General features: G+C 38.3%; 4 protein-coding genes across 6 annotated transcripts; all 4 read right to left on the bottom strand.

Moving 5' to 3' along the window:
- Positions 1–7,583: 7,583 nt before the first annotated feature.
- Positions 7,584–49,148, bottom strand: LOC128734306 (proton-coupled amino acid transporter-like protein pathetic). Its single transcript, XM_053828427.1, has 8 exons — positions 48,675–49,148; positions 27,556–27,611; positions 27,401–27,471; positions 9,734–9,826; positions 9,516–9,666; positions 8,792–9,453; positions 8,587–8,730; positions 7,584–8,517 (listed from the first exon to the last, which is right to left on the bottom strand). Exons 2-8 carry the CDS (start codon positions 27,562–27,564, stop codon positions 8,250–8,252), a joined length of 1,398 nt encoding a protein of 465 aa, XP_053684402.1. The 5' UTR covers positions 27,565–27,611; positions 48,675–49,148; the 3' UTR covers positions 7,584–8,249.
- A 4,465-nt stretch (positions 49,149–53,613) lies between these two features.
- Positions 53,614–54,826, bottom strand: LOC128737436 (leucine-rich repeat-containing protein 59). The gene is made up of 4 exons (XM_053832071.1): positions 54,640–54,826; positions 54,518–54,577; positions 54,146–54,442; positions 53,614–54,077 (listed from the first exon to the last, which is right to left on the bottom strand). The coding sequence occupies exons 1-4, from the start codon at positions 54,760–54,762 to the stop codon at positions 53,667–53,669; spliced, it is 891 nt and encodes a 296-aa protein (XP_053688046.1). The 5' UTR covers positions 54,763–54,826; the 3' UTR covers positions 53,614–53,666.
- A 234-nt stretch (positions 54,827–55,060) lies between these two features.
- LOC128736853 (adenylyl cyclase X E) lies at positions 55,061–66,336 on the bottom strand. The gene is made up of 16 exons (XM_053831351.1): positions 66,268–66,336; positions 66,055–66,195; positions 65,821–65,983; positions 65,399–65,760; positions 65,227–65,342; positions 65,137–65,172; positions 64,649–65,080; positions 64,439–64,589; positions 64,300–64,374; positions 64,117–64,241; positions 63,790–64,044; positions 63,466–63,727; positions 56,423–56,524; positions 56,085–56,353; positions 55,935–56,029; positions 55,061–55,881 (listed from the first exon to the last, which is right to left on the bottom strand). The coding sequence occupies exons 1-16, from the start codon at positions 66,334–66,336 to the stop codon at positions 55,061–55,063; spliced, it is 3,474 nt and encodes a 1,157-aa protein (XP_053687326.1).
- Positions 66,337–80,710: 14,374 nt separating this feature from the next.
- LOC128738523 (laminin subunit gamma-1) lies at positions 80,711–104,339 on the bottom strand. Of its 3 annotated transcripts, none has more exons than XM_053833730.1 (12): positions 104,321–104,339; positions 103,372–103,645; positions 102,238–102,804; positions 96,194–96,503; positions 94,744–96,132; positions 94,479–94,676; positions 83,591–83,704; positions 82,229–83,531; positions 81,859–82,108; positions 81,714–81,800; positions 81,355–81,655; positions 80,711–81,291 (listed from the first exon to the last, which is right to left on the bottom strand). In XM_053833730.1, exons 2-12 carry the CDS (start codon positions 103,522–103,524, stop codon positions 81,080–81,082), a joined length of 4,884 nt encoding a protein of 1,627 aa, XP_053689705.1. In that variant the 5' UTR covers positions 103,525–103,645; positions 104,321–104,339; the 3' UTR covers positions 80,711–81,079. The 3 variants fall into 3 exon arrangements, with proteins under 3 accessions (XP_053689705.1, XP_053689707.1, XP_053689706.1); XM_053833732.1 differs by having other exon boundaries at positions 104,259–104,332; XM_053833731.1 differs by having other exon boundaries at positions 104,241–104,329.
- Positions 104,340–104,677: the final 338 nt, after the last annotated feature.

The following is a 104,677-nucleotide window of genomic DNA, read 5'->3' as shown; positions in this document are numbered from 1 at the left end:
TTTATCCACTTCCAACTTATCGCAGTCAATGGCCACTGTCCAAGGCTGGAAGGCAAACGGTATTTTCTCTGGAGCCTCTGCCCCTACCATTATGTTTGGTTTGTAACTCGATTCTTCTAGCCTTCGTTTTTAATCTGGCGAACATTGCCTCCGCTGTCCCAAGGTTTCTAGTTATGATGTCGATATTGAATAACTCAGAGGACAATTCATCCTCTCGCCGCAACCCTCTGCGCGATTCAAGGAGCTTGAGAGTATCCCCAAAACACGCAGGTAGCACATCACTCGCTACAGGGAAGCCGCGTCTGTTTGTCCAGATAACCGTTCTTTTGTTTTAATTTATGTTCGCAAACAACTATATCATATGTTGCCCGACATTTTTGGAGGATTTGTTGGAGAGTGCAAATTCGATCCGTAGTAGCACGGGCAGTACTAGTACTGCCGTACGAATTCTCTTGCTATTGAGAATAGTGTTATTGGGGATCCACTCCTCCGGTCGTTTTTCCTTCCAAATCCTTGAAATTATCCAGTAATGTACCGTTGCTACTGGTTTTTGCAGAGTTCTGCCGAGAGTAGGTCTATGTCGGTGGCTTTATTAATCTTCAGGTGACCGATTTTTCGTCGGATCTCTTTGAGTTATCGTTTGAAGGCATTCCTAGGTTACTTTCGTTCCGTCTTCTTTCACGATACTGGGCCAAATTTTCTGTCGTGGCGATGCTTACATAGTTTTCCCAAGTTTTCTTCCCTCCATTGCTGGAATTTCTCATCAAACCAATAATTTCGTGCATTTGAGGTATCTTTACCTAGCACCGCGTTTGCAGCTTCATTGACGGCCGAGTCTTCGAGGGCCATCCGTCTTCGATGGTCGAAGCATCCAGCTCCACAGAGTAAAGTTTCATCTATTAGACGCGCGTAATTCTCGGCAACTCGCGGGTCTTAAAGTAAAGCCATGGGTATAAACGTCTTTAATGACTTGACTCTTCTTTATCGACAGACTTCGCCGCCGGTTACTAGAGTACAGGAAATCTACGGGGCTAGTGTAAAGATCCTATTGACTCAATAGCGGCATCGCCCAGTTGAGATTCGAATCTACGATGACTGGCTTGTTAGACCAGCATCGTACCCCGGCGCTAACCGGGTCTTCCGTGTCGTTGTGTAGGTGGTCCGAACACCGGTCTATATATCACTTCCCTGCGGATATGCGCAGTAGTATCCCCAATGAGGACCTTAATGTCTCGTGGCGAACAGCTGTCGTACGTTGCCTCTAGCAGCGCCTAGAACGAACGCTTCTTTCTCGTCGTCAGGTTCACCCTCGTGAAGGGCAGCGACGTTGATGATGATTTAATAGAAGAAACGATTCTTTATCTTTAATAGACACATCCTCTTGTTGATCGCCTTCCAGCTTATGACGCGATTTTGCATTCTGCTCATCACTACAAAGCTCGTTCCCATCTCGTTGGTCGCTCCACCACTCTGGTAAAATTGAGCCTTGTTACCATGGATCTTCTACACCTTCTCGCCCTTTGCGATAGATCTGCGGTACAGTGAGTCTCGTGATGAATCTGCCAGGGCTGTAGTGCCAATATAACACATTTCTTAATTTAGCCTCCCGTTCCAGGTAAAACGCTGTTGTGAGTTGCTTTTAACCTGGAGTACAACCGCGTACTTGGTTGAGGCATCCTCCTAGAGCTGCTCCTGACATGGGAACAAACACTCAAGGCTCACAAGTCTATTCCTCGGTATACGTCGTTGGGTTCCACCTAGTGATGTCCGAAATTTTCAATTATTCGATTACCGATTAATCGGTGAGCGTTGTCTGCACTAATCGATTAATTCAACTATTCTTGCCAGTTCCAGTCTTGATTAATTCGATTAATCGAACGATTATGAACGATTAACGAAACGAGCATTATTCGGAGATTATTCGTGCTCATTGAACTATTCGATTAATTCAACTACTCGTGCTGGCAGTATTCGATTAAAAATTATTCGAATATTCCAAGTGTTATTCGATTAGTTGAATTAATCGAACGATTAATGGACATCACTAGTTCCACCGGAGACAGTAACTCGATCTCTGCGCTCGATACTATGATTCTACTGGGCGATTTCGATCAGCCAGGTCTAGTATGGAAAGCATGCAATTATCAATCTCGCTGCCTTGACCTTGTGTTTGTCAACGAAAATTTTTATACTTTTGTACCATTGCTGAAGCTCCTGAATCAATTATCGCTCGTGACGAGTACCATCCTGCTCTATGTATTGAATTGAAAATTTGCCTCCCGGTGGTTTCGATGATGCAACGAACTTATCTCAACTTAACTGTTGCAAAACGAATATCGACATGCTACGAAATCTTTTTTTTCAAATCGACTGGAGTCAGCTCAGCAATTTTGTTAATGTGGATGACGCAGTGACATATTACAATCAAACCATGAATGATTGTCTCAGATTAGCTGTTCCGCAATCCCAGCCTGCGAACAAGCCATTACGAGGGAAATCTGCGAGAATATTCCAAAAACCGATGTATGTTGCTGAAGCGTAAGTTTGTCGTTGCGAGTAAGAAATATCGTATCTACAATAAGTTTCTGTATAAGTGCGGCGATTGCAACAAAATATCCGAAGGAATCCTAAGCACTTCTAGACATTTGTTAAAACGAAGCGGAAAAAACTGGACTACCGTTCACTGTACATCTTAATTTCCTTAATTAATTACGATTACCTGGTATCTCCATTGACCGGTATGTTTAATTTGTCGCTGCAGCAGCAATACTTTTCGACTTCTTGGAAAAATTCCTGCATGTTTCCGATCTATAAAAGGGGAGACGAATGCAATGTCATAAATTACAGAGGAATAACCACTTTATGTGCTGAATCCAAAATATTCGAGATTGTTATGAAAGACACGTTATTTGCAGCCTGCCAGCATTATATAAGCACACTACAACATGGATTCTTTCCCGGGCGATCTGTAGAAACGAATTTGGTGAATTTTTCTGCGTAAATAGTATGAGCGCCATAGCGCAAGTGGATACAGTTTATACTGATTTGAAGCCGCTTTTGATGCCGTTAATCATACTATTCTTTTAAGCAAGTTGGAGAAAGTTGGGTGTACCACAAGATTGTGCAGATGGTTGGAAACTTACCTTACGGATAGGCAACTTTTCGTTCAACTTGGCAACTGCCGGTCTGCCGCGTTTACAAATGGTTCTGGTGTGTCATAGGGCAGCAATTTGGGACCATTACTATTCTGTATCTACATAAATGATGCACCGTTACTACTCAATGAAGGTGGAAGGCTTTTTTTCGCTGATGATCTGAAAATCTATCTTGAAGTCAGAAGAATCGAGGACTGCAGAATGTTGCAGAAGCTTCTGAACTTGTTTAGTGACTGGTGCGTAAGGATTCAATTGTTACTGAGCGTGGAGAAATGTTGCGTAATCAGTTTCCATTGCACTAGAAGTGCAGTAGTGTTCGATTACGAAATTTCTGGATCCAAATTGAATAGGGTAGAACAGGTGAAGGATCTTGGAGTATTACTTGACGAGAAACTCACCATGAAGTCCCACATTTCTGCCGTCGTTGACAAGTCCAATCGTAGTCTTGGGTTCATATTTAAGATTGCTGGTGAATTCAATGACCCGATCTGCTTCGAAGTAGAGGTGGTCGGGTAGAGGAAAATTTACCCGAAACCTGGTGGTGATGATTGCTCGAGTGGGCGCTTCGTTGAGCAGCCTTTATTGTAACTGATTAACCGTCCTCTCACTGATGATTCTACATAGCTTCATCAGCTCATCAGGCGTACCTCAAGGAAGCAATCTCGGACTACTGCTGCAAACCCAAAAAGACGGCGGAGAACTTACGGATACAGGCAGTTGTCGGTTCATGGGATCCAAATGTTGTTCGGTGGAAACTTGGCTGTAGTAGTCCGGTCGGTTTGAAAACTCTGAAGGCGACATCTCTCGGGGTACGGCGATAGAATTACGACGACTTTAGCGATGAAACCAAGCTGTCAAGAAGCTGTTGATACTGCCGTGTGCCGTGGTGCGATGCAAGTTGAAGGTGAGTTTGGTGTCAAGGAGTACCCCAGGGTCGTTATCTTGGTCGACTCCAGTTAGTACATGCTCATTTATTTGATAGTTGTAAGCGTTTGGACGGGCGATGCGGTGGAAAATCATTACTTGACATTTCGGGATGCTAATAACGAGTTTTTACTGCACCAATCGACAAACAGATCCAAAAGCCTCTGCAATCGGACACCGTCTTCTGTAGAACAAATCAGCTAGTATAATTTCAGGTCATCAGCTTGCATTCAACTCCCTGTAGTGAAGCCTAGAGGAACACCCAAGCAGTTGGTAAACTGCGAAGGGAAACAGAAATCAAGCTGCATACGTAGAATTCTGTCACACTAATTGGAACTGAGCGATTTCGTGAAATTTCGAGAAGCGCCGAGTCGCGAGATTTTCTGCAATAGTATTTTATGATCTATACGATCGAACAGTGCTTTCAAATCAGTATAGATCTCGTCAATTTGTGTCCGATGAAAATGGGAGAGTCTTGAACATTATGAAACAAACACAATAAGCGTTGTGGTGACCGTTTCGAGATTGGACAAATCTACAGATACAACAATTTCGTATTTCCTGATAGTAAACCGCAGGCCCTTCGTCGCCTTACCTTCATTGAAAAAAAGATGGATGCTGATTCAGATTTCGCGAAACAATACTGTCAAAAAATTGAAGATTATATTTCAAAAGGTTATGCAAGAAAGCTGTGTCCCGAAGAACTACTTCCCCTACGTATCAGACAACAGGATCAACATTCTCTGAGGTTTTTCTGGAGAGGAATGAACCGCACTGATTCACCAGATGTTTATGTAATAGCCGCATCATCCCCATCAATTGCACAGTTCGTGAAAAACCTCAACGCTAAAGAATTACAAGATCGTTTTCCTGGTGTGCAACGAGCAATAGAAAAGCAATATTATGTGGACAATTATTTAGATTCAACAAATACCGAAAATGAAGCAATTGAACTGATTCGACGATTTATAACCACATTCGAGCGCGACGGTTTCAAACTGGATTTTCCGAAGCTAGAAGAAAAATTCTGTTCCAGTGTCGACGTTCCAACTAAGCGCCAATTGCTACAATTTATGATGATCATTTTCGATCCAATTTGTGTACTCAGTCCTTTGACCGTTCATTTAAAAACATTGTTTCAAGATTTGCGGCGCTTACAAACTGGCTGGGATCAGAGACTTCCTGACGAGTTGATTTCAGGATGGACCGAATGGCTTGAACAATCTTTAGTGCTAAGTGAAATTCGCGCTCCTAGATTTTACTTCCCTGGACTTAAGACGTTTAGCAGTATGGAACTTCATGCTTTTTCTGATGTAAGTGACAAAGCATATGCTAGCGTGGTCTACATGGTGCATCGATCTCCGGAAAAGGTGCTTGTTTCTCAAGTTCTCGCTAAGTCCCGTGTTGCCCCTCTAAAGTCGCAAACCGTGCCGAGATTGGAATTACAAGAGTGTGTTGTCTTTAGTCAATTAACTCGCAGAATTCAAGATGAACACGGACACCCTACAGCAATGTGGAGATGGATACTATCGCAATTAAATGTAGCCGATCAGGCAACGAAAGTTTCCAAATTTGCAAAAATGACAGACTGGCTTAGAGGTCCTGACTTTCTATACACAAATCGAAGTGAATGGCCTGAGTATGATTTTGTTGTCCTGCCTTCTGAAGATTCCGTTTATTTTTATTTAGATTTAGAAGCCTACATGGTAGTTTGTCATCAAGTCTTGGAAGATTCTTGGGACATACCTGATATAACGAGATTTTTGGATTTCAATTGGCTCATTCGATCTACTGCATATTATTTAAAGATAAAGCAAATTTTTGGACTAAAAAAGTTTGCTATCAACGTTCAGGACAACCGGAAAAACTATGAGTACACTGTTGGCGATCTGAGTCCTAATGGAAAAATATGGACGCTTGCAATACATACTTGTTGATCTACCTACGTCAGACAGATTACAAAGGTCATACTACTAGAAGTCAATACCTTGGCCGCCCCGGAGGATGTTTCGAACAATCGAGCAGGCGAGAATCGAGGAAATTATAGCCAGCCATGAATTATTAGGTTTGCATAAAATTTTCATTCGCTTAACAACTATCGTTCAAGTTACAAGCAATAAACCTGTTATCCTAGAATTTAAAAATTGTTATTTTTAACAGTAGAGATATGGCATTTTGTTCGAGCAAGAATAAAATTGGTCATTACTATTTCAAATAGCTTGGATGGCGTAGAGTTTACGGCAAATCTTCCAAAAGGGCCGTGAATACAGAGTTCCTACGCACCATTTGTTCGTTGACTTCAAAGCCACATATGATACCATCGACCGGTAATGATATCTTCTTCAACGCTATCTTCAACAAATCTAGTCAATTCGTCGGCTTCGCCGCTGATACAAGTATTATCTGCAGAACATCTGACGCGGTTGCTGAATAGTACACCAGACTAAAGCGCGAAGCAGAAAAGATTGGGTTGAAGGTACATACGTCTAAAACAAAGTACTTGCGCTGGCCAGCGAAACCGAGGCCGACTGACATGATGACCGACGGTGATGAGTTTGAGGTAATTGACGAATTTGTATACCTTTGCTCACTGGTAATGACGGACAATGGCACCAGTCGTTAGATTCGGAGGCGTATTATCAGCGGAAGTCGTGCTTACCATGGGCTTCGCATGCAATTGCGGTCGAGCAGACAGCCCCCGTACAAAGCACACCCGGTACAAGACGCTCATTAGACTGATTGTTCTCTACGGGCATGTAACATGAACAACGCTCAAGGAGGACCTGCGAGTGCCAAAAACGATCTTCGGCGGCATACTGGAGAACGGAGTGTGGAGATGTAGGATGAACCATAAACTTGCACAGCTCTATGGCGAACCCAGTATCCAAAAGGTGGCTAAAGCTGGACGGATGCGATAGGCACAGCATGTCGCAAGAATACCGTACAACTACCATGCAAAGATAGTGTTCGATTCGAATCTGGTAGTGGTTAGACCAGTTAAAGCGAAATCTGGCGGAGAGTACGCGGTGTCCGAGGAATTAGAGAGTGGTAGCCTGCAAGTAAGTTAATTGTAGAAACTTTGTTCAACAGGCTTTGTATTAGGATGGCAAGCCACCTTAGAATGTAAAGCCAGCATGTAAAGCGCGGGATAGAACACAGGACAGAAGCTTCTCGCAGTCGAAATTGGAACATACGACGACTGTTTTGTTAGACCAGTGGTGTACCTCAAGCCCAACCGGCATAAGCAAATCTGCAGACAGACAGACCGACCATATCAAAGCAAATGTGATCTGAAAGGAAGATTTTACGCCATTGTAAAGGTTCCTCAACGGGCAGGATTTCCTCCCATTGCGATTAACACTGAGCGCAATTGGTTTCGATCCAGTTTCCTCGCCCTCCACATTATATGGTTCTTGAAACATCCAATGCCATAGTACAGCAAATTCTTTCCGGTCAATCACCCAGCCAGTGAATGTCAGGGGAAAAAAGGAAAGAAATTGTAACTTTATCTCTACTAATTTTATTCATTGCTGCCACGTAATTTTTATGCCTATATAGGATGGATGCGTTCAATTTCTTTTATAAAAAGAATTTTGCTTTGCTAAAATTTGATACTGCGTATAATGTTTCTGCTAATGACAACTTTAGGTTTTAATTGGTTTGCCTTTGTTTTTTTAAAAAAATATAACTAATGCTTAACCGGAGTCTACATATTATGTTCCATGGCCGCGCTGCGCTTGCAGTACGTATAAACATCCGCAATAGAGTTGGACAATTGCAGATATGAATACTTCCGTCTTTTCTGTTTCGGCGGATCCGCTGCTAAACTATATTGTAGTGAAATCCCTAGCGTATGCATTTAACGATCTAATTCAAGTCCTCGCGTTCTATTTTTATTCATTGCTGAATGAAAGTAGGCACTTGTCTTAAATTCTATCACTGCAGCTGTAAAGCACTTTTTGTGTTGAAGGATTTATACTTAACTTTATCCTACTGTTTTTCTTAGAGCACTTTTCTTTTAGGGACAAAAGTCGTTACTATAATTTAAAATTAATAGTACAAAAAGCATAAAAATGCAGTCACGGCAGGACGCATTTTGTGCCTCACACTTATCTTGTTTTTTATAAGTATTGCAGCTGCGAGATATCAACGTGTAAAATGCTACTCAGTCTACTTAACATAGAGATTGATAATGTCTTCGATGGCGCCCTTGGAGCCGAAAACCAACGCGATAAGTCCGAAGAAGAACACGAGAACATTTTTCCAGATGATCCAGTTGAACTTTCCGAAGCCTTGATCCCAGTACGTAACCATCTCAATCAAGATGGGAATGAGCAGTCCAAGGATTGAGAAAAAGAACGCTCCGATAAGTCCGATGAATGGTCCGATAGTGGGAACGGCAACGGCCAGTAGCACTGCGGCAGTAACGAGGATGGTTCTAAAAATAAACAAATGGATTGTATGGTTATGGATTGCTTGGTGGTTTCGGGTTTCAAAGCAAACAAACCTCATAGTGTAGTTCACCAGTGTTGGTCGCTTCTTGAACTTATCCTTAATGGCAATCCACGCGATGTCTAGACAGACGTAAAACTGCAGTCCGAATGTACAGTAAACAGCTAAGGCAATCAAAATCTTGACGGCTTGGGCAGGTCTGTAAAAAAAAACAATTATTAACTGGGTCGTATATCAAATCAGATAAGTTTCGAACTTACATTTCTTCAACTGGTAAATTAAGGGTTATGCTTCCCATCGCTTCATCACCATATCGCACGTATCCCAAGAATCCCAAAAGAATGTAAATCAGCGTAACTCCACCCATTCCTTGGTTCAGCACGCCGCAAAGTCCGATAAAGTTCTGGGGGGTTTTCATCTGATTTTCCAGTGGCATTACAACACCGATTGCCTCCATTGCGAAAATTACGATAGCAAAGAAGGACGGCCAGTTCATCACGGAAATAAACATGGGTCTTTCGGTCAGTGGCGGCATATCGGTAACCAAATAGTAGAAAGTAATTCCTAGCCCAACACACATGAAGACGTTGGCGACCATCGAAACCGGTGCAAGGTACTTCAAATTAGGGATCCACGAAAGTAAGATCAAAGGCACCAGGAGTAAGGCAATCATGACTCGCAGATTCATGGCAGATCCTGTGTAGTGGTCGATGACTTGCAGAAAGTTTGTAGCGATAATGACGGTGTACACGGCACATGTTCCGAAGTAAGTGACAAACAGTCCGTAGGTAATACACTTCGGTATGAATTTACTCCACCTGCGTCCCCATTGGGGTCCATTTGCCAGCGAAACTTCCGCGATTTCGGCGAAAGTCATCGCCGTGCACTTGTTCCGGTGGTACAAGGTGTGAGCACATTTGACCTGTCGGTAAGAAAAACCAATAAGAAATCAACTGTATTGTAATTTTTTGGTAAGGAACAAACCAGAACGTAGGCGCAGTGTGTGCAGATAAGTGCCGTCAGAACCGTTGCGATTATTCCACCTACAAGTCCAGCATAGCTGAAGGCTATTGGCATAGCCAAAATTCCCGTTCCGAGGGAAGCCTTCAAAAGATGGGTTAACGTTTCGCCATCGCTGTGAATATTGTGGAAATTGGTTAACAATTGGTCTAAGGATGGTAGTAAATCTAGGAAACACTTACGTAGTGGGATGTTCCAGGGATCTTTCCTTGAATGGATCAAAAGATTGCACTGCCGCCGATTCCACGTCCGTTTTGGCTGGAGTGATCTTGTATCTGAAAGTAATTGTGAAGTACAGGATATTGTTTTAATTCTGGACTGCACGAAATAATTAATAATTACAGCGATACATGCACTCAGTTGTAGCGATATTTATCAGAGACATAGAGGGATCGGTACTATTGGTATTCTACAATGAATACAGAAAAAATGTCCCAAGTTAAAAAAAATCATGTGTTTGAAAAACTGCACTATATAAATTATGCAATTCGACAAAACTGCAATATGACATCAAGGAAAAGTAGCACGTGACTTGTGTCAACATGCTCTCTTTCCTTCCGGCTGCCTAGGAAACTCTTGTAGGTATACTTATCACATAAACAGCCTATGATGCAAGACTCGCGCGCAACGTGCAGTACATTTCACAGTAGGTCATTTCTCTGTGAAACTACCCAAAAGAGCTTGGGGCTTGTTTAAATAGTGGAACCTTCCCTCTTTGTCCAATTGTGTTATAAATCTCACACACGACAAACCAAAAAAATGTTCAGAATAATGAATGATTAGTGTCTTATAGTGTGATAAATAAAAAGTTTCGTCGTTCTCTACTTTCAGATTCTAGGTACTAAGCCTGCTCATTGTGCGCCAATTTTACTTATTCAATTGGTCAATTTAATCCATAAATTTCATAAATTTGTGTATGGAAAATTTTTAGGGATTTCTTCGAAAAGAAATTTTACACACGCTGAAGAAGACTGCAAGTCGTATATGAAATACGCATAGTCGTGAAAATTAGACTTCAAACTTTTATGTGTAATGATTGTTTTTCGTCTTTCTTGCGAATTAGTTCAGGCGTTCCGCAAGGATTTGTTTTAGGCCCTTTGCTATTTTCATTGTATACAAATAAATTACCTTCAAAACTGAGGGCTTGTGTGGTGAGGGCTTGTCTTTTTGGCAACTATACCCAATAAAATTTTAACTATACTAACAAGAGGAAAGATGAATCTGCGAATCTCTTTAATGACTGCTAGTTGGTCTGAAGAAAATAGTTTGATTTTATATGCTCAGAAAACACAAGTTACTTTCATAATTCGTAGTAGAAATACGCGTAGTGGAAAATACGATCTGAGTAAAGCTGAAAAGTCAGATGTCAGTTCTCAACCCCAGTAACATTGGAGGTTTTATAACACTCTTATGGTCAAAATTGGTCATAAATACCAACATGAGAGTGTAATAAAACTCAAAATGTTACTTGAGAAACTAAATTTCGATTTATTCGTATTAATCTACCAGTTGAGCTCGAATCTTACGATCCGGGAAATGAAAATGTCTGTTCAGAATTCAGAAAACTGCGGATTCTTACATTCCATTGGCTAGTGTTTGCGAAGATGTTTAATCTTTGTATTAGTTCTTTGAGTTCTTATATTGCATATTATTGCTCTAAGATGTTGTACATAAAAGAGTCATAGCTGGAAACTGAAGCAAATAGTTTTTATGCTCGCATTGGATATTATTTAACTGAATAAAAACATTATCTCTACTGTGCTGATTCTATAGGTGGGCAAAATTGCTCTTTTGTGTCCATTGCACTATGGTCCAGACAACCAAATTAGGTGGAAAAAAATGTTTACTCAGTAGTCGTTGATTTTAGACTATTTACGTGTTAGCAACAAAATCTTGATTTAGGATGCCGCTTTTTTGGTATGAGCTATTTTAGGTGACCCTTAAATTAATCAAGATCCAGAAATTATCTTCAAAACGAAACAAGATAGAGCGATATTCACTTCAGCAATTTTATAGCTTGAAGTATTTTGAGTAATATTGCAGAAGACGAAATCCCTCTATCTCGAACCGTTCCCATATTAGGGCGATTAAAATCGGTTGATTGCTTTTGAAAGATCGTGATTTTTTGTGCATAATATCAAAAATTTGTAGAGTGGATTTTTGTCTATCTCAAATAAATAAAGTCTTTCTTGACATAAGTAAATCAGCACAGGGGGTTGACAAAAGCGGGGTGGTCGCTCAAAAGGGGAGGGGGAGGTAGAAATATGTAAAAGTGGCTGTAATTATCTTGCATTTAGACCGTTATAAGTTGTGTGAGTGGTCCAAATCTAAAAGAGAATGTATAAACTTAACCTCATGTTTGTTGACTTGAACTTTATAATGAGGTTAGACATTAAAAACGGTAGACTTTCCAATAAACAGAGGGAATGGTATGCATAGTAATGAAATCATATGTGTTTCATAGTATCATTGAGTGGAACTACCGAATGAGAAGTTTAAATAGTTTTCTACCCGCGACGGGGATTTCCGTGATTCACACCTCCCCTTTCATCAGAGGTCACCATCCTTTTGTCGTTCAGCCACTTGTACATCTGTTTTCGATAAGGTTGAAAATCTCAGGCGAGCAAGTGTGCAAAGCATAGCATCCAAAGCTTACTCCACTGACGCAAGCCTACGACAAACAACTGCTGGTACTGTGTGCATACATTCTTCTACCTACACACTCGCGAGTTTAGAGCCTCATAGCAACTTTCTACACATCCCGCCCGCGAATCCAAAGCTCACCAGCTATCCATAGGTCGTGAGCACGAGCGGCACTCTAGAATGTATGAATACGGATTTTACTTTACTTCTTTTACACCCTCGCTAACACACTTCTTTTACATTTTACACTCTCGCTAACGATAGGTATCAACTGCTGGGTTGCAATGACGAGCGTAAGCAACGACCGTAGCTGATAACTAAATAGCAAAGCATAGCAAAGCCTAGGTGCTACATTCCGTTATCGAAACTTGACCTTCTGTTTTTTTATACGACAGACTTCGCAGTCAGCTGTTAGAGTGCCGGACAATTGCAGGGCCAGTTGCTACGATCCTATTGACTCTAACAGCCTCTGCCAGTCAAGATTCGAGAATATCAGAAAAGAAATACGAAAGAAATGCTCAAAGAGAAACAAAGGCTTTCTTACATTGTTCTACTCCCGTAGTTGTGACCCTCCCATTTTTTCACACGCTCTTCATCTTATCTCCCAGCCACTTGTACAACTTCTAACAGTCCAAATACAAGATATTATTATTACTATTATTCTATATTGGAAAGGTTTTCTGCCTGTGGCTGGTTCGCCCCTTAATGCAAGATGATCGCAGCCACCTTTATATATTTGGACCTCCTCCTCCCCTTTTTAGCGACCACCGCCTTTTTGCCAACCCCCTGTGCTGATTCACTTGTATCAAGAAACATGTACGCCAAGTTTGCTGAAGAACAGTCAAGGCTTTCCGGAGCTATGGCGCAACTTGTTTACTTGTATATACTTAAATATGTTAAAACCACACATATTCAAAGTTGATTTATTTGAGATAGTCAAAAATCCACTCTTCAATTTTTGATATGCACAAAAAATCACGATCTTTCAAACACAATCGACCGATTTTAATTCTGCTTGCATCTTTCTAAGATACTAACATTTGAAAACGGCCTATTTTTATCACAAAATTTAAGATAACTGTAGAAGTAAAATAGATAGCCAGTTTCTTTTTCCACCAAAAGTCATCTAATGAAGTGTTTTGCGAGAAATGCAAAATAAAAAAGTTATGGAGAAAAATCGCAAAGTAGCAGGGTCGCCCTAACTTGACTGAGGAAAATCACCCTAATATGGAAACGGTTCAAGATAGAGGGATTTCGTCTTCTGCAATATTACTCAAAATACTTCAAGCTATAAAATTGCTGAAGTGAAAATCGCTCTATCTTGTTTCGTTTTGAAGATAATTTCTGGATTTTGGTTAATTTAAGGGTCACCCCAAAATAGCTCAGGCCAAAAAAAGCGGCATCCTAAATCAAGATTTTGTTGCTAACACGTAAATAGTCTAAAATCAACGGCTACTGAGTAAACAATTTATTCCACCTAATTTGACTTTCTGGACCCCAGTGCATTGTCTGTGGCGAACCGATTCATATGGTCGGTGTTATGGCAGACAGAACCGAGTGACAAAATTCTGACTTCGAATTCATCTTTTAACTCTGGCTGTTTGCAACATTTATGTAGTCTGATTAAAGTAAAATGTTGCTTATAAAATTCCCGATCGTTTGCTGTCATTAACTCATTTTGCAAAATTTTGCGACTTGGTCCGGTCTGATTTAACATCGACCATATGATATCGCGACAAGCAATCGAGTTGAGCAGGCCGTTTGAGCAGTCGAATCAAGCAATCGAGTCAAGCAGTTGGGTCGAGCAGTTGAGTCGAGCAACTGCATCAAGCAGTCGAGTCGAGCAGTCAAGTCGAGTAGTTGAATCGAGTAGTCAAGTCGAGCAGTTGAGTCGAACACTCGAATCGAACAGTTGAGTCGAGCACTCGAATCGAACAGTTTAGTCAAGTAGTCTAGACGAGCAGTCGGGTCAAGCGGTTCAGTCTAGCAGTTAGGTCGAACAGTTGAGTCGAGTAGGCACGTCGAGCAGTCCAGTCGAACAGTTTCATCGAGCAGTTGTGTCGAGAAGTACAGTCGAGCAGTTGAGTCGAGTAGTCCAGTCGAACAGTTGAATCGAGCAGTTGAGTCTAGTAGCTTGACTGGACAAGCAGTTGAGTCGGGTCTAGTCTAATCGAGCAGTCGGGTCAAGCGGTTCAGTTGAGCAGTTCAGACGAGCAGTCGAGTCGAGCAGTTGAATCGAGTAGTCAAGTCGAGCAGTCCAGTCGGACAGTTTAATCGAGCAGTTGAGCCGAGCGGTCCAGTCGAGCAGTTGAATCCAGCTGTCGAATCAAACAGATAAGTCAAGCAGTTGAGTCGAGCAGATGAATCAAGCTGTCCAGTCCAGTGCATTGTTACGAAAGCATGACGTCCTGCCAAAGGCCTGTTTTTAGTTACCGATAAGCCTCTTATGACGCCCTGTCAGAGACCTGGTTTTCGATACAGACAAGCCTCTTGTATTCTTCTCTTCTTTGTTCGCAATGATGTAATAAAAGAATGAGTGAACAATAATTTTAGTGTAGTGGCTCCTTACAGATACAGATTTTATTTTCGTGGACGTTACTTTTCTCAGTGCTGCTAGAGTCAGTAGGATCTTTGCACTAGCCCCGTAATTGTCTTGTACTTAGAGGCTATTGATTGTCTTGTATGTATCTCTTGAAAATTAACCTTTGAACTGATCGTAACCCAAGAAAAGGGAAGCGTAATGTAAATTCTCACTGCAAACTCTATTGATAGATTACTTACGAAAAGGTCATTCAAAAAATTACACATTTGTTGCACGTTAACTGCAAGGATTTCCCAAAGCTATCGCACAGATTTGGACCGAATAGTCCTAAAATCGCTAGTAACGGCACTTTACTGGATAATTTTAATGATTTGGGAAGAGGAGAAACTACTGGATGGGAGGTGTGATTTGTCCCATCTACAAAAGGGCGATCGCCTCGATTGCTGCACTTACGTCGTATAACCCCAATATCTTGAGGTTTCGTAGGGCAATATCAACCAAGCTTATCATAGGGGTTCGTGCTACTACGGATCATATTTTTTCTCTCCGAAATGTGTTCCAGAAATGTCGGGAGTACAACGTGCCCCCACGCATGATATTTTCCTGGATTTCAGGGCTGCATACGATACAGTCGAGTGTGAACAGCTACGACGGATAATGCACGAGAACGGTTTTCCGAACCAGCTGACGCGGCTGATTAAAGCCACCCCGTGCGTAGTTCGAGGGTACCCTCAAGCCCTTTTGAGTCGCTCAAAGGCTTGTGACAAGGCAATGGACTGTCCTGTATGTTATTCAACATCGCTATTGAATTTCTCTTCAAGAATCCCACCGGCACTTCACTCAAAAAATCAGCACGTCGTATCCACGTCAAAATCATGTAAATTTCTGTATAGCAACTTACATGAACATCATGTACTTAAATAGTTAATGGGAAAGTTTACCGGGTCGAACGTAAACTGGTTATCGTTGATATGATAGATAAATATAAAAGTTTGTTTCTCCAGACACTGACGAAAACTTATGTTGATTTCTTACTCCCGAACATTATTTTGATGGCTCTTTGTGAAGTTCAGCTGATCTAGCCCGATTGTGCTAAATATAAGCTTTATCCATGCTTTAAACGAAGTGCACTGAAAATATGCTTTATAATTAAGACTTGAAACACATTACTTCTAACTTTTCTCATGATTTATAATCACCTAATTTATTGGCTTGTTTGCAGTTAGAACGAAAAACACTTGGTACAATTATTTTTAGTTAACGGAATGAGTTCTCTATGACCAAAGACAAACAGACATAATGCTCGTTTTCGGGATACTCCTGTTGCTATTTGATATTAGGGAATGTCGATCATAGATGGTGCTAGTGTTCAGGCTAAATGTGAGGTACGATAATTTTTGTTGATTTTTCTTCCAAGAGTTATGTCTGTTTGTTTGTGCTATGACCTTTAAGCTAAATTTATTGAAAAAAAAAAATTATAAAAATTGCTTACACTTTCTACAACAAAGCACAAAAATCACCAGTTAATTTTCCTCACTTTCAATCATCTAAAACTATAGCAGTCTAAGTATCTTTCAGTCGTTGCTGTTTTATTCCGTCCCAAAATTTTAAATTTTTCATTGTCCTGTTCTGCAAAAAATGCAAAAACTCAGACACATATGTTCTGTTTTATCGACCCAATAATTTAGAAACCACTAATCAGGAAAATTTCCATCCCTCAAAGGATGCATGTCCGTTCTTCGAACAACGAAAAGAAGTGGTTTGCAGACAAAACTATCGGTTGAAAGCGTATCCAATCCACACATGTGTTGACCAATTGCAGGAGATGAAAAACATGCGGTTAATTAGGGAGTTAGATCGCCAAAGTAAAATGCAAAAAAACTCGAGCTTAACAAAGAGTTGGTACGAAAGAAGAACCATGCGGAAAAGGAAAATGTTCGAACGCAAGAGAAATTGCAACGTAAGGAAGTGCATCAGTAAAAGCACAAAAAATCAAAAAGTAAAAAACAGGCGCAGCACAGCGGGGATTTTTCCGAAAAAATAAGTCATTTATCTCAATGCCTCCAAGTACCACTGGACAGTAGTACCACTGGAACTGGTTTAATCTTTTGACAGAAAGATATTTTTATAAGGATTCCAATGGTGTGGTATTTGTTCACGGCGTACGTCTTATTTTAGCAGTTTTGACCAAATGAATAGTATTTCACCCTAGAGATGTAAAACTCAATATTATCCTCACTGGCATAAAATTCGTCGTTTTTCACCATAACATAGGAATTTTCATATGACTGGAAATTGGTTTTTAAATTAGTTGAATTCGTATGCTAGGTTTTCGGATTTTGAAAAACATCAAATGTACGTTTCACATTTTTCAAAATTTATAACTGAGCACTCAAATATAAATTTATTGATGATATTGCGATCTTCAAGTATCCAGCTACTATGATCCCGGAACATGAACTTTTTCGACAGGTTTTACAGTCCACAGTACCAGTTAGTGTACAGGACCAAATCCGGAAACGCTAAATGACACTTTTCTAGCCAGCAACAAACCGACCGTAAAATGGTCTCCAGGGAAATTTTATTCTATTCTAATTCATCTAGGTATCCAATTCTAGGTATAAAATTCGAATAAAATTGTCATCGAGTTTATTTTCTGATGAAAATTTTAGCTTCAGCCAATCATACCGCTATTAACCAGACGAAAACTTCGATTTCACTGTGCACATGATTCAAAACAAAAAATGGTTCAAATACCTCTTCACATCGTCCTCGGATTCGTTGTTGTTAAACTGAAAACCACTAGCCATTGTAATAGGTTGATGTTTTAACGATCCACCGATCGCGATCAACGACGCAACGTGATCGAGTGCTGATAACGAACTGAAATAGTTTTCATTGCATGCTGCTGCGCAAAGGGCATGCTGCAAAATTGAAATCGATTTCAGGTTTGTGCATTTTTGCATGTTCTCCCGCCGTCTGAAGAATACATACGATTCAGAGCCCTTGCAGCGCGCGGCATCAACCGTCAACTCAAAAAAAGAAGCAGCATGCCGAGTTTGCGTTTATGCTTCATTTATGTTTCATCCCCCCGGATGATGAAATCGTAGCTTTTCCACCATCACGTTCGAATATATGTCAACAGTGTGCATATATGAAGAAAAAGTGTGTTTAAGAGTGAACAAAAGGGATAATTGCCAATAATAGGTATGCTATGCCGTACTTACTGAAGAGTTTCGTAATCAATACGTGTTTCCGAAAAGAGAGATGCTGTGCTCGCTACAGTAGGTAGCTGGTAGGAAATTTGTAATTTATTCAATACTACGAACTTTTAGGCATTGCATCCGAACATCCTTCTTCTCTGCTTTCCTCGTTGCGTTTCTCATATCTGTTGCAACATATTTTTTCATGTCATTGCGATTTACTGCTGCTGCTGCGGGTTCGTTGTCGCCAGTATCTTGTTCCAACCAACCAACAAACCAAGCGAACATTTTTGGTAGTTTTCACGAAAGGAAAAAAAACAGTTTCGAACTTGCAGGGCAAGTAAGAAATTAAGCACACAGTGTATCGAAGAAATAAATTATCCTTATGTACCACCTACCACACTTTGTGCGTCGCCTGTTGTGCGCGCGCCAAGTTCTCGGAATCTTCGATACCCGGCCTACCGATGTAGGGTATTAAATCAAGTTTAACAATAGTTTGAATAATAATCCCAACTGAATCAGAAATGATTGCCAAAACGAAAACCTGTACCTACTGCTTGCCGAATGCCTTCGAATGTCTCACTGATTCGAAGTGTGATTCGGATATTAAGAAAAAATATAAGGTTAAATTATAATTAACCTCTTGGATAATTTTGTGAAAATTCTAAAATTTGTTTGAAACATGTTGATTTTTTTATACAAATCATCGACTGTGGTCATATCAGTTACCTTGCCGCAGTAACGAGCCCTGGTACGTGCTATGCGGATCCAGGAGGTCACTATGAATCCGGAACCGGTTTCCATCAAGGGACATTTCAATATCAGTAATAAACGTCATGTCGCATATCTAAAAACATCAGCACTCGACAAAATACGGTGCTAAAAATGATGTAGACCTTAGAGGGGTCAAGCAAAATACTTTCGACATATAACTTTCTGCAAGTCAATACGATGCGAAACGATTTATAAGCTTGCAGCGTGCTTCATATGGTGGAAGAGAAAAAATCCAACCTAATTTACGAAGAGCATATAAGAGAAATTGTTTCTGCACTGACTATACAATGCTGCAGTACTCCAGTATTGACCTCACATAGGAAATATATAGTGCTTTGATAGTATATGGATCCCTAAAATTATAGCTAAAGCGTTTAATAAAATCTAGCATGTGATTTGCGTTGCGTATTATTGCGTTATAATGATCAATGAAAGTTAGTTTGGAGTCCCTAAAGAAAGTTAGTTTGGACCAGGCTTCATTCTCGGTTTTTTGCTCAGTAGATGCTCATTTGACTGCAGCGCCTCAACGAAATAGAACTCGAAAAAGTAGTGTAAAGGGCAATTGTAGGGCTAATTATTATCTACATTATTGTTGAAGAAAGTATAGTTCTATTTTTTGTATTTACGGCGCTATGCGATTGCTGGTAGCCAAATGAGCGCTCTTTTTGCCACCAACGGTGTAGCAGCCCCTTAGCGCCGCAAATACAAGAGATAGAACTATACTTTCTTCAACAATAATGTAGATAATAATTAGCTCTACAATTGCCCTTTACACTACTTTTTCGAGTTCCGTTTCGTTGAGGCGCTGCAGTCAAATGAGCATTTACTGAGCAAAAAACCGAGAATGAAGCCTGGTTTGGACTTCCTAAATCCCTTACTTTTTCACATTTTGCACTGTTTGATTTTCTAATCTGATAATAAAGCCATTACAAATATTTAAAAAAGTTTTTGTCCCTCCGGTGTTGGGCCACTGAAGGGGGGTGCAAAAAAAACAAAGACAATTTTTCATTCGAGCAATAAAAAGATGGATTTTAGGCATTTTTACTTAAAGTTTAAACGTGAAAACCAAATCTATTCTTGCTTTTAATAAATACGAAAGAAAATTTTTTTTGGCCTAGTTTCGGAAATTCCACTGTTTGAACTTCCATTTTTATTTTGTGTTAGAAGCGTTAACTCAACTCGTACTCATTTTTCGAGTTTTTCAGGCTGACAATTGATTTTATAAAAAAAAATTAACTCATCCTACAAATTATTTTTTTGCCCCCCGATTTTTCAAGCCAATTTCCAAGGGGGGGGGGGGGGTGACGAAAACTTTGAAAATGATTTGCAATGGCCTAATCTAAAATCTAAAATAAATAATCTGAAGATTTATGGTGTGATTCTTTTTCTAAATGTCTTCTCCTTTTCCTATTTCCAAAAACAGCTTCAAGTGGTCGGCATATATTAGCACTTTAAGTTCCTTGAGAATGAAGCAAATGTCGTTTACATACAAAATTAACAGAAAAGGTCCCAAATGAGAGCCTTGTGGGACTCCAGAAGTGACTAGAGTTGGATTCGAGTTCTTTCCGTTAAATTTAATTATTTGTGGCGAATAATTATTTTACTAAATTCCATAGAAGGGTAGGTAGTATGTTTAAAATGGGAAATCTCAAACGAAAAGACTAATACTGAGATCGGAGGGAATTTTTGTCGAGTAGCAGCAAGAAACCGAAAATCAAAATAAAAAAGGAATTACTACCCAAAGAGTACTCTATCTGTGAGCAACACCAAAACTCAACCTAGTGTGAGGGGGCAAGTTATTCATCTGCCATTACCTAGTTCTACTTCGGCAGAAAGTGGTATAAATTTTCACTGGTTTAGAAATTCCGAAACTCCGATTTTTCAAAATTTTTTGGCTTCCATCCATTTTTTAAAATTCTTTAGCTTTTATTTACTATTTTCTATCCTATTTTCTTGGACATCGTTTTTTTTTCAAAAATTGAGCGCAGAACAACATTTTTTTGTGAAAATATAGGTAAATGTTCTAAACAATACTGGGACATTTCCACGAAATGTTTTCCACGTTCTACCTCATATAATTTTTTTTTGAAAAGGTTTTTCTCTTGTTCATAGATTTTTAATTCTTCATAACCTGAATGCCCAATCTTACTCGGTTAACCTGTGGCAAGCAGCCACTTGAACATTTGATTTTTCTCCGGAAATTCCCCCCTATTCGAACCGCCCCCTCTCCCCTACACGTTGTTGTCAATTCCACTGAATTGAATCCCTTATGTCCAGAAACGTGTATACCAAATTTGAACTGTCCAGGCGTTCCGGTGTTATGCTGATACATATAATTTATTTCGCAGTTGATTTTACCTAGCTGGCCGCCCAGTTAGCTTCGAGGTCTCTGTTGGGAGGTGCTGCTATAGAGTCAGTATGATCGTTGCACTAGGCCCGTAATTGTCCTGTACTTTAATAACCGGCTGCGAAGTCTGTCGATATAGAAGAGTGGCTATGCTTTTTTACTTTTTTGGAGTTGTTAGAGACTCCCCCTTTATTAACCTTCTGAGTCGAATCCCAATGTCAAGCGACATGTTTACCCAGTTTGATGGAAATGTATCTACGCGTCACAGAGTTATGGTGGAACATCACGTGATTGGTCGTTTTTTTTCAGTACGTGAATCATGAAGGCTCAGTTAGAGCCTATTGGGTTCGATTTGGGCATTAACCTTTTGTGAGGCAATGGCAACTATATTGCCACCAAGTTTTTCAAAATTTTCAGTGATTTAAGTGAATTGAATTTCACCCTGCGAATCATAGAGCCTGGAAGGGACGTTGGGTTCGAATCTGGTTAAATAGCTTCCATAATAAAAGCAAAGATTTGGGCTTAAACGTCTTTCTAATATTTAACCCTTCTTTATCGACAGACTTTCCAGCCGCGATTCGAACATACGACGACTGGCTTATTAGACCAGCTTCGTACCTTGAAGCCCATTATAGCTCGGTTCAATTGGGATCCTCCAGGTTGAGCAAAGAGGAACCCAGTAAGCGTTACTTCAATGACCCTTTCGTATCTATTTTTCCGCTCGTTCTCCTTTATGTCTCGCCCCACTCTATTTGGATACTACGAAATACCTTTGTTCTCATTACTTTCTTCTACCGTTCCATCAGTCTATTGGAAACACAACCATTATATACGTAAATCAAACTGAATATTCCCCTTTTATTTACAGGGTGCATCGTCGTGACGCAACTTCGATCCAAGTTAAGCTGAGATACCGGTAGCCGGAGGAAGCATAGCAAAGCAAAGAACGGTCAAGGTTAGTGGTCTTTAGAATTTCCTACGTCAAACAACTGACACGAAAAGTCATAATCCATTTAACAGTGATTGTTGAATCTGTTTTAATTTTTATGAAGTGATTGATCATAAACCTTTTTGATTGAGCATAACCTTACCCTTACTTTAATAAGTTTATTCAAAGCAATGGAGCATTATTTTAGGTCAAAAGGTCTTTTAGTCGAAATTGAAATTCAAGACATGTCAGAGAGTGTGGTTGTAGTCGCGAGTGCTCTGACACAAATCGCGTTTTTTCTAGTGAAGTTCAGTGCAGTGTAATCACGAATAAAGGACCATTGTTATCTAATAATAATTTCCGACGCAAACAGTGCAAAATTCTAGTGTTTTAGGTTGAGCAATATAATACAGCTCACCAAGAAGAATGCGCTAGTTTGAAGCTTGAAGCGATGTTTCACACGCTGTGTTTCATTCTTATTGAAAGGAAGAGGAAAAAAAAATAATTTCGTGAAATACCTGCTGAGTTGACACCAGCATTAGGATCTATTAGGAGCCTGAGATAAGTATTTGGTTCTTCATTTGTGTATTATGTCATGTTGTATTAAAGTGTGTTGATATAGTTCGTGGCATGATCGGAGAAGGAGAGTTTTTGCTTTTGTCTCCATACATTCAATTCTATGAGCGATGTCATGTTGTGTCGAGCGGGCGGCCTTCGAATTCGTTCTCGTTCTCGGATAGTTCTCATTGTCGATGCATTAAACTTACGATGATATCACTATCACAATCAAGCGCGCGTAATTTAGTGATGCTATTCTTTATACTGATAAATAAACAATGCTTCATAACTTTCGCTACCAATATTTTGGGTTTATGAAAGAAGAATTAGGTATTCCAATATATCTCGATGGCATTTTAAGATAACACATCGAGTGTCGACATGAAGTAACACATTTAGTGGGATAAATGAAGCAGTTTATGATACCTGTAGCATGTGCTCGATTGAAATATTCGAATATCCGGGTTAGTCGGTGTCAAGAGACTTCGCGGGCGTTTTAATGAAACCACACCGCGCGTAGCTTTCGACAAATTGCATTATCCATTACGATGGATCTTTATCTAGCTTCCCGCATTCGGACGTGGCCGGCGTCAGTATTGATCAGAATGCAGGGACCTATAATTGGTACAATGGTGGTTGTACAATGAGAAATAGTGTGCTGTTCCAAATATGTTTTTTCCAGCCATTTTGCAATTTTCATCGGTCCTGGTCAATAGCGGAGTAACAGCAAAATACTTATAGAGCAAGGAGGGGTAAAAGTGCGATTCAATGATTTATCGGTGCAGATTCCCAGTAAGTTGACTACATTGGCATGGATGGGTGACTACTTTGACAGCTTGAATCTAACGTAAACTTTGGTTGCTTACGAAGCATAGTTGCTGAGGTATGTGCAAATGTTATTTTAGGGCGGTTTGGATGTAATTTTTCGTTATACTGCAAATACGATATCAACAGGAGGGTATTACTTGTTGAAAATTTGTAGCAGCGTTTTACATCACTCACATATTGTTTTGAAAATACGGTGAAAAATTTTTACAAAATATGTTTCGCTTTTCTGTAATTTAATCTAACCCCGTCAAGCGCCTAGCGGGGTAAAAGTGCGATTCACGGACGGGGCAAAAGTTCGATTAATGGACGAGGCAAAAATGTATAGCTAATTATATCCAGCCTTAGGCACTATATTACAGATACCAAAAATGGAAGATCTGCAGAAAACTGTGTGCTCTACAGATGTTGGCCGAAGGAAAACAGTATTTTTCCGCTGATGGAACAAGAAACAAACGTTTGGACAAGTTTCGATCTAACGGAGGCTGCAATACACCAGCGCAAAATAGGAAAGGGGCAAATTGAGAATATTCCTTACCGAAACATAACGCAGATTGAAGATAGTATGGTTTTGTTAGCTACTGTTGTGCTAATTTCATGGATTCGAGCTTCGCACTTTTGCCCCGTGGTATTCGCACTTTTGCCCCGCTAGTGGGCAAAAGTGCCCGCCCACCCTACTCTAACTATCTGTGGAACAATAATAAAACTGATAATAGAGCAAATTTATTGTGGTTGCTTAAATTACCACGATAAAACTACTTAGATGTGCCACATCTTCTATATATATATAAGAGCCTTGTCTGTAGCTAAAACGAGGGGCGCGATATGTATTTTCGTGGTAATAATCGCCCACATTAAGCAAAGACTCAAACCAATCATACCAGATTGCATTCAAGACGAGCAAATTTTACGTAGTTGCACCTCATAGAGTTACCTAGTGTACCTCCAATTTGCTTTGAATGAGACGCGAGGCGACGCGCGCGGGTTACAGCTAGTCTCTTATAAATTTACTTTATAAGTAAGGCAATTGCGCACTAAAAGTTGATTTAATTGTGGTTGCTTATCCACCGGCAATAAATCTGCTAATTTTATAGCGCTAATAATTCTGCTGCTATGCAGAATACTAGAGTATAACGCCGAAAACTTTGGAATTTGGTTCCAAACAAATTTTTTCCTGAGAAGTAATTTTTAAGGCCGTTTCTTGATTTATCCTGCATTAACCATTCTGAGTCATCGCCAAATTTCACAAATTGCGAAATTGCTTGTAGTTGAACTAAAGCTTTGCGTAGGAGAGGAATTTAGGAGAAACTTAGATATGTAAATTTTACGAAGTCTAGTCAACATTGCAAGAGATTTTTCCACTATAAAGATAAGCATCAAATGTAAACGAAACTGTGTACATCCTGAAGGTCTCCGGGTTCCCGATGACCTTCGGTACACAGTTATGTTGTATTTGATGCCTATCTTTATAGCAAAAAATCTTTAACAACATTGTCTAGACTTCTTTAGATTTACATATATAATAAAAAAATTCAGCTTTTTATTGCGGCATTTCTCTGTAAAGACGGCCTGTTGTGACGGCAGTAGAAAGAATTTCTACTGAATTTCGTCGAGATAGTAAAAATAATTACAACATATGTGGAAACATTATGTTATCTGGTAGACACTCAGCTTCCTATAAAAACAGAGTCAGAGATTGCAAACTCTGCTATCTGCTTATGGCAATAAAAGTTGATCTGTGCGGTGTGTCCAATATTGTTAATAGGCAGGGTTAAAACCCGGCTTTTGTATAGAATGAGTCAAAGGAAATCTTTCCTAATAGTGATTCGAAGCCAATGTGGGTAATTAGGAGAAAGGCCTAACCGCATTAGCAACATTGTTGAGTTCTGTTGAGCTGTTTAATGAAATGTAGGATAGGTACTCGGTCCGTCTTTCCAATTTTGGAATTTTAGAAACTCGGTCCTTTAAGTTTTATGCTTCAAAATTCAAATTCAAAAAAGTGGATGATGAAATCTGGACGATTGTTCTGATTACTTCAATAAAGTCAGTTCAGAAAATCTTGGAAGAATATCGAAAACGGCGGAACTATTTGGTATCAAAAACCAGATTTCGCAAATTGTGAAATTGCTTCCAGTAAAACAAAACCTTTACCAAGGTGAATTATTTAAAACACTGAAACCGCAAACATAACTGTGTACTGAAGGTGACTTCGGTACACAGTTATGTTTACTGTTGATGCTTATCTTTACAGTGACCAAATCTCTAACAATATTTCATTCTGTCTAGCCTGGCCAAATTTACATACATAAATAAATTTGACTTTTTATTGCGACATTTCTCTGCAATGACGACCTCTTCTGACGTTGTTAGAAAGAATTTCTATTGTATTTCCAAGAGATAGTAAAATAATTTCAACATATGTTGAAACTTCATTTCAATGTGGGCATTAGCAAACCAACCAATTTTCTGGTGAGTATTTTTCATTTTTTTTTTGTCATTTTGGACAAACTCCGTACTAGCAAATGTAGTTCGAGAAAAGCTTTGAAAAATTCTGTTGGGTGAATTTAACAAATACACATTGATGGGTGATTCATGAATTCAAGAAGAACTTTTCATGATCTATTTGTTTTATTTTCGGAAAATTCAATCACATTTCGTAGAGTTGCAATTGCCTAAGCTCAGTCCCACCCACCCATCGTAATGCGTCATCTTCCATATGACGCTGCCGCCACATTGGATTTACTTTTATCGCACGGTACGTACCTAATTCAAATTTGCGTCTGTCATTGTTTACCGATAAGGTGTAGGCGCGATCGCCAATTGCCGATGTAAACAAGAACCAGTTCTAAGTGTGGGATGTGAGTGAGGGTGTACCGGTTGAAAGGTTTCAACGGGTAAAACGATAAAAATCATCGTTTGAGTTCTGTTTGCTTTTCTCTAATGATAAAATATTACTTTTTTCATTATTTAACTGCAATGTGGCCAGTAAAAAAGCAAGAGCGTGAATCTGTGTGTATTGACAACAAGAATTCCACTTTAATTTCACCTGGTAAAAGCAATAATCTCTTGTTTGATCTGAGCTTTCGTACCTTAGAGTGTATCAAGTGCCACTCGAACTCTTGTTGTCTTTTTAAGCTTGCTACATTCCTAAGTACCCATAGGTATTATGTGATAACATTAATTTGGCTTAGAATTGAACTGAATTTGTCTATACACAATTTTAGTCTGAATGGGACATCATTTGAAGAGTGCACAGTTTAATCCACATAGTTCAAACACTCCAGAGGATCCATTTTTATAACAGGAGCGACAGGTATTCTAACTAATGCTGCACTGCTGTATATTGCTTCTAAAATTAAAACAGTACGGGTCACCGTTACATTCCTTTTATTTTTATGTTCATGTCAATAAAGGAAAATTCACACGGTTTTATTAACTGCTATGTTTAAAAGATTTTGTTTTCGATTGAAAACTCTCGGCAGGTGAGAGGAGAGGCTATTCAAGGTAACAAATATTTTTTACATATTTTTACTTTCCGAACTTTCGAAAAGTCACGCGACAATTGTTCTATGATGACTTTCGACGACTCACTCAGTCACATAATTTTCCCTATACGAATACAGAATGTCAAATTTATAGACTATAACTGTAGCAGTTGGATGATTGGATATATAAACAAACAGCAAAATAACGATTATGATTTTGTTGTCCCATTTTGTAGAGCAAATATTTACATTATTTCTCCCAATTGGTATCAAATTCCTCACTACCTCTCACTTCTCACTTTTGTGGTATAACTAAACTGCGGCTACTCGCATAACAGTCCCATTTATAATAGGAAACTTCAAAGAAAATAGAACTGTCATGCTACTGGCAGTAAAGGACCAACGTTTTATGATTAAATTATTCACTGTTAGTCAACAGTAGCGACAAAAACCAAATTAAAATTTTATTTTTTCATTACAAAGTTACAACCTCCAACGACTGAGTTCATTTGTAGAGTGAAATAACATTTGGGTGGGTACTTACTTTGATGTTCCATTTTTTGCATCCTTCGGGAGGAACGTCTCCAGCTCCTGGGCGGGAGGTCCTGTGTATTCCTGTGAAATTAATTAGTGGTACAATGTTGTGAAACGAAATTTCGTCGTTGCATGTCAATGTCGTGTTGTATCGCTTTTACTTACATTAACCATAATTAGGCCAGTAGTGGTTTGATTGCTTGTTTATTACTCCAAAGAATCTGGAAAGAGAGGATTGAATAAAATTAAAATAGTTTTTATGGGGAATCAGTATTAATTTTGAGGAAAAAAAATTACAAATGTAATTCTAAATCATTCAGTTGGTTGGTTCAATAATCAATGTGAATTTTTGTTCTGACAAATATTTCTTATTCGGTTGATTGAATATTTTCAGAGAAATGAGAAGACTTGTTACTTGTATACTGCGTAATGTGTCCGCTTTCTACACTTTAACTATCTCCGGACGCCTGCAAATTTTTATTACCGTTATTATTTCCATGGTATAATTAACCTTTTCCTCCACTCAATGATACATTTAATTTTCAGTCACCGTAAACTAGTTATTATTTCCAGACGTCAGACTATGGCTGAAGTATGCCTAGTAAGCAAAAACATTACACCGTACAAGAATAAGTATTTTCATTTTGCCGAAAATAAATATTCAACCACGTCCAATAATAACTAGTTTACGGGGAATAAAAATTAAAAGAATTAGGGCATGGGATGGTATTATCGGTATGCTTCCAATTATTCGGTTTACTCTGGTTCAGACTCAGACATTTGTTGGACACACTTTCATGCGTCTCTCTATTTTTCTCTTCAGAATCAATGAAGGTGCCTTTTTATTGAAGCAAACAAAAGTGTCGGATTTTTATTTAGATGAAAACCATTGCAAAAATATGGGAATATTTAAAAATTTCCGAATACACTCAAAATAATCCTCACGTTCTCTACAGGAAATTCCGTGATTTTTAGTTGATTGTTACAGGGAAAAACAATCAACAATTTTCACGTAAACGCATTAGTAAGCGTGCGAACTACTGTATATACTGAAAATATTCACATAACTTTTCCTATAATTTCGACGTGACAATTATTTTGACAAAACGGGGGTTCCCAATAAGGAAGGTGGTCTAAATGAGTATAAACGGTTGGGTATCTCTTGCAGTCAGACCGATTGCAGTTGCACAAGTGGCTAAAACTCAATCATTACAAAGTTATTAAGCGTTTTTAGTTTCCGGTTCTATTTGCCTTAAATTAGCTCTAGTACAAAAAGTATGCCAGTATCTAAGTATGCGTTGCTTTTATTCGAAAGTTGAGAAAATTTTGTACTGAAAATTAGACCTTCGTCCGTCGTCGCACGCGGTGATCTAGTGTACAATGCGTGATGTATGAATATGTGCAGCTTTCAGATCTGAAATTAGAGAAAAGCAGAAAACTTTTTCCAAATTGAAGTTTGCTATTAATATTAATTCGCGACAGATACGTATTTCGCCCACGACTTGCAGGATTTTATCAGTTTTTGAAGTTCGAAAAACACTTAAAATAAAATTTTCTTTTTTTCTCTAATTTCAGGTTTCGTATTCTACTAAGCACAATCACTTTGACTCAATTCACATTCGTTCTCAGTCAAGCAGAATTTGAAAAAGTTATATATGGGACGATTGAAGAATACTACAACATTTCTAAATAAAGTTGGGCTGTTTCTTTCGTATTTACGGTTCTACAATGCCAGTAGCTTATTAACGGGCAGCAACTAAAATTTTGGAATTTTTTCGAGGCCCCTATACTCAACAACAAACGAGCTCAGAGAGAAATGAGAGTATGTATGTGTTAGCTCTCTCTCTCTCTCTCTCTCTCTCTCTCTCTCTCTCTCTCCTCTTTTCGTCAATATTGTTTGCAAGCAAGGTAGTGGAAGACCAACAAGTACTCTGGTTTGTCTATCAATTAAGATGCACCAGACGAATGTTTGAAGAAAATTTTGATCCCGTTTCTACAAAAACATCATGCAGATGGACAATACGTATTTTGGACGGATAGAGCATCATCGCATTACGCCAAAAAACACAATCGTTCCTGAACCTATTCAATCCCATTTTTGCCCAAAAACCACGACCCGAAAAATCTGTCTCAGTGCGCCAAATCTAAGATTTCTTCGAGATTTTGAGTTCCTTGGTGGTGGTTCCTGCAAAAATAACTGAAGAGCCACGAATTGCACAGTTGGTTGGTAGAATCAAGATATGGATTCGCAAAGTTGACATGACGGCCGTACAATGCTCCTATTTCGACGTCAAACAAAAGCTTCGCCGAACAGCCGATTACGGACCGCTTTCAAATGTACACTAATTTTTTTTTCAACAATGTATCTTCATGTATCTTTGTCTTTTTTTGACAGCTTTAGAAAAAAATTCCAAAATTTTAGTTGCCACCCGTAATATGGATCCCACACTATAGAGGTTGTGTCAAGGATTTAGTGCACTAGTGAAAAGTAAAGGAAGCGTAGACAGTACGGATCACGAAACTCCTTAGCTATGCGCATAATAAATCCCAAGCTGCGATTTGCTTTTGATATAATGTTGGAATAATGGTTATGGAAAGTAAACTTCGAATCCAGTTCCACTCCCAAATCTTTAACACAAGCAACACTCGCAAAAAGAGTCGCTTCGCTCCTATATGCATGTATGATTGGGTTTTTGCTTCTGGAAAACGTGGTAACTGAACATTTGGAAACGCTTATGGTAAGATTGTTCAGACTGCCCCAATCTGCGAATCGGTTAACCAAAATTTGTAGTTCTTTACAATCCTCAATTGATCTTACAGCGAGGAATATCTTCAAATCGTCCGCATATAATAACTTGCTTCCAGATGGTATCACAAAACAAACATCAGTAAAATATATGAGGAAAAGTAATGGGCCCAAATTACTTCCCTGTGGAACGCTGGACTGGTTGCAAAAATTACTCGACTCGGTAGTGCCCAACCGTACCGCGAGGCAACGATTCATGTTTGGAACCAGCGGACAAATTCGTTAGAAGCTCCAAGTCGGTTCAGCTTACGCAGAAGAATTTGGTGATCTATGCGATCAAAAGCGGCTTTGAGACCGGTATACACTGCATCAATTTGGGCACCATCTTCCACATGGAACATTGAAGCAAACCGGAGGTTTCTAATTATATTGGGTTTTCTTGTTATAGACCGTCTATCGATAGTTTCGTCAAGCTTCAAGAATAGCAATTTCCGTGCATCTGTGTCAGTGACAAAAATGTCGAATTTTTTATTTAGACGAAAACCATCGCAAAAATATGGGATTTTTTGTTAAATTGTCGCATATACTCAAAATAATCCACACGTTCTTTCCACGTGAAAAATCCGGTAAATTTAACCCAAGCCCAAGCAACCAAATGTTTGGATTTCACTTAAGGAACGAACCTGGGCTAGAAGTTTACATTTGGTTCACATTTAGTTCTGCAGAACTTTCTTGCTGAACAACCAGAAACTACGTTTGTAAACCGAACTTCATTCGCAATAAAGTACCGTTAATATTTGTAGCAACTTGAAAGTTCAACGTGCAGCTTGAAAGTTCAGCGCGCAACTTGCAAGTAATCAAGAGTTCGAATAATGGTGTCTAAGGAAGGATAATACATTTTATCTATAGCTTGCCAAGCAGCTTCACTTATAAGTAACTACCGAACTTTAAAGTTGCTATGAGTGCTATGAGCTGCATAGAACGCTAAACAGCTTCTAAAGAAACTGTGAAAAATAATAAAATTAAATATTTAGTTCAATTTTTTTACTTTTCTACCTTCTACCAACTTCTAACTTCTATAAATTCGTTTCATACGATTAAGACAGACCATATAAAAAACTTGAACTATCACATACCGCCGCTGGATTTGCACCCGAGCGTTCCGCGTTGCAAGCCTATCCTGATGCATTGCGCCATCTCAGACGCCACAAGTGAGGTGAATTCTGCCAATAAGTTGTTATTGAGTAAGTTCGTTTCGAGGCTGTTGTAAATGAGCAATTAGCACATCGAGTAAATTCGATGCAGATCGCATATTTCAGCCCCGTTGCTGGTATGCGTCTAGGTTACCGAAAGTAGTGCTCGAGTTCAAATTCCCGAGGGTGTGTGTGTGTCTGGTAAGTTGCAATAATAAATTCTGACGTCTTTCATTATTAACTAATTAATATTGGTTATCATTAATAACCTAAATATAAATGCTTGCTTAAGAAAATGTCATGAATAAAAATAAATACAGTGGAAATTCCTCCCCCTCTAATCTTTTTAATTTTTTAAAGATTATTAAAGTTTGTTTGAGCTGAACAGTGTTCTATATAGCAATTTAGGTGAACTTTTTGCGAACTTTCTAGTTCTGTTAGAATTTGCTTTGCATGCCTTTCGAAGTGTAATGTAATCATCAACTTGAAGGTACAGTTTGTTACTTAAAAATTGAGCTGAATAGAATTGTATTGATTATCGTTTTGTTGGCTGATTAAAACAAAACATCCCCTTTTATCGCAACTTTTGGTTACTTGTGAGTTCCGAGATTTTCATTTTGTATTTAGACCGATTGCAGTTGCGCAAGTGGCGGGGTGACAAAAAGGCAGGGAGTGGAGGTCTGTCGAGGAGGGATATATAAAAAAGGCTTTGTTTCTCTTTCGATATAGGGATTTTCAGAGAGCAAACAGATGCACATAACTGACTACGTGACAGAAGGGGGACGATGAACGTAAGTATGAATATATATTCCGCCATAACTCCAGAACGCCTGGACGGTTCTTCATCAAATTTGGCACAACTGCTCTTTGACAGAAGAATCAGCGCAGGGGGGATGATAAGAGAGCGAGTGTGGTCTGTTACAAGGGAGGGGGAGGGATGGGAAAGTTCAAATGGGTAAAGGGGTGCTTTTCTCTTGCTTTTGAACTGATGTACAAATGGCTGGATGACAAGACGGAGTTTCTGAAAGGGAGGGAAAGGGTGGCCATTGACAAAGTAGAGGTTCAAAAACGTAAAAAAGGCTTTCTTGCTTTTTAGGAACTGAAAGATATATTTGTGAGTGGTGGGGAAACAAAAACAGGGGAGCTGACAAAGGGAGTAGACACATTCAAATGAAGAAAAAGTGTTTTGTTTATTGCATTATGATAATTTTCGTTATAATAAAAGATGTAAAGTGGCAGAGACACAAATGGAATCGGAGTAAGTTCGAGAAATCAGCTAGTATAATATAAAATGTACCGAAGTGCATTTTACATCTCCACCCTACAGTTCATCAAGTTTTTGTTTACGAAACATGAACATTAAATATGCGATAACTTTGCAAGGAAAAGACCTAGAGACGCGGTTTTCTGTAGAAACATGTTTTTTGAGTGCTTCGCTATTTGCTTAAAAAAATATATTATGGTAAAATGCAGTTAACAAAAGTTGAGCATGAAAAACTAATTTTTAAGCAACTTTCAAAAACAATATTGTATGGAGATGGAGATAGAAGCTTCATTTCTTTAGCAAAGTTGCTTGTTTTGCTGTAGGAACCTTATTTCTGTCTCCTAACACAAAAAAGTTAGTTTATTTTGTTTTTATCATAGCAAGCCATGTATAACTTTTGACACTTTCCGATTATGGGGGACATTCATGCGAACAAATATTAAGAAGAAACTATAAGGCTGTAATCAATGCTAAGAAAAAAGACGCTAAGAAATAATGACTACTCTCCCCTATAATAAATTCAAGTTTGTCAGGTGGTTTTTGAGTCGTCGTAAATCTCGTATATGCATAGTATTTTTCGAATAAATTAACAAATATTAAAGTTGTAAAAAAGGTGTATTTTACAGGCCTTACAAGAAAATTGGTGGTTCGTACCCATCTTCATTTCCAGTTTTCATATCGATCGAAATAAATAGTAATGCTCGGATGACGTCATGTCTGATGAGTATGGCAGGGGGTGCAAAACTTCCCAACCACTTTGAAATGATATATTTGTTAACCGTTTTTCTCTTTCAAACGACGTATTGTGTTTTCAATGTTTGAGAGTTGAATAAAAAACTATTATCGATTAAGTCTATACGATATTGCAAGTTCTTCGCAGTAAATCTTTCAATTTTGCAAACTTTTACACAAAAAACTAGTTTCCTTAAAGGGCTATTGAGGCAAACATTCCTATGGAGCACTATCCGAGTATCAATTTGTGACAGTTTCATCACATACTTTTCTTACAACGTTTTTAGCATATGAAATTGATCATAAAACCGCAAAGAGAACGTACTAAAACCAAAACAGCAATTTTTCCAATGATTTTCACTATTTGACGAGTAGTCACAGAGTGGCATAAAAACATTTACCTAATGAAGAATCATCATATGAAGGGCAAACATTTAAAATCAAGCTGCGAGTGCACTCGCAATTATTTAGTAAAACCAATTACCCGAGTAACAATTTTATTGCACACCTATTTGGCTCTAGGGACCAAAATTGGTCATAAAAATCACTATAAAATTGCAATAAAATGTAGTATACAACAATCGTTATCATAATCAGCTGAATCTTTGCTTGTGTTCTTCTAATGTCATCTCCATTACAGAAGAACTGGAACTACTTTGTGTCTTCGTTTATTTCTTTCACTAAATAGAAGGGCTCAAGACTTTCGCAATACCGCTTGACTTGTTAAGCCCTAGATCGATACTCGCTAACTAAGCTAACACACTCAGCCAGCTACACAGACATAGTAGTAAACGTCCGCTCCCGTTTTATCGCCTGGTGTCTATTCTTGTGCGGACTGTTGAAATCAATTGGAAGCGAATTATGACATACCGTCGACTAGACACTAATTTATTTCGACGATCGCTACAAAGGAATCCGGCCGCGCGACTCAGCCAGCGGCTCATGACAAATTGTGACAATAGACTTTTGACCTAGTGGATTCGGAATTTGTCTCGCAATTCCGTTCGATCACGTGCCTGCTCATTGATTATTCATTTTCACAATTTAGAAGCGAGAGTTTGCCGCTGTGCCGCTGTGGTTCAGCTACAGCGAAATTCTTTGCAAACGAACGATATTTGTATACTTGAAGTGCCGCTTTGACCTTTCGGTTTCGCTACTATCAACAACGAGTGCGTCACATTGTAAAGTCTAGAAAAATTTTACTTTATTTTTGGAAAAACCAATACGACTGCAGCGATCTGTCTATCAAATCTATTTTAACTGGCCTCTGGACGTCACGAGGAGGCAAAGAAATGTCGTTTACACTTGCGTCGAACAATGCTCCGTTTAAAAAGTGGTAAGAATAAACAACGGTTTTAGTTTTAGTCCAACCCGTTTGTAGCGAACGAATTCAAAAGGACTGTTATCACCGTCGAACCGGAATCGGACACATCTAAGCTCTAAGCTGATAAGAACAAACCGAAGGCATCACCTTCGGGGTGCAACTTGTTGACTCTGTGACACGTGGATCGGTCCGTTCTGTTGACGGAAGCAAAACACGTACTTTGATCATCCCGTTCCATCGAGTCATTTGTTGAAAGTGATCGCCATTTTTAGTATTGATATTCCTCCTTAACAGCTCATTTGAATTTTCATTTTATTGTTCACGTGCATTGCAGTCGCTCTCCAGCACAGCTAGACACAATTTGTTTATTCAGTTTTTCCAAAGCTTACCGGTGCAATATTAAACCTCCCAGCAGCGAGCGTTCAATGTGAAGCAGGGCTAAAGTTTAGCACTCAGACGTAATATGATAGCGAAGAATGTACTTATCGTGCAACTCCTCGTGACGATTGCGCCAACTGAACCGCAAAACTCGTTTTGTCGCTTGTCGTCCGTTCTGGAAAACCGAGTGTGTGGTGCTATCTAAGTCTCTCTAGGCGATACGATAAGTTTGTTGTCGTTGTCGTACTGATTAAAAGTTAGTAGTACGCGTAACAACCGTTTTATCATCGTAATGATAATTGCGACGGAAATTGAGACACAATTTAGTTTTTTCCCGCTAATTGATTGGTTTTTATCACATTTTGGTGTCACAGTCTCTCAGATTCTTTAGCACACTTTGTCCGAAGTCTAGGTGTGAATCATGGTACCATTATAAGCATTTTTTTCTGGCAGGACAGCGTTGCATCACTGCTGTTTTCCGTTGCTAACTGATCATTATATTGCTGACAGATAGAATTTTATGCTTCCGTATGTGAAATGTTTCCTGCCTGTCAGCCAATGTAGTGCACACCCAGCAGCTGGAATGACGATTTAATAATTGCGCTAAATGTTTCCCCCTATTAACTGTTCACCCCACGCTGCTGGAATTCCCTCGAAAATTTGCAGTGATAAGAGCAATATCAATTCTTGTATTACAACAAACCTGCCACACAACAGATTGTTTAAAAATGTGTGGGTGACAAGCATCTTAAAGTAAACTTTTTTTTGCACGCAAAAGTATTCTCCTGTGGGATCCGTGACCTAAATTATGTTATTAATAATAGTATCAGAAACAAACACTTCATCGGAAGCTGTCACGTTTTTTCGCGCCTATCTTTGGCTTTCTTACGGATGCAAAAATCCGCTTCTATGTTGAGCATTGTTTTGCGGTTTCCTTCATCTGGAAACAGGATTGATCGATAATGTGCCAAAGCAGCTTTTTAAAAACTGGTTTAAACTATCTTATTTGTAAGCCACAGCCTGACTTTGATCGCCATGACCGCCAATTTGTTAATAGTGATAGCGGTCAAGGTCGGACCGCCAATTTGAGATAGATAAACCGGCCTTTTTCTTATGGTGTCGAGCAATGTCATAAAAATAGTGATTTCATTGCGTCTCTACTCGACTACACCCTCGAGTAGGTTAAAAAATCATGTTTCAAAATTAAAAATGTTCAATTTGCTATTTGCTCCAAAAATCATGGAAAGTGTTCAGCGACGAAACTCATTTCCGATTGATCAAATACGACAGCAAACGAAATTGTCGCATTTGGTGTGATGAGTTGTCACAGACAATAGAAGAACGGCCATTGCAGCCACAAAAATTACTGTTTGGTGCGATTTTTGGACCGGCAGCATCATTAGTCCGTATTTTTTCAATGGTTAAGATGGTCACTACGTTGCTATAAACGGAGCAATTGATGATTATGGACTCCTTTTTGATAGAAGTGCAAGCATTGAAACTGGCCGATGTTTGGTTTCAACAAGACGGCACTACTTGTCACACAGCGTGCGAACCAATGGCGCAAAGCTGGCCAAAAGTCAAAAATCCAATTTTAAGCTTTTGCCATCATTCAATTTTTACTATTTTCTGGAATAATTTGGGAGGTTAACCTGAAAATTTTAGCCAGTTTGAAGTTAAAATGAATTTTTGACAAATGTCTGAAGTTGAACATGTTGAAGAATGATATTTTGTTCTGCCATACAAAATGTATGGGAAAGTTAACACCAATATTCAGCGATTAAGAAACTATGTTGGGAAACAACAGAAAACGATCACATTAAATGCATCTTATACGAAATTTTCTCTACTTTTCGAAAAACTAGGTGGCTTTCTGCGCTTTGCTGCGCTAAGGAAGGAATATCGATTTTTTGAGAAGTGATTTCTTCTCGTTATATGAAGGAACGGTATTCTGTTCTATAGAAGGAATAAAATTACTATAAAAAGCATCTTTTCAACACAAAAATCAAAAAGGGTAATGTTAATGTAATTCTGTGTAATTGTGTCTTTTCGGAAAATTTTAGACCCCTACCTTTTTACTTAGCGCTTAGGGCGGCTCTTTCTGAGTTAGAGTGGTCCCAAAAACAATCATTTTTGCCAAATTTTCTTTCTTTAAAAATTCATAACTAGCCAGCCAGCACTAACTCATCTACCAACGTTAGACTCAGTAGTTGGAGAATTGGCGAAAAATGCTTATTTGAATCGATGCATCCCTCATGAACATACACTATTCGCCTGCTCCGCCGAACATGCATCTTTCGGCTTTAAATCCCATCACAAACATAACCTCATCGTGAACATCGGAATTAGTTCAAAAATTGAATATTAAAAATTGAGTGTGGTCGATTTAGCGGGTTTGTAATACTCGGGGTCGACGGAAAGTATTTAAAATTGTTTCATCATGAATTTTATTAGAATTAGTTTAAAGTAGTGTTAGTTACTTTAAAAGCAGCAGAAGGTGTTATTTCGCACATGATTGTGAGGAACGTGCTGCTCGAGCCAAAGATGCTGATACCTGATGTGGCTCATTAGTTATAGGCGAATTGAACCATTCGAATCTCTTTTTTTCTCTTGATAAAACCGTTTGCCGATGCTCGGCGTACATATTCATTTTGCGAAATTTCCAACCTCTGATCAACGTCTTATCAATATATTACAGTAGCAAACAAACATGTGATTTTCAGGACAAAGTTGTATAGCTATATGAATCTGGTCGCGCTTAATCGGATCTTTTCGTATAGAAATACCTATATAAGTGAATCGTTTAAAATTATTCCTCAATGCGAATATCGCCTCCAAAATGGTACGTAAAACCTAGTTTTGCGCATCGAATACGACTTTGTTTGATACATATCGGTACGTCATTTGTAACCTTAAAATACGTAGTAAATTGCCAACTGGCTGTTAAACTGCTGAACCAAACACAGACTAAAGGGTCCCACATGCATTGTTTTTTTTGTGAAAAATTATTGCAATGTTATTATGTTTTGACTAGCTTAAAAGTTTTTTTAAATTTTATGCTACAAAATTGAAATGAGTGGCTTATATTAATTTACTAAAGATTTTTCTGCAATAAAGTTTTTTTTAAGGTTTGTGAACCACCCTAATGCATCATGAAACAATTTTTTTATGCTTTCAAGGGTAAATACAAAATTTGCCATCCCAAAAAACAACAAACAACAATAACGCAAGTAAAAAACGAAGCTATTTTTTTAACTTTTGTGAACCACCCTAATGAGCGACGATTTTTTTTCGATTTTTGATTTCTAATTTGAATTTAATGACCCAAAATTAGTTAAAGATGTTATTTGCATCCGATTTGAAGTAACTTTTGACTTTTCGCCAAGCTTTGTATGGAGGAGCGCCACTGTGCAATGGACCAATCGTGTGGCAAGTTTTGGACTTTTCGTTTCGTTTGATGGTGTGGGATTATGTAAAGTCTCTCTTCTATACGGATGACGTAGAATAACGTTACGTTTTGTCCTTTAAATAATACTGTAGCAGAGGTCAATCCCACTATGGTGGTTAGCATTCACGCCGAGGACCCAGGTTCAAATCCAATCCCACAGATGTCACGAATGACCCAAGCTGTTAGAGTGACTATAATCAAATAAAAAAAAACTCTAGCATGTACCAATTTATTTTATCAAAATACTTTTCCGCTTTCCCGCTTCCGCTTTCCTAAATTTCGATGTTTTCAGTATACACTGTAGTCACTTTTAACGCGGTTTGTTTTATTTCATTTGTTCAAAAACTCAATTCAAATTTGCCGTTTCAGACAAAAAGTAGTATTTGCTGTAAGTCTATTAAAACTAGGTTTTCTAATCTTTCCAACGTTGCGACTCTATATTTTTGGATAAAAATAAAATAGAAAAAATCTGTGCTAAATTTAATAGACTGACAGCTAATAAAAACGAAAATATCGAAATTTTCAGTCAAAAAATCAGAAACAAAAAATTTTCTAAAAATGTATATTTCATGTTGTCAATTTAGAAAATGTTAAAAACCGCATTGTGACCAACATCATCAAAAAACATCGTAATAGAACTAGATCCAAGGCCTTGTGCAACTTTAGACAATACCCTTCATTATCGACTGACCTCGCTGCCGGCTATTAGAGTACAGGACAGTTACGGGGCTGATGCCAACAATCCTATTGACTCTATCTATCAGCACCGCCTAGCCGAGATTCGAACATACGAGGAATGGCTTGTTAGACCAGCATCGTACCTCGAAGCTAACTGGGCGGGTAGAACTAGATCGAAAGGGTTTAAAATTATTTTTCATAAAAAGTAATGCATTAAAACAAGACTTATCGAAAATGCACCAAAAATGGAAGCAGCCTCCCGGAAACTGGTTTGATTTGTAAGCCTGTGACCATGGTGGGCCCGCCACAATTTAGATTGACCGTCAATTTGTTAATTGTTGTAGCGGTCAAGGTAACGGTGCTAATTTGATAGACAAACTGGCGTGGTTGCCTAGTCATTTGACGTTTGTGACGCACGAATTTTTTCAACCAAATGGCGAAAGGTATTGTAAAAATAATAATTTTTTGGTACTTGGCTGCATAATTAGTGCATAGACTTTTAAAAATTAAAGCTCTGCTGAAGAAAATCGCAAAAGGCGTTAATTATATCTAGAAAAAAATTTCCACAAAATTTTCCACGATGTTAGAAAACTCCATATAAAAATCTAAAAGGTATGTTTTTCTCCAAGAACAAAATGTGATTGGTTTTCTATACATTTGGATCCATATACTATTTGGGGTAGTATACTTCATTAAACAACAGCAAAGATTGTTTCCCGCATTCGGCATTGTTCTGCTACAGTGAGCGTTTGACACTGAAATTTTCGTTTGAACGGTTACCTTTCTGGAAACAAGTCTGAATTTAACAAATTTTTAATTACGTGTCAGTCCAACAGATAAAACACGAAATTTTCAGGTATTTGAAAACGTGCTAGGTTTTGACAATTTTTTTGACTGGTTTATTCTCGGTTTTTTCGTTTAGCTGCAAACTATTGAAAACCGCGCTTGCGGTCCTATTTTATTGAACATTAACATTTTATCCAAAGAGTAATGATGGATGGTTTTTTAGGGGTCAGGTTTTCCAACTTATATGTTTATCCCTTTCCGACCGATACGTTTTGTTGAAATTTTGCGGAAAATTGTTAATGTGAAACAACTACTCCTAGAACTTATTTAACTATTGTAATGCGAAGTATGACTATTCAGCTAACATTGTCCACTTGACAAGAAATTTTGGTCAGCATAATTTCTTGTGGACTAGTAAATCCGACACAAAATCAGGTGCTTTAGGTGGGATTATGGGTAAGTGGTAAGATATCGGCCGAAATGCTTGAAAAGGGAACGCAAAATTGGACTTTTGGGCATGCACTGTGTAAACGGACTTTCGCAAGGCAATTAACCGAATCAGCATACCTTTATTACTTTACAAATTGCAAAAATATGGAATGGACCAAAAAGTTCAAAATGGCTTCAGTCATGACGAACAGTTGTTCGCTTTCAAAACGTACTTTTTGACCCTATTTAAATCATATCCAAGTTCCGTCAGGGTTCCTACTTAGGACCTTTTCTTTTTATGTTAGTTACGTGTGAACGATTTTGTCTGTCTGTCTGACCCTTATAGACCCATCGGCGCGAAAATTTGTATGCTGGGGTTTTTGATGCCGGAGAAGGCTCTCATGATGATTAGAGACCTCTCCCTCTTCACCCTCTAAGAGGTAGGGCTCCCATACAAATAAAACACAAATTTCTGCATAACTCGAGAACTAATCAAGCAAATAAAACCAAATGTGGCATGTGGGGGTTTTAGGAGGCAGGATTTTTTTCTATGGTAAATTAGAACCCCTCCCTCCTTTAAGAGAAGGGGTTCCCATACAAATGAAACACAAATTTCTGTATAACTCGAGAACTCATCAAGCAAATGGAACCAAATTTAGCATGTAAGGGTTTTTGGAGACAGGATTTTTTTCTATAATGTTTTGAGACACCTCCCAAGCAACAATGTGAGTTGGGTTTCCGCGAAATGGCGAAATGCATTTCGACGAACCTATAAAAATGAATTTCAGTCTGTTGTCTGTCTATATGATCCTTATAGACTCGGAAACTACTGAACCGATCGGTGCGAAAATTTGTATGCAGGGGCTTTCGAGTCGTGGAAAGTTAAGGCACACAGGACAACTGCGGTGGTAGTGTTACGAGCCTATTGACTCTAACAGTCTCTTCCTGGTCAAAGCGAGTAGTTCCATTTTATACATAGCCTACATTCTTCCTTCATATTGAATTCTGCATTTATCAAGAATGAAGCCTAGGGCACGTTTATAAGGGTGGTACTGGCTCGAGGAGCGTTATGAAGCCTCTTGTCCATGGGGAAATTATAATTTGTTACTGACTATAGAAACGAAATTGGTGATGCAAAGTAGCAAGGAAAAACACATACACACCCTCCCTTTGTGCTCAACTCCATTTTACTGAGGATGAAGCCTCTAGTTATAAAAATGGTACTGGCTCGAAGTGCGTTATGAAACCTCTTGTTCACTCGCAATTTTCGTACTTCCTGACAGTAGAGAGCGAGATTAGTCGAAAAGTAGTAAAAACATGGAGGAGAAATTGGTTAGAATACACCGACATATAAGCAAGGATAATTTGGAATCATTCAATCCATAACGATATAGCTAATAGACAATGCAAATAGCCATACTGCGAAATGCGAAATACAAAAAAATATACCTGGGCAGTATCACAGTAGATCGAAATACTGGTCGCAGTGATACTGTCCATCAAAAAATAGCGATTATCCGGTTATAATAGGTTCTCATTGACCTATTATGACTCGGGTATTCCCAAATGTGGACCAAATGAAGTGAAACTGTGTAATACATTATATTATGGCTTGAATGTGTCAGGAATTTTGACTCGATAATCCGACAGTAAAACTGACGTCAGTGTGAGTTTGAAATGTGGTTTTGTTTACATCCATACGTAAACAACTCCGGAAATGTTTGAAAATATTTGTCGTAAGTACGCAATAACTATGTTTTATACTCGGTAATACTCAATTTCGTCAACAAAATACTTTAAAATTCTTAGTTAGTGTCGAAATAAGCACAACTGCCCATAAATGAAAAATTGGCTAATATGCCATTTTTTCCAAAATTGAGATCATAATATCACATGATAGAATACACTCCAACCAATGTTCCCACGGAAGCCGATTGTAAAAAAATGTATTTTTGGAGGCACAGGACGTGAAACAATTTTGGCTAATATCCAAAATAAATGAGAAATTGGCTAATATCCATAATGGGTTCAAACCGCATGCCCAGCAACCGATGTGTTCTTATTTCGCATTTTTTCATCACACATTAAAACTGATCATGTGGTGTGGTGGTTTCAGACGTAAGGTTAGCAATCGCAAAGTTTTTGGATCGAATCTTGTTATTTTTTCACATTTTATCTTTTTTTTACAATCTAGACGGCAGGATTCGCGGCTTCCATTAATGAGGGCATGGAGTAGCTGCTTCTTCCTTCTGGCTTTAAGCGCTTGAAGCACACGCTTCGTTGGCAACTTCTCCGGGGTGCACGGATTACTTGTTTCGTCGTCCACTTCGTCTTCACTTGTGCTTCCGTACCGTTTTAGGCAGTTCAAAGCCATCATTTTGGAGGCTCACTAACACGGAATAATTCATAATGTATGGACGTTAGCCAAATTTGCTCCCGAATTGTAAACTCTACTTGTGTTTATAAATGAAAAACTGGCTACTGCGTTAAAAACGTCCGGCGGATGGAATTTGGCCACATCTATCGCTGTTTGAACTCAACGGTGTGGCTTCGGCGTGTATGAGGGGTAATATGCACATTAAACAGGCTGCCATTACCGCGTAAAACATCTTTTACAGACAAAAGTAACAAAATTGCATTTTTCTCAAGTTCATGTCGGTGGCATATTAGCCAATTTTTCATTTATGGGCAGACAAGCACATCAGTCTATTGAGAATAGCAATGAAAATATTATAGCCATGGCAAAAGTGAACGTAGTTAGAAGCAGCACCATGTACCATTTCCATTTAGTTAGAGAGAGTGCCATTCTGACTTTAACGGAGACGCCAAACGAAGGTAGTGTTCGATTGAAAGAAGTCAAGTACAATTCGTTTTAGTTCTGAATTTTCCGGATTAGCGAGATCCGGACTATCGAGTCGTCGGATTATTGGGTGTCGGATTAGCGGGGGGATACTGTATATACCATTTTACATTTCAGGTAATATTCCGTCACAAAATGTAAACTTTTTTATGCGTTTTGGAGACAAAGTTTTTTCGCCTTTTTTCAATTTTTTTCCGCCCTTTATCACAACTTTACACTGTTGAAAATACAGATGAAATGACAAAAACTGACAGATTATCTCACACACACATTAGATTGATGTCTTATCTTTCTTGTAGTGATATATTAACAACAATAATAACTATTGAAATTCAGCAGGAAACAGGTTTTGAAGACGGGGTATGATATATCATACGCTAGAACATAATTCACGGTTTCCCCAGCTTGGGTAAAGAGGAACGATTTACGAATTCAGTAAGCGTTGTGTCAACACTGGCGTGCCCAGGCTGGGAACGAAAAAAACGAGAATTTAAAAGTAGAAAACAAGGAGACAGGATGGAGGAAAAACGGAAGAAAAATAAGAATGGAAAGAGGAACTCTAAAAAAATAAGGGTAAACTGGACAGAAAAAGAGAAACAATCAGATAAAGAAAGAGAAGAAGTAAACGGAATAAAAAAGAGAAAAAGAAACGGAGAAAATATGGGACCAGCAGAATAGAGAAATAACAATCAATGAGGAAAAATTGGACAGAAAAAATGGGAAGAAAAAATGTAAATAGAAGAAAAGGGATAAAACAGAAAAGAAAAACAACGTGACAGAAACGAAAGAAAAGCAGGACATAATTAGAGGAAGAATGGAACAGACGAACGAAAAAAAAACGAAAAACTGGATAGAAAAAATGTTAAAAAACGACAACGAAAACCGGGACCGAAAACATGTCGAAAGAAAACAGAAAATGACAAAAAATGAAACAGGAATAGAGGAAAAATCCCAACCAACAATTTGAGTTTTATTTATGACCAAAATTGGTTTTGAAGACCACCGTAAGAGTATAATAAAACTCAAATAGTAACTTGGGATGGGTCTGAAAACGATGGAAACTGGAAGAAAAAAGACGAATAAAAGACTGTGGAAAAGGGCGAAAAATGGAACAGGAAAAGAAGAGAAAAGGGCCAAAGAAAGAGGAACAAGCTGGTAGAAAATTATTAGATGGTTTTGAATGCTCAACTGTAGTGACATATCATATCATGTACGGCTTTTACACACAATGATGTGTTCGAAAAACTATGTTGTAGCGTTATTTAAGAAATGTTGAAGATTTTCAAAATGTTATCTCTCTCTAAACAATTTTTTTTGCCCCCCAATCTTTAAAACCAATTTTGAAGGGCGGGGAGACAAAAACTTTGAAAATAATTTGCAATGGCCTAACGCGAGAGAAAAAAAAACAACAGAAAGCAGAAACGAGGAAAACGGGAAAAAGGGGTCAAACGGAATATAAAAGAAGAAATATGGGACTGGACAGAAAAAGAAGAAAACGGAAGAGAAAAAGACGAAAACCGAAAAGGAAAGGAAAAAAGAAACAGAAAAGCAGATAGAAAATACATAAAAGGCGGAAAACGAAGCATCGAAGAGGAAAATAGAACAAATGAAGACGAAAAACGAGAACAAATAAAGATAAAGAGTTGGAAAAATATAAAAACTGGAAACGAAAATAGAGCGAAAAGTAAGAAGAAAAGACTGAAAATGAGAGAGAAAATAAAAAAGCTGAGGAGAAACAGGACTGATATAAGAAAAACTGTAACAGAATCCTACGATTACTTCGTTTTTTCGAAAGCTCGGATGCCCCACCTATTGTTTTCGTCTGGGCACGCTAGTGTGCTTCAATGACCATTCCTTACCAATTTTCCTCTCTTCCCCCTTCACATCTTGTCCCACTCTGTTTGGATACTTTTGATTTCATTACTTTCTTCTACCGTTCTCTCCGTCTATTGGTAAGATTAAATTCGAAAGGGATTGGAAAGGAAAATTAATTAACGCCTGACCCCATTATAAAGGTTGAGACAACAGAACGTGGTCTGAAAAACTTGCTCGATTCCGTAATTTCGTCTCCATTAACTCACTTGGTAAAAACTTTCACCCCTTTTTTTGTTTTATCCCTTTCAAAGTAGCCTTATTATTATAGATAAGGACCTATAAACCAAGTAAGTTAAAAAATCATAGAATCACAGTTCTAATCTTCTCAAACTAAAAAAATATTTTTTTCAGGCCCCGATACATCGAACATCACTGATAAAGCTGGAGACCGCCTACAGACTGCTGGTAGTAAAATTCAAGGAAGATCTATTGTAATGCAACAATGCACAGCATGTGTACCCCCCGTCTAACATCAAAAATATGTGGCGCATTTTTTACGGTTCTCGCCGAAACGGTGTATAGAATAAAATTCGTTAGCGGAACTTTTCTTAGATTGGGAAAACATCATTGAGCCGTTACATAACAAACTTTTGGAAGCTTTATTTAACTCGATTGTGAGATAGATTTAGAAAAATTACCAACTTCAATGTCGGACTTTGGGTGATAAATAAACGAAAGTAAGATGGAGCCTGTTCAAATTTGCCGAGTTCAGCAGAATCGGTTTTTGGAGCTTTTCTTCGTAGCACTGTAGATCATGACAACTATGAAAGTAAATTATTGTATTATTTTTATTTATTTCTGATGATGACTGAACAGCAAAAACCAGTAAGCCGAAACGTAAAAGCGAAATTAGAAGTGTTTCATATTCACCAAAAATTATTAGCTGAATGTAAATTCTGTGGAATAAAAACAGAATATCAAGTTCTGAAACCGGAATGTAGCATTGATTTGCTTTTTGCTTGTAAAAAATAAACCATGGATGTGCAACTATAACTGTCAGTAGCTACTGATAGTTATCAATTGGTAAACAATAACAGTAAGGTGTTATTGATAGTATGTAAAACTATCTGCCACGACCGACAGTTATTAGCAAAACAATGATTTAATCACAATTCATGTCCCCAATGTAGCATATAGCTCTAAAAAGGCGTCGTCGCGGTTAGAAAGCACCATTTAGTGTTTTAACATGCAAATTGATTTTCTATTTCTCATCTGTTGCTTTTGTGAAGATAAAAACCGGAGCATTCAGACGATAACCACCTGATAAAGCATAAAGCGCATCATTCCTAGAGATTGGTTAAACCGTACCAGCACAGAAACAGCATAATAAGATGATGAACAGAACATTTCTTAGCATGTGAAAATAAATTGATTTTCAGTTAGACGTCGAAATAAAAATCAGTCTTTTGAAGAAGTCAGTCATATTTAAGGTTATTTAAGGTCCTTGCAGGTTTGCAAAAAAATTTCTGGGTGAAGAGTTATGAATTTTTAAATAGGTGATATCCGAGAAAATCGGAAAATTTAATCTTTAGGCATTATTTTAAAATTTAAACAATTATTTTAAATTCCCCTTTCCAACGCGAAATGTACTTAATAGTTTTTGTTTTAAAAATGTTTTCAACTATAATTTTTTTTGGCAAATTTTGTAAAGTTCTGAATTAAATTTTCAAATTAAGCTAACGTACTTCAAACAATTTTTTTAAATCGTGTTTATTCATAATTTTGTCTCTTGTGTCTCTTATTGTGTAATAGTAATACAGTTAAACATGTGATCCATTGAATCAATCAAAATTGCAAGGAGTAACTATATAAATTTAATAGGAAGGAAGCTTATCTAAGCCAACAGAATTTCACGTAATTTCATCGACACGAAACGAAGATTATCAGCAAAATCTTGTTCGGGTTCGTGATGATTGAAGCGTTTCAAGGGAAACATTTCTATGACAGTTTCATAATCAGAATCAGTTTTATTTGTGTCGCCTTGACTAATCTAATTCGAATAATTTTGTTCAAAAGTCTTTAGAAGATGTGTTGTGCAATGGTCAATTCTGGATGTAGAAGTTCTTCCGAGTCACTGACCTTGCTTCACAGCAAAGAAATGAATTTCAGGCGCGAAAAATTAAAACCACCTTGCTGCGAGGTTTGCATCGACTTTTTTCTTTTACCAATATGGTATAAATTCTAATCGGTGACCTTCTCGTCGCTGCTGTGAAAAGTATTACTAGTTATCAGCATGACGCAGCAAAGTTCACTTTTGTTATTAAAGTTTGTACCTATTGCCATTGTGTATGGAAATCGTGCTCTTGATAATCTGAGATTCGCTTAGATTCAAATTGTTACCAGCCTTTGAAATTTTAAATTTAAATGAAATGCTTACGGTTCAACTTTCACTATAAGAACATTATGAAACGTGGGTAGAACTAAATCTAAGTCCACTTTAGGTCTTTTGTTATGTTTAATCGAAAGCAAAATAAAAATATTTGAACTTTCCTTCAACTTCAATTAATGAAACACTGAACGATAAAACAAAAGTTTGGGTTTAAGAAAGTAGCAATTATAGAGTTCAGTTGCATCACTTTTTTGCTGAATACATTACAACATGTCTCCAATATCCTGCTAACTAACATTAGTCAACCGATTGATTTTTCTTTTTCAAACAATCACCGTGACGTAGCACATTTTTCGTTTATCATGATTAGAATGCAATCTATTTTTAGAAATTTGTCTTATGTAAACTAGACACAACACACCTGAGCCGCTGCAAACAGTGACGAAAGATTGAAATGCCAATCAAGAATCGAACTGAAGCATGCATGTTGCATGCAAATGCCTAACCGCGAAGCATAACATTACTCGACCGAAATAGTTTAACGAACTTGATTTACCACTTTTTAGCACTTTATTGCATCAAGTTTTAGGCACGTTTAAATTTTTCTAATTTTTTCGATTTAATTGCAGCAAATAAAAATAAAAATTCAAATAATAGTTTCAACATTAATTGATTTTTTTTTTCTTTCATGAGTACGAGCAGTTTTCAGAAACTGTAACTCTAGAGTTCAATTGCATCATTCCACTCGAGCAATTTAGAAAACCGCATGCGGGGATATCAAATTTCCGCTAACGTTAGTTTTCCAACTGGACTGGTTGCATCATTTGTCCTATTTTGCTAACCAAAAACCGTCTAACTGTGAATCGCGCTTAAGTTTTGGCTCTTTTTTCCCATTTACTGCCGTAATATCAAGCAACAAACCAAATTCGATTAGTTTGATTTTATGCTCTTCTGTTTTTCGCTAAAAAACTATCAATGTAATCACTTTCTTCGTACCGCTATGCATCGTGTACTTATACGTGGGAATTCTCTCATTTTTTATGTAGTAGTGCTGCCACCAGAGTTTCTGCTCTGTTCGTTCTACTCATGAAAACCTTTCATTTTCACCGAAAACACGTGGCTTCCTATTATGCCTATATTAAGCCAATGTGCATCGGCTCTTGTCGATGCTGTCAATGTTGGACACATTCTCGTAACCACTTTCTGTACCTAGAAGGAAGTATGCTTGTCTGATAAACTTACCCGTTTGAATGGTCCTTTTTTTGCTCGACACTCACTGAACTTTGGTAGGAAAACTGATGAAATTTTTTTTCTCAGAGACACCGATATGCGTTTTGTTTCTGTTAGGAGGAAAGCATAAACTTTGCAGGTAACATTTGTCAAGCAAAGACACCTATCGCTAAACTAATTAGTGACGGACTGGATTAACCGCTTGCATCACACTCGGGGTGCAATTTTTCTAGACCAGTGTTAAAGGAGGCTTGTAACCGATTGAAGTCCAGCGAACAACTGAACCTACAATTAGCACTTTCAAATGTGAAATCTATGAACTAGACATTCATCACTTTTTCGCCGACACTCGGGACCGGCTTAGTATGGGTGGATAGGAAACATTAATGGTGGCGCTCTCACAACTTTTCGAAATAGTTTTTTATGGTTTTCTGCGTATTTCTTCCCGCAACACTATGACCCATTTTTTTCTGTCGAAAATAGATAACGTATGAATGAAGGTTCGACTGTTGCTTTGCATTGCAAGAAGCGACTACTGGTGCGCAGGCCGTGTTGGCGTGAACCGAATACGGTATATCATTCATCTGTAATGTTTGTACTTTTCGCTCACCTGAAAGCCTCTGTATGAGTGCTGAGAACATGTTCTCTCAGTGCCGGGTAGCTGCCACGCTCTGTCGGGTCGGGTGGTTGGTGGTATTTGTTTTCTTTCCACCACATGCAAGCAACCCTAGGGGTGCCACAAAGGCATGATGCTTCGATACTTTGTTTGTACATACTTTTCCGATAAGATAAAATCTTTTACGGAAGTGTGTTTTTTCATTTGAGTTCTAACTTGAGAATGATTAGTTAAAACTAGAGACGACTAACGGGCTTGTTTTTTTAGATACGACTGTCAAGTTTAAGGGAAAAGTTAGAATACCACTTTTTTCTCATTGGCTGTATCAAAGTACCCTTCAAAGTAATCATGATCAGAACACCAAAAACTAAGAAAAAACGTTTCGGACGGGCAAAGCTGTTCTTCAAGCCAAATGCCCTTTTTTTAATTTTAGCGAAATCCGCTTCTCACTTCTCATTACTCCCCAGTTTTTACTCACTTCTCACTGCTGATTTTCCACCACTCATTTCTCATTTCTCCATACTCACTTCTCACTATTTTAGTTCTTATTGCCCACCAGTTACTACTCACTTCTCACTGCTCCCTTCTCATCCATTTCTCACTTCACATTACTCAACTTCTTATCATTCACTAATCATTACTCACTTCTCGTGTAATAAGAAGTGACTAACGAGAAGTGAGACGTAAGAAGTCATCAGTGGTTAGTCACTAAGTAAGAGGTAAGAAGATGAGTTATGTAAAGTGAAGTGAGAAGTAATAATAGTGAGCAATACGAATTAAGTAGCTTCATAAACCTCAACTTCTTTCAGTTACAAAACATACGAGTACGCTACAGACAAGTGAATAATATCCCAAAAAGCATAGCTTTTTTCTTTGAGATCTTATATGAAAGTTTCTTATAGAGTTCTTCTTTGAGAAATTAACAAACAGAATAATAAAGACGATTTTCTATTCATATAGGCATGATTCACGTTAGTGCTGCTATGCTGTCAATTCTAACTTGCATTTCTCACTCTTCGCCATTCTATGCGTTGATGGCATGATGTTCTTCACTATCAATCTTTGGCTGAGAAGGGTGAAGTATTTTCAATTCTATTTCTTCGCACATTTCAACAGCTCCTAATAAGATTCATGTGGTATGACAGAACTTCGCTATTGTCAAGCGAATAAGGTTGATCGTCATAACCTCTTAGCTGCAATCCTTGTCTAATTTTGGTAATGAAAAGGTGGCCAAAATACGCAGAATAGACGATGAAGAGCCGGGGTAAAGACAACCAAAGTTGCGATGGAAAGATGACAAAAAAGTGATGAAAGGATAGTGAAAATACAATGACAAGTTGACGAAAATACAGCGGAATACGTCGGAATCAACGTAAAAATATGATGAAAAGACGGCGCTAAAACATCAGCAAAATCACGGCAAAAAACGACTAAAAGCTATTTAAAAAGCGTCAAAAGGATAAGAGATACACAACAGCAAGCAGAGGAAAAAATGACAACAACGTAGTAAAAAGATAACACTTTCGTTGTACAGAACGACGAAATAATGGGAAAAAAGTGACGAAAAGACGAAACAACGACAAAAGCGATAAAAAGATGGTAAAAAACAAAGAAAAGACGACGAAAACACGCTAAAATTGTAACAAAAAAACGGCAAAAATTCGCCGAAAAAACGACAAAAAATGCCAATAGCAGGCGTCAAAAAACGACGAACGGTCGACAAAATTACGATGAAAATATGCCAAAAAGACGATGAAAAGATAACAAAACCTCGACGGTGAGATGATAAAAAGACGATAAATACGACGAAAAACAGAAAAAAACCTTTTGTCGTCATCGCAACAAACAACAAAACAAAATCAGTTGCAAAAAAAGAGGAGTAACAGACGACGAAAATACAACGAAAGCCGAACCAAAATACGACTAAAAATGACAATAAGACGATGAATACGAACGAAAGAAGTCGACAAAAAGGCAGTAAAATAAGACGAAATACGACAAAAATACGATGAGAAACCGCCGAGACAACGCCAAATGGATCAAAAACGTCAAAACAGACGATAAAATTTGATAACAAATCGCTAAAAGAGACAAAGAAACGGTGTAAAGTTGGCGAAAATATAATGAAAAAACGACCAAAAACACGCCAAAAATGACAAATACAACAGACAGACGACAAAAAGATGTCGAATACGAAAAAAGGTAATAAAAATGTAACAAAAAGGCTTCGAAAAGACAACAATAAGATGACGGGAGGATGCCAAAACAGCGACAAAAAGAAGATTACAAGATTAAAGAAAACAAAAAACACGACCAAAAGACGTTGAAGTGTGTCAAAAAGGACGAACAGGCGATGGAAGTAACATGAAAATACAATGAAGACGACGAAAGACGCCAAAAACAGCGACAAAAAGATGAAAAAAATGACAAAAAAAAGCCGTCGAAAAACCAATAAAAACAAACAAGGCAAAAAAAACGATAAAAAATTATTTAAAAAGCGTCAAAATATTGAAAAACGACAATCAATATGGAATGAAAGTACGACAGTAAAAAAATATTTTGGTTGCCCCAGAAGGCCACTGCGATAGTCTTAAAGATCGTCTTTTATGCAAGTTTTGGTTGTCTTGACAACAAATGAGGAAAGACGCTAAAAAGGTGTTGACAAGATAACAAAAGTGGCGAAACGACATAAAACCACGACGAAAAGACAAAAAAATAACGAAAAAACCACGAAAGACGATGAAAAGATGACAAAAAAACGAAGAAAATACGCCAAAAAAGTAACAGAAAGGACGACAAAAACGGCAAAAATTCGCGCGAAAAAATGCCAAACGCGGGGGTCAAAAAACGACGAACTGTCAACAAAAATACGATGATCGACAAAAAGACTATGGAAAGGTAACAAAAATTCGACGATGAGATGACAAAAGGCGACAAATACACAGCAAACAGGCAACAAAAAGACAATAAAAGAACGGTAAAAAGACCGAATCGTCTTACGATAAAATAAAACCGCCGAAAAAACACCAGAAAAGACGATAAAATATGACAGCAAATCGCTGAAAAGAGACAAAGGAACTGTGGCAAAGGTGGCCAAAATACAATGAAGAAGCAGAGAAAACAGAGACTACAAAAAGATGTCGAATACAAGATCAAAAGATCAAAAAGATAGCAATAAGGTGACGAAAAGATACCAAAACAGCGACAAAGAACATGACTAAAAACAAAAAAAAAACAAAAGACCCGACGAAAAGGCGTTTAAATGTGTCAAAAATGACGAACAGACGATGGAAATAACATGAAAATACAATGAAGGCGACGAAAAGACGCCATAACAGTGACAAAAAAGACGAAAAACCAATAAATCATCATGGCAGAAATACGATAGAAAATTATTCAAAACGCTTCAAAAAGACGACAAAATAATGAAAAAAAGACGATAAATATAGAATAGACAACGGAAAGACAGTAAAAAAAATAATTTTAGTAGCCCCAGAAGGGCTTTAGGTTTAAAGGCCACTGCGACAGTCTTAAAGATCGTCTTTTGTGGAAGTTTTGGTTATCTTGACAACAAACGAGGAAAGATGCCATAAAAAGGTGATTATAAGACAACTAAAGCGAAAAAAAACGATGAAAAGACGGCAAAATAAATGGAAAAAATCGACAAAATTACGATGCCAAAATGAAGGTGCCAAAACAATAACAAAAAAGACGACAAAAACGATTAAAAGCCGTTGAAACAAGTGACAAAAAATGCAAAAATGGGAGTCAACAAACGATGAACACGTCGAAAAAGTACAAGAGGTAACAAAAATAATGTCATAAGAACAACGAAAAGACGGGCCGAAGAGGCGGTGAAAAGATAGTGAAAATATGACGAAAAAATGCTGACAAGTAGGCGAAAAGCTGATGAAAATAAAAGACGAAAAACGAAAAAACTAAGACGAAAAGACGTCGAAAAAACGACAAAGAAGTGACAAAAAATATCAAGAAAGACCAAAATAGACACCAAATGAGGACGCCAAGAGACGTCATCAAGAGTAACCAAAAATGCAACAAAAGACACTAACAACAACAGATAACAACAAATCACTGGAAAGAGACAAACCACGAAATTAAAAAGAACGTACCACTGAACCACCACCAAATCGAAAAATCACGCGAAGGAAAATGAAAGATGAAAGGCGAATGATGAAAGACCAATAACGAAAGTCAAGAGTAAATGTACTTGACTAATTTAAGTCATATCTCAAATCTATCATGAAACGATTTAATTCCTAAAATTTCCTTATTTCGTTCAGATAACAATACCTGCTGTAAAAGTGAAAGTGTAAATTGTGTTATACGTTTATTGTTTTCAATGCAGCTTATTGTACAGTTGCTGTGAATCATTTCACAAACTCTTCCTTGATCTCTGCGTACGCGCCTTCCGTACTTTGGTAATATTCTAAAATTTGTTCATAGTTCAGAATACAAAGTAGACCCACAACAATCGCAATAACGGGCAGAACTATCCAGCAATTTTTATTGCTCTTCTGAATGCTTTCTGCCTTTTTCCGCTTGTTTTGCTTCTTACTTCCACCCTGGGCTGCTGCAGCGTTGACTCCGTTCTTATCAGTTTTTTCTTTGTCATTAGCGTTGCTCTTGGATTTGTTATTTTTGCTCTTCGATTTTTTGTTTGCATTCCCCTTCTCGCCACTTGGATTGGACTCCGAGACTGCATCCTGCTGCGAACGAGCCTCTTGTTCCTTTTGTTCGAGCTCTCGCTTCTCTCGGTCCTTCTTTCTTTCTTCGATAACCTATCAAGCGAAAAAGCAAACTTATCATGCACACCAATTTAACAGAAATCGAACGCTTTGAGACTAACCTGCTGTTCAATGTCGGCCATAAAAGCAACCGCCTTACGAGCGGCGTCGATGCAATCCTTCTGATCGGTGCATGTTCCAATAATCTTCTTAAATGCCGGATTCAGCGGGTTATTTTTCAAGTCCAGATACTTCAGCTTCTTCAAGCGACCGAAACTAAGCGGCAAACGTTCCAGTTGATTGTTGTATAAATCTAAGTGTCTGAGATTAACCAGATTGCCGAAGTCATCCGTTATTAGTCGGATTCGATTTTTACTTAAATCCAGTCTTGTCAACTGCACCAGCGAAGTGAAATCTTTCTGCAATTTATATTACAGTAAAATGGATTTTAATGGAATTCAAAGCTTCTAAATTAAGTTCGTTCCTTCACTTACATTAATAACTGTGATTATGTTGTTAGATAAATCCAATATCGTTGCGCGTTTCAATGTTTTCTGCAAAAAAAAAACAAAACTGCAATAAGTGAAACAATAACCTAATTTGTATTGGTACTTACAATATCGTCCACCGGGATTACCGAAATGTTCATCAAACTCAAATCCAGCACATTTTCGTTGAGCTTTTCTCGTACGTTAATTTTTTCCTCGTCATTTTTCTTGGACTTGCTTCTTTTGGACATGATTAAACTTTTATTTACGAATATTTTTCGATCGTCTGCAGCTGCTAAACCGGTAACATCTACGTGTATAGATCGACTGTCAGTGGCTGACAGCCTTTATCGCTAGAGTTCTCTTTTGATAGAGGAGCGAACAGAAACAAAAACATAAGATGGAAGGGTGAAGTTACATTGTGAGTAACAAACATTCTTGTAAATTTAAAATTATATTTAAACTTTGGGAATAAATTTTTGTTACAGTAAAACTCTATTAAAACATTCATAATAAAGTTAAAAAACCTAAATATTTTGCACAATCCTTTCATAACCTCGTCGAGAGATCTATCGAATAATTTTTAATAAACTCATAATTCTCATTAACGTTCACAAAGTACGTCGGTATTTTGCCCCTTCCTTTAACGAAAATTTTCCCCCGATATTCACACTGAAACCCGTAGCTCTCCAACACTTCGGCACTTTCCTTGGTCACCTGGATTTTGCCCGGTATTCCGGTGGAATCCATTCGCGAAGCCATGTTGACGGCATTCCCCCAGATATCGTACAGCGGTTTGCTCGAACCCACGACCCCGGCCATAACCTTCCCGTGGGAAATACCCACCCGAAGCCGCCCCGGATTGGACTGCTTAAAATTTTCATTACTAAAATCCCGCAACACCCGCATCAGCTCCAGGGCAAATTCAGCCATCACAATCGTTACGTTATTACTTTGCCTACTGTTGGAGTTCCGCTCCGACGGTTGGTTTGTGGTGATTTCCGACGCTCTAGCATTCAAACTTCTTCTACCGTTTGTCATCAACGAAGTCCGGGTGATTCCCGACACTGAACAGAATGGCCCCAATGAAGAGGACGAATCGCAACGTCCCGGATCCAGGCCGCAAGCTGCCATGTAAGTCCACCCGGCCACTTTAATCTTTTCCACCTTCAGGTAACCATCGAAGTATTGCAGCTTTTCATCGAAATCACAAATTATTTCGTTCAGCACCTTCAAAGCACTTTTCTCGTTTTCCGCCGAAATATCGCCATTAATTTCCATATTTGTAATTGTTGCAAACATGACCGCAACGTTTTTGTACTCTTCGTTGTAAAATTCATTTTTCAACTGTCGATTGATATAAATTTCGGCTGCAAAAAAAATCCTAAGTAACTTTAGGGTGATTAAGTACGACAAAGCTTACCAACATGAGTAGGTAAAATATTTTCCACAAGAATTTTATTGGTTTGCTTGGTAACTTCAGCTTCCTCCTTTTGTTTTAACAGTTGTCGTTTCCAACTAAAACATTGATTATTAAAATCAAAATTTTTCGAGGATCAACTTTAAAACTTACTTATAATCCACCCGTGCAATATACTCGGATTGACGATCGATCCAGTGAAATATGATAACGGTGAACACGATCAGCATCAGGTGCGCCACCTTGGGATTCATGCCCGGATTCATCGTGGCACTGTTGTCGTACGCCGAGTGCAACCGGTAGAAAACGGTCCACGAGTAGAAGAGCAAGATCGCAATCCCACAGCCGACCTTCAGAATGTAGTGGATTCGTAGGAACAGAAACGTCATTCCGATTGCCAGCGTGAGGCACTGGGTAACGGCCTAAAAATTTATTTGACGGATTTAGGAATTCGACATGCTTGTATGAAGTGGGGATAATGTTTGGTTTACCCAAGAATTTGTACATTTTTGTTTCTCTTCAACGATTTGATTGTAAAGAATAGCTCCACTCTGTTCCGCACTAGAGAACTCCGGTACAAGCTGGCATTCTATCTGCGAAAACAAATGAAAAATATTGCGTAAATCCATGACTGTACGTTTGGTGACAGCATGGTTCAATAAATTTGTAATGCGGCACTTCTGTTTGTCGCCATAAACGCTGGCCGATTTTTTGCAGGCATCGATGCCGGGTAGGAATAGCTTTACCAGCACGTTTTCACTAGTATGGTTTGCGAAACATAAATTTCTAAGGATGAAAATGGCATGTGAAATGCACGTGCTACAAGAGGATTAAATTTAGTTTAAGTCACAGCTTGAAACATTTTTTGCCCTACCACATGGGTACCACAATGTTTGCATCATAATACAAATCACGAGCAACATGTCAAGAGGTCTAATCTTATCATGCAGAGCAGATGGTTTTAAATGCATGAATGTCACTGTGTTAAGCGTAAGATAGGAGACACGAAGAGAATATCTCATTTGCACATAGGACTATTTGATATGTTGCTCGAGAAATAGAGTTTTTAAATTGACCTATGCGAAGAAGCCTACTCCGGGAACTGCTCGGCATCCGAGAATTGTCGCTGTTATTTACAGGAAGATTCTTTTTGTAAAGTGGACCAGTTTTTTTGGTGCGAAGAATGATAAACTGGATGAAACTGTGAAAATTTCGTTATGAGACCAAAAATATATTGAGCAGCTCAATGGCAGCTGGGACTCTAACCCACACTCTCTCGGTTTGTACCCGACTGTTTTTTGCAATTGAGCTACCACCGCGCCCTTTTATTACATAGTCTCCTATGTACTTTTTATCGCACACATTCGCTCCCTTGCCGACGGTAATTATTTTTGTATGATTGCCTTTTGCTTCTACCTGCGGCTTTAGTTTAATTGCACAAAACACTCGGGCACCAACCGAGTTTCATCCAGTTTATCATTTTTTGCACCAAAAAACTCCTCCACTTTACAAGGTTGACGTTAAACCGCGACAGAGACAAGTAAAACAGAGAAAAAATCAGAGGGGTTGTGTACAAGACACGACCGTATATATAGGCGACGCAGGACTACGTAAGTCTTTTGTAGTGATAGTAGCATGTGTTCATGCTTGTAATCATTCGATTCTTCATGTATACATGCTGTATGCAACATATATACATGCTACATGCCTTGTATATAACATTTACCAAGTAGTAACATTGCATACGTTCAATTCTCAAAAGATTGTGCAGTTGAAAACAATTTAACAGAATCAAGAACACAAACTATTACTTTCCTGCTACCTTACTGAAATTAAAGATTGTTTTTATTATCCATGGTTTCCCACGTTGAAAGGATTTTACCAATTCAATCCTATTTTATCAACAGCACATCTTTTCACTACACTTCTAATGAAACGGCAAGCTTGCGTATTTATGCAGAGTCATATTATAACCGATTACTACAGCTGTAGCACATTTTTCCAACACAGATATCAAATTCGCCGAGGTTTAATCGTCTCGCAGTAAAGAATTTGCGATCTGTTGGGACAACGAACTTGTGTCATTTTTTCTGGCAGACTTCCCTAACACAGACATCAGATTGGACTAGGTTTAATCGCGTTCGTAAGAAATCTGTTGGCACGAGGGGGCTTTGTCACTCTTTCTGGCGTACTTCCCAAGCAAGGACATCAAAATGGTCTAGGTTGAACCGCGGTGTTAAGAAATCTTGTTGAAATGGGGAAACTTTGTCACTTGTTTTGGCTTACTTCCCAAGCACAGATATCAAATTGGTATAGGTTTAGATCATCGTAAAGAATCTTCCAACCAATTACGAAGCAAGAATTCTGGTAAAACATAGGTTCATTCTTTTCAATTTTTCAATAGTTCAACATCAAGAATCCATATTTTTCTTCATTTGGGTCAATTCTTAGAAGATTTTCCGATTGATTGGTGTAAGAATATTGAAAATCGATCGGGAAACCGCTGAGCTATTAGCGCTCAAAACCTTTCATTTTTCGTGACGCTTGCATTTTTCGATTTTTTGGAATGACACCCTATCTCAAAACTTGCCGTAAGACGTAGTCCTACGTCAAAAGGAAATTTCTGATACTGCGTTCCATGAGAAAAATGTCGAAAGAGAACGCTATCTCCTATATTAGCGAATGAAAAATCGTTAAAAAAGAATGCGGGGCAAAATCACGGGAGCTATCAGAGCCGAACACTGTCATGAGGCTTTGAATGTCTTTAAGGTGAAATGAGTCATCAAAAATATCTTGGGTCGTTCAATGGCAGGTGGGTCTCCAACCCACACTCTCTCGGTTGGTACCCGAGTGTTTTAGGCAATTAAACTACCGCCGCACCCTTCTAACGGGTGGCAACTAAAATTTTGGAATTTTTTTCTCATGCAGTCAAAAAAAGACAAAGACACTTGAAGAAGATCTGATGTACTGAAATTAAAGATACATTGTCCATTGTTGAAAAAAAAGTGAACATTCAAAAACGGTCCGTAATCGGCTGTTCGGAGTGTTCTTGACTTTTCCAATCAAATATTTACATTTCGTGGCTCTCCAGTTATTTTTGTACACCCGGGAGCTCAAAATCTCCAAGAAATCGTAGGTTGGGCGACACTGAGGCAGATTTGTCGGGTAGAAGTATTTTGGTACAAATGGGATCGATTGGGTATTAAGCAACGATTGTGTTTTTTGGCGTAATGCAATGATGCTGTATCCGACCAAAAATACGTATTGTCCATCTGCATGATGTTTTTGTAGAAACGGATCAACATTTTCTTCAAACATTCATTCTGATACACATCTTGATTGATAGGCAAACCAGAAGGCTTGAACCATGCCTTAGAAATACCTCTCTCAAAACTGGCAATGTGCAGCATCACTTTCTGTTCAAACTTATGTTTAAACTTGTAGTAGAACTATCCATGGAATAATATCGATCAATCCATGTGCGTCTTCGAAAGGGGGAAGTAACTTTCGTCGTCCAAAACAAAGCGTTTTATTTCGACTCTTCAATGTTTTGCAGATGTATTACTGGGAACAGTTGAACTTTTTGCGGCATCCCGTTGCCTCACGGAATCCTTGTTATTGAAGGCACGAGAAAGAGACCGAAGTCCTTCTGCGTCCATAATTTTGGCTGGTCTTCCACTACCTTGCTTGTGAGTAGTTGATAGGGATCTTAGGATATGGTAAATAGTCGAAGCTGCAAAATTTTTGATTTTAATATGTTGTACCGTATACTTTTTGCCGAGATCCTTGTGCATTTCGCAGAGGGTGAGCATCATGAAGAAAGATGGTAATGAAAACGTGGACGAGGATAAAGATGATGAAGACGATGAGAACGAGAATGAAGATGAGAAAGAGGACGAGGACGAAGATGAAAATGAGGATAAGGATGAGGATGAAGAGTATGAGCACGAGGGAACGAAAGATGAGGATAATAACGATGGTGATAAGGAGTAGATGAGGATTATGAGGATGAAAATAGGAAAGGGTTAAGAATGATGAAGAAGATGTGGAAGAGGATTAGGTGAGGTTGAGTATGAGAAGAGGATGAGCAACCGGAAGAGGACGAAAATAAAGACGAGGATGAGTAATGGGAAGAGTGAGATAGTATGAGAATATCATATTACACCTTCCCCGTCTGAGAGAATGGTGTAACGGAGTGAAAACGTTCGGTGAATTATTGTCAACATTGAGTTTGAGCTTTGATTATTTTTGTGCATCTTGAAAAGAAAAATGTTTACGCATTTATTAATCTACTAGCTGTAACCCCCGCGCGTCGCCTCGCGTCTAATTGAGAGCAAATTGGAGGTACGCTATGTAACGCTAACGCTGTGTAACTGTATGAGGTGCAACTACATCACTTTTGCTCGTCTTGAATGTAATCTGGTATGATTGGTTTGAGTCTTTGCTTAATGTGGGTGCTTATTACCACGAAAATACATATCGCGTTCCTCGTTTTAGCGACAGACATAAGCCTCTTATATTTATGATTTTTATGCACCGTAACTTCTTTGTGGGTGAGGTTGTGTTTTAGTAAGCAATTTGTGTTTTGTATTTAAGGTTCTTCAAACGAACCTATATAGTGTGGACCTAATTTTATTCTGTTTTCGTTCGTTATGTAAACATGATCTCCTATGACTGAAGTTTTTGGAGCGTCTTAGTAGAATATGAAACCTATAATTAAAAAAGAAGAAAACTTATCCAATTTAATTCTACTATGTACAGGTATACCTCGATGGTACGTACACCTTTGCTTCGTTTAGCGTACGTATTACCGAAATGTACGTACTATCGAATCATAATTTTAGGCTTTGAAACATTGTTGTATTATGCTTAATATTGCATGAAATTTGCAAATTTGCATACACTATTGAATAAATATATATTTTAGTGGTATTGATTTAATATGGCAGTTATTTTTCAATTTTTTTAAATCAATGATTTCGCCCTTTGTGAAGCTTGGAATGAAACAAATAAAGTGTTGCTAGAAAATGTACGTACTATCGAGCCAAATGTATGTATTATCGAGGATACGTACTATCGAAGCAAAATGTACGTATTATGGAGGGTACGTACTATCGAGGGTACGTACTAACGAGGGTACGTACTATCGAGGTATACCTGTATTACATAGTACACTATGATACATAGTAGAATTAAATTGGATAGGTTTTCTTCTTTTTTAATTTTAGATGATCTGCTATGTTGATACTTATTGGATTTACCTCGCTATTTAACGCTATTTGTCTCTGTTGCTTTTTATCGATTAAATTTTGGTGTGCTATTCTGTTTGTATTTTGCAAGATAGTAGGATACTCATTGAGGCATCTATGATTACTCTTCAATGCACCTATCGACTCTGGATGGTATGGAGTAGAAAAGGTTTGTTTAATTTCTAAAAGTTTACATACTCGATCAAGAACTTCGTTTTTGTATTCAGTTCCTTGATCTGTACGTAGTTCGATAAAGTTTCCGTAGGTTAATATAAAATTATCAACAAGTGCTCTTGCGATAACTGCGGCTTCCTTTGTAGGTATTGGTACCAAAACTATATATTTGGTAAGGTTACATTGAATTGTAAGTATATATCTATTGTTGTTATTTGTTTTAGTAAATGGACCGACGGTGTCTGCAGAAGCACTTCAAATGGTTTGGAAGGTGTTGTCGTCACGACAGTTTCTTCTTTGGTATGCCTTTGTACTTTGTTTCCCTTGCACTTTTCGCAACTTCTTACGAAGTTGACTATATCTGCGTCCATATGCTTCCATTTGTAATTTTCTCTAATTTTTGAATATAACCTATGCTGACCAATATGTCCTTCCGTAGGGGTCATATGGTGTCAAAATTTCTTTAATTTCACCCTGCCTATGTATAAACCTTGGTGGTTTAAATATAATAATATGATAGCGCTATCTTATTTCTTTTGTAATTTTTTAGTAATTTCGCGATTTCTAGCTGGTCCAAAATCGAATCAACGCGTGGCAGTGGAAATTTGTCTGCCAGCACCTTTTTATTGAGTTGTCTAAAACTAGTCCAACAACTACTAGTCTCCATTTCTTTGTGTTTTCATCTGCTTTCTTTGGCACTAAAAGGATAGGAGAATTAAATGGCGAAACCGATGGTTCTGTATTGTCTGAGATTAGTTTCCGCATTTGTTTTCTAATTTCTTCCGGCTGGGAATGGATTTGTTTGTAATTCGGTATATAAACTGGTACATTGTTTTGAAGTACAATGTTTTGCGAATAAAAATTGTTTGTTGGTAGGTGTTCATTTGTGAGACAGAATATGTCTTGATAACTTTCAATTAGGCTTGATAGCTTTTCTTTAGCAAGGGTAGGTACTTTCTTTAAATTTGCTTGTGTGAGTAATTTGTGAAGTCTTATTTTATCGTAATTTATAGTTTGGTTAAGTGTAGGCTTATTATAGTTACAGTTTCTGTTTAAAATCCTTAATTACTACTTGATATTGCGTTGTATTTACAAATTTAATATATTTTGATGTAGGAGACACTATAGTGTTGCCACAGAATACACCAGGTTGTACTTCTTGTGATAACACTAGAGAATCTTCTGCTACATAAAAATTCGGTATACGTCTAATGACTTCGCATCTGGCGGGTATGGTGACGGCATTGTTCGTGTTGTCTTCTATTGGCAACGCTATTATTTGATTACCTATATTTAAATTTAAAGGGAAATATTCATAATCTATGGTGCACTTAAACTTGACTAGAAAATCTCGTCCAAGTGCATTATGTACAATTTGGAAATTATGTACAATAAACAAATTTTCTTGCGTGACGAGTGCTGTTTCGGTTTCGGCAGTCGTCTCTATGGTTTTACTTATTCCGTTCATTTTGTATTTCTTATTTACATTTATTTTTTGATTCGGTAATAACTTTTCACCTTTGATAATTGAAATGTCTGCTCCACTGTCAACAATGAAGGAACATTTACAATTAGTCATCAGGGTTTTTATTGTCACGCTTAAATTCATCGAGAGGATGTTTGCTAGCCCCTCGGTACTTGTCCAAAAAAATTTTGTTGTTGAGGCTTGCGTCCTGTCACGGTCGCCATGAGATAGTATGAGAATATCATATCACAAGAGATAAGGGAGAGAATGTTGATGTGGATAATAATGAGAAGAGGATGATGAGGATGATGAGGACGTGTAAGAGGATGAGAATGATGAGAAAACAGAAGAGGAAGAGCATGAAAATGAAAATGATAACAAGGACGTCGATTAGCTCGAGGATGGGATGAGGAGAGGATCAAAAAGAAGATGAGGATGAATGGAGGAGATTTTCTTCTCATAATGAATGAGACCAGTTACCAAATCTGAGGCAGTATACGAAGGAGTATACGTTCCAAATTTTTTTTCGAAAATATTCTGCATGTTTCGCTAGGAATCCGCCACCTTTCGACTAAGTGCATGGACAGGCACCGCACGACATTTAAATTTCACGACTTTTACACTAATTACGCCGAACACCACTTACCAGATAGATCAGCGAACAGGTGACCAGTATGATGATCGTGATCAGGTATATGATAGTCCGCAGCGGGAAGTTCTCCATTACACCGTTGGAAAACTCGTAAAGCCGCCGCAAAATGGCCGATTGTGGTTTGCGCACTCGCAGTAAATCTTCCGATGAATATGGCGTATAAACATCCCACAGTTTTTTAAACCACGTTATCGGAATGAAGCTCAGCAGTACGGCACCGGAAGTTAGCATAATTAACCAAAAGTAGAATCCGAATCTTGTAATAAAAGAAGTTGTAAGAATCAATTTTTAACTAGGGATTTTAATTAAATTACTTACGCATTATTCAGTACTTGAATAATGAAAATGCTTATGAAAACGATAAAGCTCATCAGAACGCTGTATTTCAGCATAAAATCTGGCTCTTTCATGTAGGACCACTCCCAACGTTTTTCCTGAAAACACATAAAAAATGGGGAAATATTGTCCAAACGATTGGAATCATCACCACTGCTGTATCGGCTGGAGTAATGAGTCGTTCCGACACTCGTTTGTTGCGGTGAGGATTGGGAGGTTGAAAAGATTTTGTTGAATCTGAAATAAAAAAGAAAAAAGAAGTGTTAGAATCCAGTAACAAATATTTTCTAAAAAACATAGCCAACTCACTGAAATTTACCGATCGGCATTCGATCCAGCTCCTGTGCCATTTCGACGTTGGTTTGCTTCATGATGTCCCGGAACTGTTCCATCGAATTTTGCATGAAATTGCGGCTGATGAGATTTCGTTCTTTCTGCAAGTGGAGAAAGGAGACTTAAAGTCGATGTTTAGGTTACGGTCGCTTTCGTTACCTTGTTTTGGACTGTTTTCCTCTTCACTCCCACCGACAGCCGGCTGCTGGTCGTTGAATCTTGCATCATGTAGTACTGGAGAAGAAAGGATATCATTTGAAATAGACTTTGTTTTCAATAGTTGAACATTTGTACTCACATTACTGTCATCGTAGAACTGTGGAACAATGAGAAAAGTTTGTATGTTGTGCTTGTTCAGTATCGGATCCGTTTTGGCTTTCTCCGTTCCTTCCTCGTAGATGTACTCTCCATCCAACAACTCCAAAGTTTGCATAGTAACGTGCACTTTTCTGTAAATGTTGTCCACTAATTGGGATAATCATGGTAGAATTTGAAAATGTCTACGAACCCAGATTCACCGGTGGATTCTAATTTGTTCGCGATAATCACATCCCGAGACCAGATGTCGTACTGCCATTTGCAGGCACCAATCACTCCCGAGATTATGCTTCCCGAATGGATTCCGATCCTCATGTCAATGTTCAAATCTCGTGACATACGAACGTCGCGAATATCTTTGATCATACGAAGACCCAAGTCCACGCAACTTTTCGCGTGATATTTGTTTTTAACCGGTACTCCGGAAACACAGTAGTAACAATCTCCCAAGAACTTGATTCTCAGGACATTGTATTCCTTGGCTGCTTCATCAAATTTTACGAACAATTCATGCAGAACATCTACGAGCGTTCGCACCGGTAGTTGAGTTGTGATGTGGGTGTAATTAACTACATCAGCATAAAGGATAGTTACGTTGGTATGTTTCTGTACATATAATTTGCTGAAAATAAAATTTCTAAACAGTTGGTCTCTACAAAAAGCTAAATTTTAACTTACTTTATGGATCTCCACTGTGTTCCAGTTCTGAAAAAACTGAAAAGAAATAGTATGAAAATATGGCTATCACAGTTTTATAATAATATTTACTTTTGCGTATTGATCGTATTCTTCCGATCACGATGCATTTTCTCTATCATAACTCGAATATCCTTTTCCATGAGTTCCGCCGTATGCTCCGGCAGTATACTAAGTAAAAGTTCTTTCTGGTTGAAAGTAAATATCAGTTCAGCTCGCAAAAATTATAGTTTTGAACACTGACCTCTTGGTTCCGGGCAAATTTCAACAGAAGATTTCCTTCGACGAGCTCCCGTCGATCGAGGAAGGTTCGCCGGATCGCGGCTTCGTTGATCAGTCGAAAGTACAGACCGAACAGATTCAAACAAACGAAATAGACCAGTTCGGTCACAACTTTTACAGCCATGTCCGTTTCCAAACGGTAGGAAACTAGGATCATGATAATCAGATAGCAAAAGCTAGTTGCAGTGCCTAAAATAATGCCGTGCAAATTTTCACTCAGTGGAAGAAACATGTAGATTGCAAATATTATGTGGCTTGCGTAGGATGGCCTTAGTGGGGGATGAATGAAACTCACAACAGCATGGTAGAGTGGAATCATTAAATCTGTAATTTATAAAAGTAGCGCCATTAGCAATAGATTTCAGTCTTGTCAAAGCGTTGTACCTGTTATGATAAGTGTGAAAACGGCGGCACAAGACGTCACGTACGGAACCCACGGATAAGCCTTGATCAAATCTTCCTTGAAGGCAGCGAACAAAGAAATCCAAACAATCAAACTTCCGAATGTGTAGCAAATCAGATCAGGATGTATGGCAGCACGAGGATGCTGTAAATGCGCAACGATGCATTAGTCGAAATAAAACTCAGCGCAACTGATTGGGTGATGATCCATCATACTTGGTCTCCGGTGACTATTATCACCACATGCGCGACACTGACGAATGTATGCAGAACAACGAATATCGAGAGGTAGCTTCGCTGTACTCGAGCCATGTACTTGTCGTAGAACGCTTCTAGTCCAAGATTGACGCATTCTCTCTGTTGTTTAAAAAGTTTTCAAGCATTTGAAATAGTTTCACTTTGTGTACCTAGAAGAACACAAGAACTTACTCTCAAAAACCCCAGCTCCCATTTTTTCAACGCATAGTAGTCCGCTTCCGCTTCTTGGTTTTGATCCATATTTTTAGGGCCAGCTTAAGTTAGTTTTGTATCTAAGAAAATCCCAACTTTAGACACAATGATAAAGCGGAAAATGTATTTTAAAGTTTTTTTGCTTTACAATAAACTGTAAAATTTCCGATAGGTAACGTCACTGGCAGATGTATCTTCTAAATAACTGTGCGGACTGTGTGCAGTATTGGACGATTGAATACCACCGTAGCCAGTCGACAACTAATCAATAGGTGAACGATATGATAAGCTTTCACGGTGTCATACAATAGGCACTCGAAGATACTCCCGTTCCGATAAGACCATGTAGTGCGTGTAATGTTTACAAAAAAAAACTTTCAAACACTAAACAACTGTTTAAAATTATTTTCTAAACGCGATAGCTGACCAACCAACGTTGTATACAATCAAAGGATCAAATGATAGGTCTTGGGGTACTGCTCATTTATTGATTTGGTGCTTTGATTCTAAACTACGAAAGATACAAGATGTTCGTTGGAGCGGTATGCGGCGCATAATCAAACACATAAATAAATTTTGGGTAGATCTGCTGATTTAATGTTTTAAATGCCAACTATTGCTTTCTTACGGATGTATTCTCGTCCCAAAAGCAAAGAAAAATCAATTAAGTTGGAAATACTGTGCTAATCCTGCCCGATGTTTGGATTCCCCTAATCCGATGTTGAAGAACAGTGCACTTTCGAAAATACTCCGAGATGTGTGAATTTTTTTATTTACTCGTATATGCTCTATATGCGGTTGTGGCGTAAACTATTTTTAAAATGGAGATAATGTCTGATGCGAAGAATTATTAATTGGATGAACTCGGATCCATGCCCTTTCGGTTGGTACCCGAATGTTTTACTTACTAAACTACTGCTGCCCGCTATATTAGGTAGTCTGAAACCTAGTTTTGTTTTAATCTCCCAATGGAGGAGGAAACCTACTTAATTCTCGACTATAAAACTAATCCGAAACCACAGTTTTATACCTCACCAAAGGGGAAGGATGTTCCTGGATCAGTGAAGGCTTATTATATCCATATGTGCCTGTTGGCTGTCTACAGCCATATGCAAATGTAGGAAACTGTCTAGTCTATTCACTGCAACAGACACAATGATTGGAAAAATCTACCTGAGAGAGTGTCTGCAAAAGGGTTGCTACCCTTTATCAAACAGCTCAACAATCGTGCAATCTTTTGGTCTGATCTTGCTTTCTGTCATTATTCCAAGGATGCGCTAGAATGGTATGAAACCAACCACGTTACATGTATGACGCAAGAATATAAGAACCCATCAAACTGTCCAGAGGTTCGTAATATCGAAACTTGGACTTTGACGAAGGCGAAGCTGAGGACAAGCAGACAGTGTTACAAATTAAAACAGATTGGTCCAAAGTGGTAAAAATTGGACTAGCAGAAACTCAACTACAAGAAACATTCATTAAACTAGACGTACGTTAGCATTAACTAAATGAAACAATCACTTATTTGTAGCACTTATTTGTATTTAAAAAGTAGAGAATGAGAATAAAAAAGAGAGAATGAATGGAAAAAAGAAAGAAACTGTGAATATGAGAAAGAAACTGATAGTAAGAGAGAAAAAATTAGAGAGGGAATAAGTGTAATATAGAGAGAGAATCAGTGTTAAAAATAAAGACGATGTGTGTAAGATATAGAGAGAATGAGAGTAAAAGGCGAGGATGAGAGTAAAATGAGAGAATATCCTGTGTAACAATTCTAATGCCGCTTGGCTTTAAATTATAATTAACTAGGGTATGTTGCTACATCGTCGTAATTGCCTATTCCCGTCCTATCCAACACAAATTATTAAAAATATCAGCATTTTTATGACACACAATGCAAAACTAGTTATTCCCTAATATATTAGTTAGTTGACGCGATCAATCAAAGTGAGCTGAGATCTATTTAAATGCTTTTTATCATTAAAGCAGTCCTACCAGCCAAATTTCCTACGTTTTTTCGTGCGACGAAGAAGACAATGTCGACTAATCGTTTTAATTTCCGTCATTCATAAATGAAAATAACTCACGCAAGGCATTGTCGTTATTCTACAGCCAGGAAAACATGCCTGACCTGCAGAAATTTTGTAGAATAACATTTGTCATGCCGTCCTACACAAATACATACGCGTTAGCTTCGTAAACATTGTTGTGATTTTTAGTTCGGACGATGAAAAATTTTGATGGACGGATTTTAAAACGGCACGACGAATTTTAGAAATAAAGTCAGTTGCGTAATTTCAATAATATGCTTTAATAACACTAGTTAACAGCATTTATGAACTCACTAAGCTGAAGGTGATTTTTCATGTTAAATTGGTCGCTGAATCCGAAAATGTGGTCAGAAAATTTTAAAGTGGGATAGTTTTTGAGATATAGGGTAAATGATTTTGAAATGGACCTAGTCGAATTCTGATCTTGAATGGACCTATTTTTAAATAAAAATTTTAGGATATAATTATCAAGTTTTTGTACTGTATTTAGCTTTTATGTTTATCTTTAATCATTTCTGACCGTAAATATACTAAAATTAAATTAAAATTATAGCCAAAACCACTTTATTGCCGCGTATTTAAAAGTAGCTATTTTTCAGCGTTTTGGCAGTCACCATAGAGTATTTTCAAACTGTTACTACCCGGAACCCTTCTGGTTTGAAATAAAACAATACTCTTAAAATGATGCTAAAATATGCGTAATTTCAATTTAGGTATTTAAAAGTTCAGTAAAACCAGTAAAATCTTCAAATTCCTTAAAAATGTTAACCCCCTTTTTTGATCTTGAATGGACCTAGTTTTGATTTTTGAATGGACCTAGTTTTGCGCTCCGAGACATCACTGGCGGTAGCTATCATTGCCTACCACTAACGAACACGCCGTTGTATATTCATTGAAGCTGCTTGTTGTGACTATAGTATCTCCGTTTATAATTAATCTATAAGGACGGGATATTGAAAGTAGGCTTGATTTATAGCCTAAATAAAAACTTAATTATATTGATAAAACTAACTATCACTCATCCTTTTTCGTAGTTGCTTCATAGTGTTTGTACATTGTAGCCTCTAGTTTTGAAACTAAAAAGTCTTCCTAATTAGTTAGTTAACATATGTCATTTTATGCTTAAAACAATATAAACTTAATTTATTAAGAATTTAATTAATTCTTAATAAGATGGATCAAAAGATAAGAGGGATACTAACTGCCTTCTGTTAAGGGGGCATAGTACCTTTTCAATTTTTTAAAACCTAAATTTTTTTATTGATTATTTCGAAAGATTAATATTTTGACCATATGTGCTTGAAGTCGTTTGCATGAATTCCAAATATTGACAAAGTTACAGCTATTTGTACCGCGCAGGTCTGGAGCGATTAAACAACGAGTAAAAACTTCAACGTCGTTTTTCTCGAAACCAGGTTTTGAAAGTCGGTACCATAAGCATCTCAAGAACGGCTCAAGCAATTCTTATGATTCTTTTTTTGTTTGAAAGCCAACAAAATTATCTAGTGTTTGACCCATCCTTTTCTTGATAGTGTAATTTTTGAATTTTTTAGAAATGTTTAAAGTCAATTTTTTCGCTTAAAAACCATACTTTTATGTTTCAATGTCCGCCATTTTGTTATGTGTTCGAATTCTAAAAAAGGATGGATCAAACACGAGATAATTTAATGTTCTTTCATGTCGTTGTGGAATTTTACAATTCGGATAAGCCCCCCAGCGCCAATCCATGGTACCGCAATTCATGGTTTTTTTGAACGACTATCTTCAAGGAGCCGTAGAGGCAAGGGGAAGAGGTTCCCTTATGAAAACAAAATTGCAAATATTAGTATAAAATGGAATTCGGAAACTCCGAATTCGAATTTCCATTTCTGTTTCGTGCTAGAAGTGTTAAGTACACTCATTTTTCGAGTTTTTCAGGCTGTAGAGCCCACGGACAATTGATTTTATACTCATATCCTACAAATTTTTTTTTTAGCCGCCCGATTTTTCAAGCCAATTTCCAAAGGGGGGGGGGGGGGGGGGGGTTGACAAAAACTTAAAAAATATTTTGCAAAGGCCTTATATTCCGCCGATAAGTAAGCAGGTTGACTTCACATCACCTTTTGGTCGATTGACAGATAGATTAAAAATCAGTTTAGTAAAATATTCAAAATCATGCAACCGGACTAACGTTGTACTACGTCATCCGTGGTCGTATCTTATACACAACCCCTCTGATTTTTTTCTTGGGGGATGTAAAGTTTTCTTTAAGCACCTCTCCCCTCTGACTTGTGACAAAATTAATACCTCCTTGTCCACCGAAATTGAGTGACTCTGAGATCTAAAATATTCATTTTTGAAACTTCCTATTTTCTATCTGGTACAGTTCTTCATCGACTATCATTTAAAATTAAAACCTAGTATCTAAGCTTACCTTTAAACCTAGTAGAATTACCAAGTCTAATTTTTTCAAGCACCATGTACAGTATGATTTCGAATTTGACAACAAATGCGTGTCGCCTTTGTTGCCAAAATTGAAACCTTGGCAAAATCTAGATCATTTTTCAACTGAAAAAATTGCATATAAATGTGTCAAAAATTGAATAATTACCACTAATCAACGAATTTTTCACGATTGCAACGGTTTTATATTCAAAATGATCGACAGGGGCTGTCGCAAACCTTTAGATGCTTTGCAGTAAGACGTAGTCCTACGTCAGTAAAAGTCTGACCTTTCGAAATATGTAATCACTAAATAAAAACTCGAACCCCACTGTACTTGATAAACTACGTTTAATACAAGTTATATTACATATTTTTAATGAATGGTTTAAATTTTTGAAACTAATAGGCGACATAATTTTTTTATGACGTGAAAATCGTTTCAACCATATCTGAACAACAGGTATTAATAAATTCCCAATATACAAATGTCACACACAGGTACATACACAACGCATATCAAGTCACTGAAACATTGTTCAATTGTTGGGCTGACATAAAAACAAGACCCTCGGTGACTGTGACCGATTTCAAATTTTTCAACCGACTTTCATACCTTTCTAACAGAGTATAAGAAAAGTAAAAGCTGTTCAACCTTGTGTACTATTAATAAATAACAGTAGTATAGTTGTACTATTAAAAAAAATTCTTTGTTATTATTTTGTTCATTTACATGGAAGAAACTATGACAATTCTAATTTAGGTCCATTTCAAAATCAAAAATAGGTCCAATTCAAGATCATGTTGGGTCCATTCAAGATCAAAAAAAGGCTTTGGCAAAAAACGATATATTTAATAAAAGTTTCATCAATTATACATTTTTAAAGTACTGATAATGCAGAAAAAAGGTGGTACTTTCCAACAAATAGTAACATCACCACATATTATCTATAAATGACGAGTAAATTGAGCAGGAGTGCAAGTGGTGGTGTTAAAAAGCGCTAAATAGGTCCATTCAAGATCAATTACCCTACATTAAAGTTGAAATTTTGCTTAAAGAAGAAAAGTACATGCATATAAACACAAATCTCTCCGGCTGCGGCGCACCAATTTCAAATCTCTTTTTTCCATATTAAAGAGGAGAAAATTTGCTATCGATTAGTTGAACTTCATTTTACGACGGCAATTAGAAAAAACCCTAGTTGATTGCCCGATCTTATTCGGGGCCCCGTTGTCTCTCAGTCACTTGTACATTTGTTATTGTAACAAAAATTCTCATGCAAGAAACAAAAACCTTTTTTTCGTTCATTATTCCCTTTGTCAGTTCCCCTTCTGTAGTTCTGTAGGGGTTCAACAAAAAGGGGGGAGGTTCTTTAATAGGTAGGAGAGGGTCCCTAATAGGGGGGGAGGCCATAACTCCGAAACGCCTTGACCGATCTTCATCAAACTTGGCACACATCTTCCTTGACATAAGAGAATCAGCATTGGTGGGGCAACAAAAAGGGGGGAGGGATGTTCCCTAATAGGGGGGACGCCATACCTCCGAAACGGCAAGACCGTTATTTATCAAACTTGGCATACGTGTTCCTTGACATAAGAGAATCAGACTGGGGGGTCAACAAAAAGGTGGGGGAGGTTCCCTAATAGGTGGGAGAGGGTCCCTAATAGGGGGGGAAGGCAATAACTCCGAAACGCCTTGACCGTTCTTCATCCAACTTGGCACACATGTTCCTTGACATAAGAGAATCAGCACTGGGGGGTCAACAAAAAGGGGTGGGGGAGGGGGCGAGGTTCCCTAATAGGTGGTGGAAGGTGCCTAATAGGGGGGAAGGCAATAACTCCGAAACGCCTCGACCGTTCTCCATCAAACTTGGTACACATGTTCCTTGACATAAGGGAATCAGAACTAAAGGGGTTGACAACAGGGGGACCGAAATGTTTGGACGGTTCTCCCATAAGTGACGGTAGGACAAAAGGAGCTGATGACCGGAGGTTGCTGACGAGAAGGGGTGAGTAACGCCCATATGTCTGTAACAGTTTATCCGTACAATAGAAAAAATCAGAATACGAGACACTAAACTGCAATTTTCTTTTCTTTTGTTAGATTATAGTCACTTTAACACTTTTAAGTCATTCGTGACATCTGCGGGGTTGGCATTTGAACCCGGGTCCTTGGCGTGAGAGGAGTGAATGCTAAGCACTACGCCGGGATTGACCCCTCTAAACTGCAATGCTCGCAGCTGTAGATTTGTCAAGTGTAATTATGCCCCGAATCAAAGTGACCTATATAAAAAGTGTTCGATTATTAGTGCTAATTGTTGTTGGCCGACTCTGTTTGAGTCACAGGGGTGTAGGATCGGACCCCCTGGTTTCAGCTAATTGTTGTAGCTAAAAATGACCACTGGCAACTCGAGTGAAGAGGAAGCGATAGGTAGACGAGAACGCGTAGAGTACAGTCAGTATCATATTGGCCTAATAAAAAGTGGCTAAAAAGATCGGGCACAGGTATATATCTATACCTATAAAAAGCATTTCTGTCTGTCTGTCCGTATGTTCCTTATAGAATCGAAAACTACTGAACCAATCTTTGTGAAAATTTGCATGTAGAGGTTTTTGGGGCCAGGAAAGGTTTTAGTGATGGTTAGAGACCCCTCCCCCCACTAAGAGGGGGGGGGCTCCCATACAAATGAAACACAAATTTCTGCATAGCTCGAGAACTAATCAAGCAAAATTTGGCATGTGGGTGTTTTCGGTGACAAGAATTTATTCTATGGTAAATTGAGACCCCTGCCCTCTTTATAAGGGGAATTATAACTCCTCTCCCCTTTAAGAGGGGGGGCTTCCATACAAATTTCCTCATAACTCGAGAACTAATCAAGCAAGTGGAACCAAATTTGGCCGGTGGAGGTTTTTGGAGGCAAAAATATTTTCTATGGTGAATTAGGACCCCTTCCCACTTTAGGAGGGGGGCTCCTATACGAATGAAAAATAAATTTCCTCATAACTCGAGAACTAAACAAGCAAATGGAACCAAATTTGGCATGTGGGAGTTTTAGATGGCAGAAATTTTTTCTTTGTTGAATTACGACCCCTTCCCCTTTTAAGAGGGGGGGCTCCCATACAAATGAAACCGCCCACTGTGGGGAGGCAACTCCCCGCAGAAATCACTACTGTCTAGGTTTATTTATTTTCCTAGGTCTACCTGGGTTTCCTGGAACGAGCGACAGCGAGTAAGGAGAGGATCGCGAAATGGTGCTTTCCACAAAAAAGTTTTCCGTGAAATGGTACATTCCGCTTAAGGTTTTTCGCAAAATGATATTCGGCGTAATGTTGTACAATCATGGCGAATATTACTATACGCTTTCTGGCTATGCAATAAGGGGACAGGGGAGCTTTCTACTTTACTGTGAGGAAAAATTGCAAATTTGTATATTAAACTACCCATTCCAGGTAACTAATAAGCCTTAACGTAAGCAGCAAATCAGCGTATCTGGCATTATATACTGCACGTTATTGTATGTTAGCTTTTTGACTGCATAGGTGTTGTAAATTGGCATCCAAAATTGTATTCAAATTCTTCGTGTCGGTAATTAGCTGTAAATTAGCATTGTCAGCACTATAAGAAGATTATCAGTAAATTTGAATATTTGAATAGCATTGGTGATGCTTATTGGTTACCTGGGATGCTTTCATAGTTACGTAACTGCCAAAATGAATCATCTAAGGTTGAACTTCTCAGAAACTTGCAAAACTCGAGATTGTGACAAAGATCATCCGAGATTCATGATTTATGTACAACACAGGTTAATTTGTGGCAATACGAAGTTTGTCGGGTCAGCTAGTATATATACAACAACTACAACAATTGAATCGTTTGTTTGAGAAACCCCACAAGTCCACTCGACACTATTGTTGGAAAACAACAAAAAACTGATTTTCTCAAAATTTTGAACCAATCCTCATATTTTTTGGTATGAGGTTCTATGATAGTATCTAAAATACATAATGTAGACTTATCTTTTGATCAAAATAATGATTCTAGCTAAAATTACAAGGCTTTAAAGTTGATGGATATTTGGGGTTTCTCAAACAAACGAGAAATGGACAGTGCAGTTGAGTAGGTTTAGGCCGTTTTTATTCAAACTTGTGATCTTTCCATGTTCGTAGTGTGTAATTTGGTACCATATGTCACTGGGGATGTTAATTTAGTACGTACCGCTAAAAAGAAGAAGAAGGGAGGGACGCTAAATATTATTTATTAAAAATTTTGAAGTAGAATATTACAAGTGTTAGAAAAAGTTGTGTACTTTTTTAATCGAAATTTTTATCATGGTTTGCATTTCCCTATTAAAAAATAAAAGGTAAATTAAAAAATAACGGCGGGTTTTGAATTGCATAAATGGACCAGAGTAAAACGAATTCACATCGCATAGAATAACTTGATACTTTGCTAGTAGTAATTAAAGATATTATAACCAGAAAATAAGTATTTTAAATCTTGTATAACAACTGTACTATGATTATGGAGCAGAATCTGAGGAGCAGGGTCTGTTCTCAAATTACGTTATACCAAAAGGAAATGGAGATACGTGAACAGCACCTTAAATACTTCGAACGGATAAACTATTGATTTTACAGTGACTCGGGAGTGCTCGACGGATCACTCACATTAGATAAATAGAAGATTAAACCTTTTATTTATATATTGTGCTATTATTTACATTGTATAGTAATTAGTGGGCTACTGCTTTTGTGAGAAACGCATGGATAGTTTAGTCTGTCGATTTCCGGAACGAGATTGCTACAGTTTTTACTGTATCTTGATTACAAGAATTGTTTATTTACGTTTATCTTGTCGACAAACTAATCCAAACCTATCTGCTTTTGCAATCAGCTCTCACTTTTCCAGCTAAAGCTTTCTTTTCTTTTTGATTTCATAGGCCGTTCTTTTACTTTTAATAACTTTCGCCTTGTATTCTGTAGTCCGCCGAACACTATGTTTCTTCTTTTTGACTGTGTCCAACTCGTAATTTTTCGATTCCGAAGACATTTTTATACGATTGAATTGTGTTCCTAAAACTGCTTACAGCATTGCACGTAAACATTGAATGATAATTTTGTACCTATCGCAGCGCCGCTCTAGGTGATTATCGGAAACATGGATATTTGGGGTTTCTCAAACAAACGGATATTTGCAACCCCAATTAAAAGGGGTTCGTGGAACTAACTTTGTCTGGAATTTTGAGGGAAGGTGTAGATATCCTCAAGGATTCGAAAACTGTTAAAAAGTCAATTTTCATAAAAATGGCGTTTGTGGGGTTTCTCAAACAAACGATTCAATTAGCATTAATGATCGAACACTTTTTATACAGGTCACTTTGATTCGGGGCATAATTACACTTGACAAATCTACAGCTGCGAGCATTGCAGTTTAGAGCTCAATCCCGGCGTAGTGCTTAGCTTTCCCCCTATTAGGCACCTTCCCCCACCTATTAGGGAACCTCGCCCCCCATTTTTGTTGACCCCCCGGATATATATATATATATATATATATATATATATATATATATATATATATATATATATATATATATATATATATATATATATATATATATATATATATATATATATATATATATATATATCGAAAAAATATTCAGGGTCGTGATAGAAATGACAATAAATCTTTGATACTGTCCAATTATTGGGTGGGAGAGTGGACCATCATAATAATTCACTTCTGGAATTTTAACAGTTGTATTAAACTTTAACTTAAAATTTTCTATCAACTAGTATGATCTTTTTGAGGCTGATTTATTTAAATTTGGGGATAAAATAACATTAGTCCAAATGTCACATACGCGGCCCAAACATGTTCGTGTTCGTGCGAATCATGAAAGAGCAGCTATTAGAACATATTTTCTGTAAAAACTGTTAATGTGTACTGTAAAGTATGTTAATCTGCTATGGTATATATTCAGATGTTTTCTGTACTCCGCACTTCATTTTTTGGCAATATTAGCTCTTGATTGCGCCAAACGCCTATAGACACTCAAATCTCGTTTTAGGTTTACTATTGGGGGGACGTATAAAGCCGGTCGTAAAATAAGAAAACGTTAATTAAAATTCTGGACGTAGTAAAAGAGAAGAAGAAAGAAGAAAAGACGTTTATTCGAATTTTGGACGTAAAAAGAAAACATGTTATGCAGAACTTCCTAAGATTATCTCGTGATATTTGATGAGGAAGTTAATTCAAATTTCGTAAGTAAAACGGGAGGACGTTAATTCATATTTTGGACGTAAAATTAGAGGACGTTAATTCAACTTTCGGACGTAAACTGAATGAAGTAATTCTAGTGTATTGCTATACGTATATAGTTCATCACTCTTTTTTCATTCAAGCTTACCATTTTGCCAAAGCTGCCAATCATGCTCCTAGAGTCAGAAAGCAGAAACAAGTTTCAATTTGCCATGCATAAGACGCCCCATTACATTCATCGAGCCGATACCACTCTTATGACGAAAGGTTTCATCGTTGGTAATAAAAAATTTAGTACGTCGAAAGGCTATGGAAGGACCAATCAACAAACCCATTCAGTAAAATGGGCATTACTGAAGTGGAACGTAAAATGCAATTAGACCAACGCTTCCCAAGTAACAATTCTAAAGCCACTTGGTTTTACTTGAATTTTATAAAGGTTTTATTGCGGTATTAATCATTACTTCTGGGTTTATTGTGGTATTGCGCAATACCAAGAGGATACGAGTCCAAACACACTTATACCTAGCTAGAAAACCATAATAAAACTGTTAATAAAGCAAATTAATAGTGGTTGCTTATATTACCACGTTAAAACTTGTTGGCTGCATCACGTCTCTTATAAACTTACCATACGTGTGGCGTATGAATACAAAATGGCGCACCAATCAAAATTGATCTTATCGCGGCTACTTGTCAAACCGCAATAAATCTGTTAGTTTTATAGAGCTATTAAAACGGTAACACCCTGACCAAACAGTTTTTTGCTGTTATTATGAAGAATTCCAAAGTTGGAAACCAAAATCATTTTTTTATGCGTAGCCATATTGCTATATTCTAGCATTCTGTTTAGCTCGCAAACAAAAATTCATCAAAGCAAAGTGTTTTGCAGAAAGAAAGTTATTATCAATCGGCTGAAGTTTTTGGAGCGTCTTAGTAGAATACGAAACCTAAAAATAAAAAATAAGAAAACTTATCCAATTTAATTCTACTAGGGTAGATGATCCATTAGTTGCGCCACTAAGCACAATATAACTTCATTTTGCTTGTTTATTGAGGTATATGTTTCAATTAATGCTTGTGGGATATAAATTTATCAAGTACGAGGTATTTGTCACAAGGCAAGACAATTGCTTTCGTTGTACGAGAAGCTTTATAAAGAAAAAATGGATTTTCCGATTCAATTATATTGTACCAACAGTTGCGCTAATGTTTCCTTAATTAAGTTTGGTGTTCCTTTAATTGTGTTATTCCATATACATTGCTAGGTTGCTAAGTGAAAAAACATCGTAGCAAAACTATAGATGAGCGCCTATAGTTGTGCGCTCCAACTGCGCGTTAGATTTTGGAAAATTGGCATTTTAGCAAATAATGCTTTAATTTTAAATGGTGTAGTCTAACTAGCAATACTTCTAAAACGTGTTTTATATAATGAATGTAATTGTTTTATCTAAAATGCTACGGTGACGAAAATATGCATTAATAAAGAAGAGTAGCGCAACTATTGGTACTACCACAACTATTGGATCAACTACCCTATGTGTATTTTATTCAATGACGGATACGTATTTCGCCTACGACTTGCAGGCTTCCTCAGTGTCTGTTTTCGACGTATCTGTCATTGAATAAAATACACATAGTAGAATTAAATTGGATAAGTTTTCTTATTTTTTATTTTTAGATTATCAATCGGTATTCCTGTCAGAGGAAACAACTAAAATGATTTTGCTAGAAATTGAGATTGACTAACTGAATATTTTCAATTTGTTAAAACAACCAGTTTTCAAAAAATGCAAAATATCAGTGGCGCGCTGATTTTATCGACCTATCATATCAATATGCACGATGAAATTAAATGCGCACATGCTGCAAACCAACGAAATTACTTGAAATTTGATAAATATTCTATGGGATATTTTATTCTGATCGCTATAAACCAAATCGTTCAGAACGATCTGCCAGTAAAATTTAAACTTTTCTGCTCACGGATATATTTTCAAGTTGACAAACCTAGCGAACTTATTTCGCCAGAAAAGCGAAAAGCTTTTTTTAAATTATGGCGATGGCTGTCAAGCAGCGAAAGCTTAACCGGTTTTATTGCTGCTTTCAGTAGAGCGTGGTATGACTACTTGAGCTTATAACCTGATTCTTATAGCGGTTATGAAAGTTCTGGTGGAGCTCATAGTTTTATTAGCGGTTTTATTAAATTGGTCATGGAAACCACTATACGAACGTAATACGGGGTTGGGTTACGACTGCATCATCCTCGTTCTCTGATAAATTTGGTGTATCACAAGGTAGTAATCTGGGACAACTTTTGTTTATTTTATTTTTCAATGACGCTGGCTTTGCTTCTAGAACCAACTGTAGACTTGAATATATTATGAATTAAAAATCTAATTGAACGAAAAGGGGCTGACCATGTGAACAATATTGGTGTAATTTTCGAAATAGTAGAATTCAATTGAAAAGTTTTCTTTTCTGTTTATTTAACCGTTATGTGTTCGACAGGGTACCCGGGTACCTTTTCAGCTTTCAAAGTACGAAATTCTATAGTTTTCTTTGATCAAGGATACTGAAACTCTGTGACATCTAAGAACTAGTTGAATTGCAACTTTTCATAAAATAAGTTTTCATGTAGCACTTAAGGGGGTGGAATGGGGGGGCTTCAAATTTTTTTACCCTTTAAGTGCTCGACAAGGGTACCCGGGTACCCACAAATTGAAACGCTTGTAACTTTGGCAATTTTTGACCGATTCGGACACTTTTACCACCAAAAGATTCAGGAACTTATCCACTTCCAGTGTGGTTATAACAGAGTCGGAAGTGGTTCATCTAGTTCCCGGAAATCCGGCAGTCCGAGGATGTGTTCCGGAATTAAAGCACTTTTTATATTTTTGGATATTAATGTGTTATATTGAAGCTGCAGAAAAATAAATTTTTTATTTCACTTTTAGGGGGATTATTCAAAATTTGAATTTCACCATACGATAGAACTTTTAATTTCAAGAAACTCTCCCAAAGGTTCCATAAACCTAAAATCAAGTTTTCCCACTCAAAACTCTAATGCGCACATATTTTTGGTTTTGGACAACTGTGAAGCCCCACGGGAATATGTTCCGGAATAGCCATGCCGTGGCAAAATCATCAGATAGAATCAAAATAATGAAAAATGACCTTCTGGAGTAATTTCATGAATTTAGACACCCATATTGCCAGTGTTGCAAACCAAACAGTTTTATGGCCACAGGAGGTCCCACGGGAACTTGTCGCAGAATGGCCATTCCAAGGATATATCATTGTATTGTCTTAAAACAATGAAGAATGACCTGTCGGAGTAATTGGAAGAACTTTGGACACCCATATTGCTATAATTACATCCAAAAATATAAAAAGTGCTTTAATTCCGGAACACATCCTCGGACTGCCGGATTTCCGGGAACCAGATGAACCACTTCCGGCTCTGTTATAACCACACTGGAAGTGGATAAGTTCCTGAATCTTTTGGTGCTAAAAGTGTCTGAATCGGTCAAAAATTGCCAAAGTTACAAGCGTTTCAATTTGTGGGTACCCGGGTACCCTTGTCGAGCACTTAAAGGTGTTTTTTTTGTCGAACACATAACGGTTAAATTAATTTAATGATTGAAACCGATCTTTTAAAATTGTTAATATATTATTTTATTGGACACATTTTGCGGCACAAAGAGAAATATATTATGTATTTGCTTAAAGTTTACTGGGCTCAATGACTGAGAAAAAAAACGCGATTCCATTCACTTAAATTAGGTGGTCCACAGTTTTAATGTACTGAATTTGACAAATCAATAAGTAAGTTTCGAATTATCCCTACTGCACTCGTTTTTTTTAAGGCATAAAATGTTATTATTGTACAAAATAATTGGCACTGTGTTTGCTGTGAAAATGAACACAATCAGACTTCTACTAAAATATTGCGTTAAATGACGACTTATGCAGCATATTTACGTGGAAATAATAGCTGGAACTTAGAGGGTTAAGAGTGTTTTTTTTGTCATTGCACTGCGCTTCGCTTCGCTTACGGCTCCAAGCGTGTTCGTTTGTAACAATTCTCGGGCAGTGAATCGGCAATCATCTTAATGTTGTGGATTTCATTCTCCAACTCTGCCAGCTCTCGCTGGTAGCTTTTGATGTTTTGAGTCTGGAGATTTTTCGACTCATTCAGAACGTGCAGCTTGCTGGCGAGTTTTGCATCCTCCAGCTCCTTTTCGGCTGCCGTTAGACGTTCGTCTAGGATGAAAGTTTCAACAGTTATTGTCGAATTTAATTTAATGAAATAAGAGAATAAATTACCTAAAGCGTTCAGCGATTTGGTATCGATGTCTCTCAGATCGGCTAGCTCGTCCATGATTGCCTTTACCTCCTTCATGGCCTTATCGACCTGGGTTTTAGCCTCGTTCGAGTTCAGCTGCGCTTGGCCAACCTTTTCCTTTGCCTCCTTGGTCAGGTTGAAGTCCTTCCGAATGTTGGTTTCCCGCTCGGTTAGACTGTTTTCCGTTTTTGCCAAACGACCGTTCAGTTGGTCCGCTTCGTGGCGCAGGTCACGGGCCGTGTTTTTGGTAGTATTTGCTCGTTTTTTGATGTTGTCGGCGAGCTTTTAGTTTTAAGGAACATTCAATTTAATTTATTTTTGTCTATTTAACTCGGCTTACCTTGGAAGCTTCTTCGGCGTATTTCTTCTGCGCATCTTGTGCGTTGTTTCTGGCCTCGATGGCGTTTCGATTTGCACTACGTAAAGCCTAAAATATATTCAATTAGTAGAATTTAAAACGGCAGCCAAGAAAAAAGACTGCTCACCTCTTCCGAATTAACAATAAGCTCGATTGCGTTATCAATTTGACGCCGTATACTGTCCACGGATTTTAGCGCTTCTGCGGCCTTTTGTTTGGATTCTTCAACTTGATTTTTGAAACCGGCCAAAGTATGATAGGTAAAGTTAGCCTTCTTCAGAGTTCCGTCTCCTTCGGCTACCGCTTTTTCGGCCAATTCTTTAGCGTATTCCAGCTCTTCCACCGCTCTTATTGCGTCGTCTTTCTGAGAATCAGCTCTGGAGAAGTAGAAAAAATATAAAATATAAAACCGAAGTTGTAAGTAAAAATTTTACTTTTTTATGCTTTTTTAATGAAATTTCAAATAATAAAATCAACCTGGAACCTCAACTACTTACCTCTCGAGCAGCGTATTCGCCAGTTCTATATTCTCGCTAATTTCCGTCAGCAGAGCAAGGTGATCGTCTATCGTTTTGTCCAAATCTTCGTTGATTTTGTCGGCTTCCTTGTTGTATTTGTTCGACTCCTTCTTGATGTGATCGATATCGATATTGGGTGGTGACAGGTTGTTAACCGCCGCAAACAGCGACAGCGCTTCGTCGTACACTTCGTTAGCCTTTGTCAGTGCCTGTTGCGTAAGTTTGGAAACGGTGTTCAGCTTCTCGTTCGCTTGCTGCACTTCATTTGAAATGTTAGTCCGGAACTCTTCGCTAATGTTCGCCTGTAAATTGATGGCATTCTTGGCGATGTTATGTGCCTTTGTTGCCTTTTCCAAAGCCTCTTCGGCTTGTTTCTTATTTTCTTCGGCTTCTTTTTTGAACTTATCCGCATACTGTCGAGCCTCTCGTGATATTCCACTGATCTGATTGGTTTGGTTTCCGAGGTGGCCCGATATTTCGCGAGCTCTGTTCAGTGCCGCATTTCCATCAGTTTGCAGTAAATCGATTGACTCTTCCAGCTCTTTACGGGCTTCTTGTATCAAATTGTTTGCGATTGTTGCATTGCTGGTGCCTTTGCTGATTTTGAAATCAGTTTGTTCTTGAGATTGATCAGCTTTGTTAAGCAAATCCTGCACAGTTTCCAATCGCTTCTCCAACTCTTGGAGCATTTCGTTAAGCGTTTTTTCACCGCCGCCAGAACCACTTTTGGCATCCTCTACCAAAATGTCAATTTTGTCTTGAACAGCTCTTAGTTTTACCACAAACTCGTTATCATCTATTACAATCGGTTTCGATTGAATGTCATGCAATATTTTATTGAGATTTGCCAACTTCTGTCGATGGTCATTTGCTGCTTCTTGCACTAAATTGTAACAAGCCGGACAGTCCAGACAACCTTGGTGACGATCATATTTGTTCTCCTTACAACGGTCGCATCGCTTTCCTTCGACATTATCGTTACACGGACACTGTCCATACTGATCGCACTGTGACCCCTTGGATCCGCTAGGATCACATTCGCAAGACTGACAACCGTCGTGTGAAAAGCCGTAATGTGCGACAGCACATTTATCGCACTTTTTACCGATAATTCCCGGTTTGCAGTAGCACTCGCCTGTGTAGGTATCACAGGAAGAATTGTAGCTTCCCACCGAATCACAGTTGCAACTTTCGCATCCATTTCCGGAAATGATGTTCCAGTATCCGTTCTTACACTCGTTACAGTTTCGGCCAACAACGTTTGGCTTACACTGACAGTTTCCTATAAACAACAGACAGTTCAATTAATGGATGCTGGAAAAAATAAACCTTCTAAAATACCATTTATTGGATCACAAATCGAAATTCCCTTGTCAGTTTGTTCGGTGCCTCTCGGATAACAGCTACACTCGTCGCAGTTTCCATGAGGTAAGGCGAATGGATCTCCGAAATGACCTGTTAATTAGACAGAAAAATTAAAATTATTAGTTATACTACTACTAACAGATTTTACCAATATCGCAAGAAGCGTAGTTTGTTTTCAGATTTACGGAAATGAAATAAAATATGCTGCAATAGAACAGGTAGTGTATTCGCAACATTTTTGTTTTCAGATAAACGGCGTGGTCGTATCTTATCTCTGCTGAACACACGTTGGTACGCTTACTACCAGGTCTAAGCATTATTACAGTGGCGTCCCAATGCGAAATCGCATTTGGGAGTCTACTTTATGAATTCGAAACTTTCGATCAAGTTCATTTGTAAGTAAGTTTGTAAGTGTTATTAGTCCTTGGATGAAATCCCAAGACTCGACCCTTCTGATATTTTTACAATCTATTGATTAGTAGTTTTGAGCTAGTTTCTAAATTAAACGTAAATATTCGTTTTCATTTGATGTTTCCTATTAAATTAAACTAAAATCGCGAATTTATTGAATTAAATTAAATTAAAATCGCGAATTTTGGATTTAGAGATTACTTCGATAAACACCTCAATGGCGAAGTTGCAGAAGGTAGCGGAACGGAAGTCACCCTAGGAGGGCCCGTGGGAGATGGTAATGTTCCAGCACCTGATCTCCAAGAAGTCAAACGAGAAATAGGGTTGCTGAAAAACAGCAAAGCCGCTGGTAAGGACGGCCTACCGTTAGAGCTCGATAAACATGACCGAGAAACGCTGGCAAACGGCTCTATACTGGGTTATTTCCAAGATTTGGGAGGAGAAGAAGCAACTATTGCGGTATAACGAAGATAAAGGTCACCGACAAGATACTCTCTCAGATCCTGTTACGCCGGCTGTCACCGAAAGCACAGGATTTCGTAGGGAATTACCAGACAAGCTTCATGACCTCTCGCGCATCTAAGAAACAAATTTTTACCATCCGACAGATCATGCCAAAATATTGGGAGTACAACGTGCCCACGCATCACATCTTTATTGATTTCAAAGCAGCATACGATACAGTCGATCGAAACCAGCTATGGCAGATAATGCACAAACACGGTTTTCCGGATAAACCGACACGACTGACCAGAGTTACATTAGATCGAAATACATTAAATGTATTTCGGGTGCATCTTGGAGATAGTTTCGAATCCGTTTGAGGGTTCCGCGGCGAAGGTTGAGACAAGGTAACGGCTTATCCCGCATGCTGTTCAACATCGTTCTTGAGGAGCGGAAAGAGTATAGTGGCGTAGGCGTATACATCACGAGCTACAGTCATTGTTTGTAGAGATTCCCATCGTACATCTGGCGAACGTCGGTTCGAGTCGATGGGCCGGACCCGTCGTAAGGATGCCGGACGACAGTGCAACGAAAACAGTTCTCTTCAACAATCCCAACGGTGCCAGAAACAGGGAGGCTGAACGTGCAAGATGCCTCAACCAGATCGAAAGTGATTTGTGACTTCTGAGGCGACTCGGAAATTGGCGACGATTGGTGCAAGACAGGGCTTGTTCGTTCACTTTGACTCAATTTTGATTCATTTGACAGTACACTCAAGTCTTTTTTTACACGGTTTATTTTTACGATTTTTGAATTAACGCGGTTTTTTATGACGATTTTTGAATCGAAGACGAATCGATTTCAATCGATTTTGAAGACGCAAAAGAGAGGTAGAGAGAGCAATAGAGATATCGAGAGCAACGGAGAAATTAAAAGAGAGAGAATGATAAGAGAGAGAAAGACAAAATGAGGAAAAAGAGATAAAATGAGAAGAAGGAGAGAGTAAGAAGTGATAGAATGAGGAGAGAGAATGACAGAATGAGGAGAGAGAATGACAGAATGAGGAGAGAGAATGACAGAATGAGGAGAGAGAGAATGACAGAATGAGGAGAGAGAATGACAGAATGAGGAGAGAGAATGACAGAATGAGGAGAGAGAATGACAGAATAAGGAGAGAGAATGACAGAATGAGGAGAGAGAATGACAGAATGAGGAGAGAGAATGACAGAATGAGGAGAGAGAATGACAGAATGAGGAGAGAGAATGACAGAATGAGGAGAGAGAATGACAGAATGAGGAGAGAGAATGACAGAATGAGGAGAGAGAATGACAGAATGAGGAGAGAGAATGACAGAATGAGGAGAGAGAATGACAGAATGAGGAGAGAGAATGACAGAATGAGGAGAGAGAATGACAGAATGAACAGAGAGTGAGTGAGTGAGTGAGTGAGCAGAGAGTGAGTGAGTGAGTGAGTGAGTGAGTGAGTAAGTGAGTGAGTGAGTGAGTGAGTGAGTGAGTGAGTGAGTGAGTGAGTGAGTAAGTAAGTAAGTGAGTGAGTGAGTGAGTGAGTGAGTGAGTGAGTGAGTGAGTGAGTGAGTGAGTGAGTGAGTGAGTGAGTGAGTGAGTGAGTGAGTGCGTGCGTGAGTGAGTGAGTGAGTGAGTGAGTGTGTGTGTGTGTGTGTGTGTGTGTGTGTGTGTGTGTGTGTGTGTGTGTGTGTGTGTGTGTGTGTGTGTGTGTGTGTGTGAGAGAGAGAGAGTGAAATGGCGGGGGCTCTTCGTATGCAAACAATTAATCCATCGTTTTTCTACAGCTACCAACCTCGTGGGAGGTGGGCTATCCTTTTAGGGTTGGAAACTATCATTAAAAATTGTTCCTGATAACTATCAGTAGTTTCTAGTACGTTACTGATAACTATCAGTGGATATCAGTAATTTTACCCATCACGGCATTGAAGCAAAACAGCAAGAAATTGTAATATTATAACTGCGTTATTCACCGTGAATTTACGTTGTTATTTACCAGGCAGGTTTCATGGGGACTGGCCTTATACCCGTCCCAACTACGACCTACCAGTTTTTCACCAGAATTTGCAGAAATACTTGCAGAAATGACGAGAGTACAACGTGCCCACGTATCACATCTTTATTGATTTCAAAGCAGCATACGATACAATCGATCGAGACCATACAACATAGAAGACCAAATACATGAAAGGCGTAACGGAAACATAAGCGTGCCTCCCACAGATGGTAACCGTTGACGGCGACGAACTAAAAGTGGTAAATGTGTTCGTGTATTTGGAATCGCTAGTGAGCGCGGACAACAACACTAGTAAGGAGAACCCTTTGCAAAACGCTACGCTCCGTACGAAGCTGACAAACCTCTTATTAAACCACTAGTTCTTTATGCTCGAGTGGTAGGTACAGCGAACGAAATTCGGCGGAGTATATAATGAAAGCGAAGAGTAACGAAGACTTGTGAATCACGAGCTACTTGCACTGTTAGGGGAGATTCCCATCGTACATCTGGCGAAAATCGGTAGACCGGGCACGTCGTAAGAATGCCGGACGACAGTGCGACGAAAATCGTTCTCTTCAGCAACCCAGCAACCGGTATGAGAGCAAGTGATTTACGACTTCTGAGACGGCTGAGAAATTGGCAACGAGTGGCCCTTGATCGAGTTGAATGGAGATGACTGCTTGAAACAGCACGTGCCAGCCCGGATCTATGCTGCCGACGACAACGACGACATGTTGTGTCATCCTCGTCTATCATACACAACAATTGACCAATAACTGTCTCAGTAAAAATCAGTATCAGTAAAACCCTACTGATACGTAGTGATAATATTGCTTACTGATAACCATCAGTTTTCAGTGTGCATTTTCTGGTGATCTAATCCTTTGTAATGACCAATAGCAAAGCTGGCCACGCCCATGCAGGTCAATTTGGGAGGGAAAGGAATGTTAGTCCGACACTTGCTGCTACTAGAGACCGAGGAATCCTCTGCGTCATCCCCAAGTGTCACAGGAAGGAGTTGTTGTTAGTAGAAAGGAATTGATCTGGATCCACCCAGGCAGGTGGTGCGATCGACGATCGACGTTCTTGGCTTCGTGGCCATTGCGAAACAGACAGTGGAGATCCGACACACCGATATAAGAAAAAACTATGAGAAATCAATTTACCGCACCGAAAGTTATGCGCCATCAACATACTCGACTCGTTCGAAATCGCGCGCGGTCAGCTATTAAATACCGATAGACATTTGTTGCTATGCACGAAAGCTGTCCTGAGACAAACGTGTCTATTTGGCAATCGCTCAAAAACATTGACTGCGCGAGACACCTTCTGGCATCCCTCGATCACAGAACTTGCCTAAACACTTTGACTACTCTACTAGGGAGCTGTATAAAAGCTAGCAATTCGCCAATATGATTCGATAATCATATGATAGAAACAACGCGCGATGTTCCTAGATAACCGATTTGACGATTAAAATGCACGTTTATAAGATTTCAATAAAAGTTCCGGTTTGTAAACGCACCAAATAAATTCAAAATGGCCCGCTAAAACATCCGCTGTCGGAAAAATGCAACGAGTGAGACACGAAAGCAAACAATGCCAAACTATCATACGAAACGACTCTCAGTATGTAAGCACCGGCTGTATGAGACGAACCTGGATATTCGGAAATTTTCTTGTAGAGCCAGTAACTAAGAAAATCAAGATCACAAATATACCTTTTTTACAAATAAAATACAATGGTAATGGTACTACATAATCAGGGTGTCGATTACCTGGAAAATCAGGGAAAACCTGGAAATGTTAGGGAATTTCGTTTTAACCTGGAAAAGTCAGGGAATGTCAGGGAATTTCAGGGATTTTTGGCACTGGAAGAAAATATACCGGCGCTTAGCAACAGTCTGCAAGGATAATATTTATTTCAAGTCTCTGGCACCTTTTTGTTCAATGCCTCCGCGTGTGTCCAAATGAAATAAAATATAACACGTTATTTTTACTCATGTGCATCCTATTTGCTATGTGTATATTTAAAAGAGTTTCGAAATTTAGAACTTCATGAATATACCTCTGACCCACCTAACCAAACAACGTTTCTCAACAATGGCTGGACCGATTTAGGTTTCAACTGGAAGAGCTCACAGCCTAATTGTTCATTATTTACTGTCTGAAAATTCTTCGATGTTGATTGGATATTTAGTTCAAAAGTTGTGCATAAAAATTTAATTATTTTGTATGGAAAATTATATGAAAAGTCTGTACTAGGTTGGTGGATGTTGACACGCCAAGCGCATATTTTTTAGTCTATACAGGACTATTGTTTGAACAATAATTTCTCTGTTTTCTTAGCGGCCAATTTAGCAAAATTTCTATGTTTCATTTAGCAAAAGAACATTACTTGAAACTGCCCAATTTTGCATTCAGATAATTCCGGATTTCCAGACCGAAATCGCATTGTAACGTATAGTCGTCGTATTGTAACGAAGACTAATCAAACTGAACCAAGATCAGACCGTCATTTGTTTGAAACTCGACTCGACTCGGAGATAGAAACCCGAAGTAGCAAGTGGATCGAATAAAAGCAGAACGTCAGGTTTTAAATAGTAGAACGAAGTAGTTTGCTTAATTTTCACTTTGCACATAGAAATTTCGCATAAAAAGATGAATTTGAACTACAAACGAAAAATGTATTCATCAAGAAATCAAAATTGAAGAGTACACAACCAATTTAAATAAATAAACACTTTGAAAATAGAAATTTACGAGATATTTTGCTTCTGGATTTTTTCGAAATATTCCTGGAAAAACCTGGAAAAGTCAGGGAATTTTATTTTCGCTAGATAATCGACACCCTGATAATGGACTATAGTTTGAAAATTTATATCAAGAAATGTTATGCACATGCGAGATTTTCGCTGGCCCGAAAACCTCGTGACAAACTAAAATTTATTATACCTGAAATTAAAAATCAGGCACAATGAAGCGTGCTAATAAGGTCCCTAAGTTGATAAGCATTTCCTCCTATCAACACTAATGTGCAGAGATATAGCGCCCTGCACGCGGAGCGTGATCCGATGAGCGGACATCGAAACTAAAAGTACGATTGGCACGATGACGATATTGGGCGGAGTACAAACTGGAAGCGGAGAGTGGCATAAGCGCATTACTTGAAGAGATTCCAATCGTACATCTGTCCAAAGTCGGTAGGTTACGGGGGGCAGGACACGTCGTAAGGATACCGAACCGAATGACAATGCGACGAAAACAGTTCTTTTCTACAACCCCACCGGCATCAGGAACAGCGGGACTCAACGTGCAAGATGGCTCGACCAGGTCGAAAGTTATTTGGAAAAATGACGACGAGGGGGCCAAGACTGAGTTGAATAGAGAGGACTGCTTGAAACAGCTCGAGCCACCCCGGATCAATGCTGCTGACGACGATGACCAAAATTACTTTTATTACCTGTAGGGCAGCCGTGAAACTGTAGCTGAGGTTCTGAGGGCCCCACCCAATCATTCAGTCATAGCCAGGTTTATTTTTGCTCATCTTAATCATAAAGAGACAAAGAAATCAGATTCTCATAGCGACCCAGCGCTTTCGTTTTCTGTTAAACTTTTTGCTGTGCCTTCTAATACTGCCAAATACCGATTTCACTTACAACAACTTATCTTACAGACAGAAAGAGCATAATAATTAGTAGAACTGATCTTTTCTCCAAACTAGTTATAAACTATTTGCTTTGCTTGCTAAAAAGAACTCCGGACAGGATTAAAACGATTTGCCCAGTGAACAGTGAAGAGAGGAGTAATTCTCGCTGAAACGGGGCCATTATGACACGAGGTCTTCAAATGTTGGAACTTTTGCGCTAAATTGGTTGAAAATGGTTAAAAAGTAAGAATTATACTTGTGATACCTCGACATAGTGGACCCCTCGTGCGCTAAGGGGTCTAACAGGTTCAAAAAAAGTTGAATTTTGAGCAAACCTGGAGATATGTATCATGTGATTTTTCATAAATTTGCCATGAAACATCTATCAAATAGCCCGGTTTTGTGAAGAAGAAGAATAGGGCTTTCAAATGAAGTAAAATTTGTTTTGGCGACCATCTTGGATTTGGTCGCCATATTGAATTTTATCAAACAATCACTGTTTTCAACATGAGCCACCAAACCGATTTTCATTTTAAGACCACCATTGAAAAGCTGAGAAAAAATGCTGCAAGAAACATCCATAAAATTAGGTGTGCAATGGTATTAACTGAATAAAACAACCAGTTATTTGTAGCAAGGTTCACAATTTTCATATAATTATTGTGATATTTCCAAAATTTGCTATGAAACAAACTGCAAACGAACCCAGTTATGTAAAGAGACACTCCTTATAAACATAGGGAAAAAAAATTGGCGGTCATCTTGGATTTGGCCGCCATGTTGGATTTTATAAAAAAATTGCCGTTTTCGCCATGATCCTCCCAACCGATTTTAATTTCAAAACCACCAATGGAAAGCTGTGAAAAAATGCCATAAGAAACATCCATCAAGTTAGGTGTGCAAAGGAATTAACTAAATAAAACTTTTAATTCTCTGTAGCAAGATATTCCATTACATGAGAGTTATAAACCTTAATACAGATAATAAATTGTTTCGTTTATTTAATGCTACTACACAATTTATTTGATGAATGTTCTTTATAGCAGTTTTTTCTTAGCTTTCCGATGGTGGTTAAAAATAAAATCGGTTGAAAGGATCATGGCGAAAACAGCGATTTTTTGATAAAATCTAATATGGCGACCAAACGCAAGATGGCCGACAAATTTTGACGTAGGACTACGTCTTACGGCAAGTTTTGAGATAGAGTGTCATTCCAAAAAATCGAAAAATGCGAGCGTCACGAAAAATGAAAGGTTTTGAGCGCTAATAGCTCAGCGGTTTTCCTATCGATTTTCAATATTTTTACACCAATCGATCGGAAAATCTTCTAAGAATTGACCCAAATGAAGAAAAGTATGGATTCTTGATGTTGAACTATTTAAAAATTGAAAATAATGCACCTATGTTTTACCAGAATTCTCGCTTCGTGATTGGTTGGAAGATTTTTTACGATGATCTAAACCTATACCAATTTGATATCTGTGCTTGGGAAGTAAGCCAAAACAAGTGACAAAGTCACCTCATTTCAACAAAATTTCTTAACACCGCCGTTAAACCTAGACCATTTTGATGTCCTTGCTTGGGAAGTACGACAGAAAGAGTGACAAAGCCCCCTCGTGCCAACAGATTTCTTACGAACGCGATTAAACCTAGTCCAATCTGATGTCTGTGTTAGGGAAGTGTGCCAGCACAAGTTCGTTGTCCCAACAGATCGCAAATTCTTTACTGCGAGACGATTAAACCTCGGCGAATTTGATATCTGTGTTGGAAAAATGTGCTACAGCTGTAATGATCGGTTATAACACGACTCTGTATGAATACGCATGCTTGCCGTTTCATTAGAAGTGTAGTGAAAAGATGTGCAGTTGATAAAATAGGATTGAATTGGTAAAATCCCTTCAACGTGGGGAACCATGGGTAATGAAAACAATCTTTAATTTCAGTAAGGTAGCAGGAAAGCAGTAGTTTGTGTTCTTGATTTTGTTAAATTGTTTTCAAATCCGCAATCTTTTGAGAATTGAACGTATGCAATGTTACTATTTTGATCAATGTTACATACAACGCATGTAGCATGTATATATGTTGCATATAGCATGTACCTATACATGAAAAATCGAATGATTACAAGCATGAATACATGCTACTATCACTACAAAGAGACTTACGTAGTCCTGCGTCACCTATATATGTGGTCGTGTCTTGTACACAACCCCTCTGATTTTTTTTAATCCATTTGAAAGCCCTGTTCTTCTTTACAGAACCTGGCTATTTGTTAGTTGTTTCATGACATATTTATAAAATATCACATGCTATAGATCTCAAGGTTTGCTCAAAATTCAACTTTTTTTTAACCTGTTATGCCCCTTAGCGAACGAGTGATCCACTATTTCGAGGTATCAAAAGTGTAATTCTTATTTTTTAACCATTTTCAACCAATTAAGCGCAAAAGTTCCAATATTACTAGGACAGTATACAACGCTACCATCGAGCATACCGAAGGTTAAGTCTTTGTTTTTCGCACCGCATCATTACTGGTCGCAATGTTTTGTGGAACTGTGTAACGTTATTTACGCAATCTATTGGGCTTTGCCTAGGCTAACTATGATTCGCCGATATATTGTCACACCTGCGACGCGTAAGTTGAACCGTGTGAGGACAGCAAAAATACAAGATAAGTTTATTTTTTGTTAATTGCTGAGACAACTCCGAAAAAAATCTATCCAAATAGCTTTGAATTTTTAAAGCAGAAAAAATTATAAAATTTTTAATGAAGGCTTGATGCCGACCAGATAGCTTTAAGGTACAATGCTGGTCTAACAGAGAGAATCCACGGTCTAAAAATCGCGAGTATGGAGAGGCACAGAGGAGCGGTTCGCCAGCAACGACACATGGATAGCGTCTACAAAACAGGACCAGGATATTTACTATGCCTGTGATGTACAATGATAGTGCTGGCCACCGGTAAACGGCGGTAGGATCTGGCGGAAGGAGCACTTCTTGATGCTGTTGACAGTGTTGAAAAATTCATAGCAGCAAAAAACTCAATGAGATTTCAAACACATGAAATTTCAACCTTGATCACAGGCGCGAAACCCACATATGAATTTCTCTCGCTATTATCCGTGATGTCTCTGGAGCATTTTGTTTAATTCTTCCATAGCTGGAATTTCATACAACGAACCAGAGAGAAAAAGAGATTCTACCGTCAGAGAAAATATCAGCAGCGAAAACATGTTGGCGGAAATTACATTTTTCTTTTGCGAGAATCGACATTTTTTTAACTAGAAAGTAACAGGCCTAATAAGAATCAATTAAATAAACATGTGCGTTTTAGTTTAACTTTGGGATTTATTTAGATTTATTCCCTCACGCTCACTCACAGCTTTGTATCGCACGAGAGAACGCCTATGCTGTTCAACAAGGAATTTGTATGTATATGTGCATAGCTCCGGGTAGCAGTTGAACCAAAGCAGAATGTGATCAAGCGGGAAGAAATATGTATGAGTTTTGTGCTTCTTGCTATGAAAACAGACAAACTCACGCGTGATTTTTTTCTGCATAGGATCAAACTGATATGATTCACAGTTGATTTTGATTTTTGATGTTTTGATTGTTGTTGATGATGATGTTGATGATTTTGAGTTTTTACCATCACTGGCCGTTGAGTGAAGAGGTAAACACGAAGATTAGCAAGAACAGGATAAGGATTGCTGTGGAGTGACCCTGACCACCTCAGGATTTATCCTGCCTTAGTTACTAGGGTACAACTTGTTTGTGGACTTTAAGACGACGTACGATTCAGTCAAATGGAATGTTATAATGCTATAACATCGTTTTCTGAAAAAACTGATTAAGCTGATTCGTGCGACGCTGGATGGGTCAAATTCTTGCGTCACCCTAGCGGGTGAGATCTTAGCAGCTTTCGTGACAATACGAACTGCAAATGTGGAAGGGAACGGGACTATCATCACAAAATCTCACATGCTTTTTGGTTTTGCAGAAAACGTCGATGTTATCGGATGTTATGCTCTGTGGATAAGAGCAGTGAAAGAGATCTTTAGGCCTTTTAAATTGAAAGCAGCTGGATTACCATTAACACCGTCAAAATAAAATGCTTGGTTGCTGGCAACATTTAGTAATTAGGTCCAATAACTCTAATAATTGTTGAATTAGATATTAGCGTCCAATTAGGTCCAATAACTCTAATAATTGTTGAATTAGATATTAGCGTAAACTAATTGCTGTTCTATAATCCAAGTTACAGAAAAATACCTGGACGATATTGCAAAAAACTGCTATCTTACAACTCAAGATATTTAGTGCTCACATCAAAAACTCACCTGGCAGACATTGGTCGCAGTGCAATCCAGCCGTGTTGTGTATACACTTCAGGCATTCACCCGTCGTTCGGTTACAGTTACCAACAGCGTTGGGATCTACGTTTCCATTACAATCGCAGGCTACACACATCCTAATGGCACCGTGAACTCCTGTCGGATCACCATAATAACCATCAGAGCAGAGCTCACATCGAGGACCTGTTGAGTTAGAAAAAAATCACGATAAGAAACCACATTCAGCTACTTTTTTTTGCTCGTAACCAACCAAAGTAGCCAACGGGACATTCCAGACAGATAACCGTATCATCTGCCATCTGCATGCAAGCTCCATTCTCCGGACAAGGACAACGTTTACAATCGTACGGAGTTCCTCCCAAAGCATTTCCGTAGTATCCCTTCGCACACTGATCGCACGTATCTCCGGCCGTATTGTGCTGACAGATACACCTTCCGGTTTCCGAATCGCAAATTTCGGCATGTTTGTTACAGTCGCACGGGATGCACGGCATAAACGGTCCACCCAGGGCCGGATTGTGCCTATAGCCGGGAGCACAAGATTCACAAAACTGTCCCAAGTAACCTTCCGGGCAGGTACACTGTTCGATCCAGCTTGCCGGTCGTCCGGCAGCCCCGCGATGAGCCGTTTGCAGTTCGACATCGTCCAAGAAGGCTTCCCCGTGATCGGCGTAGATTGCACGGATTTTGATGGCGGTTAAGTTGCTTAGGATAGACATAAAACCACGGGCTGACATGGATGGTTGCCAGGAATATTCCGGGTGTTCGTGAAGCCGGAAGGCGAAGTCCTTGTACTCATCATCGGGCATTGCTTGGTTTTGAGCAAATATCGGAAGCGATATGCTACTGTTGGAGCCTTGAAGTATTATATCGTATGTGCTAACATCCGGTCGGGGTTGTCCAACCAGTTGAAGACGGAATTTCAGTAGTCGGTTGTAGGAAGCACGTTGGTCTCCCAGGAAGCGATCGGGAGCCAGGAAATAAATCGGTTCAACGCCCTGGGCACCAACGCCGATGGTTTGGCTTTTGGAGTTGTATTTTACATCGACCGGGTGTCCAACCGCCGTTGCTGCGGTCCATTTTTCCTTGTGTTTGTTGAAGTTGGATGTTGTCGATACGATTGAATAACCAGCTGCGCTGGTGCACTCACTGGTGTGACCGTAGCAGAAGCACGGCGTACATCCGAATGTGTTCTCCGCATCCAAATTGAAATAGCCCGGTCTACATTCGCGACAATGGCGACCTTCAACGTTTTCCTTACAGGAGCAGATTCCGTTAACCGGATCACAGGACGGAGTATTGTCCAGGGAGCCTCTCGTGTCGCAGTTACACGGCTGACAGCCGTGAGGACCAAAGTTAAAGAAGTTATTCTCACAGCGGTCGCACTTTTCGCCGGTAACACCAGGTTTGCACTGGCATTTGCCTTCGGCATTACATTGCAGCGATCGGGAACCAACCGGATCACAGCCGCAGTTGATACAGTAACCGTCATCGCGCATGAAGAAGTTCTCCTTGCAGCGCTCGCAGTTCGGACCGTCTCGGTTGGCTCCGCAGTCCGAACAGTGACCTCCGTGGCCGGTCAGATTGTACAGCTGACGATCGAAGAAGCACTTCGTGGAGTATCCGTTACAGTTGCAGGCTGGAAATAAAGTTTTTAAATCATCGGAATTCAATCTTGATTGGAATTAAAATTCACTCACGTTTGCACTCGTGAACATTCTTCGAAGTGGCCCGTCCCCACGGAGCATCGTTGTAGAACGGTAAACATTTTTCACAATCCGGACCATCGGTGAAGTGTTGACACTTACACACACGGCCTCGCTGTCCGGTGCTGCTGGTGCTGGTAATACATTCGCTGGCGTGGCCGTTACATTTGCATCGGGCTCCCACAGCGATGTCGGCAATGGCATAGAAGTACGATTTCAGTACTTGAGCATCCCCGAACACTTCGTCACCGAAAGTGTTCAAACGGTCCAGCGTGATGCGGATGTCGGTTGCTGTTACCCATTGCTAAAATATAGAGACAGTTTTTAGAATTGTGTCTAATAGCCTAATTTAAGGTTTACATATTTTGAAAACAAGTCCAATTTCATGCCCAATTTCAACACTGAATTAAAATCCAATTTTAAGTCTAGTTTCACGTCCAATTTCAAAGAGAATTTCAAATGCAATTTGAACTCAATTTATATCCAATTTCAATTCCTAATTTAACTTCAATTGCAAGTCTAATTTTACATCCATTGTGCAATCTAATTTCAAGTGCAATCTTAGCTTTGATTTTACATCCAACTCAACTCAACATGTCCAATTTTAAATCCTATCAAGTTCAACTTCAACTACGATTTCAAATTCAGTTTCAAGTCCAATTTAAAACCAAGTTTATTCATTTCTACTTTGATTTCTACACTGATGGTGGAAAACTCCAGTGAAAAGTTGGAAAATGATGTTCTGTCACACGGAAATTTTCGAAAATATTTCTTTCTTGTTTGTCAATTTCAAAACTTTTAATGAGAAAATCTTCATGATGACATTTTTGTTGTTCCTGAGCCGAAAAACTCGTTTTTTCTGAGTGTGTTGTTGCGTCAAGCAGCGTAAGACCAACGGTTTCTTATTTTCTTAGCAAATTCACAGATGGATTACCGAAGGGTCTAGAGGTAGACCGTCTCCTGCTGCACCAAGAGTAAAGACTGCAAATGATAGGAGGAAAAACGTGACAAAAACTGGACGACCGGGATGGAAAAGGAGAAAAAACTAGCATGAAAACTAGGAGAAGAAAAATCGTGAAACAATGTAAGTAAAAACGAAACGTAAAAAGAGAAAAAAGTGGCAAAAAAGAAAACAAGAAAAAATGAGAAAACGTGGTTAAAAAAGGTGACTGGACAGAAAAAGAGAAAACGGAAGATAATTGAAGACAAAACCGTGAAGAAAACGAAGAAAATTATAGTTAAACTGTACATAATACGAGAACTTGAGGCAAAAACGAGCAGACTATACAGAAAATGAAGAAGAATGGAAGAGAAAAGAAGAAAAAACGATACAGAAAATGATGAAAATGAGGTCAAACTGGACATAAAAAAAGAATAAACAGAACAAAAAACCAAAAAATACGAGAAAGAAATGAAGGAAAAAAGGGGAACTACGGAAGTAGGAAAACGGAGAAACGAAAACGGAAATAGACGAAAATGGAAAAAAAAATTAAAACGAAAGACAAACGGGATGGAACAGAGAAGAAAAACAAAGACAGAATAGAAGGAAAGGCAGGACATAATAAGAAAATATACGGAACAGACAAAAACGGTAAAAAAGAAAAGAAAACAGAAATTAACATACAAACTGAGAAAGAAAATGAGGGAAAACGGAAGAAAATAGACGAAAAATAAATCAGGTAAAGAAAAACAGGAGATAAAAATTGAGAAACATAATCAACTGAACAGGAAAATTTTCCCGATTTCTTTTCTGTTATTTCAAGTTTCGTATTCCCCTAAGACGTTCCAAAATCTTCAGGAAAAGAAGAAAAAGAGGAAACAGCGGGTAGAAAAAAAACAAGAGAGCGAAGAAACGAAAACAAAATAAATAGCGAAAACGAAACAAAAAAGAAAACTAAACGGGACAGATCAAATGAGGAAACAGGAAGAAAACAAAAAATCGAGACAAAGGAAAAGCAGAATACAAAACACCTCAACGAAAACAGACAGACACGAATGCGCCCAAAGGTGTAAAGTGTCGTTAATAAACAAACAAAACCTCAACAAAAAAGAAGAAAAACGAAAGAAAAAAAAAGAAAACTAGGGGAACGAAGAGAAATATAAAGAATGTGGGACAAAATGGGACCGGAAAAAAAAGAAAACAAGGCTTGAAACGGAAGCGAAAAAGAAAACAACAGGCGAAGAGAAAAAACAAAAGAAAATGTAAAAGGTAGAAAGAGATAAAAATAAGAAACGAAAACAGAAAAAGGAAATCATGAATGAGACGGAAAACGAGATGAAAAAAGGCAATAAAAGTCTGCAATTAGAAAACGGGAGAAAATAGAAAAAAAGCAAAAAGAAGAGAAAAACGCGAGAGAGAAATAGAAGTAACGTATAATTGGCATGAAAAAAAGGTAAGAAAAAGTCAAAAACGGGAGAAATGAGGTTAAATCGGACAGTAAAGTAGAAAAAATCAACAAAAAAGGAGGAAAAACAGGATAGAAAAAAGGAAAAAAGGTAAAATACGGGAGCAGAAAAATGGAAAAACGAAAAGATGAAACAGAGAAGAAAAACAATGACGGAATAGAAGGAAAAGCAGGACATAATAAGAAAATAAACGGAACATACGAAAACGATTAAAAAGAAGAGAAGACAGAAAGTAACATAAAAACTGAGAAAGAAAATGAGGGAAAACGGAAGAAAATAGACGAAAAATAAAACAGGAAAAGAAAAACAGGAGATAAAAATTGAGGAACGTAATCTACTGAACAGGAAAATTTTCCCGATTTCTTTTCTGTTATTTCAAGTTTCGTATTCCCTTAAGACGTTCCAAAATCTTCCGGAAAAGAAGAAAAAGAGGAAACAGCAGGTAAAAAACAAGAGAGAAAAGGAAACGAAAACAACATAAATAGAGAAAACGGAACAAAAAAGAAAAATAAACGTGACAGATCAAATGGGGAAACCGGAAGAAAACGAAAAGTCGAGACAATGGAAAAACAATAAAATACACCTCAACGAAAACAGACAGACACGCCCAACAGACCTCTGCGCCCAAAGGTGTAAAGTTTCTTTAATAAACAAACAAACAAACAAACAAAACCTCAACGAAAAAGAAGAAAAATGAAAGAAAAAAAAAGAAAACCGGAGGAACGAAGAAAAAATATAAAGAATACGGGACAAAATGGGACCGAAAAAGAAGAAAACAAGGCTTGAAACGGAAGAGAAAAAGAAAAAACAAAACAAGCGAAGACAACAAACGAAAGAAGATAAAGTTAGAAAAAGATAAAAATAGGAAACGGAAACAGAAAAAAGAAGTCATGAAATAATGAGAAGAAAAACAAGATCAAAAAAGACAATGAAAGTGTACAAGAAGAAAACGGGAGAAAATAGAAAAAGGCAAAAACGAAAAGAAAAACGTTAGAGAAAAAGAAGAAAAACTGGCATGAAAAAAGGAAAGAAAACGATAGAATTGAGGTTAAACAAAGCAGTAAAGCAGAAAAAAACAGAACAAAAAAGGAGGAAAAACGGGATAGAAAAGATGGAAAAAAGAAGAAAAACGGGAGCAGGAAAATGGAAAAACGATAAGAGAAAAATACAAATACCAGAAATATCATATATGAGAATGGTAGGAACAGTATGGAAAAAGAACGTAAAATCCAATTTAATTCTACTATGTAGATTTTATTCACGACAGATACGTATTTCGCCTACGACTTGCAGGCTTCCTCAGTGTCTATTTTCGAACTGAGGAAGCCTGCAAGTCGTAGGCAAAATACGTATCTGTCGTGAATAAAATCTACATAGTAGAATTAAATTGGATAAGTTTTCTTCTTTTTTAATTTTAGGTTTTGTATTCTACTAAGACAAAAACTTCAGACGGAAAGAGAAACCAAAAATTTGGAAAAGAAGAGAGCGGGAGAAAAAAGATAAAACAAGGAGACTAAAAGGAGATAAAAAAGAGGAAACTGGCCAGGAAAAGAGGGAGAATGGTAGTGAAAAGAAATAAAATCGAAAAAAGGAGGTTAAACTGAACAGTGACAGAGGAAGAACAGAATAACTGAATTGAAAATAGAAAACAACGGGTTAGAAAAGAAAGAAAAAAAGAGAAATACGGGAGCAGGAAAGTGGAGCAACGAAAACAGAAAAAGATGAAAATGGACGGAAGACGAACGGAATTAAATGGGAAAGAAAAACGGAACATGACAGAAAAGCAGGAAATACAGGACATAATAAGAGGATAAACGAAACAGACGAAGACGGTAAGAAAGAGGCGACAGAAAATAACATAAAATTGAAGAAGAAAATCAGAGACAATGGAAGAAAAGAGACGAAAAATGGTAAATAGAGAAAATATGAGAAGAAAAAACAAGAGGAAAAGATTGAAAAGGTTGAAGGGACAGCTGAAAAAAGTGAAAGGAAGCACAGTGGGTAGAAAAAATAAAACACGAGAGAAAAAAGTGAAAAAACGAAACAGAGAGGACAAAAATGGTAAAAAACCTGACAGAAAAGGAATGAAAACGGGAAAGAAATAAAGTAAATAAAATACCAAAGAAAGCTAATGGGAAAAGAAAAATAACTAAAGAAAAAATAGATAGAAGGATCAAAGTAAAGAATATACAGAAGAAGGGACAAAAATGAGACTTTCTGTCTTGTTCTGGCTTGAAATGGGAGAATCAAGGCATCTATAAGCGGAAAAACAAAACAGACGAAGATGAAAAATCGAGGGACAACGGGACGTAAAAAGTGAAAAGAACGAAAACGTGAGAAAAAAGAAATGAGACAAAAAAAGGACACTGGACAGAAAAAGTGGTAGAACGAAAAACGATAAAGAAAATGGACTGGAGAAACTGGACAGAAACGAAAAAATAGCAGAACAAAATGGTGGAAAAACATGATATAAGAGAAGGACAAAAAGAAGAAATACGGATGCAGGAAAATGGAGAAAAGGAAAGACAAACGAGAGGAAAGGCAACATAAACCAACGGATGGTAAAAAAGTAATGGAAACTGAGAACGACAAATGGCGATGATCGGGGCAGGAAAAGAAGCGACAGAAGAAATAGTGGATAGAAAAAACAAAACAAGTGAGAAATAAAGAGGTCTCGCTTTCCTCCTATATAAAGAGAAGACGGGACGGACAAAATTAAAAAACGTGACAGAAGGTGAGAAAACGGAAAAGAAAAAGGAAAAATGAGACAAGAAAGGAAAAACGGTATAAAAAACTAGAGAAACCTAAAGGGAAAAGAAGATTAACGGAAAAGAAAAAAAACGATAGAGGGAACGAAGAAATGGGTATAAAGAAGATGCAACTAAATGGGGCAGAAAAAGAAGAAAAGAAGGCTTATACAGATGAGAAAATGATAAAATGGAGCATTTATAAGAGGAAAATGGAGCAGATGAAGGCGAAAAACGAGAAGGAAAGGCGATAAAAAGAGTTAGAAAAAGATGAAAATTGGAAACGAAAAATAGAAAACGGCAAAAAAAAATTACAAAAGAATTAGTGAAATACAAGAGACAAACCAAGATGGAAAATAAGAAAAATGGGAGACGAAACTAAGTAAAACTAAGTGAGAGACTAAAAGAGGAAAAACAGAAAGGAAAAGAAGAACAGTGAGAGAAAAACTAAGCAAACGGCACAGAAAAGAATAAAAATGGAACACAAAGTGTAAAAACAGGACTGGCAAAGAGAAACAGAAAAGAAGTAAAACGCGTAAAAGAGAAAGATGAAAAATGTCAGTGCTGTGGTTCGAGTCCATGTCCAAATTCAAGTCTAATTCAATGGCCAATGTCAAGTTGAATTTCAAATCTAATTTCAAGTCCAACTGCAACTTTAATTTCAAGGCCAGTTCCAATTTCAACTTTGATTTTAAATCTAATTGCACCTGAAAGTCTGAAATTTTCGATCTAATCGTGCGGTATTTTTGTGTTAAGTAATAACACCATTGTTCTCGATTTTTCCAGGCCAAAAAAATATTTTTCTGAAAGGTCGCGTGTCCCACCTTTTGGTTATGCCTGGGCTAGTGGTCATTTGCAATACATTTGTATTCATTTGTTACGTACCTGCAGCTCAAGACTATGCTCGAAGTTTATGGCACTCGGTCTTCCTTCCAGGGAAGAGAAGGCAATATTTCCGTCTCGTAGCGGAGAAATATCACTATATTCACTGGTACAGAGAGCACGCGATTCATCTTCCCCCTTCATGACGGAAACCGAATCCGGTAGACCGTAAGTATCCCGACAGGTGGCACTGTAATACTGATAAGGCACCCACGGTCCGTTCGGTGTTATTCTCTTGTAGATGGCGAAGGACTCCGGCCGTGGCGAATAGAACACAATCCGAATGTACGTGATATCGAACGATTTACCCAGCTTGAGGGTCAGATTGACCTGGTTCGGGTATTGGATTCCCTCGAACATGGTTTCCGACTGCCACCAGGTCGAATCCGTAGGATCGTGCAGATCCGTCAGATAATGCGGCGAATGCTGGTTTGCCCGACAGTCATCGCAGCTTTTCCGGTTCGAATATCCCGTTTGGACGCAGAAGTTAGTATCGCCATCCTCTCCGCATGTGTTCGTGGCCTCGATCTCTACCTGATAGGCCGCATTCTCGAACTCCGGTATACAACGCTGCAAAAAAACAAAATGTTCGAAATATCGAGGAGAGAGTTTAGTTGTAAAATAAAATAATTAAAATCAACAAAGCAACAAAGTATAAGCATCGAAAAATAACGTCATCACCCATCAGCATCATCAGCAGAGTTGAACTTTCAAAACGAATTGGCAAGATCAAGCTATGCGAAGCAAAGATGTTCTTTCCTTATCAAAAAATGTGACTGATACTTCCGGAGCGCACACAGTAGAGTACTACTGAATTATCTTTATCAACTACTGTTGCTGTGTTCCAGTCGTTGTAATTATACTATTGCTGTTAATAAATTAGGATAATGGTGACAATTTTAATACACGTTTGCTAAGTGAAGTGAGAGTAAACTTGGTCCTTGTGTCAATTGTAGCTTGACATTCAAAAAAATTACAGTTCAAAAGTTTCTATTCTATAGAACAGCAACTGAAATTATCATCGTGAGTTAATCACGGACCATGCTGTCTACGTGCTTCTTTTCACATTTCTAGTAAAATTTCCACTCAACTAACAATTAAGGTTCATTGTTTAAACTATGCGAAAAGAAAACTCACCTGCGGTCTACCGTAGGGATCGTAACATTCCAGGGGTGGCAGATAGTGAGTATTTTCGTTTGCACTGATCGTGGGTATCCTCTCGATTGACGACAGCACCAAGAACCAGCAGATGATCGTCTTTGGTAGGCAGTTTGTGGGCAGTTTGAACATTGCAACTGATTTAGATTCGCACAAAACGATGTGCTTGTGTGTTTAATTTGAAAACAACGCTTAGCTGGACTTCTCGTATGATATCAGCCTCATCACGCACAGGTTAAGCTAGTGTAAAGCGCTGAAACGAACAATTAGTCAATTTACTACCGAAGCAACTAAGTATTTTCTGCCGGATGCAGCAAATTGCATTTTTCACACTAACACACCAAACCAAGCAGCAAGAAATGCCTAAAATAAACATTTATATCCAACAATGTGCCGTATTCTTCCATATTCAACATAGCGCGTGCATCTGGCGAATGAACAGATCACGAAAACTAGTAGAAACACTTTGAATAAATATAAATGATATCACAGCCGTGCGGACATTTGTTTAACTTCGGATTACATCATGAGTTAAAACAAGATTCCTGTCATTGAGGCACAATCGGTAATAAAAAAAACTAGCAAATAAGATTTTTTCCAGTTCGGAAGCAATTTCCGTGAATGAAATAAGCACCAAAGGAAGCACGTTACAATCGTTATCACGAAACGAGATAGTACGGTCCACAATTTTAGACAAATTCCTATAGTAAACTGCCTCGAGTTTCCCTTTGCTTTCTACCGACACGAGTTTACGACGGTTCACTTCAATTTCCCTGCACTCGGTGACCTGTTTGCACTAAAAATTCCTGCTGCAAGGTTTAGTCGATGATCTTCCGCACGCAACATACTAAATTTCCATGCTCCACCTATTTTGGAATCAAGATGGCACCAATTTTCCTAGAAAATAACGTGATTTTTGACGACCAACCTTCAATGCCGAACGAAACCTGGAGCGCGACTAAACCGTCTTCGAGATGTATGTTCAGTTCAGTTACAGTTCAGGTTCTCTCGAGTTCTCATCATCGTTTTTTTTCCTTCGATTCCTTATTCTACATACATGCTGCTGCAGCTCACTAAAATAAACATACCCACCCTGAGAGAGATTAACCTCTACACAAGCATTTGGCCAGCGGCCATAGGGATCGAACAAGTTGTAGCACTACGATCATATGATCATGTAGGCACAGCATAGTTTTGGAGAGAGTGCCGCGAACCATGTGCGTTGCCTCTCACGAGGATTATGTATTGGTTAATCGATGAAGCGCAGCATACCAAGTTGTTTTTA

This window comes from Sabethes cyaneus, chromosome 2, assembly GCF_943734655.1.
Source record: "Sabethes cyaneus chromosome 2, idSabCyanKW18_F2, whole genome shotgun sequence".
NCBI classification, from domain to species: Eukaryota; Metazoa; Arthropoda; class Insecta; order Diptera; family Culicidae; genus Sabethes; species Sabethes cyaneus.
This window is presented reverse-complemented; position numbering and strand designations above follow the sequence as displayed.

Coding starts and splice junctions, on each gene's coding strand:
- LOC128736853 (XM_053831351.1), bottom strand. CDS start 66,336: ATGGATCAAAACCAAGAAGCGGAAGCGGACTACTATGCGTTGAAAAAA. Junction 65,984..66,054: donor TAATAGTCACCGGAGACCAA/GTATGATGGATC, acceptor GCGCATTTACAG/CATCCTCGTGCTGCCATACA. Junction 65,081..65,136: donor ACACAGTGGAGATCCATAAA/GTAAGTTAAAAT, acceptor TTTTATTTTCAG/CAAATTATATGTACAGAAAC.
- LOC128737436 (XM_053832071.1), bottom strand. CDS start 54,762: ATGTCCAAAAGAAGCAAGTCCAAGAAAAATGACGAGGAAAAAATTAAC. Junction 54,443..54,517: donor ACATAATCACAGTTATTAAT/GTAAGTGAAGGA, acceptor TATAAATTGCAG/AAAGATTTCACTTCGCTGGT. Junction 54,078..54,145: donor TGGCCGACATTGAACAGCAG/GTTAGTCTCAAA, acceptor TTCGCTTGATAG/GTTATCGAAGAAAGAAAGAA.
- LOC128738523 (XM_053833730.1), bottom strand. CDS start 103,524: ATGTTCAAACTGCCCACAAACTGCCTACCAAAGACGATCATCTGCTGG. Junction 96,133..96,193: donor GAATGTTCACGAGTGCAAAC/GTGAGTGAATTT, acceptor CTTTATTTCCAG/CCTGCAACTGTAACGGATAC. Junction 83,705..94,478: donor CTGCGACCAATGTCTGCCAG/GTGAGTTTTTGA, acceptor TCTAATTAACAG/GTCATTTCGGAGATCCATTC.
- LOC128734306 (XM_053828427.1), bottom strand. Junction 9,827..27,400: donor GCAAAAAATGGAACATCAAA/GTAAGTACCCAC, acceptor AATTACTTTCAG/ATACAAGATCACTCCAGCCA. Junction 9,454..9,515: donor CACACTGCGCCTACGTTCTG/GTTTGTTCCTTA, acceptor TCTTACCGACAG/GTCAAATGTGCTCACACCTT.